Below are 144,179 nucleotides of genomic sequence, written 5' to 3'. Positions count from 1 at the left end.
CATAGGGTATCAGAATGGATAAAAAAACAAGACCCATCTATTTGCTGTCTACAAGAGACTCATTTTAGATCTGAGGACACCTTTAGATTGAGAGTGAGGGGATGGAGAACTATTTATCATGCTCCTGGAAGCCAAAAGAAAGCTGGAGTAGCCATACTTATATCAGACAAACTAGACTTTAAATTAAAGGCTGTAACAAGAGATGAAGAAGGGCATTATATAATAATCACAGGGTCTATCCACCAGGAAGAGCTAACTATTATAAATGTCTATGCGCCAAATACCCGAGCCCCCAGATACATAAAACAATTACTCATAAACATAAGCAACCTTATTGATAAGAATGTGGTCATTGCAGGGGACTTTAACACCCCACTTACAGAAATGGATAGATCATCTAGACACACGGTCAATAAAGAAACAAGGGCCCTGAATGATACATTGGATCAGATGGACTTGACAGATATATTTAGAACTCTGCATCCCAAAGCAACAGAATATACTTTCTTCTCGAGTGCACATGGAACATTCTCCAAGATAGATCATATACTGGGTCACAAAACAGCCCTTCATAAGTTTACAAGAATTGAAATCATACCATGCATACTTTCAGACCACAATGCTATGAAGCTTGAAATCAACCACAGGAAAAAGTCTGGAAAACCTCCAAAAGCATGGAGGTTAAAGAACACCCTACTAACGAATGAGTGGGTCAACCAGGCAATTAGAGAAGAAATTAAAATATATATGGAAACAAACGAAAATGAATATACAACAATCCAAACACTTTGGGATGCAGCGAAGGCAGTCCTGAGAGGAAAATACATTGCAATCCAGGCCTATCTCAAGAAACAAGAAAAATCCCAAATACAAAATCTAACAGCACACCTAAAGGAAATAGAAGCAGAACAGCAAAGGCAGCCTAAACCCAGCAGAAGAAGAGAAATAATAAAGATCAGAGCAGAAATAAACAATATAGAATCTAAAAATCTGTAGAGCAGATCAACGAAACCAAGAGTTGGTTTTTTGAAAAAATAAACAAAATTGACAAACCTCTAGCCAGGCTTCTCAAAAAGAAAAGGGAGATGACCCAAATAGGTAAAATCATGAATGAAAATGGAATGATTACAACCAATCCCTCAGAGATACAAACAATTATCAGGGAATACTATGAAAAATTATATGCCAGCAAATTGGACAACCTGGAAGAAATGGACAAATTTCTAAACACCCACACTCTTCCAAAACTCAATCAGGAGGAAATAGAAAGCTTGAACAGACCCATAACCAGCGAAGAAATTGAATCGGTTATCAAAAATCTCCCAACAAATAAGAGTCCAGGACCAGATGGCTTCCCAGGGGAGTTCTACCAGACATTTAAAGCAGAGATAATACCTATCCTTCTCAAGCTATTCCAAGAAATAGAAAGGGAAGGAAAACTTCCAGACTCATTCTACGAAGCCAGTATTACTTTGATTCCTAAACCAGACAGAGACCCAGTAAAAAAAGAGAACTACAGGCCAATATCCCTGATGAATATGGATGCAAAAATTCTTAATAAGATACTAGCAAATCGAATTCAACAGCATACAAAAAGAATTATTCACCATGATCAAGTGGGATTCATTCCTGGGATGCAGGGCTGGTTCAACATTCGCAAATCGATCAACGTGATACATCACATTAACAAAAAAAAAGAGAAGAACCATATGATCCTGTCAATCGATGCAGAAAAGGCCTTTGACAAAATCCAGCACCCTTTCTTAATAAAAACCCTTGAGAAAGTCGTGATAGAAGGAACATACTTAAAGATCATAAAGGCCATTTATGAAAAGCCCACAGCTAACATCATCCTCAACGGGGAAAAACTGAGAGCTTTTTCCCTGAGATCAGGAACACGACAGGGATGCCCACTGTCACCGCTGTTGTTTAATATAGTGCTGGAAGTTCTAGCATCAGCAATCAGACAACAAAAGGAAATCAAAGGCATCAAAATTGGCAAAGATGAAGTCAAGCTTTCGCTTTTTGCAGATGACATGATATTATACATGGAAAATCCGATAGACTCCACCAAAAGTCTGCTAGAACTGATACCTGAATTCAGCAAAGTTGCAGGATACAAAATCAATGTGCAGAAATCAGTTGCATTCTTATACACTAACAATGAAGCAACAGAAAGACAAATGAAGAAACTGATCCCATTAACAATTGCACCAAGAAGCATAAAATACCTAGGAATAAATCTAACCAAAGATGTAAAAGATCTGTATGCTGAAAACTATAGAAAGCTTATGCAGGTAATTGAAGAAGATATAAAGAAATGGAAAGACATTCCCTGCTCATGGATTGGAAGAATAAATATTGTCAAAATGTCAATACTACCCAAAGCTATCGACACATTCAATGCAATCCCAATCAAAATTGCACCAGCATTCTTCTCGAAGCTAGAAAAAGGAATCCTAAAATTCATATGGAACCACAAAAGGCCCCGAATAGCCAAAGTAATTTTGAAGAAGAATACCAAAGCAGGAGGCATCACAATCCCAGACTGTAGCCTCTACTACAAAGCTGTAATCATCAAGACAGCATGGTTTTGGCACAAAAACAGACACATAGACCAATGGAATAGAATAGAAACCCCAGAACTAGACCCACAAACGTATGGCCAACTAATCTTTGACAAAGCAGGAAAGAACATCCAATGGAAAAAAGACAGTCTCTTTAACAAATGGTGCTGGGAGAACTGGACAGCAACAAGCATAAGGTTGAAACTAGACCACTTTCTCACACCATTCACAAAAATAAACTCAAAATGGATAAAGGACCTGAACGTGAGACAGGAAACCATCAAAACCTTAGAGGAGAAAGCAGGAAAAGACCTCTCTGACCTCAGCCGTAGCAATCTCTTACTCAGCACATCCCCAAAGGCAAGGGAATTAAAAGCAAAAGTGAATTACTGGGACCTTATGAAGATAAAAAGCTTCTGCACAGCAAAGGAAACAACCAACAAAACTAAAAGGCAACCAACGGAATGGGAAAAGATATTTGCAAATGACACATCGGACAAAGGGCTAGTATCCAAAATCTGTAAAGAGCTCATCAAACTCCACACCCGAAAAACAAATAACCCAGTGAAGAAATGGGCAGAAAACATGAATAGACACTTCTCTAAAGAAGACATCCGGATGGCCAACAGGCACATGAAAAGATGTACAACGTCGCTCCTCATCAGGGAAATACAAATCAAAACCACACTCAGATACCACCTCACGCCAGTCAGAGTGGCCAAAATGAACAAATCAGGAGACTATAGATGCTGGAGAGGATGTGGAGAAACAGGAACCCTCTTGCACTGTTGGTGGGAATGCAAATTGGTGCAGCCGCTCTGGAAAGCAGTGTGGAGGTTCCTCAGAAAATTAAAAATAGACCTAACCTATGACCCAGCAATAGCACTGCTAGGAATTTATCCAAGGGATACAGGAGTACTGATGCATAGGGGCACCTGTACCCCAATGTTTATAGCGGCACTCTCAACAATAGCCAAATTATGGAAAGAGCCTAAATGTCCATCAACTGATGAATGGATAAAGAAATTGTGGTTTATATACACAATGGAATACTACGTGGCAATGAGAAAAAATGAAATATGGCCTTTTGTAGCAACATGGATGGAACTGGAGAGTGTGATGCTAAGTGAAATAAGCCATACAGAGAAAGACAGATACCATATGGTTTCACTCTTATGTGGATCCTGAGAAACATAACAGAAACCCATGGGGGAGGGGAAGGAAAAAAAAAAAAAAAGAGGTTAGAGTGGGAGAGAGCCAAAGCTTAAGAGACTGTTAAAAACTGAGAACAAACTGAGGGTTGATGGGGGGGTGGGAGGGAGGGCAGGGTGGGTGATGGGTATTGAGGAGGGCACCTTTTGGGATGAGCACTGGGTGTTGTATGGAAACCAATTTGACAGTAAATTTCATATATTAAAAAAAAAATAAACATATAGAGAGTTAGAAAGAGTAAACCTATAAAGGAACATTCAGGCTAGTTTCTGAATATTAATATATTTTCCTTACAATTAACTATCAATATTTCTTTTTTAAGCTGGCTGCTTGTCACACTGATCTTCCTAAAGAATCACTAAGAGGAAATGCCTCTATTTATGTATTAAGACTGAATCTTTTAACATAATATCAATATACTTAGTATATTGCTTGTTCAATGGGTAACCAATAAAGAGTGTCTATTTTGCAAAATATTAGGGTATTTTATCTTCGGTGGACATTTGGCTTGTAATATACAATGTTAATGGAATCTACCACGTCAAATTCCTATCTAAATACAGAGCTTGTTCTTGATTCCAATGAGAATGAAACAATGTAAATTTGGACATGTTGAATATAAAATAGCAGAATTAGGAAAATATTTCAATAGCTAAACATGAACTAAAAGAGATAGGGAATTTAAAACACTAGTAATCTTGATGTCTAAGTCTGGGTCATATATAAAAAGCATCAACGTGTTACAAAATGAAAATAACATTTTGTCAAATTGCTACAACCTTCAATATCATTGTCTGATTCCTTCAAAATTAATCTCCAACCTATAAGCTACATATTGGCTGAAGGGAATCATCAGTTAGTTTTTATTATATATATTTTAATTTTTTAAGGTTTATTTTTGAGAAAGAGCATGAGCAGGGCAGAGGCAGAGGGAAAGGGAGACACAGAATCAGAAGCAGACTCCAGGCTCTGAGCTCTCAACACAGAGCCCAATGTGGGGCTTGAACTCACAGACCGCGAGATCATGACCTGAGCCAAAGTTGGACACTTAAACATCTGAGCCACCCAAGTGCCCCTATTATATTTTAAAATAGACACATAAATGTTGATACTACTGAGTATGAGAGAATAGGAGCCTATGTTTACAAAGACAGAGGTATTCAGATCTAGAAATCTCTGTAAACTCTGTACACTGCTAAAATATTGTACGGTTTGTTTACTAACTCTACCTGCCCCAAATAGTATACTAAATTAGTATCCAGAATATATTCACAAATAATACTATGCCCATTTGTTTTCAGGATTATGAGAAGTTTGTTTAACAAATGATCATTTGAATTTTGATCTATGGTTACTACTTTTTTTTTTCTTTTATATTTATCTTTTATTGGAGTTTATTACTCTCTGACATACTGGTGGTTTCCTTTTTTTTTTCATTATATGAAATTTATTGTCAAATTGGTTTCCCTACAACACCCAGTGTTCATCCCAAAAGGTGCCCTACTCAATACCCATCACCCACTGTCCCCTCACACCCACACCCCATCAACCCTCAGTTTGTTCTCAGTTTTTAAGAGTCTCTTATGCTTTGGCTCTCTCCCACTCTAACCTCTTTTTTTTTTTTCCCTTCCCCTCCCCTCTGGGTTTCTGTTAAGTTTCTCAGGATCCACATAAGAGTGAAAACATATGGTATCTGTCTTTCTCTGTATGGCTTATTTCACTTAGCATCACACTCTCCAGTTCCATCCACGTTGCTACAAAGGGCCATATTTCATTCATTCTTTCTCATTCCCACGTAGTACTCCATTGTGTATATAAACCACAATTTTTTTATCCATTCATCAATTGATGGACATTTAGGCTCTTTCCATAATTTGGCTATGTTGAGAGTGCTGCTATAAACATTTGGGTACAAGTGCCCCTATGCATCAGTACTCCTGTATCCCTTGGGTAAATTCCTAGCAGTGGTATTGCTGGGTCATAGGGTAGAACTATTTTTAATTTTCTGAGGAACCTCCACACTGTTTTCCAGAGTGGCTGCACCAGTTTGCATTCCCACCAACAGTGCAAGAGGGTTCCTGTTTCTCCACATCCTCTCCAGCATCTGTAGTCTCCTGATTTGTTCATTTTGGCCACTCTGACTGGCGTGAGGTGATATCTGAGTGTGGTTTTGATTTGTTTTTCCCTGATGAGGAGCAACGTTGAGCATCTTTTCATGTGCCTGTTGGTCATCCGGATGTCTTCTTTAGAGAAGTGTCTATTCATGTTTTCTGCCCATTTCTTCACAGCGTTATTTGTTTTTCGGGTGTGGAGTTTGGTGAGCTCTTTATATGTTTTGGATACTAGCCCTTTGTCTGATATGTCATTTGCAAATATCTTTTCCCATTCTGTTGGTTGCCTTTTAGTTTTGTTGGTTGTTTCCTTTGCTGTGCAGAAGATTTTATCTTCATAAGGTCCCAGTAGTTCATTTTTGCTTTTAATCCTCTTGCCTTTGGGGGTGTGTCAAGTAAGAAATTGCTGCGGCTGAGGTCAGAGAAGTCTTTTCCTGCTTTCTCCTCTAGGGTTTTGATGGTTTCCTGTCTCACGTTCAGATCCTTTATCCATTTTGAGTTTATTTTTGTGAATGGTGTGAGAAAGTGGTCTAGTTTCAACCTTCTGCATGTTGCTGTCCAGTTCTCCCAGCACCATTTGTTAAAGAGACTGTCTTTTTTCCATTGGATGTTCTTTCCTGCTTTGTCAAAGATAAGTTGGCCATACGTTTGTGGGTCTAGTTCTGGGGTTTCTATTCTATTCCATTGGTCTATGTGTCTGTTTTTATGCCAATACCATGCTGTCTTGATGATGACAGCTTTGTAGTAGAGGCTAAAGTCTGGGATTGTGATGCCTCCTGCTTTGGTCTTCTTCTTCAAAATTACTTTGGCTATTCGGGGCCTTTTGTGGTTCCATATGAATTTTAGGATTGCTTGTTCTAGTTTTGAGAAGAATGCTGGTGCAATTTTGATTGGGATTGCATTGAATGTGTCGATAGCTTTGGGTAGTATTGACATTTTAACAATATTTATTCTTCCAATCCATGAGCAGGGAATGTCTTTCCATTTCTTTATATCTTCTTCAATTACCTGCATAAGCTTTCTATAGTTTTCAGCATACAGATCTTTTACATCTTTGGTTAGATTTATTCCTAGGTATTTTATGCTTCTTGGTGCAATTGTGAATGCGATCAGTTTCTTCATTTGTCTTTCTGTTGCTTCATTATTAGTGTATAAGAATGCAACTGATTTTTGGACATTGATTTTGTATCCTGCAACTTTGCTGAATTCATGTATCAGTTCTGGCAGACTTTTGGTGGAGTCTTTAAGATTTTCCATGTATAATATCATGTCATCTGCAAAAAGTGAAAGCTTACCTTCATCTTTGCCAATTTTGATGCCTTTGATTTCCTTTTGTTTTCCGATTGTTGATGCTAGCACTTCCAACACTATGTTAAACAACAGTGGTGAGAGTGGACATCCCTGTCGTGTTCCTGATCTCAGGGAAAAAGCTCTCAGTTTTTCCCCGTTGAGGATGATGTTAGCTGTGGGCTTGTCATAAATGGCTTTTATGATCTTTAAGTATGTTCCAGACTTCATTCTATGAAGCCAGTATTACTTTGATTCCTAAACCAGACAGAGACCCAGTAAAAAAAGAGAACTACAGACCAATATCCCTGATGGATATGGATGCAAAAATTCTCAATAAGATACTAGCAAATCGAATTTAACAGCATATAAAAAGAATTATCCACCATTATCAAGTGGGATTCATTCCTGGGATGCAGGGCTGGTTCAACATTCACAAATCAATCAACGTGAAACATCACATTAATAAGAGAAAAGATAAGAACCATATGATCCTGTCAATCGATGCAGAAAAGGCCTTTGACAAAATTCAGTAACTTTCTTAATAAAAACCTTCAAGAAAGTCGGGATAGAAGGAAAATACCTAAATAATTGTGGTCTGAAAGTATGCATGGTATAATTTCAATTCTTGTATACTTATGAAGGGCTGTTTTGTGACCCACTGTGTGATCTATCTTGGAGAATGTTCCGTGTGCACGTTAGAGGAAAGTATATCTGTTGCTTTGGGATGTAGAGTTCTAAATATATCTGTCAAGTCCATCTGATCCAATGTATCATTTAGGGCCCTTGTTTCTTTATTGATCCTGTGTCTAGATGATCTATCCATTTCTGTAAGTGGAATGTTAAAGTCCCCTGCAATTACCACATTCTAATCAATAAGGTTGCTTATGTTTGTGAGTAATTGTTTTACATATTTGGGGGCTCCTGTATTCGGCGCATAGATATTTATAATTGTTAGCTCATCCTGATGGGTAGACCCTGTAATTATTATATAATGCCCTTCTTCATCTCTTGTTACAGACTTTAATTTACAGTCTAGTTTGTCTGATATAAGTGTGGCTACTCCAGCTTTCTTTTGACATCCAGTAGCATCGTAGATAGTTCTCCATCCTCTCACTTTCAATCTGAAGGTGTCCTCAGGTCTAAAATGAGTCTCTTGTAGACAGCAAATAGATGGGTCTTGTTTTTTTTATCCATTCTGATACCCTATGTCTTTTGGTTGGTGCATTTAGTCCATTTACATTCAGTGTTATAGAAAGACATGGATTTAGAGTCATTGTGATGTCCGTAGGTTTCATGCTTGTAGCGATGTCTCTGGTACTTTGTCTCACAGGATCCCCCTTAGGATCTCTTGTAGGGCTGGTTTAGTGGTGACAAATTCCTTCAGTTTTTGTTTGTTTGGTAAGACCTTTATGTCTCCTTCTATTCTAAATGACAGACTTGCTGGATAAAGGATTCTCGGCTGCATATTTTTTTCTGTTCATCACATTGAATATTTCCTGCCATTCCTTTCTGGCCTGCCAAGTTTCAGTAGACAGATCCGTCACGAGTCTTATACGTCTCCCTTTATATTTTAGAACACGTTTATCCCTAGATGCTTTCAGAATGTTCTCTTTATCCTTGTATTATGCCAGTTTCACTATGATATGTCGTGCAGAAGATCGATTCAAGTTACGTCTGAAGGGAGTTCTTTGTGCATCTTGGATTTCAATGCCTTTTTCCTTCCCCAGATCCGGGAAGTTCTCAGCTATTATTTCTTCAAGTACACCTTCAGCACCTTTCCCTCTCTCTTCCTCCTCTGGAATACCAAATATGCGTAGATTATTTCTCTTTAGTGCATCACTTAGTTCTCTAATTTTGCCCTCATAATCCTGGATTTTTTTTATCTCTTTTTTCTCAGCTTTTTCTTTTTCCATAATTTTATCTTCTAGTTCACCTATTCTCTCCTCTGCCTCTTCAATCTGAGCCGTGGTCCTCTCCATTTTATTTTGCAGCTCATTAATAGCAATTTTTAGCTCCTCCTGCCTGTTCCTGAGTCCCTTGATCTCTGTAGCAATAGACTCTCTGCTGTCTTTTATACTGTTTTCAAGCCCAGTGTTTAATTTTATGACTATTATTCTAAATTCACTTTCTGTTATATTGTTTAAATCATTTTTGATCAGTTCGTTAGCTGTTGTTATTTTCTGGAGGTTTTTTTTAGGGGAATTCTTCCGTTCCCTCATTTTGGATAGTCCTTGGAGTGGTGCGGAACTGAGGGGCAGTTTCCTTGTGCTGTCTTGAATAACTTGCGTTGGTGGGTGGGGCCGCAGTCAGACCTGATGTCTGCCCCTAGCCCACCACTGGGGCCACAGTCAGACTGGTGTGTGCCTTCCCTTTCCCTCTTCTAGGGGCAGGATTCACTGTGGGGTGGCATGGCCCGTCTGGGCTACTTGCACACTGCCAGACTTGTGGTGCTGGGGATCTGGCGTATTAGCTGGGGTGGATCGGCAAGGTGCACAGGGGCAGGAGGACCAGGCTCAGCTCACTTTTCCTTCGGAGATCCGCTTCAGGAGGGGCCCTGCGGCACAGGGAGGGAGTCAGACCCGCCGGAGGGATGGATCCACAGAAGCACAGCGTTGGGTGTTTGCGTGGTGCAAGCACGTTCCCTGGCAGGAACTGGTTCCCTTTGGGATTTTGGCTGGGGGATGGGTGAGGGAGATGGCGCTGGAGAGCGCTTTGGTTCCCCGCCAAGCTGAGCTCTGTTGTCCAGGGCTCAACAACTCTCCCTCCCATTGTCTTCCAGCCCTCCTGCTCTCTGAGCACAGCTGTTAGCTTATAACCTTCCAGATGTTAAGTCCAACTTGCTGTCCCAACACACTCCATCCAGCCCCTCCGCTTTTGCAAGCCAGACTCGGGGGCTCTGCTTTGCTTGCGGGCTGAGCCTCCACCCTGGCTCCCTCGCCTCTCTGCCCTTCCTACCTTCTTTCGTGGGCTTCTCTTCTGTGCTTGGCTCCGGAGACCCCGTTCTGCTAGCCTTCTGGTGGTTTTCGGGGTTATTTAGGCTGGTGTAGGTGGAATCTAAGTGATCAGAAGGACGCGGGGTGAGCCCAGCGTCCTCCTACACTGCCATCTTTCCCAGGTCTCATGGTTACTACTTTTAATCTTGTATTTTTTCAGAGATGAGACTCGATTAGTTTCTACCTCAGAAAGAAAAAAATGAAGAAATAATGTGAGAAATTATGTATATATTTCAACTAAAACACAAAAGAAACTACATTGAAGGAACAATTCATCTTGTGAAATAATTCTGTGATGTGCACTATGATATGCTGATTTTAGGTAAGTGATTATGAACAATGCTTTCTGAACTCGTTGCTGCAGTGGTTGTAGATCAGAGTTCTGTTTTTATATATGGTCTTATCCATATTCAGTCTCTACATATTCCAGATACCTCCCTTATTGGTTTATTATACCTACTTTCTGATTTCTAATTCAAAATTTATTCCTTTTGTTTGAGATTTGTTTTTCAAGTAAATGCAAAAATACAGACTAAATGGATGATTAGATTTCTGTAAGTTATACTTAATTAAAGTAAGACTATATCATGAGTACTCTAAGAGTACATTAAGGGAGTGGGAAGATGATGTTTTACCAAGGAGTCAATGTTCCAGTGTTTAAATCCTAAATATACCATTACCATTTCCAATTTTACCAATAAAGTGTACCTATCAGAAAAATTTATTTTTTAAAAAAAATTTCTTTAGTAACATTTTGATTTTTACTTTGGTGATTTCTAACGTTGTTTCACCAATTTTCAAATATCATCTAACAACTGACTCAAATTTTGCTTTCATTCACTTCTCTTATGAAAGAATTCTCATAAATAATTAATTAATGTTTTTGGATTCATTTAATACAAAAGACAAATATTAAACTCCATGAGTTTATTATTAGCTGAAATCTTTAGGTAATTCACTGTGTGTGTTTTTTTTTTAAGAAAGAGAGAGAAAAAGCATGAGCGGGGGAGAGGGGAGGGGGAGAGGGACAGAGGGAGAGAAAGAGGGAGAGAGGGACAGAGAGAGAGAGAGAGAAAGAGAGAGAAAAAGAGAGAGAGAGAGAGAGAGAGAGAGAGAGAGAGAGAGAGAGAGAATCTTAAGCAGGCTCCACACCCAGCTCGAAGCCTGACACAGGGCTAAATCCCATGACCCAGGATCGTGACCTGAGCCGAAATCAAAAGTTGGGCACTCAACCCACTGAGCCACCCAGGCTCCCCTAGGTAATCCACTTTTTAAATTGAAAGAACATAGAATTAAAATAAATATAGTCACTTTCTATTCAATTGTTTTAGATGGATTTGAAGATCCATAAATCTTTTTTAGGACTTTCTATTCAATTGTTTTAGATGGATTTGGAGTTCCATAAATCTTTTTTTATGTTAACCTGTTTACTTTTACATCTCAAAAATGAAGAGGCCTAGGAAGTTAGGCCAAAAAGCCTAAGGAATAAATTCAGTCAGCACTTAGAGCAGCATTTAAAAATCCAGCAATGAAATTATAAACTTAAACAAAGACACAAAAAAATGGTGATGAGAAAATTGGGACAGCAGCAACCAAAAGAATGAACCTGGACCACTTTCTTACACCATACACAGAAATAAATTCAAAATGGATGAAAGACCTAAATATAAGACAGGAAATCATTAAAATCCTAGAGGAGAACACAGGCAGTAACCTCTTTGACATTGGCTGTAGCAACTTATTAGATATGTCTCCTGAGGCAAGGGGAAAAAAACAAAAGTAAACTATTTGGGCTTCATCAAGATAAAAAGCTTCTGCAAAGCAAAGGAAACAACAAAACTAAAAGGCAACTGACAGAATGGGAGAAGATATTTGCAAATGACAAATCTTACAAAGGGTTAATATCAAAAATATATAAAGAACTTATATAACTCAACTCAATACCAAAAAGCAAATAATGCAGTTAAAAAACAGGCAGAAGACATGAATAGACATTTTTCCAAAGAAGACATATACATGGCTAACGTAGACACGTGAAAAGATGCTCTACATCACTCATCATCAGGGAAATACAAATCAAAACTTCAATGAGATGTCACCTCACACCTGTCATAATGGCTAACAATAGCAACACAGGAAACAACAGGTGTTGGTGAGGATGCAGAAAAAGGGAACCCTTTATTGTGGTAGTTATATGATTTTTATGCTTTGTTTTGTTGATGTGGTGTATCTCGTTGATTGATATGTGAATATTGAACCATTCTTGCATTCCCAGGCTAAATCTCACTTGATCATGGTGAGTGATCATTTTAATGTATTCTTGGATGCAGTTGGCTAATATTTTGTTGGGGAGTTTTGCATCTATGTTCATCAGGGTTACTGGCCTGTAACGAGTGTGTGTGTGTGTGTGTGTGTGTGTGTGTGTGTGTGTGGTGTCTTTGTTTGGTTTTTGGTTTTGGTATGAAAGAAATGTTGGCCTTGTAGTACTTGAAAGCTTTCCTTCCTCTTCTATTTTTTGGAATAGTTTGAGGACAATAGGTTTCAACTTCTTCAAATGTTTTATAGAATTCATTTGTGAATCCATCTGGTCCTGAACTTCTATTATTTGGTCATTTCTTGATTACTGATTTAATTTTGTCATTAAGTAGTAGGTGTGTTCAGATTTTCTATTTCTTCCTTATTCAGTTTTGGAAGATCGTATGCTTCTAGGAATTTATCCATTTCTTCTACTTTGTGCAAGTTGTTGGTATATAATTTTGCATCATAGTATTCTCTTATGATCCTTTGTATTTTTGCGGTGGGGGTTGTTACTTCTCTTTAGTTTCTGATTTTGCTTATCAGAGCCTTTAACCTTTTTCTTGATGAGTTTGGCTAAGGGTTTATCAATTTTGTTTATCTTTTCAAAGAACATGCTCTTAGTTTCACTGATTTGTTTCTATTTTGCCTTTATGCCATCTATTTCTGTTTAGATCTTTATTATTTTCTTCCTTCTGCTCACCTTGGGCTTTATTTCTTCTCTTCTAGTTTTTGGTTTTTTTTTTTTAGGTATAAGGCTAAATTATTTGATCTTTTTCTTGTTCCTTGAGATAGGTCTGTATTGCAATATATTTGCCTTATAGAAATGGTTTTGTTGCATCCTAAAGATTTTGGACCATTGTGTTTCCATTTTCATTTTTTCTATGCATTTAAAATTTTTTTCTTTTATTGTTTTGTTGACTTATTAGTTGTTTAATATTATGTTGTTTACCCTCCATGTGTTTGTGTTTTTTTCCAATTTTATTTTTCTTGTGGTAGATTTCCAGATTCATACCACTGTGGTCAGAAAAGGTGCATGGTATGATTTTAATCTTAGTTTACTGAGGCTTGTTTTGTTGCCTAGCATGTGATCTATTCTGGATAATGTGTTCCATGTGCACTTGAAAAGAATTTGTATATTGTCCTTTTTGATGGAATGTTCTGAATATATCTACTATATCCATCTGATTGAGTGTGCCATTCAATGACATCGTTTCTTTATTAATTTTCTGCCTGGGTGATCTATTGATTGATGTAAGTGGGATGTTAAAGTTCCCTACTATTGTATTGCCATCAATTTCTCTCTTTATGTTCTTTAATATTTGTTTTATGTAATTAAGTGCTCCAGTGTTGGGTGTGTAGATATTTACAATTGGTATATCTTCTTGTCGGATTGATCCTTTTACCATTATGTACTGTCTTTTTTTGTATTTTGTTGCAGTATTTGTTTTACAGTCTATTTTGTCTGATATAAGTATTGCTACTCCAGTTTTTTTTTATTTTTTGCTTCTGTTTGCATGGTAAATGTTTTTTTATCCCTTCACATTCAGTCTGTATGTGTCTTTAGGTATGAAGTGTTTTGTAGGCAGCACATAAACGGATCTCAGGGGTTTTTGTTTGTTTGTTTGCCTGTTTTTTAATCCATTCTGCCATCCTATGTCTTTTGATTAGAGTATTTAGGCCTTTTACATTCAAAGCAATTAATGATAGATATGCACTTATTACTATTTTGTTATCTGTTTTCTGGTTGTTTTTGTAGTTCTTGTAGTTTATAATTTTATAGTTATTTTGTGATTTTATTCCTTTCTTCTTCTCTTGCTCTCCTTTTTTGTGAATGATGATTTTCTGTAACATTATGTTTGGCTTCCTTTCTCTTTATTTTCTGGGTATCTATTATAAGTTTTGAGTTTGTGGTTATCATGAGGTTCTTAACACCCTAAGTATATAGCAGTTTATATTAAATTGATGGTCATTTAAGTTCAAGAACATTCTAAAATAAGAATTTTTTATTGTTTTTTCTCCCTCCTCCATGTTTTATGTATATGCTGTCATATTTCACATCTTTATATTCATAATTTTATTATGTATAATCATGTCCATTTCTTTTTTACTGAAAGAAGTTTCTTTACTGTTTCTTGTAATGCTGGTTTAGTGGTGATAAACTCCTTTAATTTGTTTGGGAAACTCTCCTTCAAATCTGAATGATAACCTGCTGGGTAGAATATTCTTCTTTGTAGATTTTTTTTTGTTTTAGTACTTTGACTATATCATGGCACTCCCTTCTGGCTTGCAAGATTTCCACTGAAAAATCAGGTGATAGCCTTATAAGTTTTCCCTTGTAGGTAACTTTTTGCTTCTCTCTTGCTGTTTAAAAAAATGTATGTTTATTTTTGAGACAGAGTGACAGACAGAGCATGAGTGGGGAAGGTGCAAAGAGAGAGGGAAACACAGAATAGAAAGCAGGCTCCAGGCTCTGAGCTGTCAGCACAGAGCCCAATGTGGGACTCAAACTCACGAACTGTGAGATCATGACCTGAGCCAAAGTCAGAGGCTTAACTGACTGAGCCACCTAGGCACCCCTCCTGTTGTTTTTAAAATTCTTTCTTTATCTTTAATCTTTGACATTTATTTATTTATTTATTTATTAAAATTTTTAAATATTTATTTATTTTTTGTGTGAGAGAGAGAGAGACAGAACAAGAGTGGGGGAGGGGTAGGGAGATAGGGAGACACAGAATCGGAAACAAGTTCCAGGCTCTGAGTGGTTAGCACAGAGCCTGATGCGGGGCTTGAACTCATGAACCACAATATCATGAACTGAGCCAAAGTCGGTTGCTCAACCAACTGAGCCACCCAGATGCCCCTATTTATTTATTTTTTAAGTAGGCCTCATGGCTAGCACAGGACTTGCACTCATGATCATGAAATCAAGACTTGATCTGAGATCAAGAGTTGGGCACTTAACCAACTTAGCCACCCAGGTGCCTCTAATCTTTTACATTTTAAGTTTTATGTGTCATGGTGTGGCCCTTCCAGGATTCATCTTTTTGATAACTGCCCTTCTTGGACCTGGATGTCTATTTCCTTCCCAAGACTATGGTAGTTTTTATTTATTATTTCTTTAAATTAATTTCCTGCCCCTTTCTCTCTCTTTCGTCTTTTTCTGGGACCCCTCTAATGCAAATGTTTGTTCACTTGATCTTGTTCAAGAGATCCTTTAACCCATTTTCATTTTTTTTCTCTTTATGCTGTTCAGCTTGGGTGATTTCCATTACCCTGTCTTCTAGATCACTGATATGCTCTTCTGCATCTTCTAGTCTACTCTGTATTCCCTCTAGTGTGTTTTGTATTTCGGTTCTTGTACTCTTCAACTCTCTTTGGTTCTTTATTATATTTCCTGTCTCTTTATTGAAGGTTTCACTGAGTTTTTCCATTCTTCTCTTTAGCCCAGTGAGCATTTTCACAATCGTTTCATTAAATTCTTTTTTTAATGTTTATTTATTTATTTTGAGAGAGAGAGCAGGGAAGGGGCAAAGAGAGAGTGAGAGAATCTCAAGCATACTCTGTGCTGTCAGCAGAGAGCCTGATGTGGGGCTTGATCTCATGAACTGTGAGATCATGACCTGAGCTGAAATCAAGAGTCAGACATTAACCAACCGAGCCACCCTGGCACCCCTCATTACATTAAATTCTTAATCAGGCATATTGCTTATCTCCATTTCATTTAGCTGTTTTCTCAGGTTTAGTCTTGTTATTTCTTTTGAGCATATCCCTCTGTCTCCCCATCTTGCTTGACTTTCTGTGTTTGTTTCTGTGAATTAGGCAGAACAACTACTTCATACAAACTTGAAGAAAAGGTCTAATGTATGATCATCTATGTAGATTGTGTGTAGTTGATGACTTTTGCTAACTAACTAGAGCTGTGGCTGGTGTGGGCTGGGGTCCTGGGGCTTTCCACACAGTTGGCACACTGCCAGAATAGTTAAGCTGAGGTGGATGCAGACCACTGTGTTCTTGGGGTTCTATGTGTTGAGGGCACCATGGCAGGACAGCTGAAGCTGAAATGGGTGCTAGCTGGGGTTCCCTGGGGCACTCTGCGTGGGGAGTGCCTTGGTGGTACAACTTGAGCCTGAGGTATTATGCTAGCTGGAAGGTCTCTTGAGTTCTCTGTGTTGAGGGTGTCTTAGCAGGATAGCTGAAATTAAACAGGATGCAAACCAGGGAGACCCCAGGCTCTACACACAGAGGGCACCTTGGCAGGATAGCTGAATCTGAAGGTATCCCAGGACTCTCTGCACATATGGTACCCAGAAGAAGTGGCTGCAGGGGAGGCATGGTACAGGCCAGGAGTTCCTATGGTGTTCCATGCAGATGGTACCCTGGCAGACTACTAAAGCTATAATGGGAGTGGAGCAGGGTGGTCCCTGGTCTCTTCATGCTAAATGTACCCTATCAGGGCAGCTGAAGCTGAACTGGATGCAAGCTTGTATGTCCCAAGGTGCTCAGTTCAGTGGGTGCTCTGGCTGGGCAACTGAAGCCAAGATTGGTGTGGGAAGGTATGTTCTGGGGTGCTGTACACAGTGGGTGCTCTATTGGGGAAGCTGAAATTGATGCAGCTTTGGGCCAGGGGTTCCCAGAATGCTCCACATATGGGGCATCCTGGCAAGGAAGCTGGATTTGAAGCAGACATTAACCAAGTTTCCAGAGCACTCTGCACTCAGGTTTCCCTAGAAAGCCATCTGAAGACAAAGTGGTGTAGGCCTGGAGTGTTCCACAGTGCTTTGTGCCTGTGTCACCTTGGCACAAAAGCTGGAGCTGTAGTGAGCACTAATCAGTGGTGATCTAGTGTGCACCGCCCTGTGGCCACTTTGGTGGGGACAGCTGGGGCTGGTGTGGGCTATGGGCCTGGGGCTCACTGATGTGGCAGGTCAGTTAGGGTGTGCGGACTGTACACTGGTCTGTGCTTTCAAGGTTGGGGGAAGTGCACATCATGTCCATCAGTCCATCCCACCTACAGAGCATTCCAGCTGCTCACCCAGCCATTTGGTGAAGGTCTAATGCTGGCTGTTTTATATGCTAGCTGCTATTTTAAGCTGCAGCTTTTTAAAGAAAAAAAATGGGGGAAAAAAAGAAAATAGAAAAAAGAATAGAAAAAAATTTAAAAAGAAGAAAACATGCAATTTTTTTTTTGTGTGTGTGTCCTGGAGTGACCAAGGCTGGTGTGGGTTTGCAGACCCAGTGATGGAATCCAGGACCTTGCTCTGGTCTATGCTTTTAAGGTGGTGAGGGAACACAAACCTGCAGCTTTTCAGACCCTATGATGCAGAGAGCATTCCCACGACTCCTCTGCCTTTTGGCAGAATCCCAGTGTTGTTTCTTTTATATGCTAGTTGCTCTTTTAAACCAAGGCTCCTTTTCTATTCTCAGTCCCTCAGTACTATCCTTCCCAACTGTAGTTCACAGAATCTAGGGTGGGGGATTCATTTGTTACCATGTTTCCTTCTCTCTTCCTGTTCTCTTTTGCTGTTCTGTCTTTTGTCATGCAGAAGTTGTTTAGTCTGCCTTCAGGTCTTCAGGAGGAGCTGTTCTATAAATAAGTGTAATTTGGTGTGTTTCATGGAGGAAGTGAGTTCAGGGTCTTCCTATGTCACCATCTTGGACCAGAATTCTCTACCACAGCTTTTTTATCCATTAATCTATCAATGGACACAGGTTGCTTCCTGTGTATGTAATGCTCAGTAAGCAAGAAGGTTCTTATATCTTTTTTAGTGTTTTCATTTTCTTTAGGTAAATACCCAGTAGTGGAATTATTGGATCATGTGATATTTGTATTTTTAATTTTTTGAGGAAACTCCACACTGTTTTCTACAGTGCTGCACCAGTTTGTATTCCCACCACCAGTGCATGAAAGTTTCTTTTTCTCCATATCTTCCTATCATTTGCTATTTTTGTTTTGATTTTAGCCATTCTGACAGGTGTAAGGTGATCGCTCATTGTGGAATTGATTTGCATTTCTCTGATGATTAGTAATGTTGAGCATCTTTTCATGTCTATCCAAGTCCTTTGCCTATTTTTTTATCTATTTCTTTTTATGGTATTGAATTATACAAGTTATTTATATATTTTGGATATTAACCCCTTATTGGATATATCATTTACAGATATCTTCTCCAATTTACTAGGTTGTATTTTTATTTTGTTGATGGTTTCCTTTGCTGTGCAAGTGCTTTGTATTTTGGTGTAGTCCCAATAGTTTATTTTTGCTTTTGTTTCCCTTGCCTCAGGGGAGAAATATCTAGAAAAATGTTGCTAAGGCTCATATCAAAGAGAGTACTGCTTATGTTTTGTATTAGGAATTTTATAACTTTAAGTCTCACATGCATGTCTTTAGTCTATTTTGAGTTTATTTTTGTGTATGATATAAGAAAGTGGTCCAATTTTATTCATTTGCATGTAGCTGTCCAGTTTTCCCAGCACCATTTACTGAAGAAACTGTCTTATCCCCATTGTATAGTCTTGCCTATTTTGTCATGGATTAATTGACCACATAAATCTAGATATGTTTCTGGGTTTTCTATTCTGTTCTATTGATTTATGTGTCTATTTTTGTGCCAGTACCATATTATTTTTATTATTATAGATTTGTAATGAAAACTGAAATTGTAGTACCTCCAGCTTTGTTTTTCTTTCTCAAGATTTCTTTGGCTATTCAGGGACTTTTGTGGCTGCATACAAATTTTAGTATTAATTTTTCTAGTTCTGTGAAAAATGCTGTTGGTATTTTGATAAGGACTGTGTAAAATCTGTAGTTTGGTTTTGGCAGTATTGACATTTTAACAATATTAATTTTTCTAATCAATGAGCATGGAATATCTTTCAATTTGTTTCTTTTGTCTTCAATTTTTTCATCAATGTTTTATAGTTTTCAGAGTACATGTTTTTCACCTCCTTGGTTAAGTTGATTCTTAGATATTTATTATTTTTGGTGCAATTGGTTTCTTAATTTCTCTTCCTGCCACCTCATTATTAAACAACTCTGTGGAAACATATGGTGAAAAACTGCGGTTTCCTACTAACAACTATGAAAGTGAGTGAGCCATCTTGGAAGTGGATCCTCTGACCTCAAACCTTCTGATAACTGCAGTTCCAACCGACATCTTGAGAAGAAACTCATGAGAGACCTGGAGGCAGAATAACATAGATAAGCCATTTTTGAATTCCTGAGCCACAGAAACTGTGAACTAGTGTTTGTTTTTTGTACTCCTAAATTTGGTGTAAATTGTTATGTAGCCATACACAGCTAATATAGACACCAAGGCATAGAGATATTGACAAAACCAAAGAAAAGGTGTGGTTCCAAGAGCTTAAAGGATACTAGTTGTTTCAATTTAAAATTTCAGAGGTAAAGTGGTTCTCCTAGTGATAACAAATTCAAGAAATGAATAGGCTTAAGTAAAATAAGATTAAAAGCCATTGGAGATGAGGACCTCATGTGTCCAAAAGAATATCGAAGTTACCTGGGATGATCAAATAGCATTAGATAAAAGCCTGTATAGAATCTTAACATGTTGGTGCTGGAAGTGACATAGCATTTAAGACTTTTTTTTTTAAAGACCAATAATATCTTATTTTCCTTCAAGCTGCTTTTCATTACACAGAGCAGCTTTTTGTGCCAAAGCAATCAGTAACAATTGGAAAATCTACAATAATAAATAAAAAAAAATAAACAGTATTTAAATTATTTCTCATAAAAAAGAAAATTGAAGCTTTTTACATATGATCTGGCTCCTGCCTGACTTCTACTTTCTGCCTCACTCATGATCCTCTAGTAAATTTGTTCCCACCTCATTATTTTCGCATTTATTGTTCCTTTCACCTGAATACTCACATATTCACATAAGTGAACCCTCTTGTTACTCAAGTCTCAGCTTAAGGGTCTGCTCCTTGAAGAAGTATTCTTTTCCTCCCAACATAGAGTAACTACCACCCCAACCCTTTCATCCTCTATGATATTTATCACTACTTGAAATGATCTTGTTTCTTTTTTTGTTTTCTTGGTAAAAATTTACACTTAAGCTCCAACAGACCAAGGGTTGTGTCCTCATGTCTGTTTTGTTCATTGTTTCCTATCCAGCAAATAGAACAAAACAGGCTATGGAGCCCCATGGGCAGGAATGGGAGTAGTCAGACCTGACTGCAGGCAATAAGGAAATAGATTATCTATAGAGACTTTAAAGCCAGTAGTAATACAAAGCAAAATCATTCTTCTTTTCATTATTACCATGTTCTAGAATTTCTAAGCAATGTCACTAATAAAATACTCCTGCCTTAGAAAATCTTTTTTTTTTTTTTTTTTTGGTCTAAATTCTAAACAAATCTCTTGGTCACTGTTAAGTTTTAATAACATATATGTAAACTTCAAATTAGCAAATTTTGACAACTTATCCTTTAACCAACATTGTATTTAATTTGGAGAATTCCCAGTTATACAGTGTCCAAAAACATGCTGACTGAGCTACACAAATTCTTTTAGAGAACAGATTCACAAAGTTTCCAAACTGTTGGATCTCACTGTGCGTGTTGTATCTCTATCCCCTGTGGTACTATATATCCCTGCATTTTAATAGATTAGAAAGGAACAATGATAGCACAGAGATTGAAAAAACAGAAACAGAACCTGGATTTCTTCAATTCTGCCATTTTAGGTGACCACCTGGTGTTTGTATTTGTGTTTAAAATTTAAAACAAGAAACAGAGTGCAAACTTTGTAATATTTGTTTGGAAAAGTGTAACTTTTAATTTATCATGAACTATTTTACTGAATTTGAATTTTTCTGATGTGAAACTTTAGATGAGGTTATTAATCAGACAGAAAAAATATGTACAAAGAGACAGAATTAGCCTTGAGCACTAAAAAACACCAAGTCTTAAACTGTTCTTTGAAAATTGGGTCACAGAAATTGAGAAGAAAGTAATTTTCTATGCAACAATAGAATGTAAGGAAATGGACATTACATAGAAAATGATAGGAGAAATGACAGAAGATGCTTATCTGACATTACCAGAAGAAACCAGAGTGCAGTATCTGAATGCCTTGATAGTTTGCAGAAAGCACTGGATACTTGTTCTAAAGCAGTGGGGATCCAATGATGTCAAAGTTCCTTCTCATTAGTACATTTTTCACTGATTTCTACAGAAGAAGAACTTCTGAAGTTTTTACCTACTAGTTAGAAATGTATAATTAATTTCCTGATGAAGATAATTTAGTTGAAACTTTCAACTGTAGAAAATTTGTATGCCTCTGGATTTGATCCTTAAGAAACAAAGACATGGGTGGCATTGTAATTCATGGAACTTTGTGAAATAGGATTATTATAATTCTCTTTCAAACTTAAAATGTTAAGACTTTTCTTTTTTTAACGTTTATTTATTTATTTTTGAGAGAGAGAGAGCGAGAAAGCGAGAGAGCGAGCTAGGATGCGTGAGCACGCCAGCTGGGGAGCATGCAAGTGGGGGAGGACGCAAAGTGGGGGGCACGCAAACGGAGGAGGGGCAGAGAGGGAGGGGCAGAGAGGGAGGGGGACACAGAATCCAAATCAGGCTCCAGGCTCTGAGCTGTCAGCACAAAGCCCACACAGGGCTCAGGGCTGGAACTCACAAACTGTGAGATCATGACTTGAGCTGAAGTCGGAGGCTTAACCGACTGAGCCACCCAGACACCCCAAATTTAAGACTTTTCTTATTTGTGTATATGTTGCTTAATATTAAATAAACCTTACTAATAAAAATTAGTAGAAAAGTGTTCATCTTTCAACTATTAACAAAAATAGATCAAAAGTCTACTTATACCATCTACTGAATATTTAAATTTTTTCAATGTTTATTTATTTTTGAGAGAGAGAGACGGAGTGTGAGTGGGGGAGGAGCAGAGAGAGAGGGAGACACAGAATCCCAAGCAGACTCCAGGCTCCGAGCTATCAGCACAGAGCCTGAAGCAGGGCTCGAACTCAGGGACTGCAAGATTATGACATGAGCTGAAGTCAGGAGCTTACCGACTGAGACACCCAGGCGCCCCAAGAATATTTAGAAATATTAGATTTTGATGAAGTTATTGACAAATAGGCAGATGTTAAAGCTCAAAAGTAAAAGTTGTAATATTTTTTTATTTATTATGCAGCAGACCAATATCTAGGTTTAAGTTCTTTCTCCTTTAAAAAACACATTAAAAAATTAAAAAAAATACATTAATGCAATTAGAAAACATTGATCCATTACTTTTTTCAGTGTCTTTTCTGGCCTTTATTACAAGTTTCATTTCATCATCATTTCTTTTTTTAATATTTATTTATTATTGAGTACAGTTGTACACCTTTAGGTGTACATTGTTATGTACACCTAACATTGTTAGGTTATATACATTGTTACACTCACCACAAGTATAGTACCATCTGTCACCATAAATGGTGACTATTAAATGGCTATTACAATACAATGACTATATTCCCTATGCTGTACCTTTTATTATCCTTATTTATTCTATAACTGGAAGTCTGTATCTTTCACTCCCCTTCACTCATTTTGCCCATCCCCTACTCCCTCCCTTCTGGCAACCATCAATTTGTTCTCTGTATTAATAGGTCTGGTTCTGCTTTTGTTTATTTGTTTCTTTTGTTATTTAAATTCCACATATAAGTGAAATAATATGGTATTTGTCTTTCTGTATCTGACTTATTTTAGTTAGCATAATACCCTCTAAATCCATTCATGTTGTTGCAAATGGCAATATCTCATCCTTTTTTGTGGCTGAATAGCCAAGATATGAAAGGAACTTAAGTGTCCATTGATAGATGATAAAGAAGATGTGGTATATATTATACAATAAAATATTATTTGGTCATCACTTTTTCTTAAAATAATTTTTTTATGTAGAAGAGGAAGCCATTAAAAAATGATCTGCTTAAGGTATCAGGGTGCCTGGGTGGCTAAGTTGGTTGAGCATCCAATTTTGGCTCAGGTCATGATCTCACGGTTCAGTTCATGGGTTCAGGCCCTGTGGCATGCTGTGTGCTGATGGCTGAGAGCCTGGAGCCTGCTTTTAATTCTGTGTCTCTCTCTGTCCCTCCCCCACTTGTGCTCTGTCTCTGTCAAAAATAAATAAACGTTAAAAAAATTTTGAAACTATGATCTGCTTACAGTGTCAAATATGTTAGGTATGTTACTGATGCCAGGCATATAGTTTGCACTTAAATATTTGTTGAATGAATAAATGAATTAATATTAGGTATGTTGATGGTCAGATTATGAGCATCTTCTTTCCTTAGAATCACTCACTGAAGGCCTAGGGAAGATCTTGCTCCTGTTGAATATGTTGCACCTATCCACAGCATATTCTCCTTATAGCACCAAAATGATCCTTTCAAAATCTAACTTAGATCATGGCACATCTTTGCTCAAAACCCTCCATTGACTTCCCCTCCTAATCAGAATCAAATCCAAAGTCTGTGTGGTGGCACAAAAAGCCCCTACTTAGTGTGTTATTTCACTCCTTTTCAACTTATCACACCAGCCACACTGGCCTTTCTTCATTGTTGTTCTTTCTACATGAAACGCTCTTCCCTAAATTCCTTCAGGACTTTTCTCAAATGTCACCTTGTCGGAAAGCCTTTCCCTCACCTATTTAAACAAGTGAATTCTCTCCTTATCCCCATATTATTTTATTTTCCTTCATAGCAGTTGGCACTTTGTAACATTTATTTGTCTTTTCCTCTTGGAAACATAAGCTGTTTTGTTCTGTATTTTGAACAAGTGCCTGGCATATAGTAGGCTCATAGTGACATAGTCTTAGAATGAAGTAACTTGATCATGTATTGCAGAGGTAGCATGTTCTTTTTGTGACTGATAAAGGAAATTTTCAACTTTTCATGTGTTTGTGGGTCCTGCTGCTGGGCTCCCAGGAAAGTATTCTGTAACGTTTACGAAGGTCAAAATGACTCTGCAAACTTCAAAGCATGGACTCTATTTCTGCCCCAAGCACATATTGTACATATGCTTCGCTAAAAAAAAAAACAAAAACAAAAACAAAAACAAAAACAAAAAAAAAACAAAAAAACCAAAAAGGAGCATTCCAAACATAAAGATAAGAAAAAGAAAGAAAATCTCCCTGGTTCCCAAAAGATTAGTCATGCAGACTTGCACATATCAACAACATAAGATAAAGTCTTTAACCTTCTGAAATGTCTTTCCTCAGGATGATTTGTAACTATGGAAAAAAAAAATATATACCTGCATCAAAAGTTCCTTCCCCGGAGCATTCTCTTCTTTGTGAAGAGTGTGTATAAAGGCAGCTGTTTTAATTTGGGCTTGAATACAACTCTTTTCCTTTCTCTTTACATTTTAAGAAAGGTTTGTTCGATTTGCCTGGACCTGACTTATAGATATAAAGGCACCTGGACTTGGGTTTTAGATCCTTATTTAGACAAATCACATACGCCTGAAATAACGAAAATAGTACAAACTTCTGCACCCAGCCAAATAGCTTTCAACTGGATTATGGAGGATATTCTGAAAGGCTTTATCAAGGATAGAAACAGTCAATCACAACGATGAAAGGTTTTACTGGAAGACAGCTGACCAATGGTAGCAGCTTCCTAGAGCCGCATTGGAGGGTAGAAAAAGGGCGGAACCAGTAGAAGAGACGTAACCAGGCGGGGCTCGTGAGGGGAGCAGAGTTGAATTGTTTTGTCCCTCTCCGCCCACCATATGAAAACTTAGACGGAGAAGGTCACAGATATGGCGGCTATCAGGGTAAGTTAAAAAACAAACACTTTTGTAGTTTCTGGGTGCAGATATAGCTTGCTAGTAACTATAGAAGGGATCCTCCTAACTTCAGAAGGGAGCACCACAGCAAGAGGTGGGGTGGAGGTGGGGTTGTGAGAAATTTGGCAAGGTCAGGGAGTCTTAAACGTTAGAAACCTCAAAACAGCTACCTCTCCCCCTTGGATTTCCTCAGTCTGTGATAGTACTTTTTTCTCAAACTCCCGCGGTTAGCTGTTTATACGACGACACAGTGAAAGCTGGGAAACGGCTGGGTGAAAAAGGCTGGTCTGGCCACAAGTTGCAGCAAACTGACTTGAACAGAAAGAGAAAAGAAATTCAAGGCATTCGACTGGGCGCACAGGGCGGGGTCTCATGACCCTTTGAAAGACTTTGTTTAAACATTTGGGGGTGAAAAAGACCAGAATGGAGACGTCTCAAAGTCTTTCTGCAGTGCGCGGTGTTTGTATTCACTGTTGTTCCTCTCCAGGTTTGAATAATAAACCTGTTTCTTTTGAGTTGTGTAATGGGAAAAAGGTGCTTTTACTTAGGAATCTTTGTACCGGAAGTGACTCAGCTGGCTGCTAGCTGCAGTTCCCTAATTAGGTTTCAATAACAGTAGTCGACAAATGTCTACAGGTAGGTATCTGTAGCGGGTTTTAAGTGTAAAATGCACTGTTTGCAGAAGATACAAATATGAATAACTCAGTTCAGCCAAAGTTTAAAGTGAGTCAGTATCCGTCTTGATTCATCTTCCATTTCAACATTTCTGGTTCTCATAATTTATCTAAATTATCACAACATCTTTCCAACTGGACTTGCTGTCTCTAGCCAAGCTGTCATGGAATCCATTTTCCCTGAACTGCCAGACTTATGCTAAAATGTAAATCTGATTATACTCCTTTACTACTTAAAAGCCTTTATTGGCATTCAGTCATCTGTCCTCTGGAGTCAGGTTAAGACTCCTATGTCTGGAACACCCAACCCTGCCTTGGCTTTCCAGCTTCATCCTTTGTCTCTCAGGAAATCTTGTTAACATCTGTACTCCAAGCCTTTTCTCCTGCTCTTTCTCTGGACCTGATGAGAACCATCTTCATCTAGTTAGTTCCTATTCATAGTCCATTCATTCATGTAACAGATATTTGTGTACTAGCTCCTCATATACTAATATGTTTTCCAAGATCCTGTTCCCGATTTTCTCAGTCTAATTTAAATAACTCGTCTTTGTGCTTCCAGAGGATCTTAAGCATACTGTTACCTTATGACTTAACTGCACTTCAAATAATATACTATTTACTTGCCTGTTCTGCCCTCCTATAAGATGCTTGAGGACAGTATTTATGATACTAATTTTTGTATCCCTAGTACTGGTAGGACTTACATTAGGTACTCAGTAAAATCTACAGGAATAAATAAATGCCAGGCAATGAAGTAGTGTACTCTGTGATTCAGAGCAAGGGAAATACCTTGCCTCAGGAGAAGTACAAAGTGATCTGAGGGTTCAAAAGACAGAGCCCCAAACCTGGTTGAAAGTAATAAAGACTTCATGGAGGAGATGCAGAGACAGAGGAATGGTCAATGGTAAAAAGCAAACCAGCATAGTGTGTTATCACTGAAGCCTAGAGGAGGGAGTTGAACAGTCTTTTTGTTTGGCCATTAATAAGTCACTGGAAGCCACCATTTATTAAGTGGTTACTATAAGACCAGGCACCATGCTAAAATACTTTACGTATGTTATTTCACTTAACTCTCAGGTCAACTTTATGTTGTAGTTATGATCACCATTTTACAAATGAAAAACTAAGGTTGAGAGAACTCAAGTAAACTGCCCCAAATCATAATGCATTATCTTTATGAAAGGGTGTTGATTTTGGCTCAGGTCATGATCTCATGGTCCTGAGATTGAGCCCCATGTTGGGCTCCGCGCTGGGTATCGCGCTGGGCATGGAGCCTGCTTAAGATTCTCTCCCTCTTCCTCTGCCCCTCCCCCACTCGTGCCCACTCTCTCAAAAAAAAAAAAAAAAGAATCTTTATATTCCCAGCACTTAGTGTAATGCCATATATTTTCTGACCTTTAGATGCCCATTTAAGTCACACCTCCTTCAGGCCAGTGGACTGATAACCTGTTTCCCTTGACAGTGTCAGTAGTCTCTAGCAAGTAGAATAGAAATTTGTTATGTTAGCAATAGCACTGCTAGGAATTTACCCAAGGGATACAGGAGTGCTGATGCATGGGGGCACTTGTACCCCAATGTTTATAGCATCACTTTCAACAATAGCCAAATTATGGAAAGAGTCTAAATGTCCATCAACTGATGAATGGATAAAGAAGTTGTGCTTTATATATACAATGGAATACTACTTGGCAATGAGAAAGAATGAAATATGGCCTTTTGTAGCAACGTGGATGGAACTGGAGAGTGTTCTGCTAAGTGAAATAAGTCATACAGAGAAAGACAGATACCATATGTTTTCACTCTTATGTGGATCCTGATAAACTTAACAGGAGACCATGGGGGAGGGGAAGGGAAAAAAAGTTAGGGAGGGAGGCAAACCATAAGAGACTCTTAAAAACTGAGAACAAACTGAGGGTTGATGGGGGGTGGGAGGGAGGGGAAAGTGGGTGATGGGCATTGAGGAGGGCACCTGTTGGGATGAGCACTGGGTGTTGTAGGGAAACCAATTTGACAATAAATTTCATATTAAAAAAAAGAAATTTGTTGTGTTAACATTATCATTTTTTTAAATTGAAATGAATACTTTTATGCAGCCTTGTTTCTTTCGTCTTACACTTTTGATTGTTTTAAGACCCTTGTTGCTTATTCATGATACATTTAATAAGACAGTCTTTAAAAAGTATAAAATGTTGTGGTCATAAAAAATGCTTGGAATGATCTCAATCTTTTTGTATTTGTTGAGGCCTGATATGTGACCTAGTATGTGCTCTGTTGTGGAGAATGTCCCATGTGAATGTGAAGAGAATGTGTATTCTGCTATTTTGGTTGGAGTGTTTTGAATATAGCTGTTAAGTCCATCTGGTCCAGTGTGTCATTCTAAGCCATTGTTTCCTGTTGTTTTTCTGTTTAGATTTTCTGTCCATTGATGTAAGTGGGGTGTTATTGTCTCCTACTATTATTGTATTATTTTCAATAAGTTCATTTATGTTTGTTATTGTTTTATATATTTGTGTTATTAATTGTTTTATGTATTTGGGTGCTCCCATATTTGATGCATAAATAATTACATTTGTTAGATCTTCTTGTTGGATTGGCCCCTTTATTATGATGTAGTGCCCTTTTTCATCTCTTATTGCAGTCTTTGGTTTAAAATCTAGTTTTTCCATATAAGTATTGCTACTCCAGCTTTCATTTGACATCCATTTGTATGATGTTTATCCATCCCCTCACTTTCAATGTGTAGGTGTCTCTAGGTCTAAAATAAATCTTTAAAATTTTTTTTAATGTTTATTTTTGAGAGAGAGAGAGGCCAAGAGTGAGAGTGGAGGAGGGACAGAGAGAGAGGGAGACACAGAATTTGAAGCAGGCTCCAGGCTCTGAGATGTCAGCACAGAGTCCGATGAGGGGCTCAAACTCATTAGCCATGAGATCATGACCTGAGACAAAGTCAGATGCTCAACCAACTGAGCCACCCAGGTGCCCCTAAAATAAATCTCTTGTAGGTAGTGTATAGATAAGTCTTGTTTTTTAATACATTTATGCAAAAGACACCCTATGTCTTTTGATTTAGTCCAGTTACATTAAGAGTAATTATTGATAGGTATGTATTTAGTGCCATTTTATTACTTGTTGCGTCACTGTTTCTGGAGATTTTTCCACTCAAGGAGTCCCCTTTAATATTTGTAATATTAGTGGTCACAAACTCCTTTGGTTTTTGTTTGGGGAATTCTTTATGTCTCCTTCTATTGTGAATGATGGCCTTGCTGGATAGAGTACTCTCGGCTGCAGATTTTTTCCAGTCAGCACATTAAATGTATCAAGCCACTCTCTTCTGGCTTGCCAAGTGTCTGTTAAGAAATCTGTAGCTCCCCTTATGAGGCTAACCTTGTAAGTTAGGGGCTTCTTTTGTATTGCTGCTTTTATGATTTTTTCTTGCTTCTGAAATTAATGGCTTTATGAAGATGTTATGTATTGTCCAGGGCATCCTACTTCAGGGAGTGTGCCTGGTGTGTGCAGTGTGTGCTGTGCTCTTCTGTTATGTTTAGGCTGCTCTGTCCTTCAGGCTAGTCACCTGCAGACGCTCTCCTTGTCTTCAGTGGGCAGTGTTTGGTTCTAGACCAGAATGTAGAAAGTTTTAACTAGGTGTTCTCCAGTCTGCTGTTTAAGTAAGACCTGATAGTACTTCCACTAGAACTCAAGCCCTGCAGAGCTCTCTGGGCAGGAGATGTGTGTGGGCAGGGGGTTTCTGCTGGTCTTCTGGGGAAGGAGTCTGCTACGCTCGGACTGAGGCATGTTTGACTAAGAAGGTCAGTACCTCTAGTGTGCAGGGGTGTGGGACTTGGTATAAGCAGGTTATGCAGACACTGTAGGTAATGTGCTGTTTACTGCAGGTGGCTCTGTGTTTTTGCTGAGGGGTGGGGCAGGGAAATGGTACCAGCCAGCTCCTTTGTCTCTGGAGAGGGGTCTCAGTGCTTGCTACTCTCAGGGAAGCACTCAGAAGAGCAAATAATAACCCTCTTGTATGTCCCAGACTTTTTTCAAATCTCTGTTTCTACACTGTTTGCTTTTGGGTTGTTTGCTTTCTCTGTCTCCAGGAGCAGGGCAGTGCCCTCTGAGATCTATCCCAGCCAAAAGTCTGCTGCCTTTTAAACTCCAGGCCTTAGCATGTGGTGTGGGCAGGGGCCTACACTGGTCTGGGGGAGGGTTTCAACATGCTGGGACTGAGGAAGGCTGACTGAGAACGACAGTTGCACCAGAGCTCAGAGATGTGGGACTTGGTGTAAGCAGAATAGGCAGCTAGGGTTGGGGCTCAGCTGCTTTCTGCAGGTGGCGTTTTGGTTTATGCTGAAGGGCAGGGGAGGGAAATGGCATCAACCAGCTCTTTTGTCCTGGGAGGGGCATAGCTGAATGCTACCTCTCAGGGATATGTTCCAAGTACAGTGAATAATCTCCCCACTGTATGCCCCAGACATTCTTCAAATCCCTATTTCCATGTCTGCCCCAAGGTTGTTTGCCTGCCTCCTCTAGGAGCAGGGCAGTGCCCTCAGGGCTCTATCTCAGTCGAATCTGCCTACCTTTAGAACGCCAGGCTTTAAATCCTGCTGGTTGCAAGAACTCCTGAAAATCAGCCCCTCTTGTTTTTCCCATGCAGTGGCCTTGGAGAAATGTTCTGTGTGTTCCCTTGTGTGCTCTACTCTCTCTCACCCTTCTCTGTGACCACAGCTCCCTCTCTTCTGCAGCACCCACAGTCTCTTTCTCCCCTGTATAATGTGTCCACACTTCCTACCTTCCTCAAAGTGCCTTCTTCTCTCCCTTTAGTTGTGGAGTTAATTCTGTCAGTCTTCAGGTAGGTTTCTGAGGTACTTCGAATGATTTGATAGTTATCTAGTTGTATTTTGGGACAAGACAAGCCTAGTGTCCTCCTACTACACCACCATCTTATCTTTCAATTAGCATGCCAGTCCTTTGAAATAGAGTATTTGAGATGTAATCATAGAAGGACCAAATTGTATAGGTACGTTTTTGTAGTTTGTTCATTTGTTCTTCAGTGCCGCTATATTTTTCAAGGATTTTGTGAGAAAATATAGACAGAGTTTTAAGGTTTTCTATTTCAGCAAAGTATCTTCTTTTCATATAGCAGTATAATGAATAATGACATAGCTGGTAGACTCTACTGTTTTCTGTAGATTTATTGATAATGCAGATTTAATGTAGATTTAATGTAGTTTATTCTCTTAGATATTACTCACCCACTCATTTTCTAAAGAAAATAAGCTCTATGATATAAACAAATCTTTTGTTAGTGACTCAGTAGTGATTACTCTAAAACAGTGCATCTTTGTGTAAGACTTTTATGTTGGTGTCGAGAAATAGCTCTTAGGCTGTGGCTACAAAATGAAGCATTAACATCTTTTCTTGCTTTACTTTTAGAAAAAAATACAGTAGTATCTGTGTTAAAGCAGAGGATGAGTTCAGTAGCACTTGGTCATTGTCAGAAACTTTCTTACTCTTGGAAAAGAGTGTGGGAGACACGAGTGCATTTAAGAAATCACTAAAAGGGAATTAAAATGTTTTCATGGGCAAATATGGCTGGACCTGTCCTGAATGACCCAAAGGAGTGGAACCAGGACCAGTGGAAATTATATGGACATGTGTTTCAGTTTATCTATGGAAGAACTTTCTCATAGAGCTATAAAAAGATGAAATGATTTATCAGTGGAATTTCCCCTTACCAAAAGGGGCCATACATAAACTGGAGGGTCACTTGGTAGTGTGTTATAGGAGAGATTCAAAATGAGAGAAATGGTTGGACCAGAAGACCTTTAAGATCCCTTTGCATTCCTAGACTGAAGCTTTAGTACAAAGAAGGTGATATGCCTGAAACACAGTCCCGTATTTTGAAACCAGTCTCTCTTTTGCCAGTTTATGTTGGATTCAATAATCATTAGTTTATTCAGGCGCAGTGCTTGATTTTTCAGGCCAATTTGTGATGCTACCTGATACTTCAGAAGAGACTAAACTTCCTCAGTTGTAGAGTTAAGTTTCTGTTTATCTCAAGAGTATTTGTACATTAGGTCTGTGGATAACCAAAATCACCCAGAAAGAATAGTACTAGTGTAGTCAGTCACAGTCCCTCCTCCCCTGCTGACGAGGCAAGCTATTAGCACTTCAGGTCTACTAAAGGAAAGAAAGGGAGAAAGAAGAAAAAAATAGGAGGGTAAAATAAAACTTTAAAATCAGTTGGAGCAAATAGTTGCCGAAAAAAATAAAGGGGTAGAGTAAAGAGGTGAAGAGCAGAAAGATCAAAAAGTAGGAGTGATTAGAGATGGGTAATCTACTTTTTTCTTTCCCAAGGATAGCAGACTGTAACTTCCCTCTCTTCCCCACTCATGTCTTGTGATCTACAGTTATAAACAGCCATGTGGTGTTGAGATTTTTCTTCTGAACAGCTCCTAAAAACTGGTCCCACACTGAAAGGGGATCTCCTTTTCTTATGTTCCCAGCTCTTTATATTTCTAGAACTTTTGACCTCCACAAAATGAAGCTTTTTAAAAAATATATTTAAGCAATATAGTATATAGGAATATTTTTCTGTAAGGGGTTCCTTAATCAAGGTGTTATTGACCATTCTAGGTAAAAATATATCAATTTAAATAGAAATTATTCTTTTTTAATTTTATTTTTTATTTTTTTAAATTTACATCCAAATTAGTTAGCATATAGTGCAACAATGATTTCAGGAGTAGATTCCTTAATGCCCCTTACCCATTTATCCCATCCTCCCTCCCACAACCCCTCCCGTAACCCTCAGTTTGTTCTCCATATTTATGACTCTCTTCTGTTTTGTCCCCCTCCCTGTTTTTATATTATTTTTGTTTCCCTTCCCTTATGTTCATCTGTTTTGTCTCTTAAAGTCCTCATATGTGTGAAGTCATATGATTTTTGTCTTTCTCTGACTAATTTCACTTAGCATAATACCCTCCAGTTCCATCCACGTAGTTGCAAATGACAAGATTTCATTCTTTTTAATTGCAGAGTAATACTCCAGAATATATATATGTATACATATATATATATATGTATATATATATATATGTATATATGTGTATATATATATATGTATATATATGTGTATATATATGTATATATATGTATATATATATATGTATATATACATATATATATATGTGTATATATGTACATATATATATATATATTTGCCACACCTTCTTTATCCATTCATCCATCAATGGACATTTGGGCCCTTTCCATACTTTGGCTATTTTAGATAGTGCTGCTATAAACATGGGGGTGCATGTGTCCCTTCGAAACAGCACACCTGTATCCCTTGGATACATGCCTAGTAGTGCAATTGCTGGGTTGTAAGGTAGTTCTATTTTCAGTTTTTTGAGGAACCTCCATACTGCTTTCCAGAGTGTCTGTACCAGCTTGCATTCCCACCAACAATGCAAAAGAGATCCTCTTTCTCTGCATCCTCACCAACATCTGTTGTTGCCTGAGTTGTTAATGTTAGCCATTCTGACAGGTGTAAGGTGGTATCTTACTGTGGTTTTGATTTGTATTTCCCTGATGATGAGTGATGTTGAGCATTTTTTCATGTGTCAGTTGGCCATCTGGATGTCTTCTTTGGAGAAGTGTCTATTCATGTCTTTTGCCCATTTCTTCACTGGATTATTTGTTTTTTGGGTGTTGACTTTGATAAGTTCTTTGTAGATTTTGGATCCTAACCCTTTATCTGATATGTCATTTGCAAATATCTTCTCCCAATCTGTCAGTTGCCTTTTAGTTTTGCTGATTGTTTCCTTCGCTGTACAGAAGAAGCTTTTTTATTTTGATTTGGTCCCAGGAGTTCATTTTTGCTTTTGTTTCCCTTGCCTCCAGAGACGTGTTCAGTAAGAAGTTGCTGTGGCCAAGATCAAAGAGGTTTTTGCCTGCTTTCTCCTCAAGGATTTTGATGGCTTCCTGTCTTTCATCCATTTTGAGTTTATTTTTGTGTATGGTGTAAGAAAGTGGTCCAGGTTCATTCTTTTGCATGTCGCTGTCCATTTTTCCAGCACCACTTGCTGAAGAGACTGTCTTTATTCCATTGAATATTCTTCCTGCTGTGTCAGAGATTAGTTGACCATACATTTGTGGGTCCATTTCTGGGTTCTGTATTCTCTTCCATTGATCTGAGTGTCTGTTCTTGTGCCAGTACCATACTGTCTTGATGATTACAGCTTTGTAGTGTAGCTTGAAGTCTGGGATTGTGATGCCTCCTGCTTTGGTTTTCTTTTTCAAGATTGCTTTGGCTATTCGGGGTCTTTTCTGGTTCTCTACAAATTTTAGGATTATTTGTTCTAGCTCTGTGAAGAATGCTGGTGTTATTTTGATAGGGATTGAATTGAATATGTAGATTGCTTTGGGTAGTATCAACATTTTAACAATATTTGTTCCTCCTATCCAGGAGCACAGAATCTTTTTCCATATTTTTGTGTCTTCAATTTCTTTCATAAGCTTTCTATAGTTTTCAGCGTATAGATTTTTCACCTCTTTGGTTAGATTTATTCCTAGGTATTTTATGTTTTTTTGTGCAACTGTAAATGGGATCGATTCCTTGATTTCTCTTTCTGTTGCTTCATTGTTGGTGTATAGGAATGCAACCGATTTCTGTGCATTGATTTTATATCCTGTAAGTTTGCTGAATTCATGAATCAATTCTAGCAGTTTTTTGGTGGAATCTTTTGGGTTTTCCATATAGAGTATCATGTCATCTGCGAAGAGTGAAAGTTTGACCTCTTCCTGGCCGATTTGGATGCCTTTATTTCTTTGTATTGTCTGATTGCAGAGGCTAAGACTTCCAATACTATGTTGAATAACAGTGGTGAGAGGGGACATCCCTGTGTTTTTCCTGACCTTAGGGGAAAGCTCTCAGTTTTTCCCCATTGAGGATGATATTAGCATTAGGTCATTCATATATGGCTTTTACGATCTCGAGGTATGCTCCTTCTATCCCTACTTTCTTGAGTGTTTGTATCAAGAAAGGATGCTGTATTTTGTCAAATGCTTTCTCTGCATCTATTGAGAGGATCATATGGTTCTTGTCCTTTCTTTTATTGATGTGATGAATCACGTTAATTGTTTTGCAGATATTGAACCAGCAACCCTGCATCCCAGGTATAAATCCCACTTGGTTGTAGTGAATAATTTTTTTAGTGTATTGTTGGAGCCGGTTGGTTAATATCTTGTTGAGGATTTTTGCATCCATGTTCAACAGGGAAATTGGTCTATATTTCTCCTTGAGTAGAAGTTATTCTATTTTAAAACACTTGCTGTATTTATTCAGGGACAATCTTCAGAAGGTAAAAATTTAGTCAGAAGAATACTACCTTCCATTTATTTAGCAGTAAACAGTTTATAAAATTTCATCTATTATAGTATTTGATCTTAGAACATTCCTACAAGATTTTGAAGAAGAAGAGAAATATTCTGTAAGGTATCTGTATATTACATAAAAGTACTTGTGATAAATGTTATTTGCGGTGGGGCTAGATTAATTAGGTCTTCAAATGGGTCTGAGAGTGTGAAGAGACCTATAAGCATATTTAAAAATTTGAGAATAACTACATTTGGGGGGGGGGCATAGTTCACAATTCTCATTAGATTCTCAAAAAGTTAATACTACTCAGTCTTACAATTTCAGATTAGCTTTAGGACCTTTGGTTATCATTTACCTCCATAATTGTTTGGCACATAGGCATTCAATAAAACATGAAAGAATTTGCTAAATTACCTATGTGTACTGCCTTATTTAAACCTGTGAATTATTACTTAGTTTTGAGGTCCAAAGCCCTTTGGGCACAAAGCGGCATAAGAGTATATATAAGGAGCCTACCTTTTAGCAGAAAAATAGGCCACATACATTTTAAAAGGTAAATTATAACATTTGTTTAACACTAAATTAGTGCTTCACGCAGGTAAGAGCTATATGAATTTATAGGGATGGCTACGAATGAGCTAATGGAACTTGAGCTAGGCCTTCAATGAAGGGTTTAAGTAAACATACTCATTCAACAAAACATACTCATTCAACAAATGTTTTTTGAGCACCTGCTATGTGCCAGGCACTGTTAGGCGCACGAGATGGGAAGACATTTTAGCAGGGAAAAGAAGTGAGTGAAAGTACTGAGGGAGTAATGTGCTTGACATGTTTGGGCCTAAGAAGATTAATTTGGCTAAGGTCAGAGGGTATATAGAGAGGGATAGAGTAAAATCATCTCTTGTTGGAGTGTTACTGTCTTTTCAAGTAAATACAGTGCTCTCAGTATTCCTTTCTCACATCCCCACAAGGTAGATATAGCCTAATTTTTTTTCTTATATATAGCATATACACAGGTATATATGTGTGTGTAAAAGGGAGCTGTTAGGTGTTTTCTTTTAAATTCAATTGCTGATTTTGACAATTGTTATATTTATCAAATCTTGATTAGCATAAACTGACTAGAGTTGAATTTTGCTAGTCTTGTATCATTTCTGAAGGATTTTTTAAACTGTAAATTTGTGTAACTCCTATATTGCCTATATATGTTTTTATTTTAAATTTTCTACTTCTTAAATTTTTATTTATCTAAGATAAACTTTTGACATATTCAGGTGTTATTCAGTAATAATTATACCATAATTATTGAGTATTTAGAAATTCCAAAATAGTTTTGTTCTTTCATACAATATCATAATTAAAACACTGTGCTTTATTCATGTTTTAACACTAATATTCTATAATTTAATAATACATTAAAAACCATATTTATCCAAGCCACACTGAGCTCGGCAGTTATTCTGGCTAACTTAAGATGGGCCTTGTAAGTGCTAGAGCTTTAATTTTGATGAAGACTATAATTCACAGGTACTGGGTAATTCCCATCCATCTTAAACCTGAGAGTTTAACCCATTTTCATCATTAACTGTCTTTATTTAACTTTGCCAGTTGTAATATGTTGTATGCTATAACTGTTAATTCTTAATGAAAATGCGAATATAGTGAACCTGAATGAGTACTGAACACAGAAATAACCTTAGAATTATGTTATCTTAAAAAGGTTTCTGGTGTCATTTGCTTTTGTCTCATAAACATGAAAGTGTGTGTGTGTGTGTGTGTGTGTGTGTGTGTGGTATGTATAATTTATAATTATGTATGTATATTATATATATAAATATATATATGTGTATATATATATAATTTCTTAGCTTTGTGGCAATGTAACATGCTCAGTAAATCAAAAGCAAAAGCAATGTTTTTCTAAATATTTTTCTGTCCTCCAAAGTTCACTGCTGGTATTTGTGTCCTTTAGTTGTCCTTTTACATTGAAAATATTAATATGCGTTCTCTACCATTAACATAAAATACTTTCTGATGCATAGTTGGCATTCAAAAATATTATTTGCTCCTTTCCTCTTACTAACATATTAGAGCACTAGTATTATTTTATAAGCACATTCATCTTCAGATTACTTCATTTTGTAGATGTGCCACTACTTTCTCTTAGTGTTCCTTAATATTTGATTTCCAAGAAAAGACCAGATCTTATGTACCATTTAAAATGACATTTTTTAATTTTCTGAGGAACCTCCACCTATAACCCAGCAATAGCACTGCTAGGAATTTACCCAAGGGATACAGGAGTACTGATGCATAGGGGCACTTGTACCCCAATGTTTATAGCAGCACTCTCAACAATAGCCAAATTATGGAAAGAGCCTAAATGTCCATCAACTGATGAATGGATACAGAAATTGTGGTTTATATACACAATGGAGTACTACATGGCAATGAGAAAGAACGAAATATGGCCCTTTGTAGCAACGTGGATGGAACTGGAGAGTGTGATGCTAAGTGAAATAAGCCATACAGAGAAAGACAGATACCATATGGTTTCACTCTTATGTGGATCCTGAGAAACTTAACAGAAGACCATGGGAGAGGGGAAGGGAAAAAAAAAAAGAGGTTAGAGTGGGAGAGAGCCAAACCATAAGAGACTGTTAAAAACTGAGAACAAACTGAGGGTTGATGGGGGGTGGGAGGGAGGGGAGGGTGGATGATGGGTATTGAGGAGGGCACCTGTTGGGATGAGCACTGGGTGTTGTATGGAAACCAATTTGACAATAAATTTCATATATTGAAAAAAATAAAATAAAATGACATTTGAATTATTTATGTATGTATGTATGTATTTATTTATTTATTTATTTATTAAATATGAAATTTACTGAATTTAATCTTTCTCTGGATGACTTATTTCACTTAGCAGAACTCTCTCCAGTTTCATCCACGTTGCTACAAAAGGCCCTATTTCATTCTTTCCTATTGCCCCGTAGTATTCCATTGTGTATATAAACCACAATTTCTTCATCCATTCATCAGTTGATGGACATTTAGGCTCTTTCCATAATTTTGGCTATTGTTGAGAGTGCTGCTATAAACATTGGGGTACAAGTGCCCCCATGCATCAGCATTCCTGTATCCCTTAGGTAAATTCCTAGCAGTGCTATTGTTGGGTCATAGGGTAGATCTATTTTTAATTTTTTGAGGAACCCCACACTGTTTTCCAGAGTGGCTGCACCAGTTTGCATTCCCAGCAACAGTGCAAGAGGGTTCCCATTTCTCCCGATTCTCGCCAGCATCTGTGGTCTCCTGATTTGTTCATTTTAGCCACTCTGACTGGCGTGAGGTGGTATCTGAGTGTGGTTTTGATTTGTGTTTCCCTGATGAGGAGCGATGTTGAGCATATTTTCATGTGCCTGTTGGCCATCTGGATGTCTTCTTTAGAGAAGTGTCTATTCATGTTTTCTGCCCATTTCTTCACTGGATTATTTGTTTTTCAGGTGTGGAGTTTGGTGAGCTCTTTATAGGTTTTGGATACTAGCCCTTTTTCCGATATGTCATTTGCAAATATCTTTTCCCATTCCATTGGTTGCCTTTTAGTTTTGTTGATTGTTTCCTTTGCAGTGCAGAAGCTTTATATCTTCATGAGGTCCCAATAGTTCATTTTTGCTTTTAATTCCCTTGCCTTTGGGGATATGTCAAGTAAGAAATTGCTGCGCCTGAGGTCAGAGAGGTTTTTTCCTGCTTTCTCCTCTAGGGTTTTGATGGTTTCCTGTCTCACATTCCTGTCCTTATCCATAAAATGACATTTTTTTTTAAAGAAAAGAGAGAAACCAAAAAACAGACTCTTAACTATAGAGAACAAACAGAGGGTTACTAGAGAGGAGGTAGGTAGGTGGATGGGTGAAATAGTGAAGGAGATTAAGAGTACACTTGATGAGAACTGAGAAATGGAATTGTTGAATCACTATTCTGTATACTTGAGACTAATACAACACTGTTAACTACACTGGAGTTAAAATAACATTTTTTAAATTTTTATTTTCTAAGTAAGCTCTACACCAAGGTGGGACTTGAACTCACCACGCCAAGATCAAGAGTCGTTGGGCACCTGGGTGGCTCAATCAGTTAAATATCTGATTTCAGCTCAGGTCATGATCTCACGGTTCTTGGGTTTGAGCCCCACGTTGGGCTCTGTGCTGACAGCTCGGAGCCTGGAGCCTGCTTCAGATTTTGTGTCTTCCTCTCTCTATGCCCCACCCCTGCTCGTGCTCTGTCTCTTAAAAATAAATAATCGTTAAAAATTTAAAAAAAGATCAAGAGTTGCATGCTGTACCAACTGAGCTAGCCAGGCACCCTCTAAAATAACTTATTTAAATACAAAAATAAAATGGCATTTTTATCATTTTCAAATATCTTCTCCCATTCAGTAGGTTGCCTTTTTGTTTTGTTGATAGTTTCCTTCACTCTGCAAAAACTATTTTGTTGTAGTCCCAATAGTGTAAATTTGTTTTTGTTTCCCTTGCCTAAGGAGGCATCTAGAAAAATGTTTCTATGGCCAGTGTCAAAGAAATTACCACCTATGTTTTCTTCTAGGACTTTTATGGTTTCCAGTCTCACATTTAGATCTTTTATCCATTTTAGTTTGTGTATTGTGTAAGAAACTGGTCCAGTTTCGTTGGTTCGCATGTTGCTGTCCAGTTTTCCCAGCACCTTTTGTTGAAGACACAGTCTTTTCCCCCTTGTATATTCTTGCTTCCTTTGTCATAAATTAACTGACCATTAAAGTGTAGGTTTATTTCTGGACTCTGTTCCATTGTTCTGTTCTATTGATCTATGTGTCTTTTTTTGTGTGCCAGTACCCTAGTGACTTCTTCTAAACCTAATTACCTGTCAAAGGCCCCACCTTGTAATACCATCACATTAGGGGGTTGAGGCTTGGGGGATACGATCCATAATACCTTGTCTATTTTTAAATTTAAAAATCTTAACATTGGTCAAGTTTGACATCATTGGTAACATATATATTTTCTTGCAGAATGTCCCCAACCCACTTATTTCACTTTGGGATTATGCTTGATCATCATGTGTCCCCATAGTGTTGTTAGACTAGAGCTAATAAAACTGCTGTACAAGTATTTTGTATATCATTTTAGATAAATGCTGGATGATAGTGGGTAACTATCATAGAAAGCAGCCTTATATTTATAGTACAAGTAGAAGGCTTCATTATTTTCCCCAGGTGGTACTTTTTTGTTTTTAACAAAAATGTCAGTTCAGGGCTGGAGGAAAAATAAGCACATTCATGATTTGACAGTTTTCATGTCAAATAGCCAACATATAGTGTCTAATAGATTTTGGATTTATCTGTAGACTTTTGATGACCATTAATACATTAAACCATGTTAGTATTTCATCAGCCTTCTGTTTCATAGTGTAACAAATTTTAGATTAAAGACCTGTTTGATATGTAAAGCTGGCTTATTCTAACTTTAAAGCTATGGAATAATACATAATAATGTGTAAACAGAGAGGTTATCTTTAGCATGCTAATTGTTATCCACTGTTCTAAGTTTTACCATTTCAGAAATGCGATGATGATTTGTAGGCCAAATGAAAATCTAAATGGATACAGATGATATGATTACTTCGTATTCTAGTCCTTGGATCTTACATTTTTCTAGATATAGGTTATTTTGACCTAATGTTCTACTATCATTGAATTATACTAAAAAGTGTAGTTTGTACAAGGCTGGGGAAAAGTAGCTACAACACTGCTAAGATTTAATCATTGTCTTCAACTAAGATGCAGTCTGTGGAGTTCAAAATAGAGTGACAAAACAGATATAATTAAAGGGTAGGAAAGACTGCATGAAGAGTGTCATAACAAGTAGTTTTTCAGAACAGCCAGGATTTTAGTAGAGAGGGTATTACTGGGGGTAACGACATGGAGACTGGCACCAGTTGAGTTTAGCTGCATCAAAGAATTCTTGAAGTAGAGTAGTGAACAAACGCAAGGTATTCCTAGTACCTAGCATTGTTTTGAGTAATCTTAGTTTAAAGAATGGGAAAAATGTAAATAAAATATATATAAAAGGTTTGTTTTTATCATTTTGTGAGACTATTCTCTGATTTATAGATGTAGATCATCTTTCAGAACCCTTCCTATATAAGGATAAAATCACTCATTTTCAAATTTTCCTCTTACTTTCTTCAAAGTGTAATGCCATTATATTTCTCTGCAGTAGCATGAACAACATCCAGTTCTTTATTCTTCTATCTTTAGGTCAGCATAAATTGATGGATATAGAGTAAAGAATGGTATGTTGAAAAGCAGAAACCATGTAAATTAATTTATTGTCAAATAAATTTGACACTTAACATTGTGTAAGTTTAAGGTGTACAGCGTGTAACTTTGATATGTTTATATATTGTAATATGATTGTCATTGTGATATTTATCATATTACATGATTATAGTACAATATTATCTGTGTTCATTGTACTGTGCATTCAATGTGTCACTACTTATTACAAGCTTGTAATACCCATCAATCTTATCTACCCCCATCCCCTGGTTACTGCCATTTTATTCTGTTTTTTACAGGTTTGACTTTTTAGATTCCATATATAAGTGATTTCATACAGTATTTGTCTTTCTCTGACTTACTTCATTTAGCATAATGTACTCAAGGTCCATCAGTGTTGTTAACGGATAGTCAGATATTGTTCTTTTTCAGGGCTGAGTAATATTCTGTTGTGTATATGTACCACATCCTTTTTCATATATTCATTTGTTGATGAAAATTTCAGTTGTTTCCATATCTTGGCAATTGTAAATAATGCTGCAGTGAACATGGGAGTGCATATATCTCATTGAAATCATAGTCTCTTCTTTTTGATAGAATCATAAGACAAACCGAATGTTGGAGCTCTAAGACAGTGCTGTCTAATAAACTTTCCTTGATGATGGAAATGTTCTATTTCTGGGCAGTCCAGTATGGTAGTCACTAGAGTCCTGTGTATCTTTTGAGGCCTTGAAATGTGGCTAGGGGGATGGAGGAACTGACTTCTCAACTTTATTTAATTTTAATTAATGGAAATATAAATTTAAATAGCATATGTGGATAGTGGCTACCATATTGGACAGTACCGTTTTAAGGGTCCTAAGAATTTTTGCTTAAGGTCTATCATTTTACACATAAGGAGACTTTGAGAGTTAGCATGACTAGCCAGAGATTATGTAGTTAAGAACAGAGCTGGGATTAAACACAGGTATCCTGATGCCAAAGTTGGTGGTATTACTAGATATGGAAAACTTTTTTTGAACATTGAAAGTTTTCAGTTGCTAATCAAATGGTATTACTTTTACTCCCTTTATTGTGTTTAGTTACAATTACCCATTTCTCTTTTCTGCTTCCTCTCCTTCACATATACCTACACTAGCTCCATCAAAAAAAAAAAAATCTTGGGATGAAGTTTTCAAATTAATTTATTTAACTAGGAAATAAGTTTTCGTTGTATGTGATTTTAAATGACTTCTGCTTCTAAATTTTTGAAATTCCCTTTGTGGTCTCCATACTCAAGATGTTCAGTGTGGGTAAAGTGATTGTGGTCATATAATCTAGAGTATCATTTTAATATAAGGTAATTATTTGTTCATAACTTTCCTTGTGTTTTTAAGAGAAACAAAGTGGCAATATCTTATCTGTAGTAAATTATACACTTGGATATTATCACTGAACTTAAGAGTTTTGCATTGTCAAAATTAGGAGGAACTTTGGATGTTTTATAGTGCAGCCTCCTGTCACACATGGGCAATCTGACACACAGTGAAGGGCAATTTACTTGTAAAAGATGTCATGGTGAATTATTAGTAGAGCCCAGACTAGAAGCTAGCTTTTCCAATTCAAAGCCTGGTGTTCTTTCCACTAAATCACTGTTGCCTCTCCGATCTTCATAAGTGAACAAATTAAACAGCACTGCAGTGTACAAAGTTCTATTAAGCTGCTAATGGCTGTCCTAAATTTTGATGACGAATCTCAACTTTTCCCAGCTCATGAAATGCTGGAAGTAGACACACCAAGTTCTTGAGCCAAATATTTAAAAGCATTTTATGTTTGCAATATTACAAGCACAATTGACTTTCTTTACAAGTGTTGATTTGAACGTCTGTCCGTCTGGCGGTTTGCATGGGTTACTACTTGTTGCATAGTTATATTCTAATATGCCATTGTTTACTGAGGCTTGTACCCACCCCCACAGTTGTCAAAAATATGGTTATTTTTTCTTTTGAGTGAAGTGGAAAAGCATAGTCATTTTTTGAACTATATTGGTCAAAGGCCAAATGTTGCAGGTTGGAATGTTGTGAGGCTGAGATATAATGCAGGCCAGACTGGTGACTGGAGGAATGAAAGGTAGTATTTTATTTCAGTTTCCTGCAGTAGTGCAACTCTTCTAGCTTGCCACAGCATTTGTTGACATGATTAGACTGACATTTAAAATGTACTGGTGATGCTTCAAAGGTGACAGATGGACAGCCATAAACTTATGAATTTCCCAGACCCATGTGTTTGATGTTTAAATTTGCATGTGTAACAGAGGGATCACCAATGTCAGGAAACTAATCTCAGCAAAAAGTATATATTGTTCCTCTGTTCCCAAGGAGTGAAACAGTCTACTTGGGGAGAATATACTAACACCAGTGACTGTAATAAGCTAAGGAAAATTTTTGGGAATAATGGGAAATAAGACTACCTATATAGATTACAGATAGATTATGGAGAGCCTGGAAAATACAGAATGGTTTTAAACAGTGTGCTAGGCAAAAGGGGGACAGCTTATTTTCTTGAGCAGAGTAGTAGTCTGACTGACAAAAGAATGATTTTAGTTAGACAATGGTAATTACAGTTGGTTGAAATTAGATGAGAATAGAGTGGTGACCATTGGCCAGGAGATTGGTGATGATGATGATGATGATGGTAATAATTAATATATATGAGCACTTTTCCTTTGCTTGTCCCTGTGTGATATATAGTACTACAATGTGTTAAAGTTGACACCCAGTCAAATCACTTCCCCAGTGCCACACCACTAGTAAGTAGTAGAGCTCGAATTTGAATCTATGTCTAATTCTGAAGTCTGTCCTCTCTCCACTATTTTACCAACTAGGCAATAAAGGCCTGGTCTAGGTTGGTGGACCCTATAGCAGTTTCTACCTACCTGTATTATAACACTCATCACTATGGGGTTTTTTTGTATTGTATACTTGTTTTCTCTACTAGACTGTGATTCTTTGAGGACATGGATCATATCTTTATCATTTAGTAACTCAGCACCTAAATTGTACAGTAGGCACTTGCAAATATTTGTTGAATGAAAGAATAAAGAGTAAAGAGTAAGAAAGAGATATAAACAAATTATTTTTGTAATTGAGTAACAGTAGAATATTAGTTGGTAATACTAGAATGCTTCCTTCTGTTCTTGCCTTTTACCAGTATTAGTAAACTCCCCTCATTTCAACTAAAAAACACTGTTGGCAAATTATAATGAGATGTATCCTAAGTTTCATAGGAGTCTTTAAAATTTTTTTTATTATGGAAAATTTCAAACATTTACAAAAGTATAGAGAATAATGTGAAATATAATAATATGATATAGCATAATATAACATAATACTTAATAATACATATTTAATATATAACTGTCACCCAGCTTCAATAATTATCAAGTCCTGGCAAATGTGGTTTCATGTATACCCCACCCCTGGATTATTTTGAAGCAGATCCCAGGCATATTTCATCTGTTAAAATATTAGTATATATCTTAAAAAACTGGAAATCTTTAAAAAATTATTACACATAAAAATGCCCTAATACCAAATATCTGGTCAATGTCAAAATGTCCCTGAATATGAGGTCAGCTGTGAAGATGATGTAGTAGGAGGACCCTAAGCTTGCCTTGATCAACAGATACCACTAGATGACATATCAGCATAAGTAACCTAGAAAATGGTGTGACAATTGGCAGGACAAACTTCAGAGATACAGTTTAGAAGCAGCAGTTTGAAAAACATCAGGGACATATGGGAGGTAGAGTTATTTCCTCACCTTAAAGCATGTCCCAGACAAGGATCACAGGGAGACCCCTCCAGGAACAAAGAAGATGTTAGGCACCATTTCCCTCCCATTGCCCCCAGCCATAAACAACAACCACCAGCAGGAATCAGAGCACCACTGACACTCCCTTCTTTAACATCTTACACCAAACCCTGCCACCCCCCACCTCCATGCTTCTGTGAATCCTCACTTCCCAGTCATATTTCCCTTAGTCACAGTGCTGCAAACCCCTCCCCCAGAAGATAGGGGCAAACCCTGCCAGTACCACATCTCCCGACCTGTGTGTTTTGTAGGACCTGAGTTCTAGGGGTGCAGGGGGCAGGTCTCATTTCAAAGCAGACCACTGCACACCATGTTAAAAAATGCCCAAACCTGCTGGGAACCTAACACTGCTCACAGTAGGCAGAGAGAACCTCTGCAGACAGCTAGACTGAAAGAAAAAGAGGCCAAGACTCAACAGCAGGGCACACACAACATGCCTAAGACACAGTTTCTGAAATGCTATGCCCTTGGGAACCGGGAACACTGCACTACAGGATATCTTTTTCATAAGGCCATTACCTTCAAAAGCAAGAGACATAGCTGACTTTCCTAACATACAGAAACAGACAAAATGAGGAGACAGAGAAATAGGTCCCAAATAAAAGAACAGGAAAAAACCATAGCAAGAGACCAGAGTGAAACGGATGTAAGTAATACGCCTGAGAGAATTTAAAGTAATGATTGTAAAGATATGCACTGGACTTGAGAAAAGAGTAGACAACATCAGTGAGGACTATAACAAAGAGATAAAAAAAAAGAACCAATCAGAGATAAAGAACACAATAAATGAAATTAAAAATACACCTGATGGAATAAATAGTAGGATAGAGGAAGCAGAGGAATGAGTTGATCTGGAAGACAAAGTAAAGGAAATTAATCAAGGTGACCAAAATAGAAGAAAAAAGAATTATTCAAAATGAGAATAAATTTGGGGAACTTTGTGACTCCATCAAACGTAATAACATCTGCATTATAGGGATCTCAGAAGAAGAGTGAGAAAAGGGGGCAGAAAATTGTTTTGAAGAAATAAAAGCTATAAACTTCCCTAATGTGGAGAAGGAACAGATACTTAGATCCAGGAGGCACAGAGATCCCCCAACATAATCAGATGAGGGAGGACCACAACAAGACACATAGTAATTAAAATGCCAAAAAGTAGTGATAAAGAGAAGACAAGAAAACAGCAGCAGAATAGGAAGGCTCTAGGCTCATCTTAACCCATGAACACAACTAGATAACTGTCAAATATCCTAAATACCCCAGAAACCAACCTGAGGACTGGCAGAAGAAACTTCACAACTAAAGGGAGAGAAGAGGCCACATCCAAGATGGTAGGAAGTGCAGAGACATGGTTTAGGGGAGAAACAGATCCTGGCTGCTGCAGAGGGGAGGGAGCTGAGGTGGAGAAGGGTGAAAGAGAGAGGAGCATATAGGGGGATGCACAAGGAGAGTGTTTCCCCATAGCCACTGGCTTGAAAAATGAGAGGTGCTAATTTAATGAGTTTATGCAACCAGCAGAGCTTAAAGTCTGGATTTTTTTTTTAAAGCCTGGATTTTTTAAAGGTCAGTGAGCTTGGTTGGGATAGAGCCTAGAGGACACTGTGCTGCTCCTGGAGAGAAGATAGGCAAACAACCCCAGGGACAGACAGCTTGGAAACAGTTATCTGCTGAAGAGTGCCTGGGGTACATATTGGGGGTATTATTAACTCTTCACAGAGATGCCTCTCCTGGAACAAAGGAGCTAGCTGGCACCATTTCCCTCCCCTGCCCCTCAGCATAAATAAAGACCAACCTGCAAACAGCACAGCACATACCCAGGCTGCCTAACTTGAATACACCAAGCCCTCCCCCCCCCCACAGTGCTCCGGTGGGTTTGCCCTTTTCAGTCACATTTGCTTCAATCCTAACGCAACAGGCCTCTCCCCGCTAAGACCAGCACCAGCCCCTGCCCACACTGTGTATCCAACCAGAGATTTCTTCAGGATCTCAGTTCTGGTGGAGGTGTTGACAAGTCTTATTTCACAAGCAGGCCAGAACACATCTAATTAAAACTCACCGCATTTAGGCCAGGGACCAAACACTGCCAAAAGCAGGCAAGGAGAGCCTCTGCAGATGAAGGGCCTGAAGGATAGAGCAGCCAGAATAGAACAGCAAAGTGCATGCAGCCCACACTGGACACTTCCTGAAGTGCCAGGCCCTGGATACTGCATGATCTCTTTATAAAGGCATTAATCTAAGGAGCAGGATATAACTGGTTTTCTAACACAGAGAAGAAGGCAGAAACTTAGACAAAATGTAGACTTTATACCAAATGAAAGAATGGGATAAGGTCACAGACAGAGATCTAAGTGAAACAGATATAAGTAACATGCCTAATGGAGAACTTAAAGCAATAATCATAAGTATATATACTGGACTTGAGAAAAGAATGTAAGCATCATGGAGACCATTACCACAGAGATGAAAGTTAAAAAAGAATCAGATGAAGAATGCAATAAACCAGATTAGAAATATACTTGATGCAATGAACAGTAGGCTGGAAGAAACAGAGGAATGAATTAATGACCTAGAAGGCAACAAAATGGAAAGCAATGAGCCTGAACAAAAGAAAGGAATTATGCAAAACAAGAATAGATGAAGGGAACTCAGTGACTTTACCAAACATAATAATATTTGTATTATAGGAGTCTCAGGAGAAGAAAAAGAAAAGGGAGCAAATTTTTTGAAGAGATAATACCTGAAAACTTTCCTAATTTTGGGATGTAAACACACATCCAGACTTAAGAGGCACAGATAATTCCCAACAAAATCAACAAAAACAGGCTCACACAAAGACGTATTGTAATGAAATTTGCAAAATATAGTGATAAGGAAAATATCTGAAGGGGTGCTTGGGTGGCTCAGTCAGTTAAGTGTCTGACTCTTGGTTTCAGCTCAGGTCATGATCTCATGGTTCGTGAGACTAAGCCCCTTGTTGGGCTGCCCACTAACAGCATGGAGCTGGCTTGGGTTTCCCTCTCTTTCTGCCCCTCCCCACCCTCTCTTGAAATAAACATTTTTATTTTTTATTTTATTTTTTAAACATTTTTTAACATTTATTACTGTGACACAGAGAGACACAACATGAGCATGGGAGGGGTGGAGAGATGGGGAGACACGTAATCTGAAGTAGGCTCCAGGCTTTGAGCTGTCAGCACACAGCCTCACGCTGGGCTCTAACTCACAAACCATGAGATCATGACCTGAGCTGAAGTCTGACGCTTAACCATCTGAGCCACCCAGGTGCCCCAAATAAATAAACATTTTTAAAAAAGAAAAAAAATTGTAAAAGCAGCAAGACAAAAGAAATCCTAATTTTACATGGGAAAATCTATAACGCTAGCTGAAGATTTCTTAACAGAAACATGGCAAACCAGAAGGGAGTGGCATGAGGTATTCAAAGTGCTGAATGGGAAACATCTGCAGCAGAGAATACTTTATCCAGGAAGGCTGTCATTCAGAATAAAGGAGCAAAAAATAGTTTTCCAGACAAAACTAAGAGTTTGTGATCACTGAACCAGCGTTGTAACAGATATTAAAGGGGACTCTGAGTGGAAAGGAGAGACCAAAAGTGACAGTATTAGGGCAGGAAACACAAAAGCAGTAAAAATGAATATTTTTGTAAAAATCAAGTCAAGGAATTCAGAAAAAAGACATAAAATGTAATAACATATCTAAAACATGATGAGGAGAGGAAGAAAGAATGGATTGATACTTGATTTGCAGAAGAGGTTATATACAAACTTAATGGTAACCATATATTAAAAACCATTAATAAACATGCAAAGTATAAAGAGAAATCCTATTATATTACTGAAGAAAATCAGCAAAACATGAGAGAAATGCAAGAAAGGATCAGAGAAAATCTCCAGAAGCAAACACAAAACATGGAATAAAATTGCAATAAATATAAATCTATCAATAAGTACTTTGAATGTACATGGACTGAATACTCCAATCAAAAGACATAGTGTGTCAGAATGTATAAAAAAACAAGGTCCATCGTTATTCTGCCTACAAGAGACTCATTATAGACCTAAAGCTACTTTCAGATTGAAAGTCGGGGGATGAAGAAATATTTATCATGCAAATGGACGTCAAAAGAAAGCCACAATTGTAATATTTATATAGGACAAACTCGACTTTAAGCAAAGATTATAACAAGACACAATAATGGCTCTCTATAATAATAATGGCGACAGTCCAACAGGAATATAGAACAATTGTAAATACGTATGCATCCAAGATGGGAGCGCTTAAATACATACAGTGATTAATAACAAAAGGTAAGGAACTAATTGATAGTAATATAATAACAGATAATGTGGGACTTTAACACCCCACTTACAACAATGGACAGGTCCTACAAATAGAAAATCAACAAGGAAACTATGGCTTTGAGTATCGTACTGGACCAGATGGACTAGACAGACATATTCAGAACTTCCATCTTAAGATAGTGGAATGCACATTCTTTTCTAGTGCATATGGAACATTTTCCAGAATATACCACATATTATGTCACAAAAATGGACTCAACAAATACAGGAAGATTGAAATCATGCCATGTACCTTTTTTGACCACAATGTTATGAAACTAGAAGTCAACAACAAGAAATAACTTGGAAAGAACACAAATATTTGGAGGTTAAATAACATACTACTAAAGAATGAATGAGTCAACCAGGAAATAAAAGAAGAAAAAAAAATATGGGAACAAATGAAAATGAAAACACAACTACCAAAATGTTTAGGATGCAGCAACAAGTGGTGCTAAGGGAAGTATCAGTAATATAGGCCAATGTAAAGAAACAGGAACAATCTCAGGTAAACAACCTTACCTACACCTAAAGGAACTTGTAGAAGAACAACAAATAAAGCCTAAGGCCAGTAGAAGGAGGGAAATAATAAAGATTAGAGCAGAAATAAATGATACAGAAACTGAGAAAACAATAGAACAAGTCAATGAAACCAGGAACCCGTTCTTTGAAAAAATTAATTAAATTGATAACCCCCTAGCCAGGTTTATCAAAAAGTAAAGGTAAAGGATCCAGATAAATAAAACCATGAATGAAAGTGGAGAAATAACAACCAACAACACAGAAATACAAATAATAAGAGAATACTATGAAAAACTATATGGCAAAAAAATTGGACAACCTAGAAGAAATGGATAAATTTCTAGAAGCATATCAACTACCAAAATTGAAACAGAACAAATAGAAAATTTGAGCAGACACAGCACCAGCAAGAAATTGAATTAGTAATGAAGAATCTCCCAACAAACAGTAGTCCAGGAGCAGATGGCTTCACAGGTAAATTCTACCAAACATGTAAAGAAGAGTTAATACTTATTTTCAATATATTCCAAAAAATAGAAAAAAGGAAAAATTACAAATTCATTCTATGAGGACAGCATTTCCCTGATAAGAAAATCAGATAAATACACCACTGAAAAAGACAACTGCAGGTCAGTATCTCTGACAAACATGGATTAAAAATCCTCAACAAAGTACTAGCAATTGATTCCTATCTGCATTAAAAAAATCATTCAGCACAATAAAGTGGGATTTATTCTTGGATTGCAAGGGTGATTTAATGTTTGCAAATCAATCAGTGTGATACACCATATTAATAAAGGATAAGAACCACGTGATCATTTCAATAGATGCAGAAAAATCATTTGACGAAGTACATCCATTCATAATAAAAACCGTAAACAAAGTAGGTTTACAGGAATATACCTCAACATAATAAAGGCCATGTACTAAAAACCCACAGCTAATATCATTCTCAATGGGGAGAATACTGAGAGCATTTCCCCAAAGATCAAGAACAAAACAGCAATGTATACTCTCACCGCTGTTATTGAATATAGTACTGGGAGTGCTAGTCATAGCAATCAGACAGCAAAAAGAAATAAAAGGCATTCAGATCAGCAAGGAAGAAGTAAAAGCTTTACTATTTGCAGATGACATAGTGTTATTATACAAATAACCTGATAGACTCCACCAAAAATCTGCTAAATCTGATGAATCCATTAAGTTTGCAAGATATAAAATCAAAGTATAGAAATCTGTTCCATTTCTATACATCAATAATGAAGTAGCAGAAAGAGATATCAAGGAATGAATCCCATTTACAATTGAATCAAAAACAATAAGATACTTTAGAATAAATTTAATTAAAGAGGTGAAAGACCTATTCTCTGAAACTATGAAACACTGAAGAAAGAAATTGAAGGACACGGAGAAATGGGAAGACATTCCATGCTCATGGACTGAAAGAACAAATATTGTTAAAATGTCTATACTAGCCAAAGCAATCTGTACATTTAATGCAATCCCTATCAAACTACCACCAGCATTTTTCACAAACCTAGAACAAATAATCCTAAAATTTGTTTGAACTCAGAAAAGACACTGAATAGCCAAAGCAGTCTTGAAAAAGAGAAGCAAAGTTGGAAGCATCACACTTGTAGTCTTCAGGATATATTACAGTGTTTTAATGGTCAAAATAGTATGGTAGTGGCATAAAAATAGACACAGACAATGGAATAGAAAGGAAATCCAGAAATGAACCCACAAATACATGGTTAATTAATCTTTGACAAAGCAGGAAGGAATATCCAATTGGAGAAAGACATTCTTTTCAACAAATGTGTTGGGAAAACTGGATGACAACACGCACAAGTGTTGGACCACTTTCTTATATCACACACAAAAACAAATTAAAAATGGATTAACAACCTAAATGTAAGATCTGAAACTATAAAAATCCTAGAAGAGAACACAGGCTTTGACATCGGCTAGAGCAACTTCTTTCTAGGTTTGTCTCTTGAGGCAAGGGAAACAAAAGCAAAAATAAACTTTTGTGACTTCATCAAAATAAAAATCTTTTGCATAGTGAAGGAAACATCAAAACTGAAAGGCAGCTTATGGAATAGAAGATATTTGCAAATGACATATTGGATAAAGAGTATCCAAAATACATAAAGAGCTCAACACCCTAAAAACAAAAAATCCAATTAAAATGGGCAGAAGACATTCATAGACATTTTTCCAAAGAAGACATACAGATGGCCCACAGACACATAAAAGATGTTCATTATCACTGATGTTCAGAGAAACCTGAATGAAAACTACAATGAGTTATCACCTCACACTTGTCAGAGGGGTAAAATCCAAGACATAAGAAAGGTTAGTGAGGGTGTGGAGATAAAGGAACCCTCTTGCACTCTTTGTGGGAATTCAAACTGGTGCAGCCACTGTGCAAAATGGTATGGATGTTTTTCATTTTTCAGCTCATTAAAAATAGAAGTAACCCTATGATCCAGTAATTGCATTACTGGGTATTCACACAAAAAATACAAAAACACTAATTCAAGGGGTTACATGCACTTCTCTGTTTATTTGCAGCATTATTACAATACGCAAACTATGGAAACAGCCCATGTCCATCAGTAGATGAATGGATAAAGAAAATATGTCTATATATAAATGCATACATGTAAATGTTATATATATGTTTATATACACATATATATATATACAATGTAAACATATATTTACACACATACACACACAGTGGAATATTGTTCAGCCATGGAAAAGAATGGAACCTTGCCATTTGCAAGAACATGAACAGAGCTAAAGTGTATAATGCTAAGCGAGATAAGTCAGTCAGAGAAAGAAAGACAAGTACCATTTGATGTTACTCATATGTGGAATTTAAGAAATAAAACAAATGAATGAAGGAAAAATAGACCCAGAAACAGACCATTAACTAAGAACAAACTGGTGGTTACCAGATGGGAGGTGGATGGGCAATGGGTGAACTTGGCAATGGTTATTAAAGAGTACATTTAAGGGGTGTCGAAGTGGCTCAGCCAAGTTAAGCATCTGACTTCAGCTCAAGTCATGATCTTGCAGTTTGTGAGTTCAAGCCCTGCATTGGGCTCTCTGTCAGTGCAGAGCCCACTTCAGATCCTCTGTCTCCCTCTCCCTGTGTCCTTCCCTCACTTGTGCACTCTCTCTCAAAAATAAATAAACATTACAAAAAAGAGTACATTAAAAATCCCTGAATTTGTCATAAGTTTTTGAAGTTCATTTTTTAATTCTCATTCCAAATAGTATCCGCATATTGGAATTTATTATTTTTAAGTTTCTCAAGTCTTTCACTCCATTTTGCTTTGTTTGTTTGTTGAAATCAGGTTATGTCATTTGCCCTATAGAGTTTCTGAATTCTTGAAATTTTTTAAATGAATTCCTATGGTGTCTGTTTCACTGTCTTTATCTTATGTATCAAGGTAGTATAGGGCAGCTAACTGATAATTCATATTTAAATTGAGAGCTGGAAGATTTTGCTTTAACTTCATTAATCTTTATCCCCTACTAAAAATCTCAGTCTTTCAAATACCAGAATACTCTAATTGTGTTATTCTACAAAACACACCTAGCAGTTTCATAATAAAATGACATCACTACTACCAACAATAACGATTAGAAACATATTATGAAACACATTGCTAAGAAGTTTTAAATTTTTTGTTGTTTTTACATTTGTATTTTTTGCTGTTCTCTCTGTCCTTTGGGTATATTGCCCATTAGGAATGGACAATCAGGGGTGCCTGGGTGGCTCAGTTGGTTGAGTAGACAACTTCGGGTCATGATCTCATGGCTCATGAGTTCGAGCCCCATGTAGGGCTCTATGCTGACCTCTTGGAGCCTGCAGCCTGCTTCAGATTCTGTGTCTCCCTGTCTCTCTGCCCCTCCCCTGCTCACATTCTTGTCTCTCTCTGTCCCAAAGGTAAACAAACATTAAAAAAAAGGAATGAACAATTAATTGCATGGTTGCAGGTACACTATGAATTGTTCTTCTCTGTGCTCATTGTCTCTACATGGTTTATTTCATTTTCCTTTTAATTTTTAAGGCTTACCTTTTTAACTTTACATTTTTAAGTTGAAAAAATTTTATACTTTTCACAGGACTCTTTAGTAAAAAAAAAAGTTCTTTGCTACATGGTGATACATTTCTAAAGCAGAACTAATAATTAGGGACTGTTTTTATGTTAGACTATAATTAATGCTGTTTATTACAAAATAGGTAACACAATTTCTTATAGAAGAGAGCTTTAAATTTTAATTCTATTAGTAAAGAAGAGGAAACCCCTATGTTTATGTTCCAAGTGAAGTTGGATAAGGCACTATTTTACCATATTATTTCAGCTGTCATATTGTGACCTGGTTGGTGTCCCTTCTGTGATCCAATTGGTCTTACATTTTTTTCACATTTTTTGGTGATGCTAGTATTTAAAATAGTTCTCATGCATAGTGCACAAGTTTATCTTGTGTTTTTAAGTGCAAGAAATATGATATTCCTTATAGAGAAAATATGTGTGTTCAATATACTTTGTTTAAGAATGAGTTATAGTGCTGTTGGCCATAAGTTTAATGTTAATGAGTTAACAATGTGTATTAAATAAGGTGTTTTTATTTTTTTAAATCCTTTTTTAGAACGAAGGTGTTTTTAAATGGAAACATGTATATCAGGGCACCTGGGTGGCTCAGTCGGTTGAGTGTCCGACTTCAGCTCAGGTCATGATCTCACAGCTCATGAGTTCAAGCCCAGCATCAGGCTCTGTGCTGGCAGCTTGGAGCCTGGAGCCTGCTTTGGATTCTGTGCCTCCCTCTCTCTCTGCCCCAACCCACTCGCATTCTGTCTCTGTCTCTCTCAAAAATAAATAAACATTTAAATGGAAACACATATAAATCAAGGTTACATATTGGTCAGCTGATGAAATCATAACCAGAGGCTTGCAAGAAATTAAGTGTTTATTTTCCCTAGGAGCAGTGTTTCAGTATTCCTTAAATAAATGTTCACAGCTACTTTGTGAAATGCAACTACTGCAAATAATGACAATCAACTATAGTTTGATTACAGAAGTGTTTGGAAGGTTTGTGTCTTATATGGGAGTTATCCTGATGCTCATCTTCAGTCTTGGTTTTTGTAAATCTCTTTTACAATAGAATTTTTTCCTAAAACCTGTTAACTTCTGGAGGAAGCCAGTTTTTATCTCTCATTAATTTTAAACAAGTCATTTATAATTTTGAATTGACAAATCATTATTTTGAAGTTACAAATAATTTTAATGCAAAGTCTTAACCTTGTGAAAAGTACGATTGGCTTTGTTCAATTTTAATGCTCTTTAACAGCTTTATTAGCTTGTATGTTTGCATACTACCCTCAAACTCTAATACTTTTTGAATATCTTGTTTAATTTTCTAAATCAGGAATTGACTTTTTTTTCTATAAAGGATTAGTAAGTTTTTAGACTGTACAGAACATAAGGCCACATATCCTTCTTTGTTTTTTGTTTATTTTTATTTTCATAAACCTTTAAATATTAATAAAAAAATTTAGTTCAGAGACCAGGCCAGATTTAGCCAAGAGCGGTAGTTTGCCAATTCCTATTCTAAATTTTTCACTGTGGTATGCAGTCAGCTGCCTCTCTTTGGGTAGGGATCCCTTCTTCATCAGTATAACCTGTTTTTGAAAAGCCTGAATATGCCAATGTGCTATTTTCTTTGGACCAAAATCTTGGCCTTTTTTGTTTAGAGACAACAAATATGCTATATTTTATTGTTATTATGTTTCTCAACCAGAGCCTGATAAACATCAAATACATGGAAGAAGAAAAATGAAGTGTAAGCACAGCCACTTAACATCTTCGTCCAGGGAGGAAAGATTGAGGAGCAAAAATTAATTGCCCATTTACCAAAGACAAACCAGTTTTACATTATACATATAATGTTTATGATTACCATAAAAAGAAAGGCATTCCCATGTTTTTCAGATATATAACCTGGGACATGAGCATAGTACTGTCCAGTAGGAATTTCTTCGATGATGGAATTACTGTGTATCTGTGCTGTACAGTACACTGTTGAGCATGTGAAATGGGGCTAATATGACTAAGGAAATAAATTTAACATTTTACTTACTTTATTTTAATTTAAATAATCACAAGTAGCTAATAGTTAGCATATTGTGCAGCATAACTCTAAGAGCTTAAGTAACTTGTCCAGATTTAGACAGATCCACAGCTGGAATTCAAAACCAGGCCTGTGTAACTCCTAAGCTCATGTTTTTTCCATTTTACCACACTGCCTCATAAATAAAAGGTGGATTGACCCTACCCTACTGAGTAGAAAATGTAGTAAATGCAAATTTATGTAGGCATTTTTCAAGATATATTAACTTTTTAGGCCACTAGTTTAGTTAATCTAGACTCTGGAGCACTAGATCATAAGTATCAAACAATATGAACATATTTTATAGTTTATATAAAATAGTTCTATGTTACTGTATTATGCAAAGTAAGATAAATACACTCTGAGAAGATTTGGGTATTGAAAAATATTTAGGTATTAACTTACTTCAAAAGTGGTGGGTTTTTTTGTATCTAAGGAATAAGGTCTAACCAGGTGTTTTAAAATAGTTTTTAAGTGTAAGAATTGACATTCTTTAATCACTTCAGATATATTAACAAGATTTCTCAGGTGCATGGGAGAGAGTATCATTGATTACATCAGCTTTAATATTTTTTTTTGCTGAAAAATGACACAGATATGATGTAGAAATCTTATTTCATTAGTGGATACCAAGTGTAAAAAATCAAAAGTAATGTCGTTTGGGAAGGCAGGCCTAAATAAATTATTCTGTGATGCTGGCATGTGTACCAAAGGGAAGCTTGAAGGGAAAATAACAGTGAACAAATCTTTATCAGTTTTGAGTCTTCATTTTACCCTGTGTTTCTGGAGTCTCAATCTAAATCAGAGTTATGCCTGGCTCAAACAAGAAGTTGCCTAACTAGTTTCAGTAGCTTCCCTTATTCTGCTCAGAAAATATTGAAAACTGTGTTAGAAATGAAGTTTAGACACTATCACTGTTATCAGAGAACACGTAAAATTCTTTGGCTAGTATTTGTTCCAGTTCTTGTACAGTTTCACTTGTGTGTAATCAAAAGAGACCTCTTTCCTCTGGATGTCCTTTGTCAATTTCATCAAACCTCCTTTCCTATGTAAAACTTTAACAGTATTTGTTCCCTGGAAAGCTTTTCATTTGGCCTTGAACACATAATCTTTAGGAATTATTTTGGTGCCTGAATGAACACTGGAGCACTTTGTTCTAAGAGCCAGTGATTTTCCTGCATTCTTATTTCAAATCAAGCTATATCTGAAACAGAGGTCACTTTTGGCTTTAGATTAAGCACGAGACAGAGAAAGAGCAATGTGTTGAGAAGTTAAGAAAAAGGATTTGTAATGGTAAGAAATTACTTTTATAAATAATATAAGTTGTATTTCAAGATACAGCTTGAATCACCTAGTACTCCTTATCACCCTAGTCTTTTACTTTCTCCATAGAATTTATCATTTTGTAATATATCATTTATTTATTGTGTTTATTGCCTGTTTGTGCTCCACTAGAATGTCAGCTCCATAAGAGCAAGAATCTTTGTTTTTTTTTTTTTTACTGATAATATCCTAAGCATGGAGGGTGTGGTCTGATAGTATTTCCTGAGCATGGTCTGACACTTATTTGTAGACTGAATGAATACCATGATCTTTTCTACTTCATCACTCAAATTTTGTATTCACTTATTAATAATTATTTTATTGATATATTCTACATGAAGTACACAGTTTAAAAATTAATAAAAATAATATTTTACCATCTAGTATGGTAAGAGAATTTTAGGAATTATATTCTAAAAATGTATGAAGCAATTTGGAGTGCTTGAGTTTTTACTACTTCAAATGAAACCCATTTTGTTCTAGGATACCAAATTTATCAGGAAATGGAAAATGAGGTTTTCAATTAAAAATATGTTTTTGATATATCTTTCTCAGATGGGAAAACTGATAACCATACCTGCAGGTCTGATGTGTGCATCTATAAGTGTACATGCAGCCAAAGAAGAAGAATTGAAAAAGCATCTAGTAAAACCAGAGCAGGTAATTTGCCTACAAAAGTTTGTGAATTTTGTATAACATAAATATGCAAAAGCCATGAGTGTTTTTTTTGAGTTATATCCATTCATCAAAAATATATCTTTAATGAAAATGTTAAGCACGTTTTAGAAGTTGAAAGAGGGGCACCTAGGTGGCTTAGTCAGTTAAGCATCTGACTTTGGCTCAGGTCATGATTTCGCAGTTCATGAGTTCAAGCCCCACATCGGGCTCTGTGCTGACAGCTTGGAGTCTGGAGCCTGCTTTAGATTCTGTGTCTCCCTCTCTCTCTTCCCCTTGCCTGCTGTCTCTCTCTCTCTCTCTCTCTCTCTCTCTCTTTCTCTCTTTCTCTCTCAAAAATAAATATACATTAAAAAATATAAAAAGGAAGTTGAAAGAAATAGTTATAGGGTGTATCAAAATAAATACTGTATTTATTATATTTAAATCAAACATCTAGGAGGAGATTCAGATAGTGGAGGAGTAGGGTGACCCAGGCTTGCCTTGTCCCTTGAAAACAGCTAGATAAATATCAAATCATTCTAATCACCCAAGAAATAGATCGGAGGCCTGAGCGAACAAACTGCACAACTAGAGATAAGAAAAACTGCCACATTATGGAAGGTAGGAATTGCAGAGAGTTGATTTGGAGGATAAAAGAGCTGTGGGCATTGAGGAGGGGAGGGAGCCCTGATCATGACAGAGGAGTGAGAATGAGGGAGAATGTGAAGAGAGAGAGCGACAGAGAGAGAAAGAGTGAAAACACGCACAAATGATTGCATGACAAAAACCTCTTGCCAAAACCCACTGACTTGGAAAAGGAGAGAGGCTAAATACCATAAGTTTTTGTAAGCAATGGAGTGCAGAGTCTGAAGTCTTGGAGGTCTGTCCCATTGCCAGTGTCCTCTGGTGGGCTTAGCAGTGCTCTGGTGGGGAAGGAGGGCAAAAAACCAGGAGCAGGAAGGGTGGCCTGAGGATCCCCAGGGTTGCACAAGGAGAAGCACTTGCCTTTATTGTAGTGCATTTGGGAGAGGTGGCATGGCCTCTCCAGGGACAAAAGCCATGGCAGGCACCATTGAGTGTCCCTGTTCACTAACATAGAAACAGGGATGCCAGGTGAGTGTGGCAAGCCTTTGTGTGGGCTTCTTGCTTCTCTTTACTATAAACTCAGAGCTGCTATGCAGTCATGTGACTGTTTTCTGGGACAAGCTGATGTCCTGCCACAGTGCAGTGAGACCCTCCCCCAGAGGATCTGCACAGGTCTGTGTCACTAGGATCTCTTGGATTTGGAGTTTTGAAAACCAGCTGCATGCCTGAGATAAAACACAGGAGTGCTGTGCCAGCTTGCAGGCAGACAGCTCAGATGCAGGCAGGGTGAAGGCAGTGATCTGAGAGAAGCCTGGGATACAGGAGTGGTGATCATTTCCTCTTCTCTGAGGGCTTCCTCAGAGGTAAGGAAAAAGTGCAGGTAAATCTCTCCTAGGACAAGTCTGCCTGAGAATCTGGGCCCCATCCCCATCCCCAGACAACCAGCACAAACCCCTTGTGTGTACCAACTCTAGTGATCATAAAGTGCTACAAAGCTTAAGCCCTAGGGGAAATAGGATCTAACTTCCTTTGCTTTTATTAATCTTTTTGTATGGGATACAGAATAATTTATTTAATTTATTTAAAAAAAATTTTAATTTAATTTTATTATTTTACCTTTTTTGGATCTAGCTTCTTTTAACAAGCAGACCAAAACACACCTAGGACGTAGCTTCTTTTTTTAAAAAATTTTTAACGTTTTAATTTATTTTTGAGAGATGTAGACAGAGCACGAGTGGGGGAGGGGCAGAGAGAGAGGGAGGCATGGAACCCAAAGCAGTCTCCAGGCTCTGAGCTGTCAGCTCAGAGCCCAATGATGGGGCTCGAATACAAGAACCATGAGACCATGACCTGAGCTGAAGTCGGATGTTTAACCAACTGAGCCACTCAGGTGTCCCTATAATAGGCTTTTTTAACAATCATACAAAAAAGCAGTGATCCAGACAAAAATGACAAGATGGAGGAATTCACCCCAAGAGAAAGAACAGGAAGTCACAGCCAGGTATTTAATCAATATAGATACAAGTAAGATGTCTGAACCAAACTTTAAAACAATAATCATAAGGACACTAGCTGGGATTGAAAAAATAAGAGAAGACACTAGTGAATTCCTTACTGCAGAGATAAAAGAACTAAAAACTACTCAGGCTGAAATAAAAAAATGCTGTAACCAAGATGCAAAGCCAAATATATGCAGACATTGAGGATGGATGAAGCAGAGGAACCAATAAGTGATATAGAAGATAAAATTATGGGAAGAAACTGAAGCCAAAATAAAGAGGGAAAGAAAGGTATTGGCTTACAAATATATATAGAACTCAATACCTCCTTAAAGCATAATAATATTTGTATCATAGGCATCTCAGAAGAAGAAAAAGAGAAAGGGGCAGAAGCTTTATTTGAGCAAATTTTGGCTGAAAACATCCCTAATCTGAGGAAGTAAATAGGCATCAAAATCCAAGATACACAGAGAACTCTGATTAATTCAACAAAGCTGACTATCACCGAGATATATCATAGTCAAATTCACAAAATGCATAGATAAGGAAAGGAAAGAATCCTGAAAGTAGCAAGGGGAAAAAGTCCTTAACCTACAAAGAAAGACATCAGGTTCCCAACATATCTTTGTAGAGAAACTTGGCAGGCCAGAAGGGAGTAGTATGATATATTCAGTGTGCTGAATGGGAAAAATATGCAGCCAAAAATACTTTATCCGGCAGGCTGCCATTCAGAATAGAAGCAGAGATAGAGTTTCCCAGACAAAAACAAAAGGAATTTGTGACCACTAAAAAAGTCCTATAAGAAATATTAAAGGGGCTCTTTTGGTGGGGGGATAAAAAACCAAAAGCAGCAACCACTACAAAAGAACAGAGAACATCGTCAAAAACACCAATTTCAGGTAACACAATGGCACTAAATTCATATCTATCAATAATTACTCTGAGTATAAATGGACTAAATGCTCTTATCAAAACACATAGAGTATCAGAACAGATATAAAAAAAAAAAACGCAGGGGTGCCTGGGTGACTCGGTAGGTTAAGCGTTTGACTCTTGATTTCAGCTCAGGTCATGATGTCATGGTTTTGAGTTCGAGCCCTGTGTTTGGCTTTTTGATGACAGCATGGAGCCTGCTTGGGATTCTCTCTGCCCCTCTCCCTGCCCTTCTCCCACACTTTCTCTCTCAAAAATAAATGAATATTAAAAAAAAGTCTTAAAAACCAAAAACACAACCCATGTATATGCTTCCTACAAGAGACTCATTTTAGACCTAAAAACACCTACAGATTAACAGTGAGGGGATGGAGAAATATTTATCACACAATTGGACATCAAAACAAAGCATGGTACCAATACTTAGACAAACTAGATTTTATTTTATTTTATTTTTTTATTATTTTTTAAAATGTCCATTTATTTTTGAGAGAGTATGAGTGGGGAAGGGGCAGAGAGAGGGATACACAGAATCTGAAGCAGGCTCCAGGCTCTGAGCTGTCAGCACTGAGCATGACACATGGCTCGAACCCACGAACCGTGAGATCATTACCTGAGCAGAAATTGGATGCTTAGCCGACTGAGCCACCCAGGTGCCCCCAGACAAACTAGATTTTAAACTAAAGAGTGTAACAAGAGATGAAGAAGTACACTATATCATCATAAAAAGGAGTATCTGACAAGATCTAACAGTTCTAAATATAATGTCCCCAACATTGGAGCACATAAGTATATAAATAAATTAATAGCAAATATAAAGAAACTCAATAATACAGTAATAGTAGGGGACTTTGGCACCCCTATACATCAATGGACAGAACATCTAAGCAGAAAATCAACAAGGAAGGAATGCCTTTGAATGACATACTGGACTAGATGGATTTAATATATATATTCATAACATTTCATCTTAAAGCAGCAGAACGTACATTCTTTTCAAGTGCACATGGGATGTTCTCCAGAATAGATCACACACTGGGTCACAAATCAGCCCACAAAAAGTACAAAAAGATTGAAATAATACCATGCATATTTTCAGACCACAATGTTGTGAAACGTGAAGTCAACCACAAAAAAAATGTGGAAAGTCAACAGATACATAGAGATTAAATAACATCCTATTAATGAATGGGTTAACTGGGAAATTGAAGATGAAATAAAGATACATGGAAGCAAGTGAAAAAAAACAACAGTCCAAAACATTTGGGATGCAGCAAAGGCAATCCTAAGAAGCAAGTATATTGCAATACAGGACTACCTTAAGAAACAAGAAAAGTCTCATATGAAATCTAACATTACACCTAAAGGAGCCAGAAAAGGTACATCAAATAAAGCCTAAAGCCAACAGAAGAGATACAATAAAGATTAGAGCACAAATAAATGGTATAGAAACAAAAACAGTAGAACAAATCAATGAAACCAAGAGCTGCTTCTTTGAAAGAATAAATAAAATTGATAAACCTCTAGCCAGACTTATGAAAAAGACAAGAGAAAGGACCCAAATAAAATCAGGAAGGAAAGAGGAGAGATCACAATAAACACCACAGAAGTACAAGTAATTATGAGGATATTATGAAAAATTATATGCCAACAAAGTGGGCAGCCCTGAAGAAATGGATAAATTCCTAGAAACATAACAAACTACAAAAACTGAAGTTGGAAGAAATAGAAAATTTGAACAGATCCACAGCCAGGAAAGAAATTGAATCCATAATAAAAAATCTCCCAGCAGACAAAAGCCCAGGGCCAGATGGCTTCCCTGGGTAATTCTACCAGACATTTACGGAAGAGTTAATACCTGTTTTTGTCAAACTATTCCAAAAAATAGAAGGAAAATGTCAAAACTCATTCTATCCAGGTCAGCATTACCCTGATTCCAAAATGAGACAAAGTCCCTGCTGAAAAGGAGATTTACAGGCTAATATCCCTGATGAACATGGATGCAGCATTTCTCAACAAGATACTATCAAATTGAATCCCAACAGTACATTAGAAGAATCATTCACCACGATCATCTGGGATTTATTCCTGGGCTACACAGTGTGATATACTGTATTAATAAAATAAAGGGTAAGAACCATATGATTCAATAGATGCAGAAAAAGCATTTGACAAAATACAGCATCCATTCTTGATAAAAACCCTCAACCAAGTAGATATAGATTGAACCTACCTCATCATCATAAAAGTTATATATGAAAGACCCACAGCTAAAATCATCCCCAATGGGGAAAAACAGCTTTTCCTCTAAGGTCAGGAACAAGACATGGATGTCCACTCATTATTATTTAATATAGTACTGGAACTCTTAGCCTCAGCAATCAGACAACAAAAAGAAATTGCATCCAAATCAGCAAGGAAGAAGTCAAACTTTCACTGTTTGCAAATGATATGATACTCTATGTAGAAAACCTGAAATACTCCAAAAAATTGCCATCACTAACACATGAATTTAGCAAAGTTGCAGGAAAAGAAATCCACATACAGAAATATGGTGCATTTCTATTTACCAATAATGAAGCAGCAGAAAAAGAAATGAAGGAATAACCCCATTTACAGTTACAGTAAAAACAATAATAGACCTAGGAAAAAACATACTCAAAGTGGTAAAAGATCTGTACTCTGAAAACTATAGAATAGTTATGAAGGAAATTGAAGAGGACACACAGAAATGGTATACTTTCCATGCTCATGGATTAGAAGAATAAATATTGTTAAAATGTCTATAATAACCAAAACAACTTAAACATTTACTGCAACCCCTATCAAAATACACCAGAATTATTCTCAGAGCTAGAACAATCTTAAAATTTTCGTGGAACCATAAAAGACTCAATAACCAAAGCAGTCCTGAAAAAAAAGCAAAGCTGGAGACACCACAATTTCAGACATCAAGCTGAATTACAGAGCTGTAGTCATCAAGACAGTATGGTAGTGGCACAAAACTAGATATGTAGATCAATGGAACAGAATGGAAAACCCAGAAATGGACCCACATTTATATGGTCAACTAATCTTCGATAAAGCAGGAATGAATATCTGATGGAAAAGACAGTTTCTTCAACAAATGGTATTGGGAAAACTGGGCATTGACACGCAGAAAATGACCACTTTCTTACACCATATACAAACATAAATTCTAAATGGATGAAAGACCTAAATGTGAGACAGGAAACCATCAAACTGATGAGATAACACAGGCAGCCACCTCTTTGACCTTGGCCAGAGCATCTTACTAAACATGTCAGTGGAGAAAAGGTAAACAAAAGTAGACATGAACTATTGGGATCTCGTCAAGATAAAAAGCTTCTTCACAGTGAAGTAAACAATCAACAAAACTAAAAGGCAGCCCATGGAATGGGGGAAGATGTTTGCAAATGACCTATCAGGTAAAGGGTTAGTATGCAAAATCTATAAAGTACTTATCAAACTCAACACCCAAAAAAAAACAATCCGGTGAAGAAATGTGCAAAAGACATGAATAGACACTTCTCCAAAGAAGACTTCCAGGTGGCTAACAGTCATATGAAAAGATCGTCATCATTCATCATCAGGGAAATACCAGTCAAAACCACAATAAGATACCACCTCACACCTTTCACAATGGCTAAAATTAACAACACGGGAAACGAGATGTTGGCAAGATTGTGGCAAATGGGGAACGCTCTTATACTGTGGTAGGAATTCATATTGGTTCAGCCACAGTATGGAATTTCCTCAAAAAGTTAAAACCTACCCTATGACCCAGAAATTGCACTACTAGGTATTTATCCAAAAGATACAAAAATACTAATTCATGGCAACATGCACCCTGATTTTAATAACATTATCAACAATAGCCAAACTATTGAAAGCCTAAGTGTCCATCGACTGATGACTGGATAAAGAAATTGTATATATATGATGGAATACTACTTAGCCATCAAAAGGAATGAAATTTTGCTATTTGCAAGTATATGGATGGAGCTAGAATGTATTATGCTGAGCAGTAATAAGTCCATCAGAGAAAGACAAATAGCATGTGATGTCACTCATATGTGGAATTTAGGAAACAAAATAGATCAATATGTAGCATGGGGGAAAAGGGAGGGAAACAAACCATTTGACTTAATGATAGAGAACCAACTGAGGGTTGATGGAGATAGGTGGGTGGGGTATGGGCTAAATGGGTGATGGGTATTAAGGAGGGCACTTTTTATGAAGAGCACTATGTGTTATATGTATGTTACAAATCACTAAATTCTACTGCAACCAGTATTACACTGTATGTAAGTAACTAAGATTTAAATAAAAGTTGGAATAAAAATAAAGCATCTAAAATCCTAACTTCAATGGAAAAGAAAAAAGTTACTAATTTTTCTTAATGAATAACAATATACAGGGGTTTAGTAATTATAAGCAGTTTGATTTTTTTCTCAACAAATTTATGTGAGCATACCTGATATTTGCAAACCTTTGTTTAAGAAATTCATTAAGATCTCAGTTTTGAAAGTGACCTTGGATATTTTCTAGTTTAGTCTTCTGTATGGTTCTGTAATCCTCTCTATGATAGGCACACAGAGTGGCCATTTATTTTTTACAATAATGAAACTCTGGATAAAAGAACCTAAGGCAGTCCATCCATTTTCTGGCAGCTCTCATTTTACCTAAGGTCTTTCCTTATGTCAAACACAAACCTGTCTCATAATAATTTCTATCCATTTGCTTTCCTGCTCTTCCGTTGGTGCTATACAGAAAAACTCTCATCCCTCTTGCATAAAACAACACTGCATATTTCAGTTATACTTTAACTAATTTTGCATACTGGATAAGTATATTATTAACTTTAATCCTCATATACCATAAATTGGAGTTCTTGTGTATAATGATCATTCTTTGCCAAAAATATGTAGCATAGTTAGTGTTTTCTAACAGATGTATTTTGACAACTATAGAATAGAGTCAGATTCTGACTTCTCTTGTTCTAGGTAATATATTTCTATTTATACTATCTAAGAACACATTCATTTTTATATTTATATTTAAGTGTCCCTACAGTCAACCTTGCTTATAATTTACCTTTAACCATGACATAGTGAAGTTGGAGTTCTCTAAAATTAATTCAACCTCTTTACATGGGCTACTGGTAAGCTATGTCTTTTTCCAATCTGTACTTATGCATGTAGACTAGGGACAGTTATGCCTGTTTAACTTAAATCTTACTGATCCAGTCTATCATATCTAATTGTGGTTATTGATTTCTCCTTGCCATTGTACTTTTTTTAAGGGGATCTTTCTCTTTTATTAGATTAAAAAACACAAATAAAACTGTCGTAGACTATGGGTCTAGAGTTCTCTCTTGTCTAGCAAAAGAGCAGGACGCAGGATTGAAAGTGAGAGATGGATAATGTCTGGGAAAAGACAAGAGCCCCGAATAAGGGTCCTTGTCCCGTTTTTATTAGAATCAGAAGGCTTACAAACATGGCGATGGACATGCACAAAGGGACAATGAATCTGTGAACATTAACTTGTGGACTTGAGGGAAAGGGGTTCTTGAAGATATTCATGGTTAGGGGTTTGGGTTAATACAAAACAAAATCCGGGCACCGGGCAGTTGGGAGGAAGGTTCTTTACAGCGGATATGAGGCAGCATCTCTGTTTATTTTAGCTAGCCTAGTGGATGAGACAGATAGGGGAAATAACATCAGGGTTAATAAGGCACCTTTTGTTAACCATCTCTGCTCTGGGCTGCTTTGCCAGCAGTGCAGGGGTCCATAGTCTAATTACCAGTTTACCTAACCTGGCCCTATCCTCTTCTGAAAGCAGCTTTTCTGCTACAGTACTAAATTGGGGGTGCTTCCACCCTGAATATCTAATCTTGTTTACTTTATATACCTATATATTGGGCACCTTTGTGCCCGTTCCTATTTTAGGCCTTTGCCTCTCCCTCTCTATTCTGGGGGCTCTGCACCCCGTCTCTATTTTGGGGTGCCTTTGCACCGCCCTGTTCCTGGTGCCTTTGTGCCTCCCTATTCTCAGGTTGCCTTTGCACCCTCCTATTCTTGGGGTGCCAATCTAGTGTACCCAAACTTGTGTGTGAACATGTTATGACTTTGTATTTCTTTATGCCTTGTTAACCCATTGGTGTAAGTCCGGGGGATTCCTAAGCTCATCCCCCCCAAAAAACCAGGAGAACTTTGGGAAAAGTTCAGAGATGACAAAGGGGAGAAGCAGGGAGAGGAGGGGGAACATTAAGAGCCCCAAGTCAGGGCAGGAAAGAAGTTTCTAAGGACTAAACATCTCTTTATTTGACTATAATTTTCTGGTGGTAGGCTTGTGTCCCAGAGCCAGCCAGGGGCTTGGGATCTGGTGGGCCAGGGCCCAGTACTGAGGCAGTGGGTGACAGCCTCTGGGCAGTGCTCTACTACTTGATAATCTTGAAGGCTCAAGCAGTGGCACAGCTGATGTCTGTGACACGGTCCATGTGCAGGGTTGGGTCATGGGTCACAGGGCAGACCTCCGGAACAGGGACCTTTGGGAGCTACCCTAGAGGACATCATTCCTTGAATGTATAATCACTAAAAGTGGTGAAGGTATGGGAGCAGCAAGCAGGAGGCATGATGGGTTCAGGGCTGTCATGGGTAGTCAGTGCAGAAGCGATGGGAGCAGTATCCAGTCCTTCCACATTCACATTCTCTTCTTTAGGACCTGGCTCCCCAACAAGTGGCACTGTCACCGAATGATAGGTGTTTATGGGCCTAGGGCACTTCCACTTCTTCTGTACTTGCTTTTTGCCAGCCTCGAGCTGTTCATATGTCTCCAGTGTACATAAGTTGAACTCCTCTGATCTTGTTCTCCCCTGTACCCAAAGGAATGTCTGTAATGTATGCTCACCTGTAGACTGATGCATGGAATTCTGTCAGAGCCATCTTCCTCTAGTTCTAGTGGCAGTAGTGCCTTGTCTTCTCAGGCCTTCTGAGAGCTACCAGCTGGAGTGCTGACCTTTCGAGTCCTCAGGCTCTTGAGAGGCTCCTTATTGCTTTGGTAACTATTCAGAGCTTCCTTCTTGGCTCTTCTGCTTCTCTATCCCTGAATGGTTCATCCCCTTCATTGATGTCAGAGTCCTAGTCCACCTAATCCTCTGTGTTTGACTGGTGCCCTTGATACTCATTATCTCCTTATTCCTCTGTGAAACCCCCATAAGTCGTCTGATAGAACCCCTCTTCCTCTCTTGTCTCTAGGATCGCAGAAAGCTGGTTCCCTGCCGTCTTCCTGGGGACCTGGCCCTTAGCCAAACTCATACTGCCTACTGAGACTGTGCTAATAGCAACCCCTCACCCAGTGCCCTGTTCACTATTGTACTTTTTATCTTTTCTAGTCTTAAGTCACCTCAGATTTATCTACATTCTTAGAGAAATATATGTAAGTTTGAATCTGAATTCTGACTCCACCACTGACTAGTTGGATGACATTGGAGAGAATTCTTAATGGTGGCATAAATAATTGGATATATGAATGTACCATTATCAAACTACAGTTTACATAATTTTTTGGAAACTTAGCATATTTCCAGTTATTTTGCTATTATAATCGGTACTTTGATAAAATACCCTGTACACAAATCTTTATGTTCATCTATCAATATTTACTTAAATTTCTAGAAATGGAATTGTAGGCCAGAAAGCATAAAAAATATCAATATAGTGAGGTGCTTGGGTGGCTCAGTAGGTTAAGTGTCCGATTCTGGCTCAGATCATGATCTCATGGCTTGTGAATTTGAGCCCCTCATCAGGCTCTGTGCTGTCAGCTCAGAGCCTGGAGCCTGTTTCAGATTCTGTGTCTCCCTCTCTCTCTACCCCTCCCCAACTCGTGCTCTGTCTCTTTCTCTCAAAAATGAATAAATGTTAAAAGAAATTTAAAAAATATATATCAATACAGTGCCAAATCGAAATGCATAAAGGTAGTACTCATTTAACCAAAAATATTTCCTGAATTCCTCTTGTATGTGTGTGAGGCACTGTTATAAGAGGCACTGTTATAAGCACCTGGTAATGTTTTATTAATTTTCATTAGCAGTCTGGGATAGACCCACTTCTCTACATACTTGTTAACTATTAGTGTTCTTTCTCTTTTTTATTAATCTTAGAGAGATGATTTTTTTAGCTTACTTTGACACTCATCTTTGAAAGCTGAAAATCTAGGTAGGAGGGTAAGTAGCATTTGTCCCAAATAGTTGAATTTACATACTACTTACTTTTCAAGTAACTTTGTGCTCTTTATTATAGAATACACAGAATTCAATTCCTTGGTATTTATTGTATTTCACAATACATTTAAAATAGAATTTAATTGAATTACTTATCTAAGTTGGTTGCCAGCTAGGTACTAGAAAATATTCCCAAAGATGGGATCCAGTATTTGAAGAACTTAGAATTATGAAGGAATGAAAATGTGATTTGCATGCAATATTTCCAGGTAAAGTGAGTTTTGCCTCTTTATTTACAATAAAGCCTCTACTAAACCAAAACATTATGATTGAGGTGTTCTGGTTAATTGAATCTTCTGGTAAATTTGTGGTTAACTCGAAAATCCTTTTATAGTTCAATTCTTGTTGGTTAAACATCTTTTTAAAAGGTTTCAGTGTACTCCTATCTTATTAAGTACCATCTGGTGAATATAATTAAATTTGTCTATTAGGAAACTGCAGAGCCAGGGGGTAATCATTTCTTTAAACCATGAAATTTGCATTATTCAGATCTGTAAAATGATACAACTGTGCTGTGTGTATACAATCAGCCATAGATATCATTGCATGTTACTTTATTAAATATTTCTGTGATATGAGTTTGACTTACTGTCATTGGCTTGTTTTTACCAAAAAAATAACAGAGAAGAAATATTGATTTGAGGGTTCTAGTTACTTTGGTTCAATTTAATTTAAATGTGTTTTTTTTTTTTGTGTGGCTTTATAGCTTACTTAATCTAATTAGACTTTCTGAGTACAAACAAGTTGTATTTATACAGTAAGTCCCATTGAAGCCCTATAGTAATCTATAGTAAGGCTTCTAATCTATAGTAAGAATGTTCTTCCTTCAGTGGAAACAGAATTCTCACAGTAGAGTTGAATTTTTTTTTTCTCAACTTTATATCTGACAAATAGGAATTATATGTATGTATGTATACATATATATATGTATATACACATATATATATGTATATGCACATTTTCTTTTGTGTATGTTTGGAAAGGAAAACACTTAAGATCTACCCTCTTAACAAATTTCAAGTATACAATACGAATTTCAAGTATACAATACAATATAGTTAACTATAGTCACCATACACTAACTATATTTCTAGAACTTATTCTTTAATAACTGAAACTTTACTCTTTGGCAACCTCCACATTTCCTCCTCCACCCACCTCTGGTGACCACTATTCTGCTCTATGCTTCTGAGACTTTGTTTGCTTGTTTGCATTTCAGTTCTAAGTGAGATTGATCTTGCTTTAGTTGGATTATTGGCATTTGTAATTTTTTTAATTCAAGTATAATTAACATACAGTATTATAGTTTTAGGTTTACAATATAGTGATTGAACAATTCTATACATTTCTCTGTACTTATCAAGATAAGTGTATGCTTAATTCCCTTTATCTATTTCACCCATTACCCACCCTCGTTAATTTCCCTGGCAACTACCAGTTTCTTCTCTGTATTTAAGAGTCTGGGTTACTTTTTTTGTTTTGTTTTTAATTTAAATTTTAGTTAATGTACAGTACAATATTGGTGTATTGGTTTCAGGAGTAGAATTCAGTGATTGATCACTTACATACAAAACCCAGGGCTCATCACAAGTGCTCTCCTTAATACTCATCACCCATCTAGTCCATCTCCTACTCACCTCCTGCCATCAACCCTCAGTTTATTCTCTATCATTAATAGGCTTTTTTGGTTTGTTTCCCTCTCTTATCTTTCTCCCCCTTTTCCCCAAATGTTCATCTGTTTTGTTTCTTAAATTCCACATATCAGTGAAATCATATGGTATTTGTCTTTCTCTGATTGACTTATTCACTTAGCATAATACATTCTAGATCCATCCATGACATTGCAAATGGCAAGAGTTCATTCTTTTTGATGGCTGAGCAATATTCCATTCCTTATATATATACCACATCTGATTTATGCATTCACCAGTGAATGGATATTTGCACTTTCTCCATAGTTTGGCTATTGTTGATAATGCTGCCAATAAACACTGGGGTGCATGTACCTCTTCATATCTGTATTTTGTATCCTTTGGGTAAATACCTAATAATGCCATTGCTGGATCGTAGGGAAGTTCTGTTGTTAGGTTTTTGAGGAAACTCCATACTGTTATTTTGTTCTAGTACCATACTGTTTTGATCACCACAGCTTTGGAATATAGTTTCACATCCAGAATCGTGATGCCTCCAGTTTTTCTTTTTCAAGATTGCTTTGACTATTTATTTGCAGTCTTTTGTGGTTCCATATCAGTTTTTGGATTGTTTCTTCTAGTTCTGTGAAAGTGCTGGTGGTATTGTTATAGGGTTTGCATTAAACATGTAGATTGCTTTGGCTAGTATAGACATTTTAACAACGTTTTTTCTTTAAAATAGGAGCATGGAATTTTTTCCAATTTCTTTCTGTCTTCTTCAGTTTCTTTCATAAGTTTTCTGAATACAGATGTTTTACCTCTTTGGATAGGTTTATTCCTAGGTCTGTTAATTGATTTTGGTACAATTGTAAATGGAAACATTCCTTTTTCTTCTGCTTTATTATTGGTGTACAGAATTGCCACAGATTTCTGTATGTTGATATTATATCCCATGTCTTTGCTGAATTCATGCATTCTAGCAAATTTTTGGCAGAGTTTTTCAGGTTTTCTACATACAGTATAATGTCATCTGCAAGTAGTGGAAGTTTGACATGTTTCTTACTGATTTGGATGCTTTTTCTTTCTTTTTGTTTTTGATTCCTGAGGCTAAGCCTTCCTGTACTATGTTAAATAGTAATGGTGAGAGTAGACATCCCTTTCTTGTTCCTGAATGCTATGTTTTTCCCAATGACAATAATAGTAGTTGTGGGTCTGTAGTATATGACTTTTATGATGCCGAGTTATGTTCCATCTACACCTACTTGGTTGAGGGTTTTTTATCAAGAATGGATGCTGTATTTTGTCAAATGCTTTTTCTGCACCTATTGAGAGGATCATATGGTTCTTACCCTTCCTTTTATTAATGTAGTGTATTATGTTGTTTGATTTGCAAAAACTGAAACTGCCCTGCAGCCCAGATATAAATCCCATTTGATTGTGGTGAATATAATTTTTTTTAATGTACTATCGGATTCAATTTACTGGAATCTTGTTGAGAATTTTTGCATTCATGTTCATCAGGGATATTGGCTTTTAATTCTCGTTTTTAGTGAGGTCTTTGTCTCATTTTGGAATCAAGGTAATGCTGACTTGATAGAATGAATTTGGACTTTTCCTTCCATTTCTATTTTTGGAACACTTTGAGAAGAACAAGTTTTAACTCTTCTTTTAACATGTGGTAGAATTCCCCTCAAAGCCATCTGGCCCTGGGCTTTTGTTTGTTGTGTGATTTTTGATTACTGACTCAGTTTCTTTGCTGCTTATGTTTTTGTTCAGGTTTTCTATTTCTTGTTTCAGTTTTGGTAGTTTGTATGTTTCTAGGAATTTGTCCATTTCTTAAAGATTGCCTGGATTCCCTTACAATTTTTCATAATACTCTCTTTTAATTGTTTGCATTTCTGTTGTGTTGGCTGTGATCACTCCTATTTCATTTGTAATTTTATTTATTGGGTCCTTTCTCTTTTCTTTTTGATAAGTTTGTCTAGGGGTTTATCAATTTTATTAATTCTTTCAGAGAACCACCTCTTAGTTTTGATGGTTTGTTGTAGGTTTTTTTATTTGTTTCTATACTGTTTACTTGTGCTCTCTAATCTTTATTATTTACCTTCTTGTGATGGCTTTAGGCTTTATTTGCTTATCTTTTTCTAGCTCGTTTAGGTATAAGTTTAGGTTGTGAATTTGAATGTTATTTTCTTGATGTAGGCCTATATTGTTATATACTTCCCTCTTATGACCACATTTGCTGCATCCCAAAGGTTCCAGCCTGTTATGTTTTCATTCTCATTTGTCTCTAAGTTTTTTTTTTATATCGTCTTTGATTTCCTGGTTAACCCATTCATTCTTTACAAGGATTTCTTTAATCTCCATGTATGTATGGTCTTTTCTACATTTTTTCTTGTGGTTGACTTCAAGTGTCATAGCATTGTGGTCTGAAAATATACATGGTATTATTTCAATCTTTTTCTACTTGTTGAAGGCTGATTTGTGACCCAGTATATGATCTATTCTGGAGACTGTCACATGTGCATTTGAAGAGAATGTGTGTTCTAATGCTTTAGGGTGAAATGTTCTGATTGTATATGTTAAATCCATCTAGTCCAGTGTGTCATTTGAAGCCATGGTTTCCTTGTTGGTTTTCTGCCTAGATGAGCTGTCCATTGATCTAAGTGGGGTGTTGAAATCCACTACTATGATTGTGTTATTATCAATGAGTTTCTTTATGTTTGTTATTTTTTTAATGTTTATTTACTGTGAGAGAGAGAGAGCGAGGGAAGGGTGGAGAGAGAGGGAGAGAGATGATTCCAAGTAGGCTCCTCGCTGTCAGTGCAGAGCCCAATGTGGGGCTTGATCTCATGAACTGTGAGATCATGCCCTGAGCCGAAATCAAGAGTTGGACGCTTAACTGACTGAGCCACCCAGGTGTCCCAGTTTATGTTTGTTATTTATATATATAGATATATGGGAGCTTTCAAGTTTGGGGCAGAAATATTTATGATTGTTTGATCTTCCTGTTGTATAATTCCCTTTATTATGACATAGTTCCATTATTTATCTCTTGTTATAGTCTTTGGTTTAAAATGTAGTTTTAAGTGTGGCTAGTTTGGCTATATTTTGATGTTTGTTAGCATGAGAGATGGTTTTTCATCCCATCACTTTTAATCTGTAAGTTTGTTTAGGTCTAAAATGAGTCTCTTACAGACAGCATATACATGTTTTTTTTTTTTTAATCCATTTTGATATCCTATATCTTTTGATTGGAGCATTTAGTTCATTTAGATTCAGAGTGATTATGGATAGATATGAATATAATGCTATTGTATTATTTGAGAAGTGGTTGGTTCTGGAAATTTTCTCTGTTCCTTTCTAGTCTTTGTTATTTTTGGTCTTTCTTTACCACTCAAAAGATTTCTTTCAGTATTTCCTGTAGGGCTGGTATAGTGGTCATGAATTCTTTTAGTTTTTGTTTGTCTGGGTACCTCTTTATGTCTCCTATTCTCAATGACGACCTTTCTGGTTATATTATTCTTGGCTGCAAATTTTTCCCCTTCAGCACAATATATATATATATATATATATATATATATATATATATATATATATATATATATATATATATATATTATGCCACTGCCTTCTGGCCTGCCAGGTTTCTGTGGGGAGATCTGCTGCTAACCTGATGTGTCTTTCCTTGTAAGTTAGGGATTTCTTTTCCCTTGCTGCTTTCATGATTCTTTCCTTATCTCTGTATTTTACAAATTTTACCTACAGTGTGTCTTGGTGTTGGCCAGCTTTTGTTTATTTTGATGGGAGTTCTTGTGCCTCCTGGATTCAGAGTTATGTTTCTTTCCCCTGATTAGGAAAGTTTTCAGGTATAATTTGGTCAAATAAACTTTCTGCCCTTTTTTCTCTCTCTTCTTCTTGTGGGACTCTTATAATGTGAACGCTATTATGCTTTATGGAGTCACTGATTTTCTTAAGTCTATTCATGATCCAATATTTTTCTTTCCCTCTTTTCAGCTTCATTTTTCCATAATTTCATTCTCTGTGTCACTTATTCCTCCGTCTACTTCTTCCATCCTTGTTGTCATTACTCTCAGTTGGTTTTGCATCTCAGTGACAGCATTTTTTATTTTGGCCTGGCTAGTTTTTAGGTCTGTCATCTTTTAGGTAATAGTCTCTATTGCTATGCTTTTTTCAGGACCAGCCAGTATTCTTATGTTGTTTTAAATTCTAGTTTAGGCATATTACTTATATCTATTTTGATTACCACCAGGACCTCAACCTCTTCTTGTTCTTTCTTTTGGGATGAATTCCTCTGTCTTGGAATTTTGTCTAAGACTCTGTCTTTTGTGTGTTAGGAAAGTTTTTCTGGTCCTATTTCCACTACAGCTGAACTTTGCAGCACTCTGTGGTCAGTGTACCTGTTGTGTGGGGGTTTTGTGCTGGTCTTCTGGAAGAGATACCTGCTACTGCTCTGGCTCTCAATCACACTTTCCCCAGTAAAAAGGCACCTGCACAGCACAGTGGTGTGGAGCTTGTTTTAAGAGGCTCAAACCTCCTCTGTGTGCTCTGTGCCGCTTGATAAAGTCTGTCCATGCTCATGTGAAGTTTGAAAAATGGCGTCAGCCTGCCCTCTTACCTGGATAAAGGAGTTCACGTCTGCCACTGTGCAGGAATCGCTCACAGAAGAGTGAACAATCTCTCATCTTGTGTCCCAGGTTTCTGTCAGATTACTACCTTTATCCTGTCAATGTCGAAGTTGTCTTGATTCCTAGCAGCCCAGTTCTCTTGTTTTATCTCAGGTGTGCAACTGTGTTTCAGAACTGCAAATTTTAGGGACCTGGCATGGCACAGATCCATGCTGATCCTCTGGGGGAGGCTCTTGCTGTGCTTTGGCTAGTACTGGTTTGTCCTAGGAAAGTAGTTGCATGACCACGCGTGGGCTTGGATTGTATGGTAAAGCAAACATTTGGCATCCAGGTAGCTGTTCTCAGCAGGTGTGTCTCTGTATGCTCATTAATCGGGCAGCTCATTGGCACCCACTGGCTCTTTTGTTTCCTGAGAGGCAGTGTCACCTCTTCCAAATGCACTGGGTGCAGAAAGTCTCTCCCAGTGTGATCCAGGGGATCCTCAGAACGGGTGATCATGAAGACTTCTAAAATTTTAGACTTTGAGCTCAGCTGCTTGTAAAATCTTGCAATAATCAGCCCTTCTCATTTCTCCAGTCAATGTTTTGGGGGAGGTGTTTTTCTTGTGCAGTCTCCTCAGTGCTACTTTATCTCTCTCTCTTCTCTCTCTCTCCCCCCCCCCCCGTCTCTCTCTTCTCTCTGTGATCAGGGCTCCCTCCCTTCTGCACTATCCATGATTGTTTTCTCCCTCACATCATGTCTCCACACCTCCTGCCTTCCACAGTGTTTTCTCTTTTCTCCCTCTAGATGTGCAGTTTGTTCCCTCAGTCCTCAGATAGTTTTCCTGGGTGTTCAGAATGACTTGATAATTATTTAGCCGTGTTTGAGGGACAAAGCACTGATAAGATCCTCCTACAATTCTGCCTTCTTTACTCTTTCCCTGAATTTTTTTAAGCAAAATCTTCAGTAGAGAATCCAAAACATGCAAAATTAACATTATGATACATGACAAAATCTGTATGGCTCCAAAGGTTCTATTTTCCCACGATTTCAGTTTTTTCTATGTAGCTGTCCAATTTTCCCAGCACCATTTACTGAAGAGACTTTCCTTTCCATATTGTATGTTCTTGCATCCTTTGACAGAAATTGACCATAAATGGATAGTTTTATTTCTTGACTCTATGCTGTTCTGTTGATCTGTGTGTCTGTTTTTTTTTAATGTTTATTTATTTTTGAGAGAGAGAGAGACAGAGTGTGAGCAGGGGAGGAGCAGAGAGAGAGAAAGACGGAGACACAGAATCTGAAGTAGGCTCCAGGCTCTGAGCTGTCAGCACAGAGACTGACATGGGGCTTGAACCCACGAACCACGAGATCATGACCTGAGCCAAAGTCGGATGCTTAACTGACTAAGCCACTCAGGCTCCCCTGTATGTCTGTTTTTATGCCAATATCATACTCTTTTCATTACTATAGCTTTGTAGTATAGTTTGAAATCAGGTATAGTGTGATACCTCAGGCTTTTTTCTTTGTCAAGATTGTTTTAGCTTCAGGGTCTTTGTCATTCCATATATATTTCAGGATTATTTCTTCTGTTTCTGTGGAAAATGCCACAGAATTAATGCCATGGAATTTTTATAGGGATTGCATTGAATCTGTTAATTGCCTTGGGTTTTATAGTCATTTTTAACATTAACTCTTCCAGTCCAAGAGCATGAAATATATTTACATTTTTTGTGTCTTCACTTTCTTTAATTAATGTCTTATAGTTTTCATTCTACTGATCTTTCACCTCCCTGGAAGAATTCATTCCTTGTCATTTTCCTTTTTTCATGCAATTGTGAATAGGACTGTTTCCTTGATTTCTCTTTCTGATAGTTATTGGTGTGTAGAAATGCAATAGATTCCTGTATGTTAATTTTGTATTCTTCAACTTTATCTAATTCATGCATTAGTTCTAACAAATTATTTTTTGTGGGTTCTTCAGGGTTTTCCATGCATAATATGCCGTGTGTATATGGCAGTTGTACTTCTTCCTTTCCAATTTGGATGCCTTCTATTTCTTTATCCTACCTAATTGATGTGACTAAGCATACAATACTATGTTGAATAAAAGCGGAGAGAGTGGGCATCCTTGTCTTATTCATTGTCTTAGGGGAAAAACTTTTCAGTTCTTCATCATTGAATAGCTCTGGGTTTGTCATATATGACTTTTGATATGTTGAAGTATGTTCCTCTTTACCCACATTGTTTACAGTTTTTGTCATAAATGGGTTTTTAATTTTGTCAAATGTTTCTCTACCTATTGAGATGATCATGTGGTTTTTATCTTTCATTTTGTTAAGATGGTGTATCATGTTTGATTTGCAGATGTTGAATATCCTTGTGTCCCTGAGATAAATCACTTGATCATAATGTCTGATCTTTTTAGTTTACTGTTAAACTCAGTTTGCTAATATTTTGTTGAGGATTTTTGCATCTGTGTTCATCAGGGATATTGGCCTGTATTTATTTTCCAGCGTCCTTGTCTAGTTTGATAGCAGAGTAATACTGGCCTCATACAATGAGTTTGGAAGAATTTCCTCATCTTCAATTCTTTGGAAGATTCTGAGGATGCATATTAAATCCTTTTTGAAGGTTTTGTAGTATTCATCAATGAGGCCATCTGGTGCTGGACTTTTGTGTTTTGGGAGTTTTTTGATTACTGACTCAATTATGTGTATTCATATTTCCTATTTCTTCATGATTCAGTCTTGGAAAATGGCATGTTTCTATAATCTATTTATAGTTTCCAGTTTGTTGGCATATAACTGTTCCCTGTAGTCTTATTTGATGCTTTATGTTTCTGTAGTACCGGTTGCAACTACTCCTTTATTTCTGATTTAATTTTGAAGCCCCTCCTCTTTTGTGTGTGTGTGTGTGTGTGTGTGTGTGCGCGCGCACGTGTGTGTATGTGAGTCTAACTAAATGTTTATTGATTTTGTTTATCTTCTCAAGAAACTGGTTCCTAGTTTGATCTTTACCATTGTCTTTCTTGTCTCTTCATTTATTTCCACTTTGATCTTTATTATTTCCTTCCTTCTACTAACTTCAGGCTTTGTTCTTCTTTTTTTATAGTTGCTTTGTGAAAAGTTATATTGTTTATTTGAGATTTTTCTTGTTTCTTGAGATAGGCCATAAACTTATGGCATGCAGCTTTTGCTGCATCCCATAGCTTTTGGTATGTCATGTTTCTATTTTCATTTGTTTCTATGTATTATTTTATTTATCTCATGATTTCTTCTATTACCCAGAAAATGTGTCCCAGTAGTTTTTCAGTAACATGCTGTTTCATCTCTATGTGTTTATAGTTTTTGTAGTTTTCTTATAGTTGATTTCTAGTTTCATACCATTGAGGTTTGAAAACAAGCTTGACAGGATTTCATTCTTGCATTTTTGAGACTTGTTTTGTGGCCTAACATGTGATCTATCCTTGAGAATATTCCATGTACACTTGAAAAGAGTGTGTATTCTGCAGCTATGGAATGAGATGTTCTGTATATATCTATTAAGTCTGCCTCATCTAATGTGTCATTTAAGGTCAATGTTTCCTTGTCAATTTTCTATGTAAATGATATATTCATTGATATAAGTGTGGTATTAAAATCCCCTACTATTATTGTGTTGCTGTCCATTTCTCCTTTTAGGGCTTTTATTGTTTCCTTTCTATATTTTGGTGTTTTATGGCTCATGCATATATATTTATAAATGTTACATCTTTCTGCTGGATTGACCCCTTTATTTTATGTAGCACCCTTCTTTGGTTTTTTTTTACAGTCTTTGTTTTAAAGTAATATTTTGTCTAATATGAGTGTAGCTACACCATCTTTTTTGTTGTTTTTTTTTTTTTTTCTATTTGCATGGAATACTTTTCCATCTCTTCACTATTAGTCTGTTTGTCTTTACTTCTGAAGTGTGTCTTTTGTAGGTTGTATATAAATGTGTCCTGTATATTTATCCTTTTAGCCACTTTATGTCTTTTGATTGGAGAACTTAGTCCATTTATATTTAGAGTAAATATTGATAGTTATATACTTATTGACATTACATTAATTGTTTTCTGGCCATTTTTGTAGTTCTTCTCTGTTCTTTTCCTCTGTCTTCACTTGTGGTTTGATGACTTTCTTTAGTGATATGTTTGGTTTCCTTTCTCATCTTCTTTTATATGTTTACTATAACTTTTTTTGTGTGTGGTTACTGTGAGTTTCACATATATATATAACTGTATTTTGAGTTGATAGCAACTTAAATTTGAACACACTATAAAACTACATTTTTATTCCTCTTCCACATTTTACCTTTTTGATGTCATTTTATGTCTCTGAACTAATTATTATAGTTTTAGTTAATTTTACTGCTTTTGTCTTTTAATCTTTATTGCATTTTTATAAGTGACTGGTCCACTTCCTTTAATAGACATTTACCTTTCCTAATGGTATTTTGTTTTATGTTTTATTTCTAGTAGTGTCATTTCTTTTCAGGTTAAAATAGTCTTTTTAAATATTTTTTTGTAAGTCTGGATTAATAGTGATGAACTCCTTTAGATTTTGCTTATTTGGAACTCTCTTTACTTCCGTTGTAAAGGATAATCTTGCCTCTATTCTTGGTTAGAAGTTTTTTCCTTTCAGGACTTTGAATATGTCATATCATTCCTTTTTGGCTTGCAGTGCCTGCTGAGAAATCTTCTGGTAGCCTTAGGGATCTCCCTTGTGTGTAGCAATTTGTTTTTCTCTTATTGCTTGGAAGATTCTGTCTTTAACTTTTGACATTTTAGTTATAATGTGTTTTGATGTGTCTTTCTTTGGTTTCATCTTGTTTGGAACTTAATGCACTTCCAGGACCTACATGTCTATTTCTTTCCCCAGGTTAGGGAAGTTTTTAGCCATTATTTCATTAAATAATTTTGCTGTCCTTTTCTCTCTTTTTTTGTTACCCTATAGTGCCAACATTATTTTGCTTGGTGATGTCCCAGAGGTCCCTTAAATTATCTCTTTTTTTTTTTCCAATTCTTTTTTCTTTTTCCAGCTCTGTCTGGGTGAATTCCATTGCTGTGTATTCCAGACCACTGATCCATTTTGCTTCATCCAGTCTGCTGTTGAACCCCTGTTGTGTATTTTTCAGTTCGCTCACTATTTTTCAACTATGTGACTTCAGTTTGGTACTTTCTTATATTTTATGCATCTTTGTTGACATTCTCACTGTGTCTGTTCTGTTTGGTTCCTGAGTTTGGTGAACATCTTTAGGACCATTACTTTGAATTCTTTATCAGGTAGATTACTTATCTTTGTATCATTAAGTTTCCCCACCCCCCACCCCGGCTAAGGTTTTATCTTGTTTCATTTGGAACATATTACTGTTTTTTTTTTTTTCCATTTTGTTTGACTCTGTTTCTGTTCATATGTATTAGGCAAAACAGTTGCCTCTCCTATCTTGAAGTGGTGGTCTTATGTAGTTGATGATACATACTTCTTATTCAACTTTGCCCTAGTGCTTGGTTGTCTCTCAAATGTTTGTGGTTGTTTAGTCTACCTGATGTATTCATAATGTGTTCCTACTGTGAGGGTGTACCAAGACTGTCATCATTACAAGTGGAGTAATCTTACTTAGCACCTAATTTCAGACTGATATCAGGAAGCAACTTTGAAAGTATGTATTTACATTTTTGTAGTGCCACATTTATAATTTCTGCTGTCCTCCAGTTCATGAGATCTCGGTATGCCCTGGGTGATACTAGCAAAACTTAGGGTTCCAGATGAATATATAAGCTCCTTTCTGGTACATCTCAAAGTCAAAGGGGTGTACAAGGATGACATCTCCCTGTTTATGTTCCTGGGAATACCTCCTTAGCCTCTAGATATATGGGAAACCTGAAGCCTGTCCTAGACTAAAGCTCCAGGCTAAGCATATAGGACTTTTTCATAGGAAGACTGGGGTTGTGTTTCATTCTCTTGTCTGCAGTGCCCTGGGTTGGAGACCTGCTAAGGACTATCTTTCCAATTTTTACATTTCCATGGAACTCAGGGAAGCCAGCCCCCTTGGCCTCCAGGCCTAAGTCTTCAAGGAGTATCTTCTTTGGGAACTGTGTATGCCCACTGGCTTTAGCTGGAGAGTGTAGGGGGTTGGGCATACTCACTGGTTTTAGAAAGGCAGCAGGGGAAATATTTTGTCTACCCATACCTTTGGGCTTCAAGAATTCAATGAGAGAATGCCTTGTCTGTAGGAGAATGCCATGACTACTTGCACTTGCTAGCCCTAGCCAGGGAAGGGCAGAGTGTCACAAATGTCTGTGCTTAGTGACTTTAGCCAGGGAGTGGGAGAGTGCTGTGATTGTTTGTGCTAGCTTGCCCCAGCTAGAAGCAAGGTAGTGCTGCAACCGCTCATACTCTCTGCCTTCAGCAAGGCAGCAGGATAGTGCCTCAACCTTTCTTTCACTCTACCTGTATTACCAAGTCAGTGAGAGATTGCCATGTCTGAGTGTGCCCACCTGTGCTATCAGAGTAGGTGGAGAATATAAAATTAGTGTCAGCACCTCTGTCTTTGAGGAGATTTTCAACTGTCCCCTCCCTCTCCATCAGATGCTTTTAGGTAGGCAAATAATTCTCCTTTACATACAGTGTAGGTGCTTTCAAACTGCTGTTTTTTCACTGGATCTCAGTATGAGTGAAAGAAGCCCTTTAAATGGGTAGTCTCAGTTTCCTGTAGTGAATTGGGTCCCTTGGATGTTAATACCTTTGGTTTTCTAAGGTAGACTTTTCTGTGTGTGGCGCCATCTCTGAAGTGCAGATCCCAGGCATTGGGATGGTTGATGTGGGCCATCAATCCCTTGCTCCTCCAGAAGCAGTACTGGATTGTTAGATTCCTCCCTATTGTGTGTTGCCTTGCCGGGGAGCTGTGTTTTTGGTGAGACTGTATCTTTGTCTCGCTTACTTGTCTCAGTGTGGTCTTTTTATGCTTTTTGTGGAGAAGTAGTTCATCTAGTTTTCAGATCTTTTTCAGAATGCCACGATGTTGCAGAAATCTTATTTATTTATTTTTTAAATCTTCTTTTGATCAACCAATAGCTGAGAGAGTAAGTTAAACCTATGATAGTGAATATGTCTGTTCTTGTTTCAGGTATTTTGAGGATATGTTAAAAGATGCATACAAGTTTAAGATTGTAATATTTCTAGTTATTTAAGCTTTTTGTCTTGATAGAGTCACTTTATATCTAATAATGGATTTTGTCTTAAAGTCTATCTTGTCAAATATTTTTAAAAATTTTGTCTAATATTAATATAGCTTATAGTACTTTTCTTTTGATTGCAACTTGTCCAGTATGCCCTGTTCCCCACATTTTAGATATATGGTGTCATATTTTACATCCTTTTATTCTGTGAATCCCTTGACTGCTTTTTTCAAATGTATTTGTTTTTACTGCTTTTGTATTTTTTACTTTTCATACTCTTACCTATGATATTTCCTTTCCACTCAAAGAGTCCTCTTCAGGGGCACCTGGGCAGCTCACCTGGTTAATCCTCCTCCAACTCTTGATTTTGGCTCAGGTCATAATCTCATGGTTTGTCAGATTGAGCCCCATGCCAGGCTCTGCACTGACAATGTGTAGCCTACTTGGGATTCTCTCTCCCTCTCTCAAAATAAATAAATAAACATTAAAGAGTCCTGTTTAATATTTCTTGTGGGACTAGTTTAGTGGTCATGAAATACTTTAGTTTTTGTTTGAGAAATTCTTTCTCTCTCCCTTATTCTGAATGATAGCTTTAGTTTTTGTTTGAGAAATTCTTTCTCTCTCCCTTACTCTGAATGATAACCTTGCTGAATGGAGTATTCTTGGCTGTGTATTTTTCCCTTTCTGCTCATTTCTTATATCATGCCACTCCCTTCTGGCCTGTAAAGTTTCTGCTGAATTATCTGCTGATAGCCTTATGGTGTTTCTCTTGTATACAAGTATCTTTTTTCTCTTGCAACCTTTAAAATTCTTTTTTTATCACAATTGTTTTTTTTGTCATTTTAATTACTGTGTGCCTTGGTGTGGACTTCCTTGGGTTGAATTTGTTAGGGGATGTCTGGATTGGGATATCTTGTTTCCTTCCACAAATTAGGGAAGTTTTCAGGTATTTTTTCAAAAAAAACTTTTCTTCCCCCTTTTCTCTCTCTTATTCTGGAATCCAATTAATGTGAATGTTATTACTCTTGATGGAGTGACTGAGTTTCCTGTCTATTCTCATTTTGCACATTTTTTTCCTCACCTGCCCAGTTTGATTACTTTTCATTACTCTGTCTTCCAGGTCATTAATTCATTTTCCTGCCTTCTCTAGCCTGCTATTAATTCCATCAAGTTTATTTTTAATTTCATTCATCGTGTTCTACAACTATTATTGGTTCATTTTTATCTCTTTGTTAAGGGTCTCACTGATGTCCTCTACTTTTTCTCAAATCCAGTGCATATCTTTATGATCATTATTTCAAATTCTATATCTAGCATATTACTTATATCCATTTCAGTTAGTTCTCTTGCTGTGGTTTGAGCCTGTTCTTTCCTTTGGGACATATTTCTCTGTTTCTTCATTTTGTCTAACTCTCTGTGTCTATTTCTGTGCATTAGGAAACTCAGCTAGGTCTTATGCTCTTGAAAGTAGTGGGTGGGGTGCACACTTTTAACAAGGTGGCACTGGTCCTCTTCCACAGGGGGCATGTAGTTTGTTTGGATACTGGGGATGTCCAGGGCTGGTTCAAAAAGCACACGTGGGTAGGGGGTGTGAGGTTTTTTTCCTTTAATGTTTATTTATTTATTTTGAGAAAGAGAGCATGGGAGGGGGCCAGAGAGAGTGAGGGAGAGGAGAATCCCAAGTAAACTCTGCGCTATCAGCATAGAGCCTGATGTGGGGCTCAAATCTCACAATCATGAGATCATGACCTGAGCTGAAAACAAGAGTTGGATGCTTGGCCGACTGAGCCAGGTGACCTACCCCCTCCCCAGTTTTTGTATGTGAGGGGCTTAGTTTTAACAAGGTGTGCACATAGTCTCTGGTAGGTGATCAGTCATTGCCCCCTGGGACTGAGGCCTTGGAAAATGTGTGGATCAGGAGATGCATTGTTGGTGAGGTTAATGCTGGTGTTCTGGATAGGGAACCCAAAGCGTATGACTGGAATGGATGGATCTGCCAAATCACAGGGTGTGGGGCTTGGTATAAGAAAGTTACTTAGTGTCAGTGCTGCACTGGTTCCTTCAGGTGGCCTTGTGTTTATGCTGAGGGACAGGGGAGGGCAATGACACTTGCCAGCTCCTTTATTCCTCCTGGAAGGGCCTCCCTGGGATCCCAGACTATCTGGGACTGCTCTGAGATGAGTAAATAATTCAGCTTGTTTGCCCCAGGTGTGTTTCAAACTGCTGCTTCCACTCTAGATCTCATCAGACTGCTTATAGTGTTATCTCTTTAAGGGTGGGACTCAGCTTCCTAATGCCCTCTGGGGTCTTCCAGAGCTAGGGCTGCTGATTTTTAAAATTCCAAGTTTTAAGTCCCTCTGGTTTTAAGAACTGACAAAATTTGACCCTTCTTGCTTTCAAAGCCAAATATTTTGGGGATTCTTCCCCCTGCCATCCATATGTGGGCTCCCCACTGTGATTGTTTCTTGCCAGAATTCTCTGCCCCTAGGTTCCCTCCTGACTCTGGATGCCCAGGGCTCTTTTAGCTCCCCACCAGGTCTCTGCCCTTCCTGTACTTTTTGTTGTGTTCTCTTCTCCACCTTTTGTCATGGAATTTGTTTTGCCAGTCTTTGCATTGTTTTCTGGGTTATTTACACTGATGTAAGTGTTACTTAGTTGTATCCACAGGGCCAGGTGAGCTTAGGGTCCCCTTACTCTGCCATCTCCCTCGCCTACCAGTTGAGTTCTTTATTTTTTTAATTTCCAGTTCCAGAAGTTCTCTGTTTACGTTAGTTTTGGTAATTTTTGTACTGTCTTCCTCTGAACCCATATTTCCTTCTTTTATTTCTTTAAAAACAACAATAAATGTGCTTGATATTACATGTTCCATTTATACATTCTTTGTGGATCTGAGTCTGTTCTTTGTTGTTTCTGCTAGCTCTTGTCCAGATACTTCCTTGTGTTTTCTAACTTTATTTACCTTCTTTGTTGTTTCTTCTTCTTCTTCTTCTTCTTCTTCTTCTTCTTCTTCTTCTTCTTCTTCTTCAACATTATGGGCTCATATTTCTTGGAACTTTATCTGTTGTAATTCTTTCAAGTCTTGGTAGCTTCCTCCAGAGGGGAGAGATTTGTTTCTGCCAAGCATATGTGAGGGCTACCAGCTTAGAAGTACTTTAAATGTATTCTTGGTTTGAGATTTCTCCGATTACCCAGTTAGTTTAAAATGCTGCATGTTATATGAGCTCTCATTTGTGTTTGCCAATTCTTAGGAAATATTTTTTTTTCCTCTGTACTTGGTGCCCAGACTTTGATACAGTCAATTTTCCTAACAGTTATTTGCAGTGAACTGTTATTCTTAATTCACTTTTAAGTTGATGATATTATAACTTTGAGATGCCAGCTTTATAGGGTCCCTACTAAGATTGCCCACCTCAAGCTTTTTCTGGGTTTTGTTTCTTGACTCCATACTCCATGAGCCATCTGTTTTACAGCAAATGACAACAAGGTAAAAGCTGACTCTGTTGTTTATCTCTGCATTTCAGTTTTTTTTTTTTTTTAATTCTGGGTTTCTGAACAGTCTTTATAAACAGCTTACAGGATCATTCCTCCCATTTAAGATGGTTTCTAAGAATATTTTATCAGCATTTTTAGTTGCTTTTAGGAGGAAGGTTCATGAGGATTTCTCTTCTGCCTTACTCCTGGAAAAGGATGTCCATCTATTTTATATTTTTAACATGAACTTTTTTTTTTGTCTCTAGCTCCCCATATATACCACACCACCTCTGCAGTCTAAATATGTTGAAGAGCAGCCTGGTCATTTACAAATGGGCTTTGCATCCATCCGCAAAACAACTGGTCATTATATTGGCTGGTGTAAGGTAAGTTAAGTTATAATAGTGGTTTAATGTTGGAGGTTTCTGATTTGTTCAGACACGTGATTCTTATGTTGCATTTGGTATTGTCAGAAATTCTTCAGTGTTATTCATCAGGTGAATGGGCTAATGTAGAGGATCTAAGACTGCTTCATTCACATCTGTAGCGCTTTGTCACAGATGGCTAGAAGGCTGGACTCAGCTAGGAATGTTGACTGAAGCACCCATGTTTGCAGTCATCTGGTCAATAGGTATTATAACTTTGAAGATGTAGTGTTCTCAAGAGACAGTCCTTTTTTTTTTAAGCTTATTTACTTATTTTGAGAGAGAGAAAGAACACAAGTTGGGGAGGGGCAGAGAGAGAGGGAGAGAGAATCCCAAGCAGGTACCACGCTCAGTGTGGAGCCTGAAATGGGTCTCAATCTCACAACTATGAGATCAGTACGTGAGCTAAAATCAAGAGTTGGACGTTTAACAGACTGAGCCACCCAGGCGCCCCAAGAGACAGTCTTTAAAGAGAAGTAATTCAGTGGCATTTATGATCTGTGTTGGTTTGTACAGCTTGAAACCATGATGAACAGGATGAACCTCTACATGAAAATCTCTAAGACAAAGTTACTAATACCCAGATAACACAATAACAATGACTTATTTCTTTCTTGTCTAATGTAATTATTTCTGTGTTCTTTGCTTTGAAAATATTTTTTGTTGTTTTTATTCCATGGTTTCATAGCAGCTAGTTTAGAGATGGAGACCATATATTTCAGTTGCGTTTCTGGTTTCTTCAATAGAGTAAAGCATGACTGTGGATAATTACTATAGGTAAATCATTCTGTGCTTTCATTTTCCTTCTGATGTAACTGAGGTAGTACCTATTGCTCAGTAAATGAATGTAACTATATTTATGCATTAAAATAGTTAGAAACAGGTAAAAGGAAAAAATGAAGACTTTAATCCCTTCAGTGGATTTATATAATCTTGATTTGTAGAGAATTTATATTCCTCTATAAAAACAAACACTAGTGTATGTAGGATGATTTCTATCTTGAGATAAATGTCTAGGTTTTTTTCCCATTCTAATGCACACTAAAAAAAGGAGAAGACGAAGCACTTTATTTAGGCTTGTTGTTATTACTTTCTTCACAAACATTATGTTGTTGCTGCCATATCTTTATTAGTCAGATATTGCTAAGTTGAAATATACCTCTATCCCTGCTTTATTTAAATTTCATTCATTTTTTCTAAGCCTTTATAAAATAAGATGATAAACCTTTGTGTTTCTGCAATAAATTATCTGTGAGATGCTCTGACTGTAGGCATTACTTCACCTGTTTATATGAGGAAAATAGTAAATAAGTATTATTCGTGTTAAATAGAATGAAAAGCAAGAAATGAAAAGAAGCTAAGTAAAACAAGTATTCTCATAGTGAATAAATGGGAAAGTTAGACTTAGATTTGGGTGTAGTGGTAACTCAACACTTAAATATATGGTCTCATGAGATGTGGACTGTTTAATTGTCAACATCTTAAAAAATTCAGCTCTCCTTTTTTTTTTCTTTTTGCCTAGGGTGTTTATGTCTTTGTGAAAAATGGGATAATGGATACAGTACAATTCGGAAAAGGTAGGTGAGTGAACCATCCATAATTAGAAATGTTCTGTTGTCTTTTTAAGTTGATAGATTTAAATGTGAGAAAAATAAACATGTTATGTTATTCATTATCATGTTTTACGAACTGAGAAAATACTCTGTATAGCACTTTATGATAACAGTAACAAAGTAATAGTACCGATCACTTATTAAGCAATTATTATATGCAAAGACACTATGATAAACATTGTACATAATTTATCTAATTTAATTTTTATAATAATTCTATGAGTGTTGGTATTATAATTATTCCCTTTTTACAGATAAGGAAACTGAGGTTTAGAAAGGTTAAGTTGGTTACCAAGGTCACATAGCTAGTAAATGTCAGCACCTAGACTCAAACTGAGGTCTGTTTTAGCTGCAAAGCCCATATTATATACTCAAAGCACAAATTAGCAGTATGTCTCCATTGTTATCAGTTAGTTTAAATAAGTGCTATTTGCTGTTAAAATATGTAGAATTTTGCTATCTATTCCTAGGAAACACTATACCCACTAGTCACTCTAGAATGTTTGAGCTAATGTTGGATAGCACTTGTATTTGACTCTTTAGTTTGATAATGGTATTTGGCAGTAGACATATCTTCCTAATATTCTTGGCCTCAGCCAGTTGTCAACATAAATGTGTATGGGAGACAGAAAGATCATTTTTAAATGTTTCCATTTAATGTGTTATCATTACTTAACTAATGTGTTATCATTACTTAAGTATGTGTTATCATTACTTAAGGTATGTTGGAATTCCAAACTATATTCCTCATTTGTCTTGAAGAATACGATTAAATAAGTGATTGGCATTAAATAATTGTGATAGAAGAATGTATTTTCTTGAGTTATATGGAAACAAATAATTTATGTATATAAAAAGCCAGGAAATCTAGACTTGTGTCCACTCTTCATCTACTTTTGGTCTAGGGTCGCTTCTAATCCTGATCATTGGTTTTAACCAAGAGCAGTGGCCCCTCTGGGTATTGGGGAGTAGTGGCATGCAGGGTCTAGAAGTTACATGTATCCCTAGTTAGTTATTCAAAGTTCTCTAATAAAGTATTTCCATTCTTACTGGATCCTGCCACAGTTTGAACACATAATGCCAGAAGCATTTTGAATAAATGATAGGGATATAGTACATACACAATCAGGCATTTAGTTTACAGTAATTCACATTAAAGTGTATACTCGTGCGTCATATTTAATTAAAGAGTAATAATTGCCTGTATTAAGAAAACAATTATCAAATCAGCTGTGGAAGGAAGATTTTATTTTGTAACAAGGACTATTTTAAATACCTTTTTAAATTGCTATTCAAATCATTCTTTTGTGTAGCTTTTCTGAAGTGTTTAAACCATCTGCTACTATGATAACAAATTTCTTTAGCTTTTCTGCATCATATATACAGTGCCTAGTTATAATAAGTCATTTATATTAATTTTTAACTTATTTCTTAAAAGATGCTTATGTCTTTCTTTAAAGATGCTTATGTCTATCTGAAGAATCCACCTAGAGATTTTCTTCCAAAAATTGGAGTGATTACAGTTTCAGGATTAGCAGGCTTGTTTTCAGCAAGAAAAGGTAGGGTTTAAAAAGATACATTTTCTCTTTTAATACCAATATATTGTGAATCTCACTGTCATGGGAAAACCTCTTATGTTTTATTGCATATTGTTAGGATAGGATACTGTGAAAAAATTTTAAGTGTATTTTACAGCATGTTTACTTTTATAAAGACTGTGTTTTTAAAAATATAGCTATTCCAGTGCTTGCTTTAGCAACACATATGCTAAAATTGGAACGATACAGAAAAGACAGAGAAGACGAGCATGGCCCCTGCTCAAGGATGACATGCAAATTGGTGAAGCATTCCATATTGAAAAAAAAAAAAAACCTGGAAAACAGTTTGAAAGTTTCTCTTGTAAAGTTAAACATGTACTTACCATGAGACCAAGTAATCCTACTGCTGGGTATTTACCCTGGAAAAATGAAAAATCTGTACATAAATGTTTATAGTAACTCTATAACCAAACTCCAGTAACCAAAAACTGGAAACAACCTTAATATCTTTCAGGAGTAAACTGTATTTTAGCATATCTAAACAAAGAAATTATATTCACCAGTAAAAGGAGTAAACCATTGACACATGCAACAGTCTTGATGAATCTGACAATAAGAAGCCAGTCTAAAAAAGTTAACATTGTATAATTCCATTTATATGACTTTCTCAAAAAGACAAAACTATAGTAACAAAAAAAAAAAAAGGGGTCAGTGGCTCCTAGGAGTTAGGAGTGGAAAGGTGTGACTATAATGTGATAGCATGGGATTTTCTTAAGAGTGAAAATAACTGTTCCATATCCTGATTATACTGGTGGTTATGTGACTATACATGTATTAAAATTGATAGAACTGTAGACGAAAAGTGTTGACTTTTCTGTATGATCATATCAAATACAATTTAAAAAATATAGCTATTCCTATTAAAATTGTAATTATAATTACAAATACAATTAATTATGATTATACTTTGTTTCTCATCTTTTTAAATATTTTTTAAATTTGAATAAGTTACCATACAGTGTAATAATTAGTTTCAGGTGTACAATATAGTGATTCAACTCTTCCATACAACACCCAGTGTTCATCACAAGTATACTCCTTAAACCCTATTCTGTTTAACCCATCCCTCTACTCACCTTCCCTCTGGTAACCATCCGTTTGTTCTCTATAATAGTTAAGAGTCTGTTTCTTGGTTTGCCTCTCTCTCTCTCTTTTTTTCCCTTGGCTCATTTGTTTTGATCCTTAAGTTCCACATATGAGTGAAATCATATGGTATTTGTCTTTCTGTGATTACTTCAGTTAGCATAATACTCTCTAGTTCCATCCATGTCCTTTCAAATGGCAAGATTTCATGCTTTTTTATGGCTGAGTAATACTCCATTGTAAATATATACCATATCTTCTTTATCCATTCATCAGTTGATGGACACTTGGGCTGTTTCCATATTTTGGCTATTGTAGATAATACTGTTATAACATTGGGATGCATGTAAACCTATGAATTAGTATTTTTGTATTCCTTGGGTAAATTCCTAAAAGTGGAAATGCTGGACTTTGCATAGTTCTATTTTTAACTATTTGGGAAATTCCAAACTATTTTCCAAAAAGCTGCACCAATTTCCATTACTACCAACATTGCAGGATGGTTCCTCTTTCTGCACATCCTCACCAACACATCTTGTTTCTTATCTGTTAATTTTAGCAATTCTGACAGGTATTATAGTTTTGATTTGTATTTCCCTGATGATGAGTGATGTTGAGAATCTATTCAAGTGTCTCCTGGCCATCTGTATGTCTTCATTGGAAAAATGTCTATTCATGTCTTTTGCTCACTTTTTAATCAGATTGTTTTTTGAATGTTGAGTTTTAGAAGTTCTTTATATAGTTTGGATACCAACCTTTTATCAGATAGGTCATTTGCAGATATTTTCTCCCATTCCATAGGTTGCTTTTTAGTTTTGTTGATTGTTTCTTTTGATGTGCAGAAGCTTTTTATTTTGATGAAGTCCCAATAGTTTATTTTTGCCTTTGTTTCCCTTGCCTCAGGAGACATATTGAAAAAGAAGTAGCTATGGTCAGTGTCAAAGAAGTTACAGCCTGTGTTGTCTGTCTTCTATGATTTTCGTGGTTTCCTATCTCACATTTAGGTCTTTCATCCACTTAGAGGTTATTTTTGTATATGGTGTAAGAAAGTGGTCTAATTTCTTTTGCATTTGGCTGTCCAGTTTTCCCAACACCATTTGTTGAAGAGACAGTCTTTTTTCTTGTAGGTATTCTTTCCTTTTATGTCAAATATTAATTGATTATATAGTTGTAGGTTCATTTCTAGGTTTTCTGTTCTGTTCCATTGATCTATGTCCCTGTTTTTGTGCCAGTGCCACACTGTGTTGATCACTACAGCTTTGTAATATAACTTGATGTTTGGAATTGTGAGTCTTCAGGTTCGCTTTTTTTTTTTTTTTTCCAAGATTGCTTTGGCTATTCAAAGTCTCTTGTAGTTCCATGCAAATTTTTGGGTTTTTTGTTTTAGCTCTGTGAAAAATGCTGTTGGTATTTTGTCTTGTTTATTTTTTTTGAGAGAGAGAGACAGCATGAGCAGAAGAAAGGCAGAGAGAGAGAGAGGGAGAGAGACAATCCCAAACAGGCTCCAGACAATCAGTGCAGAGCCCAACGTGGGGCTCAAACTCATGAACCATGAGATCATGACCTGAGTTGACACCGAGAGTCAGACGCTTAACCGACTGATAACCACCGAAAGATTGCTTTGGATAGTATAGACAATTTAACTAGGATAGTTAGGATTGCTTTGGATAGTATAGACAATTTAATAATATTTGTTCTTTGAGTCCATGAGCATGGGATATCTTTCCCTTTCCTCTGTCATCTTTAATTTCTTTCATCAGTGTTTTATAGTTTTCAGAGTATAGTTCTTTCACCTCTTGGTTAGATTTATTCCTAGGTATCTTGTTTTTGGTGCAATTGTAAATAGGACTGATTCCTTAATTTCTCTTTCTGCTGCATCATCATTGGTGTATAGAAATGCATTTCTATACATTGATTTTGTGTCTGCCATTTTACTGAAGTTATTACTCCAGTTTTTTGGTGGAGTCTTTCATGTTTTCTATATATAGTATCATGTTATCTGTAAATAGTGAAAGTTTCACTTCTTCATTGCCGATTCAGATGGCTTTTTTTATTTTTGTCATCTCGTTGTGGCTAGGACTTCCAGTAAAATGTTCAATAACAGTGGTGAGAGTGGACATCCGCATCTCTTTCCTGACTGTCAAGGATAAGTTGTCAGTTTTTCTCATTTAGCATGTATTAGTCATGGGTTTTTAGTATATGGCCTTTATTATGTTGAGGTATGTTTCCTCTAACCCTACTTTGTTTAAGGTTTTTATTATGAATGGTTGTTGTACTTTGTCAAATGTTTTTCTCTGCATCTATTGAAAGGATCATATGGTTCTTATCCTTTCTTTTATTAATTTGGTATATCACATTGATTTGTGAATATTGATTCACCCTGTAGCCAAGGAATAAATATCACTTGATCATAGTGAATGATTTATTTAATATATTTTTGGATTTGGTTTGCTGGTTTTTTATTGAGAATTTTTGCATCCATGTTTATCAGGAATTTTGGCCTATAGTTCTCTTTTTTAGGAGGTCTTTATCTGGTATTGGTATTGGGGTGAAACTGTCCTGATAAAATGAATTTGGAAGTTTTCTTTCCTTTGCTATTTTTTGGAATAGTTTGTGAAGTATATTTATTAACTGTTCTTTAAATGTTTGGCAGAATTGCCTGTGAAGCCATATGACCCTGGACTTGTGTTTTTTTCAGAGATCTTTGATTATTGATTCAATTTCTTTAGTGGTTTTTGGTCTGTTCAAGTTTTCTCCACCTTTCTTTTTCAATTTTGTTAGTTCTAGGAATTCATCCATTTCTTCCCAGTTGCCAAATTTGTTGGCATAGAGTTTTTCATAATTTTCTCAAGATTTTTTGTATTTCTGTGGTGTTGGTTGTGATATCTCCTCTCATTTGTAATGTAATTTATTTGGATCTTTTTAGATAAGTTTAGCTCGAGTTTTATAAATTTTGTTAGTTATTTCAAAGAACCAGCTCCTGGTTTCATTGATCTGTTTTATTGTTTGTTTTTTTTATTTAGTTTCTATATCATTTATTTCTGCTCTAGTCTTTATAATTTCCTTCCTTATCCTAGCTTTAGGCTTTGCTTCTTGTTCTTTTTCTAGCTCCTTTAGGTGTAAGGTTAGGTTGCATATTTGAGATTTTTCTTACTTCTTGAGGTAGGCCTGTGTTGCTATATATTTTCTGTTAGGACTGCTTTTGCTGTGTCCCGAAGGTTTGGGACCGTTATGTTTTCATTTATTTTTTAATTTCTTCTCTGATTTCTTGGTTGACTCATTCATTGTTTAGCAGCATGTTCAGCTTCCAGGTATTTGTGGTTGTTCCAAATTTTTTCTTGTGGTTGATTTCTAATTTCTTAGTGTTGTGGTCAGAAGAGGTGCATGGAATGGTATCAGTCTTTTTGATATTCTTGAGGCCTGTTTAGTAACCTAACATGTGATCTATTCTGGACAGTGTCCCATGTGCACTTGAAAACAGTGTATTCTGTTGCTTTAGGATGGAATATTCTGAATATATCTGTCAAGTCCATCTCTGTCATTCACAGTCATTGTTTCCTTATTGTTTTTCTGTTTAGATGATCTGTCCATTGATGTAATTGGGGTATCAAAGCCCCTACCTAATATTATCATGTTATAGTCAATTCTTTTATGTTACTACTTTGTGTATTTGGTTGCTTCCATGTTGAATGCATAATTTGCAATTATTATATCTCCTTGTTGGATTGTGCATTTATTATCATATAGTATCTTTCCTTGTCTCTTTTTACAGTCTTTGTTTTAAAGTCTTGTCCAATATAAATGTTGCTACTCTGGCTTTCTTTTGGCATCCTTTTGCATGGCAAAGTTTTCTCCATCTACTCATTTTCAATCTGCACGTGTCTTTGGGTCTAAGGTGAGACTGTTGTAGGCAGCATATAGATGGGTCTTTTTTTCTAATCCATTCTAATACCCTGTCTTTTGATTGGAGTGTTTATTCCATTTACATTCAAAGTAATTATTGATAGATATGTATTTATTGCCATTTTATTACTTGTTTTGCCCTTGTTTCTGGAGATTTTCTCTTATCCTTTCTTGCCTTTGTCACTTTTGGCCTCCTTTACTATTTCAAAGAGTCCCCTTTACTATTTCTTGCAGGGCTGGTTTAGTGGTCATTAACTCCTTTAGTTTTTGTTTGTGTGGGAGACTTTTTATCTCTCCTTCTATTCTGAGTGATAACCTTGCTGGATAGCATATGTTTGGATACAGATTTTTCCCATTCAGTACTTTGAATATGTTATGTTATTCCCTTTTGGCTTGCAAGGTTTCTTTGAGAAATCTCCAGCTAGCCTTGTGAGTTTTTCCTGATAAGTTAAGGACTTCTTTTGCCTTGCTGCTTTTAAGATTCTTTTCTTTATCACCATATTTCACAAATTTAATTACAATAAGTCTTGGTATTGGCCTGCTTTTGTCAATTTTGGTGGGAGTTCTCTGTTCCTGGATCTGGATGTATGCTTCCTTTCCCAGATTGCTTAAGTTTTAAGCTATTATTTCTTCAAAGAAATTTTCTGTCCCCTTTTCTCTCTTGTCATTTTTTGGTATTCATATAATACAAATGTTATTACATCTGATGGAGTCACTAAGTTCCTTAAGTGTATTTTCATGTTCCATAATTATTCTTTCTCTCTTTTCTTTAACTTCATTAATTTCCATTATTTCGTCTTCCAGGTCAGTAATTCGTTCCTCTACTTCTTCCAGCCTCTTGTTCATTGCATCAAGCCTGTTTCTTATCTCTTTTATTGCACTGTTTGTCTCCAGTTGGTTCCTTTTTAACTCTCTTATCTCTGTGATAAGGCTCTTACCTATGTGTTCTATTCTTATCTCAAGCCCATGAGTCTCCTTATGATCATTGCTTTAAATTCTCCATCAGACATGTTGCTTATATCTGTTTCTCTTAGATCTCTGGCCCTTGCCCTATCTCGTTCTTGCATTTGGGATCAATTACTCCATCTTTGCATTTTGTCTAAGTCTCTACCTTTATCTCTGTGTTAGAAAAGCCAGTCATATCTCCTGCTCCTGAGAAGTGGCCTTATGAAGAAGAGGTGCTGTAGTACCCAGGACCTGGCCCTTCAGGGGGTGTCTCTGGTATGTGCTACATGCACTCTGCTGTTGTGTTTTGGCTGCTGTATCCTTCAGGCCAGTCATCTACAAAGGCTCTCTTTGTCTGCTATGGGCAGTTTCCGTCCCTGGCCTGAATATGGTGAGTTTAAATTAAATGTGCTCTGGTCTGCTTGTGAAATGAGACCTAGCACCACCTACGCCAGAACTGAAGCCCTGTAGAACTCTCTTGTTGGTAGATATAGTGTTGGTAGGGTTTTATGCTGGTCTTCTGGGTGAGGGTCCCACCATGGTGGGAATGAGGCAAGTGTGACTGAGAAGGACAGCCTTACCAGAACGCAGAGGTTAGGGCTTGGTGTATATAAATTAGGCAGGCAGTGTTGGCACTTCACTACTTCCTGTCAGTAGTTCTGTGTTTGTGCTGAGGGGCAGGAGAGGGAAATGGTGCCAGACAGCTTTTTTGTTCCCAGAGTGGTATCTTTGTGAATGTTGCCTCTCAAGGATGCACTCCATTAAGAGCAAACAAGCTCCCCACTGTGTGCCCCAGGTGCACTTCCTATCACTGTTTCCACACTCTGCCCCTAGGTTATTTGCGCCCCTTCTCTCCAGGAGCAGGGCAGTGCCTGCCTTGCTGTATCACAGCCAAGTCCACTGACTTCTAAAACTACATGTTTTAAGTCCTACAGGTTGCAGAAACTCAAAAAATTAGCACTTCTCAATCTCTAAGCCAATGGCTTTGGGGAAGTCTCTTTTTCCATTTCCCTGTGTGTTTCCCTCTGTCTCGCCCTTCTCTGTACCATGGCTCCCTCTTTTCTGCAGCAGCTAGGATCCGTTGCTCCCCTAAACCACATCTCTGCACTTCCTACCTTCTTTGATTTGGCCTCTTCTCTCCTTTTAATTGTAGAGGTTGTTCTGCCAGTCTTCATATCTATTTCTGGTTTATCTAGGATGATTTGATAGTTCTCTAGTTGTGTTTCTGGGATGAGGTGAGCCTAGAGTCCTCTTACTCTGCCACCATCATCCTCTACTCCCTTTTTACAAAAAATTTTAGAGTCTCTGGCTATTAAACAAAAAAAGACCTTGGGAATTTTATGTTAATGTAAAAATGTATACAAACCACTCAAACTTGTTTTCTCTGCTTTGTCATAACTATCCATATTCTGGGGACTATATTAAGTTTTGGAGACAGAGATACTGGTACCAGAAAAATATTTTTTTCTCTTATCTTCTCATCCTGACCAAGGTTGCTAGAACTGACATCAGCCACCTCAGAATGGAGTTTGTGAAACTAGACAACTCATCACTCTCATTCAGCACATGAGGCTTGATATGCTTAATATCTTTTGTCCCTCTTTTTACCATGTATCTCTGTCAACCTTGCCATTCCTTCTCACTCTACCACTTTTATCGAGGGTCCCCAAGACCACCCATGGGTTTGATGAATAAGTAGGAAGACTTAGAGGACTCAGTCTGTAATAATAGGCTTTATTACAGTGAGAAGTTATAAAGTAAAGTAAGCAGAGGGAAAAGACACATGGGGCAAAGCTTGTAAGAAACCAAGAACAGCCTTCCAGGAATCTTCTCCCTGTGGAGTCATATAAGATGTACTTAATTCTTCAACTAATGAATTGTGACAATATGTGTTAGATGTTGTCAGCCAAGGAAGCTCAATAGAGAATGAGCAGTCAAGGTTATTACTAGTGGGTGATCACATAAGCACTATCTCTCTAGCATGTCCAGAATTCCAGACTCCCAGAAGGAAAGTAGTTTTTCAGCATAAACCATATTATTTCAACAAGCAGTTTAGGCACAGTGCATCATTCTTATCATTCAGAGAATATTTTCAAGTCCCCAGAGGCCAGCCAAGGGCCAGCTTTGCAAGCAGACCTTTCTAACAATGGCAGTCTCAAGATACTATGTTAACTCTTTTCTGCACATTATTAAATAACTACCTTTCATAAGCATATGGTGAATTTCATATTTTCCCATCTTCAACCTTTGGGTATGGAAATTCCTCTAAGTAGGCATTACTGCTTTTCCTCCTCACGCAAGCCCCGACTAAGCTTTTATGGTTCTCTGGTCAATAGCCATTTTGTTCACCTTCCATTTACATACCTCCACAACTCATTTGCCAGTGATTGTCCCCATACTAAATTACATGTGGTTTGAAGTCACAGCTCTGAACCAGTCTGAAATCTAATATCAGACACCTTATGGTTGGTTTGCCCAACTTTGGTCCCTAAAGTAGTCTCAACTCATGGTGCCTGGGTGGCTCAGTCAGTTAAGTGTCTGACTTTTCATTTTGGCTCAGGTTATGATCTCAAGGTTGTGAGATTGAGCCCCGTTTTGGGCTCTGCAATGGACATGGAGCCTGCTTGAGATGCTCTCTCTCTTTCCTTCTACCATTTGTGCTGTCTCTCTCTCAAAAAAAAAAAGGTAGTCTCAAGTATACCTAATCAGATACAAAACGTTTGTGAATTGAAAGAACATTCCAGCATTCTAACTTTAGCCCATATATCATATCCCAGTAGACCTAACACTCTCCCTTATAGCTAATATTAATGGTTCCTGTTATCTCATTTTTAATTCTAACACTGTTGAGCAGCTTTTGCTTGGATACATATTATAAATTATTTATTAGGAAAAAAAAATTGAAAACTCAGATCACTCTATATAGCAGTAAAACTCAAAGAAAAACATACTACTCGATTCTCAGTATGAAACTCATAATCCACTTGCAAAAGAATATGTTCCTTAGGTCATTCACATTGTTGCTAAATGTCAGAACTAGAATAATCTAACCCAATGTTTTTCAAATTGCAGATCTCAACCTATTATTAGTGAAATAAACATAGTGAATCTCAAGAGACATTTTATTAAAAAATTAGGGGAGAACAGCAAATATCAGTGTTCTGTACTTAGTATGGTAAATAATGTGAAATTTTTGTTTCCATGGAGTGTGTGTGTGTGTGTGTGTGTGTGTGTGTGTGTGTAAGATAGGTCATAGGTCAGGGAGTCTGGGTGGCTCAGTCAGTTAAGTGTCCCGACTCTTGTTCTCAACTCAGGTCTTGACCTCAGGGTTATGAGTTCAAGCCCCATGTTGGGCTCGATGCTGGGCCTGGAGCCTACTTTAAGAAAAAAAAAAAAAGATAGGTCATAGCTCATAATGTAAAATTTATTCTTTAATTTGAGACGTGGTCAAAAAATGTATGAAAGCTGTTGATTAGTCTAATCACATTAGCTACAGATAGAAGTCTAGAGAAGGAAAATCACTCAGTGATTTCATAGTACATAACTTGTTTAGTGGCTGTGTCTAGAGCCTTTCCTACTTATGGGAGTAAGGCTATTTAATTCAAATGAAATTTATTTTCTGGTAGACTGGCCTTTCTTATCAAGTAAAGAGAAGTTTTTTTAATGTTTAAAATGATACATCAAGGAAAAAACGTCACTTTCCAAGGTTAGGAGCAGCATAATTAGGGGGATTTGGCTAAGTCAAGGAAACCTGCATTAAGAGATGTTAGGTCAGTAAAATCAAAAACCAAACTATAGATACAAGAATAATAGTGAGCAGGACAAGAGTAAAGGAGCAAGTTAAGACAGATTTTCTTCCAACTTAAGATATGTTTTAACAGATCTAGACCCTCTTTCACATTACCAGACAAAACAGTTTAAAACCAAAAGAAAGCTAAATTAGAGGTTGAAGTAGCCTACTTACCCACCTTTCCCAAGCTCAGTCTTATTTTTTTAAGCTTATTTATTTATTTTGAGAGAGAGAGTGAGCAGGGGAGGGGCAGAGTCAGAGAGGGAGAGAGAGAATCCCAAGAAGGCTCCGTGCTGTCAGCACAGAGCCCGATGTAGGGCTCAGTCTCACAAACTGTGAGATCGTGACCTGAGCTAAAATCAAGAGTTGGACCCTTAACTGACTGAGCCACCCAGCAGCCCTTCCTTAGCTCAGTCTTATAGACATGACTGTAGAAAGCTTTCTTACTATTAGGTAAGCCAGATGCAAAAATAGCTCGTTTTTATTTGCAAACCCTGCCAGTTATTTTTTTCTTTAGTCTTTACTGATATGCCAAATAGGCTGTTTCATTTTTAAAGTAAGGGTTGTAAGAGCTGTTTCAGAGAATAAAAGTACTTACCCAATTAGAAATCCCACCATCTAATTGCCCAAATCATATTTAAAGAGTCCAAGGTACCCATTCAAGCATTTAAGATACATATTGTTTTGAACCAATGGTCTGTTGGAACTAAGCTATGGTTTAGAGTGGTGGGTTTCAAACTATTCTACAGAACTTAGGGTTCCTTGAAAGTGTTTACAGGTGTTAGGGAGATAAGGGAAGAGCATGCAGGTAGGGCTTAATACTAAGCTTCCTCCCCCAGGCTAACCAGAGTAGCTTCAACTTTGTAAGTTTTATATATGAAGTTCGTAGTGAGATTGTATTTTGAAGATATTTTAAAGGATTTTGCTGTTAAAAAAAAGTTTGAAAATGTCTCCTGGATGCTTAGATTAGGAACTTTTTTGAAATGAGTTCAAAGTCCTTAGCTGATTAGTTAGTTGCATCTTTTGTCTTCTTAAGGACTTAATCAAAACAGGATATGTAAAGAGAGCCCATTTCACTTTAACATGGTGTCACAAGCATGGTAGTTGATCAGTTCTCCATATTATCATGCCTTATGAGATACTTGAAACAAATGTGTTTACAACTTTTGGGTTTCTTGGGATATGAAAAAAATACCTAGTTTTTAAAAAAAAGAAAATCATTAACCCCCTATGTGTAGTTAATTAACAATTTTAAATTGAGAACAATTTTCTAAAATTGGACATGACAACTAAGAGGTTTTATTTGATTTGTGATCCTTAAGGATATTTTAGCTACCATTTAATTGATATAATTATCTAAAGAGTAAATTAACATAGGATAATGACTTAAAGGGGAACAAAGAGAATATTAAAGTTATAAAAGTATCAAGTCTCTGCTAGCATCTGTTTGGAGTGTAACAGTTTATTTGAAATTCATAGGTTCCAGGTTTAAGAAAATTGCTTATCCCCTGGGACTGGCTACTTTAGGAGCAACTGTTTGCTACCCAGTTCAGTCAATAATAATTGCAAAGGTAAGTTCTTTTTCTTTTTTTCCTTTTTTTTTTTTTGGCTTGTTGTTTTATTTTTTTATTTTTTTATTGTTTAATTTATATCCAAGGTAGTTAGCATATAGTGCAGCATTGATTTCAGGAGTAGATTCCTTAACGCTCCTTACCCATTTAGACAATCCCCGCTCCCACAACCCCTCCAGCAACCCTCTGTTTGTTCTCTATATTTAAGAGTCTTTTATGTTTTGTCCCCCTCCCTGTTTTTATATTATTTTTGCTTCCCTTCCCCTTATGATCATCTGTTTTATATCTTAAAAATCCTCATATGAGTAAAGTCATATGATATTTCTTCTTAAGTGATACCTACATTTCAGTATTTGTTTAAACTCTTAATGTGACAGTATTTAAATGTCATAAGTATCTGCAACATTCAATTTTCAGAGAAATATGGTTGGTATCAACTCTTATCTTGGCAAAATCACATTCACATTTGAGCATGGTAAATGCTATTCCTAATTATTTAGTCTCACAAATAAATAGGATGAATTTGTTTAAATATAATTCAACAATATAAATGCCACTTTGGGATTAAGTCCAGATACAGTGAATTCTGAATTATAATTTATGGGGAGAAATACTGCTCTGTTGTTGGGTTCTGTGAAATTCAATTTTTAATTAGAAAATTATACCTGCTGGCTGCTGTCAGTTCATCAGATTAACATGATGCAAGGAACAGTGAATTGATAGATAACAGAGGCTTCTGAGGTAAAAAAAAAAAAAAAAAAAAAGACAAATTTATATACACAAACTCAATTTTGATACCACCTGGAACTAAGTAACACTTGCCCTGAGTCCATATTATAGATGTTTTGTCATTTTCTTTTCAGTTTACCTACAAATCCAAACATTCTCTCAATGATTTGAACAGTTTGTGTCAGTATTTTACTTTTAATACATATTTAGATTCAGAAGGAGAGCTTTGGGTTGTGCAGTTTTTTCTTCTTTTGTTTCTTTCAATTAGCAACATTTAACATTTCCCCCTTACACTTGAAGTAGTATGTAGTGTTGCCAGAAGGACTTTCTGTACTTGTATTCTTGTTACTACATTTCTTTAATTATTGATGTAGGTGAAACTGTCTACTCAGTATTTTAGGAATGACAAAGATATAGTGCCCTTTGTAGTTTGTTATGTGATCAAGCTATACTCTGGAAAACAGTGCGGAGGTTCCTCGAAAAATTAAAAATAGATCTATGCTATGACCCAGCAATAGCACTGCTAGGAATTTACCTAAGGGATACAGGAGTGCTGATGCATAGAGGCACTTGTACCCCAATGTTTATAGCAGTACTTTCAACAATAGCCAAATTATGGAAAGAGCCTAAATGTCCATCAACTGATGAATGGATAAAGAAATTGTGGTTTATATACACAATGGAATACTACATGGCAATAAGAAAGAATGAAATAGGGCCTTTTGTAGCAACGTGGATGGAACTGGAGAGTGTTCTGCTAAGTGAAATAAGTCATACAGAGGAAGACAGATACCATATGTTTTCACTCTTAGGTGGATCCTGAGAAACTTAACAGAAACCCATGGGGGAGGGGAAGAAAAAAAAAAGTTAGAGAGGGAGGGAGCCAAACCATAAGAGACTTTTAAAAACTGAGAACAATCTGAGGGTTGATGGGGGTGGGCAGGAGGGGAGGGTGGGTGATGGACATTGAGGAGGGCACCTGTTGGGATGAGCACTGGGTGTTGTATGGAAACCAATTTAACAATACATTTCATATTAAAAAAAATAAATAAAACATAATTGAGATTGTAGTGTATATCTGTTCTCTCATCTCTTCACTACAGTGATTCATCATGGAAACCCATGTCAGTGCATATAAATCTCCCTCATCTTTTTTGGTAGATCTATCTATACGTCTCAACATTCCATTTGTCTTAAAATTGTGTGTGTACCTAATGCACATATAAGAGGAAAAACTCAGGAAGAATATGCACACAACTGTGAACAAATGTTACATTGGGGGGAGGAAGAGGATTTTCTTTATATTAGTTGACTGATTTACTTTTCTTAAGTGTAGGTAATACTTAGCAAAAAAAATCTAAGCAAGAAAGTCACAGTTCTAAAAAGTTTTATAAGTTTATGTTTATATAAAGTGTAATCCTGGAAATCTCCCAAAACCTCTTTAAATCTTTAAAAATCAATAGCTATTGAAATTACTTTAACCATAAGGAACAAAAGGATGGGGAAACAATAGAAGGAATCAGAAGATTTTTAAAGGGAAAAAGATATGAAGGAAAGTAACAGCAGCCTCTTCTTCAGTGTGTTTGTAGTTCATTTTTAACTTTATGTTTCTATCAGAAGAGTATTATTCTCTGGAGAAATACATTAGTGCTTTTTATTTATGACAGGAGAAAGCACCATAAACATTTGAACAAAAACATTAATTTCATAGCATCTTAAAATCTTATTTTCTCAGTCAACTGTTTATTATCTCAAAACTATCTTTCCTGCTTCTGTTAAGACATAGTTTTAAATTCACATGTTACAGTGTGAATGCAAACTATACATTTTTAAGTATTTTTCTAAGAGCAGTTTTAGGTTCATAACAAAATTAAGGGGGAGGTAAGAGATTTCCTATACACACCCTGTTCCCACACGTGCTTAGTATCTTCCATTATCGGCATACCCCACTAGAGTGGTACATTTTTTGCAGTTGATAAGCCTACATTGACACATATCACCCAAAGTCCACAGTTTACATTAGGATTCACTCTTGGTGATGTAGTAACTATACATTTTTTAGATTTTTACATGAAGCGAATAATTTTTCATGTAAGATTTAGAAAATGAGGCTTTGTGTTATATGATCTAGAGATTTAAATCTGTGACATTGATTCTGTCCTGAGTCTTCACATAAAATACCTGACATAATTTTTTTTTAATTCTTGTTATTTTACCTTTTAAAAATATAACTTATTTGACTCACTTCTTGTTTTAATTAGGTAACTGGGAAAAAGGCATATACTACAAGCCAGCAAATTTATGAAGCAGTTAAATCATTGTGGACAAAAAACAACAAAAAAGAGTCACTCCCTAAACCTAAAGAAAGAACTAAGGTAGAGTTTAAATGAATCAAAAAGGTAGACATTGAGTTTTCTTGGTTGGGGTGGGAGATTGGCTTATAATGGGAGTCCTGGACAAAGTTCAAGGGTAGAATGAAAGATGAAGAAACATAATATCATTGCATGCTGTACATTTTTAGTATGTTTTATTGTTTTAGCAATATGATTTACTTATGAAGGAAAAATCTTTTTGTTAAACAGATAGAAAACTCTGGTGAAATAGAAATATCTGCAAAAACAACTCACAACCTGAAATTTTCAGTGCCTTTGTCAACAGAACTCATCTTTGAAACAAAGACAGAATCGGAATCTACCTCAGGTTTGTTGGAAATAATTCAATTTTGTTTTCCTTCTTTTCTTAAATAATTTTATAGTATTGTTAGTAGTAGTTTGAACTTATTTTTGTGCTTTCTTCATAAATGTTTTTTCCCTATAACAGGAAAAACATAGTAGTCCTATATATAGGACTACATATATATATATATATATATGTATATGTATATATATGTATATGTATATATGTGTGTATATATATATGTATATGTATATACATGTATATATGTGTGTATGTATATATATGTATATATATATATATATATATATATATATATATATATATATGTAGTCCTATATATATATGTGTTTCCTATAACATAGTAGTCTATATATCTTTTTAGATAATGAGATACTTGGGTACTTGGGACTCTAATTGCCACATAGTTCATAATACCAATCTTTGCATATGGAAATATAGAGTAGCACTGGTGGGTTGGATGAGTGAAGCATTTAAATCACTCTATAAATGTGAGCTTTGTGATGAGGTGGAGGAAAATGTGCCTCCTAATTACATATGCACCTAATGTAGAAGATTCCAATTTATAGACTATGAGTCAAATCTACATAAAAGAAATATTAGCTTTCCATTTCTTACGCTGTATACCCTTATCATTCTTAGTTTCCACCATCACTTTTATTTACTTTAGATACCAGGAGAACATTCAGCATGAAATAGTGAAATAACACCAATTATAATACTAAGAACTTTTTAATATTAGATGCTGGCAATTAATACTTTGTAGGGCCACATAGTGACAATTATACTTTCTAGGCAAATACTACCATGGTTTTATTGCAATCATTAAAAAGGCAACAGAGTGTTTAATACCATTTGAGGAGTGTATTCACATAAACTCACTAGTTCCTGGGTTGCACAGGATTGTCTCTCTGTACAATGTGAACGCTCATTGTTTTATTGCAAAGGAAGCAGGACCAACTCAGAGATAAGGCAGTAGGAAGTAATGATAATATGTGCCCTATACTGATCACCTACTGTGGTGTAAAGAGCTATAAATATAATATGTTATTCTCACCCAAAAGCAAAACAAAACAAAAAACTCTTGTGTACATGTAATTATGACCATTTCATGATGAACAGATTCAGACTTAGGAAGCTTAAGTAACTTCTCCAAAATCCTATAGCTTATGAGTAGTAGAGTTGTATTTATAGCCTGGATCTTCCTAACACCAAAGTCCAAACTCTTTCTATTGTGTATAGATTATCTCATTTAAAACCAGAGTTTAGTCTCTGATTTCAACTGTCTCCTCTATGTTAATCTTTATAAAAGCTGTCACTGAGTAACAAGCCTGATAAGAGTTTTACTGTTTTATTATGCCACCTCTCAATTCCAATCTGATGATTTACAGTATTTATTTTTGTTATTATTTAATTTCAATTTCAGTATAGTTAACAAACACTGTATTAGTGTCAGGTGTACAATATATTGATTCAACACTTCTATACAATACCTTATGCTCATCACAAGTGTGCTCCTTAATCCCCATAAACTATTCATGCATCCCCCCCACCTAGCTCCCCTTTGGTAACCATCAGTTTGTTCTCAGCAGTTAAAAGTCTGTTAGTTGGCGTGTCCCTCTTTCTCTCTCTTCTTTTTTCTCTTGGTTATTTGTTTTGTTTTTAATTTCTATATATTGAAATCATATGATACTTGTTTCTTAACTTCTACATATGAGTGAAATCATATGGTATTTGTCTTTCTCTGATTGACTTATTTTGCTTAGCATTATACTTTTTATCTGTGTTGTTGCAAATTGCAAGATTTCATTCTTTCTCATGGCTAAATAATACTCCCATTGTATGCACACATACACCACATCTTTCTCCATTCATCCATCAATGGACACATGGGCTGCTTCCATATCTTGGCTATTGTAAATAATGCTGCTAGAAACATAGGGGTGCATGTATCGCTTTGAATTAGTGTTTTTGTATCCTTTGGATAGATACCCACTAGTACAATTGCTGAATCATAGGGTAATTCTATTTTTAACTTTTTGAAGAACCTCTATACTGTTTTCCAGAGTTGCTGACCCAGTTTGCATTCCCACCAAGAGTGTAAGAGGGTTCCCTTTTCTCCACATCCTTGCCAACACTTATTGTTTCTTGTGTTGTTGAATTTAGCCATTCTGACAGGTGTGAGGTAATATCTTATTGTAGTCTTGATTTACATTTCCCTAATAATCAGTGAAGTTTACCATCTTTTCATGTGTCTGTTGGCCATCTCTATGTCTTCTTTGGAAAAATGTCTATTCATGTCTTCTGCCTAGTTTTTATTGGATTATTAGATTTTGGGGCATTGCATTTTGTAAACTCTTTAAATATTTTGTATACTAACCTGTTTTCAGATATGTCATTTGCAAATATCGTCTCCCATTCCATACATGGCCTTTTGGTTTTGTTGATTGTTTCCTTTGCTGTACAGAAGCTTTTATTTTGATATAGTCCCTATAGTTTATTTTTTTTACTCTCTTTCATTTTGGATATTTTCTCTTGTGCATTTAAGTTCATCATTTTTTGTTTTGTAATGCCTAATCTGCTGTAATTCCATAAAATGTATTTTTCATCTCAGACATCGTGGTTTAAATCTCTAGAAGTTTGATCTGGCCCTTTTTAATATTTTCATACATCTACTTAACTTGCTCAGTTTCTTTTCTACCTTCTTGAATATATGGAATGTAATTACAATAACTCTTTCTGATGTTCTTATTTATTCTATCACTTGTTGCCTCGGGAGACATATCTAGAAAGAAGTTGCTACAGGCAATGTTGAAGTTATTGCCTGTGTTCTCCCCCAGAATTTTGATGGTTTCAGGTCTAACATTTAGGTCTTTTAATACATTTTGAATTTATTTTTTGTGTATGATGTAAGAAAGTGGTCCCGTTTCATTGTTTTGTATGTGGCTGTCCAATTTTCCCAACACCATTTGTTGAAGAGACATTCTTTTCCCATTGGATATTCTTTGCTGCTTTGTCAAAGTTTAATTGACCACACAGTTGTCAGTTCACTTCTGTGTTTTCTATTCTGTTCATTTTTATCAATGTGTCTATTTTTGTGCCAGTACCATACTGTTTTGATCACTACAGTGTAGTAATGTAACTTAAAGTCAGGAATTGTAATGCCTACAACTTTGCTTTTCATTTTCCAGGTTGCTTTGGCACTTTGGGGTCTTTTGTGGTTCCATAGAAATTTTAGAACTGTTTGGTCTAGCTTTGTGAAAAGTGCTGGTGGTATTTTGATAGGGATTGCATTAAATGTGTAGATTGCTTTACGTAGATATTTTAAGAATATTTGTTCTTCTGATCCATGGCATGGAGTGTCTTTCCATTTCTTGGAGTCCTCTTCAATTTCTTTCATCAGTGTTAATAGTTTTCTGAGTAAAGGTCTTTCACCTCTGGTTAGGTTTATTCCTAAGTATCTTATTGTTTATGGTTCAGTTGTAAATGGTATTGATTCCATAATGTCTTTCTCCTGCTTCAGTCTTTTTTAAAAGTTTTTTTTTTTAATGTTTATTTTTGAGAGAGAGAGACAGAGCATGAGCAGGGGAAAGGTAGAAAGAGGGGGAGACACAGAATCCAAAGCAGGCTACAGTCTCCGTACTGTCAGCACAAAACCCGACTTGGGACTTGAACTCGGGAATGGAGAGATCATGACCTGAGCTGAAGTTGGACGCTTAACTGACTGAGCCACCCAGGCACCTCTCTTCTGCTTTATTCTTGGTGTATAGAAATGCAACAGATTTCTGCATGTTGATTTTGTATCCTGCGACTTTAATGAATTCATTAATCAGTTCTAGCATTTTTTTGGTCGAGTCTTCAGGGTTTTTTTTTTTTTTTAATTTTATGTTTTATTTATTTTTGAGAGCAAGAGAGACAGAGCACGAACAGGGAGGGGCAGAGAGAGAGAGGGAGACACAGAATCTGTAGCAGGCTCCAGGCTCCGAGCTGTCAGCACAGAGCCCGACATGGGGCTCAAACTCACAGACTACAAGATCATGACCTGAGCCGAAGTCAGATGCTTAACTGACTGAGCCACCCAGGCTCCCCTCTAGGGTTTTCTATATATAGTATCATGTCATCTGCAGAGATTGCAAGTTTTACTTATTCCATGCCAATTTGGATGCCTTTTATTTCTTTTTGTTGTCTGATTGCTATAGCTAAGACTTCCAGTACTATGTTAAATAAAACCGAGGGTTGACATCCTTGTGTTATTTCTGCCCATAGGGGAACAGCTCTGTTTTTTCCCCATGGAATATGGTATTATTAGCTATGGGTTTTTCATATATGGCCTTTATTATGTTGACGTATGTTCCCTCTAAATCTACTTTGTTAAGGGTTTTCATCATGAATGGAAGTACTTTGTCAAATGCTTTTTCTGCATCTATTCAGTTCAAAATTTCTATTTCTTCCTGTTTCATCTTTGGTAGTTTATATATTTCTAGGAATTTATCCATTTCCTCTAGGTTGTCCAATTTGTTGGCATATAATTTTTCATAATATTCTCTTATAATTGTATTTCTGTAGTGTTAGTTTTATTTCTCCTCTCTCATTTATGATTTGATTTATTGGACTCCTTTCCCTTTTTTTCTTGATAAGTCTGGCTGTACATTCATCAAGTTTATCAGGTTTTTCAAAGTACCAGCTCCTGGTTTCATTGACCTGTTGTATTTTTAATTTCCATATCATTTTTTCTGCTTTAATCTTTATTATTTCCTCCTTTTTGTTGTTTTTAGGTTTTGTTTTTTCATTCTTTTTCTAGTTCCTTTAGGTGTAAGGTTAGGCTGGTCATTTGATATTTTTCTTGCTTCTAGAGATAGCCTGTATTGCTGTATACTTCCGTCTTAGAACCACTTTTGCTGGTCCCAAAGGTTTTGAATTGTGTTTTTATTTTAATGTTTCCATGTATTTTTTTTCTATCTTCTTTTATTTCCTGGTGAACCATTTATTGTTTAGTAGCATTTTCTTTAACTAAACTCCATGTGTTTGTGGTCTTTCCAGATTTTTTCTTGTGGTTGACTTCTAGTTTTCATAGCATTGTGGTCAGAGGAGATGTATGGTATGCTTTAATCTTGTTCAGTTTATTGAAGCTTGTTTTGTGACTTCATATGTGATCTCTTCTGGGGAATGGTGCATGTGCACTTGAAAAGAATGTGTTTTCTGCTACTTTAGGATGAAATTTTTTGAATATATCTGTTAAATTCATCTGGTCCAGTGTGTCATTCAAAGCAATTGTTTCCTTGTTGATTTTCTGTTTTAGATGCTCTATTGATGTAAGTGGGGTGTGTTAACATCCCCTATTATAATTGTATTATTATCTTTTAGTTTCCTTTATGTTTGTTATTAACTGTTTTATCTATTTGGGTGCTTTCATGTTGGGTGCATAAATATTTAAAATTGTTCTGTCTTCTTGTTGCAATGTCCCCTTTATGGTTATATAGTACCCTTCTTTGACTTTTGTTACAGTCTTTGTTTTAAAGTCTGTTTTGTCCAATATAAATTTGTTTGACATCCATTTGCATGATAGATGTTTCTCCATCCCCTCACTTTCAATCTGCAGGTGTCTTCAGGTCAAAAATGAGTCTCTTCTAGGCAGTACATAGATGGATCTTGTTACTTTTTTTGTTTTGTTTTTTAATCCTTTGACACCCCATGTCTCTTGATTGGAACTTTTATAGCATTTACATCCAAAGTAATTATTGATAAATATGTATTTATCGCCAATATATTACCTGTTTTGTGGTTGTTTTGGGAGATTTCTTCTGATCTTTTCTTTTCCTTCTCTCTTCCATGGTTTGCTGGTTTTCCTTAGTGATATATTTGGATTTCTCTTTTTTCATTGTGTATCTATTACTGGTTTTTGATATATCATTACATTAAATTTGTATATAACATCTTTGGCTTAAGATGTCTATAGTAACTAATGGTCATTTAAGTTTGTACCCATTCTTTTTTTTTTAGAGAGAGAATGAATGAGCAGGGGAGAGGGTAGAGAGAATCTCAAGCAGGCTCCACACTCAGCGTGGAACCCAATGAGGGGCTTGATCCCACAAACCTGGGATCATGACTTGAGCCAAAATCAAGAGTCGGACACTCAACCAACTGAGCTACCCAGGCGCCCCTGAACCCATTCTAAATTCCTCTCCTCTCCATGTTTTAGGTATATGGTTTCATATTTTATATCCTTACATTTTGTGAGTTCCTTGACCGATTTTTACAGAAAAAATCATTGTTCCTGCTTTTGTGTTTCCTACTTGTATACTGTCAATTTTGGTCTTTCCTTTCCACTCTAAGAGCTCCCTTTAGTATTTCTTTCAGGGCTGGTTTAGTGGACACAAACTCATTTAGTTTTTGTTTATCTGGTAAACTCTTTATCTCTTTTTGTATTCTTAAAGCCTTGCTGAGTAGAGTATTATTGGCTGCAGATTTTTCCCATTAAGCACTTTGAATATATCATGCCACTCCCTTCTGGCTTGCAAAGTTCATGCTGAAAAATCTCTAGGTAGCCTTATGGGTTTTCCCTTGTATGTAACTGTCTACTTTTGTCTTTCCACTTTAAATTTTTTTTTTTCTTTACCACTATATTTTGTCATTTATAGTATGTCTTAGTGTGGATCTGCTTTTATTTATTTTGTTGCAGATTCTCTGTGCCTATTAGATCTCTTTCCTCCCCAGATTAAGGAACTTTTTAGCTATTATCTCTTCAAATACATCTTCTGTTCCCCTTTTTCTCTCTTCTTCCTCTGGTATTCCTATAATGTGAATATTCTTCCTCTGGTATTCCTGTAATGTGAATAATATTACTGTTGATGGAGTCACTGAGTGCTCTAAGTCTGTTCTCATTTTGTATAATTCTTTTTTCTTTCTTTTTTTCAAGTTGATTACTTTCCATTATTCTGTCTTCTAGGTCATTAATTCATTCCTCTTTTTACAGCATAGTGTTAATTCCATCAAGTGTGTTTCTCATTTTGTTTATTGAACCATATATCTGTACTCTATTATTCCTGTTTTAAGGAATCTCTGTTTTAAGAGTCTCATTGATGCCTTCCACTCTCCTCAATTCCAATGAGTGTCTTTATGAACATTTATTTCAATTCTCTATTAGACATGTTACTTATATCTGTTTCACTTAGCTCTCTGATTGTCATCTTGTATTGTTCTTTCATTGAGGACAAAACCCCCTGTCTTCTCATTTTGTCTAAGGTTCTGTGCCTGCTTCTGTGTGTTAGAAAAGTCAGCTACATCTTCTGTTCTTGGGGGTAATGGTCTTATGAAGATGTCTTGTAGTGCCCTCTAGTATTGTGTTCCCTGTTCTCCGGGGCCTGGTGTTTCCAGGAGTGTCCTGCCTGTGCTCTATTACTATGTCCTGGCCACTTTGTCCTTTATTTAGGACAGTTGTCTGCAGAGGCTCTATTTGCCTGTTGTGGGCAGTGTTTGGTCCCTGGTCTGAATGTGGCGAGTTTTAACTTGGTGTGCTCTGGTGTACTTGTGAAATGAGACCTATCACCACCACTGCCAGAACTGAGGTCCTGCAAATCTCCCGGGTTGGGAGACATAGTTGGGTAGGGGTTGGGGCTGGTCTTCTGGGGGAGAGGGCCCTCTGCTCTGGGACTGAGGCAAGTATGCCTAGGAGGGGTACTTCCATCAGGTGTGGGGGCATAGCTTGTTATAAGTAAGTTAGGTAGTGAGTGTGGGGGACGTGCTGGTTTCTGCATTTGGCTCTGTGCATGTTGAGGGGCCAGGGTTTGGGGAGTTGGTGTCTGTCAGTTCCTTTGTTTCTGGAGGGGTCTTTCTGTGAATGCTGCCTCTCTTGGGCGGGCTCTGAGATGAGCAAATAACCACTGCACTGTGTGCCCCAGGTATTCTTCAGATTGTTGTTTCCACACTGTATGTCCACAAGCTGTTTGCTTTGCCTTCTTTCCAAGAGCAGCTCCAATGCTTCCAGGCTCTCCTTGAGCCAAGCCCACTGACCTTTAGGACTCAGGCTTTAAACCACACTGATTGGAAGCACTCCTAAAATTTGGGCCCTCTCACTTTCCAAGACAATTTGCTATGGGGATTCAGTTTCCCTGTGCACTCCTCTGTATGTTTGTCTGTCACTCTTCTCTGAGACTACAACAACCTGCCCACTGTAGTGGTCACCATCTATTTTTCTTCTAAACCTCATCTCCACACTATTTACTTTCTTTAATGTGGTCTTCTTTCTACCTTTAGTTGTGGAGTTTGTTCTTCCAGTCTTCTTGTCGATTTCTGTGGTATTTAGGATTACTTGACAGTTATCTAGTTGTATTCATGGGTTAAGGTAGGCCTAGAATCCTTCTACTCTGCCACCATCTTCTCTGTTTCAGGATGGTTTGCAGTTTTAGACTTTCTTTTTTTTCTTTTTAATTTTTTTTAACGTTTATTTATTTTTGAGACAGAGCGAGACAGAGCATGAACAGGGGAGGGGCAGAGAGAGAGAGGGAGACACAGAATCTGAAACAGGCTCCAGGCTCTGAACTGTCAGCACAGAGCCCGACGTGGGGCTCGAACTCACAGACCGTGAGATAATGACCTGAGCCGAAGTCAGACGCTTAACTGACCAAGCCACCCAGGCGCCCCTAGACTCTTTCTGATAATCCACAGATGATCATATTCCCACAAGTATATAATATATCCCGTCAGCTTTCTAAACACCTGTCAATTTCAGAGTATCTTTGTAGAGATGATATACATTACACCTTAACAGTGGCACCGAACCGTCCCTAGTCAATGTTTTTTCTTCACACATCTGGATTCTGGAACATTTTACCCACTTGTAATGGATAATGTATATGAAAATCATTCAAAGTTCACATGTAGAAGAGCAAGATTTGCCAGTACTATTCATCCTTATTCCTTATCATATATCATTCAGAGTTGATTATACAGAATACTTTTTGGGTTCATCATTTTGACATTTCACATGCAATCTTAAAGGTCCAAGACATGGAATACAGTAGTAATTAGGAGCACAGATTTAAGAATAAGACCTGGATCTGAATCCTAGATCCAACATTTGCTAGTTCTGTTACCTGTGGCAAATTATCAAATATCTCAAGCCTGTCCCTTCATCCATAAATGGGAGATAATAGTGTTTTTCTCACATAGTTGTGAGGATTAAATGAGATGTTGCATGTAAAGCACAAAGCACAATGTCAACCACATGCTAAGGTCTCATTGTGTTAGAAAATATCATCATTTGCCTAGAGTAATTAGCCATTTTGCTGATAAACAAGATTATTTCCATTGAGCAAAGTTTGGGAGCACATTATTTAGCTAGAGAGCCTAGTCATAGCTACTACTTACCACCGTACAGACTATGTTGGGTATACTATCCAATTATATGTTGTGGCTCTGAATATGAGTTCATTTGTTCTCTGTCATCCATATACATTTATAATAAAAATTATGTTATTTTAGGAATAACAAATTAGGAAATTTGGTTACATGGACCTCTGAAATCTGATGAAAGCAGAATGAAATCTCTCTCATTCTCACAAGATTAATGTCCCTCTAAACCAGAGGTTGGCTGACTATGGCCTTTGTGCTAAATCTGGCTCACCATCTATTTTTGTACCTTCCACAAGCCAAGAATAGTTTCTACATGGTTTAAATGGTTGAAAAAAATAAAAACATTGTAAATAAATAAAAAATACATTTTTTGAAAAGAGAACATATGAAATGTAAGTCTTAATGTCTGTAAATAAAGTTTTATTGGAATACAGGTACACTCATTCATTTATATATTGACTGTGGCTGCTTTCATACTACAGTTGCAGAATTGAGCAAAGGAGACCTTACGGTTTACAAAATCAAAATATTTACTCCAGCCCATTGCAGAAAAAGATTGCTGATACTACTTGTAAAAGGATGAGGTGTGCCATAAATACACGACTCATCTCCCCCTCATAATATTTGCCAGATTTTCTATGGGACAAGAGACTAAATAGCTAAGCTCCAAACATCTGAAGGGCAAAACCATATTTCCTAGTCTTTCATAGCAAGGGAGACAGAAACTCATCAGGCTCTCAATCAGCACCTTTGGAGTGCTATACCTGAAGAAAAGAGAGGAACCAGAGGTTGAGTGACTCTTATTAACTGTAACTCAGCTCAGTGTCTGGATTAAGATGATAAGTACCTTACCCTTCCTTAAGAGGAAAAGGGTCACTTCTCTGGTAGAAGATACCATGCTTTCTATGTCCACCATATAAACAAACAAAGTAGGAAGATGTGACTGACAAAAATGACAGCAAACCCACAGGTGATCTAAATATTGAAGTTAGCAGACAAGGACTTTAACTGTGATTAATATGTTAAATAGAAAACAAGAACAAAATAGATGAAAAAATGGAGATTTTCATAGGAATTGGAATCTAAAAAATCAAGCAGATATTCTAGAAGTGAAAAATATAGTACCTGAAGCTAAGGACTCATTGGATGGATTTAAGAGCCAACTGTGTAAAAGAGGACAGAAGTAATGAACTCAGATACAATTCAATAGAATATAGCTAAAGTGAAGCAAAGAGAGAAAAAAGAATGAAAGGAATAGAACAAAGGGTGAGAAAGTAACTTGCAGTGACTAGTATATTTAAGTATTTCAATTACTGATGAGCTGAACGCTGAATATGATCTCAAATTTATACAAAAGAAACAAAAATTGAATTTTTAACAATCTTAATTTCACTCAGGAATTTATTAGTGATCTGTCCCACTTTTTGGTACCTAACTGCTTGAAATATAAATGAGATAATATGTGAACTAAATTATCAGTGAATAGATAACACCTAAGGGCTTTTTAAGGCACTAATTTATTTTTATTTTATAACTTTAAATATCTTTACTTTTTCCTATTTGTTGTAATGCCAGCTCTTTTTTTAAAATGTTATCTTATTATTTGAGAAAGAGAGAGTATGAGCAGGAGAGGGGCAGAGAGGGGGGGTGAGTAGAGAATCCTGAGCAGGCTCTGCAGGGTGAGCCCACAGAGCCTGATGTGAGACTTGAACCCACAAAACTGTGAGATCATGACCTGAAATCAAGAGTCAGACACTCAACCAACTGAGCCACCCAGGTACCCCACACCAGCTCTTTTTTTTTTTAAAGTTTTATTTAAATTCCAGTTAGTTAACATGCAATGTAATAGTAGTTTCAGGTGTAGCGTATAGTAATTTGATACTTCCATATAACACCTGTGCTCATCACAACATGCTACCACCAGCTTTTTAAAAAGTCTTCTAAAAAACTTTATGTATAAAAACAACTTTTTATGAAGGATTAAAAATATGGTAGATTGCAAAGAAAAGGGTTAGGGGATTGAGATTCAAGAAGAGTTTTATGACTGCTAATCCTTTGGGAAGACAGGGAGCCCTTGATCAGCTCAAGGGGTGAAGAAATTTCTAAAGCAAAAGATGTAATCCTTAATTATTCAGAAAAGCAGATGAATCTTTTTTAAAAGGCAGAAAACAAGTGACCTATATTAAGTGGTTCTAAACCAGAGGGATCCATGTTACAATTACTGAAGTTGTTTTTTTTGTTTGTTTTTCCTAAAATTCACTCTAAGACTTATAAATCAGAATCTCCAGAGGTTAGGCAGGTGGATTGTAGGAAAAGCTCCAAAGGCATTTCTCTATGCATATGTCTTGCCTGACATAAGGTATGGATAAATTAAAATTTTGAAACTTTTCAACAGATTTTGAGAGAGAGAGATCCAAATGCAAAGGGGCCTTTCAAACTTGGGTGAGCTGAAGCTTTGGCTAGACTGTAGACAAGAATATATTAAGGAAGTAAGTAGAAGTGTTAGAGAACTTAGTCAACTGATGGGCATTGTTAAGCAAATTAGGCACATTCAGACTTATATAAAATAATTATTTGTCATACGCTTACTATATTATGTCTGATAAGAAGAAAACTCTCTTAGTACACTTTTCACTCATACTGAGCAAAGGTGGCGGTTAAAGATACAATGAGAAGGGAGGAGGCAGAACCAGTTTTTTAACCTTTTTTGTGTGTTATGGACCCCTTCTCAGAATAATGCTTTCAAATGGATAAAACAAAATATATGGTAATATATGAGCTCCCTTAAAGTTATTTAACAACAGTATCTAACATATATAATAAAAGCCATAGTTTTAAAGTTGTGCTAAGTACAAATATTTCAAGATATTTGCAACTGCAGCATGATATGAAAATATTTATGATTTCTATTAGTGACAGAATCTAAGGTCATGCTAATACTGTTGTGGTTTGTTGCCTTCATTCATTATTGAAGAAAATGTTCATTTTCAGTCGGAGGTTAATGAAAATAAAGACAAATTTACTACATTTAAATTCATAGGTTACATGAACTTTATCCACAGACCTCCAAAGGGACCCCATGTTAAGAATTTCTATCCAAAAAAAAAAAAAAATTACTATCCTATGGAGAACTGTATTAGTGTATGGATAGTGATTACTTATGATTTTTTTAATATATGTGGTGAAGTTATATATAGATATATCACACTTTATGAAATAGAAAAAGTTTCTTAAGAGATAGGCATAAATGATTGTATGTAAATCTATTTCTCCCCTTTGTTTTTATCATAAAACTATAAATTAAATTCCTCTATGGGAAAAAGATATGTTTCCCAAATGTAACAAAATTATTTTAAAATAAATCATTTTGAAAAACATTTTAAATAAAAACAAGTTTCTGAAAAAAATTAAAATCTTATAAAGTAAATATAAAAATAGTTGTTTCTTGTCTACTTGCCATGCCCAGGTTGTTATATGCAGAACTTTGTATGTATTATTATACTGAATATTAAAAATAATTGTGTGACATTGTTACTACTCTAGCCCCCTTTTTACAGGAGCCACGGTTGTTGTGTTGGAGAGTCAAACTAACCTGGATTCAGTCTTGGCTCCACTTATCAACTAAGTGAGATTAGTCAATTTTCTTGATCTCTCTGAATTAAAATTTCCTTATCTGTAAAACAAGGATAATATAAAAATATCATCTGTCTCATGGTGGTAATATGAGATAATGAAGGAAAATAATGTAGTATCTTGTCTGGCACAATATCCGCTTATCAAGATCATTATTGATCCACATATTGCCAACTCCGGTACATTTTCAATCGCCATCTTATGCAGTCCCTCAGTAATTTTTAACACAAAAGATTACTCCCTCCTCGTTGAAAGAATCTCTTCACTTGGCTTGTCGGATACCACTTGCTCTTGAGTCTCTCACTTCACTTGACTGGTTGTTCCTTCTCAGCCTTCTCTCATACATTCTCCTAATTTTATTTAACTCAAAAAATTGGAGTATCCACAGGGCGCATTCATCAAAGGACCTCTTCTCTGATGCTCTAGATGATCTCATAGTCCTGTAATTTGAATGTCATATATAAATTAGTACTATAAAATTTATAAAGCAGCCAAGGCCTCTCCTGAGCTGTAGAGACTCAGATTTCCAACAGATTACTCAACATTTGTACTCAGATATCTAGTTAGCAATACAAATTTAACACATCCAAAACTTGGCACTTCACTTGCCTTTCCCATGCTTCTCCCACATTTTTCCCTATCTCTGTAAATGTCAACTCCATCCTTCTAGTTTCTCAAGTTAGAGTCTCTCTCACATAGCATGTCCAAACCACTTGGGGAATTCTGTCCATTCCACCTTTAGAAGTTACCCAGAATCCAATCCCTTTTCACCACCTCCACAGCTACTGGTCTGCCCACTTCCACCCTTATTTACCTATAGTCTCTTCTCCCCACAGACAAGAGTGATCTTTTAAAAAATACAACATCATGTCACTGCTCTGCTCAAAATTGTCCATCTAGCATTAAAATAAAAGAGAAACACTACAGCCCTGTGTGGCTTAGCTTTCTGTTGTTTTCTGATCATATCTTCTATCATTCTCACTGTACCCACAATCACCACATCTTACCTAGTCTGTTCCAGCCATATTGACCATGTTGTGTTTCCTCAGACATGCATCAGGTCCATTATACTTGCAAGGTATTTTCCTCCAATATCTACAGGGCTCACACCCTCACTCACCTCCTTCAGTTCTTTGCTCAGTTATTACCTAACTAGAAGGCCACCGTGTTTAAAATTGCAAATCACTCAAGCACTCTATATGCCCCTCCCTGTTTCATTTTTTGCATAGCACTATCATCTGATATATCTTTTACTTAATTTATTATCTCTCTTGCCCAACTTAAATGTTAGGTCGATGTCGACAGAGATTTTTATTTTATTCATTGCTGCATTCCCAGTACCAACAATAAATCTGTGAAATGAATGACTAATTTTTTTTTTCATTTTACTACTTTATCAGGTGCTACACAGTTTATGCCTGACCCCAAGCTCATGGATCACGGGCAGTCCCATCCAGAAGATATAGATATGTACAGCACTAGAAGCTGAAATAGTCTGCATAGAGAGCTACAAGATGTGTGAAGTTGAAAATAATGATGAAAAAATCATGTAAAGGGTAACTGTGATACATAGAATATAACCTAAACCAAGTTTTTCCCATACATCTTCTAATGTAATGTACAGTTTGACTAATCACATAAGTGATTAAAACACAAACTGAATTCAATTCAAACAATATTAAATGATTGACGAAGAGGCAGAAGTAGAAGTATTGGGATGCATTTAATGATTTTTAGCGGTTTTTAATAGACTAAAAAACACTGATGAGACTAAAGTCTGAGCAAATATGCTTGTGGGCACATAAATATTTATACAGATACACATATATATTTGTTTTACCTTTTTGAAACTAATGTCAGCTAAATTAGAATATTGTGTGGAAGGATGTGTTCCCCACTTTTTCATTTACCAGAGCTGGAATAAAATATTCGTATTTTATGACACTTGGACTTGGCTTCGTCTCTTTGTTTTATTAATGTTAACTCCTCTTAAATGTACAAAAACACCTCTATTTAAGAAGACCATATTCTACAAAAGACCCCAGTGCTGCTTACCAATCTTACTGGCTCCTTAGGTGGTTTCCTATTCTGTTCTTCAGGAGAGGTACTACAAACCTTTTATTCTCAAGTCTCCTGTACCCACCAAAGATGACTGTCTCCTATTACATACAGGGAAAAAAATTAGCTATTAGACATGACCATTTTCAACTTCTTCTCCACTACCTTCAAGACTTACCTTTTTTTCAGCCATATACCCCCCTCATTAAGGCTAATATTTATTTGTGTTCCTGATCTCATTCTTTCCCATGTTTTCCAGTACCATATTCCATCCTGTTTAATCTTCAGTCTTTGTTTTCTCTTTTCATTTGTTTCTTTTCCTCAGTCTCTAAATAGCTTCAGATAGTCTTTGTCCAAAAACAACAGTAAAATTAAAAGTTTATTTATTTATTTTGGGAAAGAGAGAGCATGCAGGGTGGGGCAGAGAGGGAGAAAGGGAAAGAGAATCCCAAGCAGGTTCCACACTTTTAGCGTGGAACTCAGTGAGGCACTCAAACTTAGAAACCATGAGATCATGACGTGAGCTGAAATCAAGAATCAGACATCCAACCAACTGAGCCACCCAAGCGCTCCAACAAAAACCTTTCTTTGACCCTGCCTCTACTTCACAAGCTATCTTTCCTTTCTCTTTTCTATGATTTTCATACTTCATAAAAAAATAGTGTCACTTTCTTACTTCTTCACTTTTGATTCCATACTAACTTGTGATCCCTGGCCTCTATACCTATTTGAATTTTCTGGAATTATTGACTCTTGAACACTCCCTCCTTGAAACTGACTCCTCCCTTTTCTGTTATTCCTGCTTATCTTGTCATTCTTTATCCTTCTCTTGCTCTGAATCCCGTAAATGCTGTGGTTCTTCAGGTTGCATTCCTAGTCATCGTTTCTCATTTTATGTGATCTCTCATTTTCATTCAACATACTTCACTGGCTTCAGCCACCATTTATATTTCCTTACCATTTATATTTCCAGCTCCCATATTTCTCTAGAGCCGTAGACCTATTTTCTAGTTATTTATTATTGCATCTACCTTACATTCCATATATATCCCCAATATGAATATGCTTAAAACTGAATTGTCTCTACATCTCTCTTATTTATATGTTTTTCAAATCCACTCTGCATTCTCTACTCTTCTCTAATCCTTGCTCCCGTTCAAGTTTTCATCATCACCTTCCTGGATTGTTACAATAGCCCTCCATCTGCCCTTCATCAGTCTTGCTTTCTGTCACTTCAGAATGTGTTCTGTTTGCAGGTAGCAGTAAACCAGTTAACAGTAGCTTAAATAAGAGTCTATTTCAAGTATGGAATTAGTACAGGGTTAGTTCAGTAGCTTATTAGTGACATCAAGGACCTAAACATTTTCTCTTTCCACTCTGCTCTTTAGTATGTCAATTTGTCACCTTATATTCATAAAATGGCTGTTGTTTCTCTGGGGAGCACCTACACATTCAAAATAGGAAGAAAAATTAGGATAAATGTACTAGATGATTCTGACCCTCTATTATCAGAAAAGTAAATGCTTTCTTTGAACTCCTCTCAGAATTCTTGTCTATATCTTGACCAAAACTCGTCATGTGGCCACACTTAGCTCAAGGAAAATTGGCAAATCATACTTTTTTTCTGTGGTGAGGAAGGCAAGGAGTAAGGGATATGGAATGGGTGTTGAGTTTCAGTTAACATATAGTGTCTGTTACCCTATTCTTCTAACTCATCAGTCATAATATTATGACATAGTTGTCTTCCTAACAACCATAAGGGTTAGTTGTCTCTAAAATCTTCAGGAACTCATCATTGCCTATACACTCAAATCAAGACCCCTAAGCATGACATACAAGGCCCTTCATTTATGATCCCAGTTCAACTTTAATCCTATCTTCCCTTTCCTCTCTCACCTTACTGCTAATCTATATTTTATCTATAATGCTATATCTATATCACTTGCTTCTTGAACATGCTTTGTTATTTTAAGTTTTTTCTGCCTATGCTGGTGTTTCCTCTTAGAATTTTTTTTGTCTCATCTTGTTCCATATTCCAACTTCGTATTCATCCTTCAGACCTTGTTCCAGTGTCACCTTTCTCAATCCTCCAAGGTAGGACTTAAATGCTCTCTATTCTACATACCTTTATAGAAATGGTGTTTATAGCTGTGCCAACCCATCCAATTTATTATAAAACTAAAACTAGTTCAGTATTTTTTCACAGACAAGATACCTTATAGGTAGGACTGACTTATCATGTAACTTTTATGCCCATGAAATAGCTATTACATAGTAAGAAGTCACATGTTTTATGCTGATTGCAACACAGGATGTGAAAGTAATTATAATTCTATCAAAATGCTTATATTCTACTAGAAAGGAAAGAAACGTATGTATATACATATATACAGTGTTATATGTAGTTTTTTCCCTAATATAAATACAACCAAAGAGCTATAAATGCTCAGAGATAAAATGTTGTTCTGAGATGATGTTAAGGAGGCAGTGGTACTTGAACTGCTCAAGGTGGGGAAATAGTTCACTTACAAGTTTTCATAAGTAACCTCCTCAAAATTTAGCTTCAGTATTTTAAATGAATTTTTTGTACCTTAGATCGGTTTATAATCAAATCAATCCATATTTCATCAAATCTAAGACACAGTATTTACCTTTTTTCTTAAAATGATGCAAGTTGATCATTATACTTATCCCAATTTCAGCTGTGTTAAAGATGTGAAAATACAAGCATCTTAAATTTAGTGAGATATGGTAGGTAAAAAATATCCTAATGCTAAGTATAAAGTGATTTTTTAAAAGTGATTCTTGATTTATCTGCTCTTTTGGATCATCAGCTCTGCTACTGGTCATTAGTATATTAGTTTGGATAAAGAAAGGAAAGTTGACTGTATCAGCCAAATCTGTTTCAAAGTAAAAGATCTGCTCAAACCAGAGTTTGATCACTTGCTGTATTGTACAACACTCAAAGCCAAACTGCTGTTGGACTCAGGTGACATTCAACTGTTGGAGCACATGTTGGGACTAGTTGAAATGAGTCATCTTTCACTCTTCTTTTGCCATATCCATGAGTTCTTGTCTGTTAAACCTGAACAGATGCCACCCCTCCTCAGAGGAAAGATCTAAAGCCCCTCGATGAGTGTAGTAGTCAATAGAAGCCTGGTTCCAAATGACAACAAGAAAGTGCATGCAGTTACATTGGCTTCTGATGGCTATCTGTTTAAAAACAAATAGAGGTTTAAAAACAAATAGAGATTATTTTTACTTGAAAGCATAATCTTCATTAACACATTTATTTAAGATCAATTTGCAAGTTACTGTGTCTGTATAATACCCAAATAATAATACAATAGTTACCCTTGAAATTCTCTAAAGCTATAAAAATAAAAAAGCCTTGTTGAGTTTTAAAAAGTCCAGAAGTAATTTGCGAAGTCTACTCATTGTTTTTTCTATAAATCCTATTCAGTTTTTTTCTTTATTCTACAGAAAAAGTTTCTAAAAGTTTCATATGCATTTCCAACGGACAAAAGGACCTTGTTTTTATACTATGCTTTTTTTATTAAAGTATAATTAACATACAATATTATATTAGTTTCAGGTGTACCATATAATGAGTCAAGAATTCTATGTTTCTCAGTGCTCATCAAGTGTACTGTTAAATCCTCTTTTATTTCACACATCCTTCCCACCCACCTCCCCTCTGAGAACCACCAGTTTGTTCTCTGTATTTAAGAGTGTTGTTTTCTTTGGCTTTTTTCTTTGTTCATTAGTTTTGTTTCTTAAATTACACATATGAGTGAAGTTATAAAGTATTTCTCTTTCTCTGACTTATTTCACTCAGTTATGTCCTCTAGGTACATTCATGTTGTTGCAAATCATCCTTTGTGGCTCAGTAATATTTCATTGTGTGTTTATGTATATGTATGTGTATATACATACCACACTTTCTTATCCATTCATATGTTGATGGACATATAGGTTGCTTCCATAGGTTGGCTACTGTAAATAATGCTACAGTAGACATAGGGGTGCATATATGTTTTTGAATCAATATTCTCATTTTCCTTGGATACTCAGTAGAGGAATTATGGTATATGGTAATTTCTTTTTTAAATTTTTTGTGTAGCGTTCATTTTATTTTTTATTTTATTTTTCTAATATGAGATTTATTTTTTTGACTTTAATAATCATATTTTATTTTTTATTTTATTATTTTTTTAAATATGAAATTTATTGTCAAATTGGTTTCCATACAACACACAGTGCTCATCCCAACAGGTGCCCTCCTCGATACCCATCACTCACCCTACCCTCCTTCCCATCCCCCATCAACCCTCAGGTTGTTCTCAGTTTTTAAGAGTCTCTTATGTTTTGGCTCCCTCCCTCTCTAACCTCTTTTTTTTTCCCCTTCCCCTCTCACATGGTCTTCTGGTAAATTTCTCAGGATCCACATAGGAGTGAAAACATATGGTATCTGTCTTTCTCTGTATGACTTATTTCACTTAGCAGAACACTCTCCAGTTCCATCCATGTTGCTACAAAAGGCCCTATTTCATTTTTTCTCATTGCCACATAGTATTCCATTGTCTATATAAACCACAGTTTCTTTATCCATTCATCAGTTGATGGACATTTAGGCTCTTTCCATAATTTGGCTATTGTTGAAAGTGCTGCTATAAACATTGGGGTACAAGTGCTCCTATGCATCAGCACTCCTGTATCCCTTGGGCAAATTCCTAGCAGTGCTATTGCTGGGTCATAGGGTAGATCTATTTTTAATTTTTTGAGGGACCTCCACACTGTTTTCCAGAGTGGCTGCACCAGTTTGCATTCCCACCAGCAGTGCAAGAAGGTTGCCCTTTCTCCACATCCTCTCCAGCAGGGATAGTCTCCTGATTTGTTCATTTTGGCCACTCTGACTGGCATGAGGTGGTATCTGAGTGTGGCTTTGATTTGTATTTCCCTGATGAGGGGAGATGTTCAGCATCTTTTCATGCGCCTGTTGGCCACCTGGATGTCTCCTTTAGAGAAGTGTCTATTCGTGTCTTCTCCCCTTTTCTTCACTGGGTTATTTGTTTTTCGGGTGTGGAGTTTGGTGAGTTCTTTATAGATTTTGGATACTAGCCCTTTGTCTGATATGTCATTTGCAAATCTCTTCCCATCCAGTTGGTTGCCTTTTAGTTTTGTTGATTGTTTCCTTTGCAGTGCAGAAGCATTTTATCTTCATGAAGTCCCAATAGTTCATTTTTGCTTTTAATTCTCTTGCCTTTGGAGATGTGACAAGTAAGAAATTGCTGCGGCTGGGGTCAGAGAGGTTTTTTCCTGCTTTCTCCTCTAGGGTTTTGATGGTTTCCTGTCTCGCATTCAGGTGTGTCATCCATTTTGAGTTTATTTTTGTGAATGGTGTAAACAAGTGATGTAGTTTCATTCTTCTGCATGTTGCTGTCTAGTTCTCCCAGCACCATTTGTTAAAGAGACTGTCTTTTTTCCATTGGATATTCTTTCCTGCTTTGTCAAAGATTAGTTGGCCATACTTTTGTGGGTCCAATTCTGGAGTCTCTATTCCATTCCATTGGTCTATGTGTCTGGTTTTTGTGCCAATACCATGCTGTCTTGATGATTATAGCCTTGTAGTAGAGGCTAAAGTCTGGGATTGTGATGCCTCCCGCTTTGGTCTTCTTTTTCAATATTTGTGTATTTGGGGTCTTTTGTGGTTCCATACAAATTTTAAGATCGCTTGTTCTAGCTTTGAGAAGAATGCTGGTGCAATTGTGATTGGGATTGTATTGAATGTGTAGATAGCTTTGGGTAGTATTATCATTTTAACAATATTTATTCCTCCAATCCATGAGCATGGAATGTTTTTCCATTTCTTTGTATCTTCTTCAATTTCCTTCATAAGCTTTCTATAGTTTTCAGCATACAGATCTTTTACATCTTTGGTTAGGTTTATTCGTAGGTATTTTATGATTCTTGGTGCAGTTTTGAATGGGATAAGTTTCTTTATTTGTCTGTTGCTTCATTATTAGTGTATAAGAATACAACTGATATGTGTACATTAATTTTGTATCCTGGAACTGTGTTGAATTCATGTATCAGTTCTAGCAGACTTTTGGTGGAGTCTTCTGGGTTTTCCATGTATAATATCATGTCATCTGCAAAAAGTGAAAGCTTGACTTCATCTTTGCCAATTTTGATGCCTTTGATTTCCTTTTGTTTTCTGATTGCGGATGCCAGAACTTCCAACTCTGTGTTAACAGCGGTGAGAGTGGACATCCCTGTCGTGTTCCTGATCTCAGGGGGAAAGCTCTCAGTTTTTCCCCATTGAGGATGGTATTAGCTGTGAGCTTTTCATAAATGGCTTTTATGATGTTTAAGTATGTTCCTTCTATACCGACTTTCTTGAGGATTTTCATCAAGAAAGGAGTTGAATTTTGTCAAAGGCGTTTTCTGCATCAATTGAGAGGATCATATGATTCTTATCTTTATTAATGTGATGTATCACATTGATTGATTTGCGAATGGTGAACAAGCCCTGCGGCCCAGGAATGAATCCCACTTGTTCAAGGTGAATAATTCTTTTTATATGCTGTTGAATTCAATTTGCTAGTATCTTATTGAGAATTTTTGCATCCATATTCATCAGGGATATTGGACTGCAGTTCTCTTTTTTTGCTGGGTCTCTGTCTGGTTTAGGAATCAAAGTAATGCTGGCTTCATAGAATGAATCTGGAAGTTTTCCTTCCCTTTCTATTTTTTGGAACAGCTTGAGAAAGATAGGTATTATCTCTGCTTTAAATGTCTGGTAGAATTCCCCATGGAAGCCATCTGGCCAAGGACTCTTATTTGTTGGTATATTTTTGGTAACTGATTCAATTTCTTTACTCATTATGGGTGTATTCAAATTTTCTATTTCTTCCCATTTGAGTTTTGGTAGGTGTGGGTGTCTAGGAAATTGTTCATTTGTTCCAGATTGTCCTGTTTGTTGGCATATTTTTTCATAGTATTCTTTGATAATAGCTTGTGTTTCTGAGGGATTGGTTGTGATAAATCCATTTTCATTCATTATTTTATCTACTTGGGTCCTCTCTCCTTCCTTTTTGAGAAGTCTGGCTAGGGTTTTATCAATTTTGTTTATTTAAAAAAAAACAACAACTTTTGCTTTCATTGATCTGTTCTACTGGGTTTTTTTTTTTTTTTTTTGATTCTATATTGTTTATTTCTGCTCTGATTTTTATTATTTCTCTTCTGCTGGGTTTGGGGTGTTTTTGCTGTTCTGCTTCTAGTTCCTTTAGGTGTGCTGTTAGACTTTATATTGGGGATTTTTCTTGTTTCTTGAGATATGCCTGGATTGCAATGTATTTTCCTCTTAGGACTGCCTTTGCTGCATCCCAAATGGTTTGGATTGTTGTGTTTTCATTTTCATTTGTTTCCATATATTTTTTTAATTTCTTCTTTAATTGCCTAGTTGACCCATTCATTCTTAGAATGTATATTCTGCTGCTTTAGGATGAAAAGTTCTAAATATATCTGTCAAACTTATCTGGTCCAGTGTATCATTTAGGGCCCTTGTTTCTTTATGGATTTTCTGCCTAGATGGTCTGTCCATTGTTGTAAGTGGAGTATTCAAGTCCCCTGCAATTACCACATTCTTTCCAATAAGGTTGCTTATGTTTGTGATTAATTGTTTTTATATTTGGTTGCTTCCATATTTGGTACATAAACATTTATAATTGTTAGCTCTTCTTGATAGAAAGACCCCATAATTATTATATAATGCCCTTCTTCATCTCTTTTTACAGCCTATAGTTAAAATCTAGTTTGTCTGATATAAGTATGGCTAATCCAGCTTTCTTTTGAATTCCAGTAGCATGACAGGTTGGTCTCCACCCCCTCACTTTCAATCTGAAGGTGTTTTCAGATCCAAAATGGGTCTCTTGTAGACAGCAATTAAATGGGTCTTGTTTTTTTTTTTTTTTATCCCTTCTGATACCCTATGTTTTGATTGGATATTTTAGTACACTTAAATTCAGTGTTACTATTGAAAGTTACGGGTGTAAGTGTCATTATGTTATCTGTAGGCTTCACACTTGTAGTGATGTCTCTGGTACTTTGCGCTCCTTGCAACACTCACAGAGTCCTCCTTAGGATCTTTTGTAGGACTGGTTTAGTGGTGATTAACTCTTTCAGTTTTTGTTTGGGAAGACCTTTATCTCTCCTTCTTTTCTGAATGACAGGCTTGCTGGATAAAGGATTCTTGGCTGCATATTTTTCCTATTCATCACATTGAAAATTTCCTACCACTCCTTTCTGTCCTGCCAAGTTTCAGTAGATAGGTCTGCTACTACCATTATGTGTCTACCCTTATAGGATAAGGCCTGTTGGTCCTTAGCTGCTTTCAGAATTCTCCCTTTATCTTTGTTTTTTCTAGTTTCACTATGATATGTCATGCAGAAGATCGATTCAAGTTATGTCTTGAAGTGAGTTCTCTGTGCCTCCTGGATTTCAATGTCTGTTTCCTTCCTCAGATTGGGGGAAGTTCTCAGCTATTATTTCTTCAAGTACATCTTCAGCCCCCTTCTCTCTCTTCTTCTGGAATTCCTATGATACGGATATTGTTCCATTTGATTTCATCACTTCGTTCTCTAATTCTCCCCTCATGATCCTGGATTTTTTAATCTTTTTCTCAGGTTCCTCTTTTTCCATAATTTAATCTTCTAATCCACCTATCTCCCCTCTGTCTCTTCAATCCGTGCTGTGGCTGCCTCCATTTTACTTTGCATCTCATTTAGAGCATTTTTTTAAATTCATCATGACTATTTTTTAGTTCCTTGATCTCTGCAGTAATAGATTTTCTGCTGTCTTCTATGCCTTTTTCAAGCCCAGCAAATAATCCTATGACTATTATTCTAAATTTTTGTTCAGTTATATTCCTTATATTTGTTTTGATCAATTCTTTAGGTGTCACTTTTTCCTGGAATTTCTTTTGAGAAGAATTCTTCCGTTTCATCATTTTGGCTAGTTTTCTGTCCCTTGTGAGTTTTAAAAGCTTTTTATGTGCTCTGCACATGAGAGCACTGCTGTATTAAAAGGCAGGGGCATCACACACTGTCCAGGGCCTGGCCCTCAGGAGGTGTTTTTTTGAGAGTTACTTGCTCTCTGTTGTTGTGACTGGTTATTTTATTTCTCTATTTGTAGTGATGTTTTGGACCCTCTATGAGGTGTGCTTTGATTTGTTTCTTGAAGTATCTCTGAAAAGGAAAACAAACAGACAAATAGGAAACAGAGACACGTAAACACAGACAAATAAAACAAATGGACACACACACACACCAGTCCAAAAGCAACACAAAACAAAACAAAAACAAGAGACAAAAAACAAAAAAACCACAAACACCAGCTATAAGTAAAGAACAGGGTGGAGGCAGTGCTGATGGAAGAGCACATATAAAGAGAGAAATTATAGGGGCAGGGATTTGTCTTCAGTCCTCCACAAAAATAGCCCATGATGGCTTTAAATTTTGTTTATGTCATATGCTCCCCATCCTATATCACTTTAGCCTGCATTAGTATAGCATATTCTCATTTGGTCTCCCTAGCTTCAAGCTTTACCCCTCTAGTCTACCCTTTCCCATGTATCCATATTATTCATTATTTTATTTTATTTTTTAATTTAATTTTGTTTTTTAAATGTTTATTTTTGAGAGAGAGAGAGGGTGGGGGAGAGAGAAGAAAGAGAAAATCCCATGCAGGCTTTGCACTGTGTGGAGCTCAGCATGGGGCTTGAATGCAGGAACCATGAGATCATGACCTCAGTGAAATCAAGAGTCAGACACTCAACCGACCGAGCACCCAGGAACCCCACATTATTTTATTTTTTATTCACACATACAGCATTAGGTACTTGGAATTGTTCTGAACATTATGAACATATTAATTTACTTAATACTCCCAATAATCCTATTATGTCTGTAATATTGTTATCCTCATTTTACAGGTGAAGATCCTGAGAGCACAGAAGAGGTTAAGTAACTTGCCCAACCAAGGTCACACATTTAGTAAGTGGTACACTGAGAGTTAAATTTAGGTAGCCTAGTGCCAAAGTCTATGTTTTTAACCACTATTCTATACTGCTACTCTCAGTATGATGGTGAGACACTCTCCTGCTACTCCAGCCTTACTGATCTTTTCTGTGAATTCCTTCAACACTTGTAAACTACGCTTCTTTATACTTTATACTTGCTTTTTATGTGATTGCTTTATGCTTACTAATTAAACTACTTAACCAGGGTTTAAAATTCTCTCAAGGAGCTGCAGCTACATTGTATCTGAGTTCTGTAGCCCTCAGAACACCTAGAACAGGGCGAGGTACCTAATAAGTGGCCCAAGACTTAATCAAACCTCAACAGGCTGATATATCCAATGGTAAACTCCCTTTAATGATAAGTTTTACCCTGCTGTTTTGATCAAACCAGTATATACTATTATAGGTAACTTATTCACCATAGTTAAAATGACTCATGAATCAAGTTTCAAAGTTATTTTGAAACATTGGAAAATTGACTCAATGAGTATTTTAATTTATCAATTCAACTTCCCCAAAGTCTGCCATTTTAAAATTCTTTAGTATTTTACAAAATGGAGAGGATAACCTTTTTTTAAAAAAGCTAATTTAATCTTTGTAAGTAACTTACTGATTCAGATTCCTATATAGTTTAGTATGATTTAGTGTGTGATTTAGAGCCAAAAGACTTGAATCCTAATCCCAGCTCTAAGTCGTTACTAGTTATATAATTTTGAGAGGTTGTTTAATCTCTCTCTGAGTCATGCCCCCCCCCGCCCGACCTTACCCCATCCCTGCTTTCTGATCTATAAATTTGGGATATTATTTGCCTTACCTCAAAGATGATTTTGAGGATCAAAGAAGACAATGCACCTGAAAGTATTTTTTTAATGTTTATTTTTTGAGAGAGAGATAGAGTATGGGAGGGTCAGAGAGAGACAGAGACACAGAATCTTAGACTCCAGGTTCTGAGCTGTCAGCCCAGAGTCTGACATGGGGCTCAAACCCACAGACCATGAGATCATGACCTCAGCCAAAGTCAGACGCTTAACCAACTGAGCCACCCAGGCGCCCCTGAAAATATTTTTTAACCTCTAATTCAGTATATAAATGTAGATTTTGTTATTATTCATAGTATAACGTCTGAGAATGGAGAAATATTAGTTTAGAATTTAGATTAGCCCCTAATCTAAGCTGTGTGACTGGGTGAAGGCATTAACCTCTCTGAACCTCATCTTCTCCATTTATAAAATGAACAATGATTTTAATTTCCTCCATATCCTGTTGGAAAATAACAAAAAATCTCATACTAAAAAAATATGAACTGTTACTGAATTTTTTCAACCCAAATGATTACCATGGCATGAAGTAAGTTATTTCATATAATTGCCTTGTATAGGCACTTAGTAGTTATATAATTCTTTTGCCTGAATAAAGTATTTTAATTCCTCCTGCTTTCTATAATTATGAATTATGATAGAGCAAACGCTATATGTATATTATATAGAAAAGAGTATATTACTCTTTTTGCATTATTAAAATAATAAACTGAAAGAAAAACATATTTTAGGGAGCTCTTGAAGTAAATGAAGCAATTTTGCACGAAGAGCAGAATATTTCTTCTGTGCTCAGAATTAAAGCTCCAAAAGTATATGACTCCAATTAATGAGTATTCTAATCCAGTAATAATAACATAAAAATTCTACAAATATATATGTTTATCTGTACACACATACATACATACTTTTAAGTTTCCTACTGTTGGGAGACTTCAAAACAGAAGTCTTGAATAAACACTAAAAGAAAGAAAGAAAGAGAGAAAGAGAAGAAAGAAAGAAAGAAAGAAAGAAAGAAAGAAAGAAAGAAAGAGAAAGAAAAAGTAAAGAGGGAAGGAAGGAAGGAAGGAAGGAAGGAAGGAAAGGAAAGAAGGTAGGAAGGAAGAAAAAGACGGAAGGAAAAATGTTTGGCTCATGAAAAATGGAAGATAATGTAGAAGTTTGGAGATTAGATTGAAGAAAGGAGAAAAACATTCATTCAGTTAGGCATTCATTCATAAAATATTTTTTCCATCACCTACTATGTGCCAAGCAGATATGTCAGTCTCTGAGAAGATAATAGATGACTAAGATAAATCTTTGCTTTCAAAGGTTTCAGTATTATTGGAAAGACAGACCTATAGATAAATGATGTAGGTAGATAGAAGAAGAAGAAGAAGGAGGAGGGGGAGGAGAAGGAGGAAGAGGAGGAGAGGAGGAGGAGATAGATGATAGATAGATAGATGTATATAGATAGATAATATAAATAAAATCAATGTAAGTACTGTGCAGAGAAACCCAAAGGAGCAGCCAAAAGAACATGTCTCAAATTGAGGAATCAAGTAAAGTTTTTTGGAGGAGGTGACAGCCTGAGCTGAGTTATAAGTGAGAAATAAGAGTTATTTATAATAAAGGAGGGTGGGGTATATTTCAGGTAGTGCAAAAAGCTTTTATGAAAGTCTAGAAATAACAAAAAGCAAGTAAGATTCCATAGAATTGCAACTTGTTCAATGTGAGTGTGAGGGAATGAGTAGTAATAGATGAAGATGAAGTGGTAGGCAGGAGCCAGATCTTTATAAAAACCTTGGTATTACTTTGCTAAGGACTTTGACTTTATCCTGAAGGGATTGAGAGCCATCAAAGGATCTTAAGCAGATCAGTGTTATGAGTTTTATGTTTCAGAGATAAAGCTAATGAAAGGGGCAAGGAACCAAAACCAGTGGAGAGACTGTTACTTTAATCTACACTTGAAAAAAAATGAAGTTCTGAAATAAAGCTGTGGATATACAGAAGAAAAGGGACACATTCAATAAGTATTTAGGGGTAGAAGTGAGAGGACTTTATTACTGACTACATGTGAGGATGGGGGAGATAGTAGGATATAGGAAGATACCGAGGTTTGGAGCTTTAGTGAGTAGATGGATGAGAATGCAGTTTAATGAAACATAGCATACAGAGAGAGGAAGGAGCAGGCAAAGAGGCAAAATTATGACTTCAGTTTTGTCAAATTTGAGGTATCTTTGAAATTTCCAAGCAGAGATGTTCAGTTACCAGTTGGACATGTGGACTGGAAATAGATTTAGGCCTACTTTTAGAGAGTTGGTAATTGGGGACAGTGAGGTTAATCAACAGAGTACAAACAGTGAGAAGATCAGAGCCCCATTGATAGAGTACTAAGAAGTACCAATGTATATGGACTAAATAGAAGAGCAGCACCCGAAGACTGAAAATAATTGTCTAGAGATATGAAAGAAGAGAGATAATGATGTCACAGAAGCCAAGGGAGCAGAGAGTTTCCAGTGTCAAATGCTGAACAGGAGGTAAAGACTGAAAAGTACCCACTGGGTTTAGCAACAAGTAGGTTATATATAATTGTATTGAGTACAGTTTCAATTTCAGTGAAATGAAATCAAATTGTATTAGGCTGAGGAGTGGAAAAGAAAAGTGAAGGAGTAAAAGCAATGAATGAATATTACTCTTCCAACTAACTGTGCTATGAAGAAGAGACAAATGGTGATAACTGAAGTCACAATGAGCTTGATGGAGGTCTCGCTCTCCCTTTCTCTTTCTCTCCCTCCTTCCTTCCCACTCCCACTCCCACTCCCTCCCCTCACCCTCCTTCCCTCCCTCCCTCTCTCAAAATACTTAACTATGTTTACATGCTGAGAAGAAGGAGCCAACATAAAAGAAGAGGCTTAAGATTCAGGAGAACGGAGGGGCACCTGGATGGCTCAGTCGGTTAGGCGTCCCACTTTGGCTCAGGTCATGATTTCACAGTTTGTGAGTTCGAGCCCCACATCGGGCTCTGTGCTAACAGCTCAGAGCCTGGAGCCTGCTTCAGATTCTGTGTCTCCCTCTCTCTCTGCTCTTCCCCCACTCATGCTCTGTCTCTCTCTCTCTCCTTCAAAAATAAATAAAAACATTAAAAAAAAGATTCAGGAGAAAGGGGATAATCAAAGAAGAGGGACTGTAAGGAAGCTGAAGTGGAGGGGAGAATGGGATTTGTTAAGAATGGTAAATACCTCTTCTACTGAGATGGGAATGAAGGAGTTAATGATGGAAGCTAATGTTGAGAAGTTTATATGTGAAGGTTAAATGACAAGAATCAGGAAACTAAAGAGTTATCACATCATAACCTCAATTTTACCCTGTGAACATTGTATTTAGGGTGATGAAAGCCTGGAATAGTAGCTGAAGGTAATGTTTAAAGGAGATGATTAGGGTTAAGAAGAATTCCTGGTTTGTCTGATGTTAAAGGCCATGAACTTGTCATGCTCTTCACTTCTACTTATTCTTATATCCCATTTCCAATCCATCAGGAAATTCTGTCAGCTTCATATTCAATATATATCCTAAATCCAACCAATTTTCTCTATCTCCACTGCCACCACCCTAATGTGAGCCATCAGCATCTCTGTCTTTGATTATTGTAATAGCGTTCTCTCCTCCTCCCCAACCCTGGCTTCTTTCAAAAATTCTCTTTGTCTTTGATTTTCTGCAGTTTCAATCTGATATACCTAGGTGTTGAGTTTTGGTATTCATCTTGCTTAGTGTTCTCTGCGATTCCCAATCTGTGCCTTGGTGTCCGTCATTAATTTTGGAAAATTCTTAGCCGTTATTACTTCAAATATTTCTTGTGCTCCTTTATCTATTTCTTCTCCTTCTGGTATTTCCATTACAAGTATGTTATACCTTTTGTAGTTGTTCCATAGTTCTTGGGTATAATATTGATTGGGTTTTTTTTTTTTTTTTCATTCTTTTTTCTCTTTGCATTTCAGTTTGGGAAGTTTCTACTTACATTTTCCAGCTTAGATTTTTTTCCTCAACCAGTCTGCTAGTAAGCCCATTAAAGGTATTCTTCATTTCTGTTATAGTTTTTTGATATGTAACATTTCACTTTGACACTGTCTTGGGGTGTCCATCTTTCTGCTTGCATTACCCATCTATTCTGGCATGTTGTCTACTTTTTCCATTTGAAGCTTTAGCATATTCATCATGATTATTTTAAATTCTCAATCTGATAAGTCCAAAATTTCTTCCCTGATTCTGGCTTTGATGCTTGGTTTGTCTTTTCAGACTTCCCTCCCATCCCTGCATTTTAGCATGCCTTATACAGTACTTGTTTTCTTTTTTTATTTATTCTTTACAGTACTTGTTTTAAACCAAACATGATGTGTCAGGTAGAAGGAACCAAGATAGATAGACATTTAGTGTGAGTTATTATCTTTATCTAGAGCTGAGCTGTATTTACTGTTTACTGGAGTTGTGTCAGTGGCTAAAATGTTCTCTAGTCTCCTTGTCCACCCCAGCCCCATTGTGCTTGGATTTTCCTAGAGATCCTTAAATAGAGTCTTTGTCTAAGAGCTCTCTTTATTATAATCCACTGTTGCTATATCACTGTCTTGTTGATGTGGCAGTAAGGTACTGGGGATGGAAGCATTCTATAATCTTGTAAGTAATCTCATTGATAGTGGGCCTGAGTCCTTGGGCTTTAAACTTCAGAAGCATTTGTTAGCCTTTTTTTTTTCACTTTATATCTGGAAAAGGAAGACTGGAAGAGGATGGAGTTGTCTAACTGACCCTCCTGTAAGTTAGGTAAGGCTTTGATAAAGTAGTTTCCCTTGAGGGCGGGTCTTTGTTATTGAGAACGGAAACTCTGGGCATGTCAAAGTGGTTGTTTTCTTCCGATAATATTTCAGTATGGTTACTTTTCTCTCTTCCTACCCAAAACATGTGGGATTTTCTTCTGATCCTCACCAGGAGAACCTGATTGGGGCTCCTAAAGATAAAATTAATGAAAGTATGCCACACCCTCAAGACTGGGCCCCAGAAGTTTTAAACTCTCAAGCTGTTTCATGTTAAGCCTCCAGCAATTCTTCAATTGCCATTTAAGTGTCCCTACCAGTTACTGGCTCCAGTAACTTCTGTTTCAGGTAAACTAATCTGGACCATTATTCTCTATGTTCACCTGTCTCCATTTTTGGGGGTGGTGACTTGCTCTGTAACCTCAGTTCTCTGATGTGTCTAAAGAAATATCACTGATCTTCAGTTTGTGTGGCTTTTCCTTGCTGCAAGGATGAGAGTGATGACTTTCAAGCTCTTGACATGTTGGTGTTGAAATCAGAAGACTGTAATAATGTTCTACTATCCTTCTGCTTCTACTTTTCCCCTTGAAGCATTTTCTCCACACAGTAGCCAGTGTGATCCTTTTAAAACATAAGTCAGTATAATGTTACCTGTTCCCCTTGCCCAGAATGCCCTTCAGCTAGAAATCCATGAAACTCCCTCCCTCAATTCCCTCAAGTCTTTGCCCTGCCCAAATATCACTTGCTTTCATGAAGCTTACCTTCCAATTGAGGGAGACAAAAATAACCAACAAAAAAAAGTGTAAAGAATGTCAGATGGTTTTAAATGTTATGCAGAAAAATAAAGCAGGGCAGGATATTTGGGATTGTGAAGGTGATGCAAATTTAAAGTAGGGTGGCCAGGGAAGATCTCACTTAAAAGTTGACATTTTCTCAGAAACTAGAAAGAGGGAAAGAGTAAGACATTTGAATATCTGGAATTGGAGCATTCCTGTCTGAGGAAGGAACAAGTACATAGTCCCAGAGAATGAGAGTGCCTAACATTCTGGGATAACACTAAGGAGGTTAGTGTCATGGTTTAAAGTTCAATAAGCAGGGAGACAATTAGGGGATATGGTTAGATTATGTAGTGTCTTTAGGCTATAATAAGACTGGAAGGAACTGATTAAAGGGGAAATATCAGAAGGTGGTTTGGGAAATAAGTCTGAGACATCTATTATATACAACCAAGTTGAAATGTCAGGTAAGTTATTGGATATATGAGTCTGGAGTTTAAAGTAATTTGGAGTGGAGATAGACATGTCAAAATATTAGTCTGGAACGAGATGAGATCAACAAAATGTAACAGAGAAGATAAGAGGTTTAGATTTAAGCCATGGCACTCCATGGCTTAGAAATTAAACAGGGAAGCAGAGATGTCTGTGAAAGAGTGGCCAGTAAGAGGAAAAGAGAGAACTATCCCAGAACCCAAGTGAAGAGAGTGTTTCAAGAAATAGAGAGTGAGCAACTCTGTCAAAAAGGTAATTTCAGGTGATCAGGTAATTTGTATTCCAAAATGGAACACTTCTGAGAGTGAAAGAGAATGCTATTAATAATCATGTACAGAGAACAGGAAAAAGCTAAGACTATCCTGGGCAACCTGGGACACATGGTCGTCAAGATAGGTCATGTATGATGAGGACTGAGAATTAGCCATTGGATTTAGCATCATAGTGATCATTGTTGAGCATGACAAGAGCAGTTTTAGTGGAATGCTGAAAAGAAAGTTTGAAATTGATTCAAGACTGAATGTGGAATAATTGGAGATAATAAGCCTAGACATCTCCTTTGAGAAGTTTTACTATTAATGAGAGTAAAAGAAAATAGGTGGAGGAAGATGTGGGGTCAAGGAATTTTTCATTCATTTTGGAGATGCATAACATGAAAGCGTGTTTGTTAATGGGAATGATCCAATGGAGAACCAAAAATTCTAATGCAAAAGAGAGAAGGAAGAAATATTGAGCAAAATCCTTAAGTAGGCAAGAAGAGGTAAGAACCAATGTACAAGTTATTATCATTGAAAGTGTTATTGTTACTCATTTTTATTTTTCAATACACAATGCTCTTTGGGTTGCATGATTCACATGAATCTGTTTCTACTCTTGCATGCAGAAGTTTTTAACCCTTTGCTAACCACCATTATAACCAGTCTTGCCCTTTGATAAATCATAATTTGGAAATCAGAACTGAGACTTAATTGTACCAAAGAATAAGAGTCCTCAGTGCATGGGATGATTTTTTTTAAAGAGGAACCTAGCATTTGTGATAATATCTAATACTTTAATAGCATCCGCTATGTGCCAAGCACTGTTCCAAATACTTTCCATATATCAACTCATTTCATTATCACAATAACCCAATGAGGTAGATGCCACTGTTACTCCCATTTTACAAATGAGGAAACTGAGATACACAGTGAATAAATGGGGGGAGCCAAGTCATGCACCCAACTGTTGGGCTCTGGAGTCTGTGCACTTAACCCCCCCCCCCACCACCACCACAATATTTTCCCTGTCTTCTGAATAAGAATTCATTCAAGGCCTTGGTGATTACCTCAAAGTTTATTGAGATTGGTTTAGTCTCCAAAGAAAAGTAAGCAAGCTAAGTTCCTTATTACAGTGTCTTGGCCCATCCTCATAAATCTCAGAAATTCTTATCAGATTAATCTCACTTTCTTATGGCTCATTTTTTATAGATTTGCCTTTGTCGATAAACATGTAAAGAAAAGTCAAATATGCCTTTCTGAAAGTTAAAGGATCTGACTTTAAGTTACATTAAACTTATTATATTATTTCTATGAGAAACACCAACTCCCCTTTATAAAATAATTTTTATTGAAGTATTGTATTTCATAAAAATACATAAATCATAAGTGCATAGGTAGGTAAACTTCTGCAAAGTGAGCACACCCATGTAACTAGTACCTACATCAAGAACCAGAACATTATCTGCACCCCAAGATTCCCCTATTGCCAACTCTTAGTCATTACTCTTCCAAAGGTACCTACTATTAAGTTTATATGTCTTTTAAATGTTTTATTTATTTTTAAGAGAAAGAGAGACAGAGCACAAGTGGGGTGGGGGTGCAGAGAGGGAGACAGAATCTGAAGCAGGCTCCAGGCTCTGAGCTGTTAGCACAGAGCCTAACATGGGGCTCAAACTCTCGCACTGTGAGATCATGACCTGAGCTGAAGTCAGTCACTTAACCGACTGAGCCACCCAGGTGCCCCAGGTTTATATGTTTTTGAACATAATGCAACCCAGTTTAAAAATACAAGCATACTCCCATTAACAATCTATTTCTTGCCTGATTTTGATGTTCTTTCCACTCATTCAAAGATGTAAGCTAAAATTACATCCTATTCACCTAAATGGCCATGACTTTGTTCTTATAATTTGTTATTTGAATTGCATTTGTCATAAATTTATAATTACAATAATAGCTGTCACTTATCAAGTACTTCTTACATGCCAAATAAGTGCTGTGTTACTTTTTTGATCCTCATAACCTTGAACTATTATTATCATCCCTTCTTTCCAAAAGAGGAAACTAAGGCTCAAAAGGTTAGTTAACTTTCCCAAGATCATACAGTTAGCAAGTGGTAGAACTGAGGTAAATTTTTTTGTTCTTTTGAAATAGTATATTTGACCATATCTAGCTCAATTTGATATACCCCAATTATATAGATGAGCTCTTGTTATTGTAAGATTTCCTTTACTGAATTATTTATGCATACTTTACTAAAATCTGATTATACTTTAATTGCACTTCACACTAAATTCCCCTTATACAATTATTTCAAAATTTAGGATCCATTGTTAGCCTTCTTGGATTTAATTGCATCCTGTTTCATGCATCAGATTAACAGGTTTGTAAGCATTACATAATATTTACCTTATGTCCCCAGAATTCTTTAAAAAAGCCACTGTAGTTGATCCATAGTATTGTTTGTTTTCATTAACATGGTGTATCAGAATACTTTTGGCTACAACTAATAGAACATCCAACTAAACGTCATTTAAACAGTAGAGGTTTTTTAAACTCCTATAATAAGAAGTTGGAGGTTAGGCAAACGTAGGCTTGATTCAGTAGTTCAGTGAGGTCATTAAGGACCTAGGATTTTTTCCATGTTTTCACTCTGTAGCCTCCATTGTGTTAGGATAGCTCTACTCATGGTTACAAGATGATTGGAGCCATTCTAAGCATCACATCCTGATACAGCCGTATGCAAAGCAGGGAGAAAGAAGACTACAAAGGAAAGCAACCTTTTTTTTTTCTTTTTACCAGGGAGGAAATTTTTCTGAAAAGCTTCACAGACTTCTCTTTATGTCCCATTGGTTAGAATTGTGCCACATGGCCATACCTAGTTGCAAGGTTGGCTGAGATAGCAATAACTGGCCATTTCAGCCTCTTTTGGGGGGAAGAAAGGCCTTTGGATACATAGAAGAAGGTATTTGTTGGGCTAGGGAGGACCAATTTGTTGTTGGAATTGCAAATACCATTGCATGCCTCACATAATTTATAACTTAATGTCTTCAAAAAGATAGAGATGAAGAAGGGAGGTACATATTAACTACACCCACAGTAAATTGGTTATGTTAGCTGAAATGTTCCCTTCTCACAAGTTGTCTTCCACTATGCTTCTGCAGTCTCACCATATGGCAGGACTTTATAGATGGTCCGCAGTGAATTTGTTCCATATTGGCTAAAAGTGTCAGGAAAATAGATTTTGATTTAATAGAAGAAAGAATATTTCTAATAGAGCTGGCTGCTTCCAGAGCACCTCAGTTAACCTGTTACCAGACTGTTCAAGCAGAGCATTTTAGTGACAATATTAATATATAAATTCCAAACAAACAAACAAAAACAACTGAGATTCATTGCTTTAATTGCCAGAAAGAAGGAGTGGAGAACAAATAATGGAGAAAAACCAAGCAGGAAATAGTACATAAAATGCACTTGCCAATGGGTAGGGAAAATAGTAAATTTTGAGATATACAGCAGATACAAGGTTAACAACTTATCAAAATGACCTAGATGGAAAATATGTAGTATGTAATATTAGCAGAATATGAACTGACATCCTGACAATGTGGGCTTGAAGGGAGAGGAAGAGAAAGAGACAAAGAGAAAATATGAAGATGAAACAATCCTAATGAATGCCTGATGTCTCAGCTGCATTACATCTGTGTCTTTTACTCTGCCTAATACTTCCTTGTCTCTTCTTTATTTTCTCTTCCTGGAAGCTCTCCTTACTTCTGTTTCTCTCTGCCCTCTTCCACTTCCTTTTTTTTTCTTACTCTTTATTTTTTCTCCTTGTCAGTGATACCCAGTGATTATTGCTTAGCAATCTTAGTGGATCTAAGGTCAGAGATCTCTGATTTTGACACAGTTGAAAACTACATTTGTAGCAATATATTAACATAAAGTGGGTTTTTTGGGTAGATAATAAAACATTATGAATCCCAGTACAAAGATGAATAAATAGTTCTTGTAAGTAACAAATAACTAACTAAACTCAAACAGCATACAATTGATAGATAAGTCATTTGTGTTCTATATAGACCGTAGATATGGGAAACCAACAAGTGTACAACCAAAAAATTAACTAGTAACTTACACAGGCTGGAAAAAAAAGTTCAAAATCCATGCTCATTTATCTCCAGTTATAAACTATTCACAATCTCTGTTTACTGATCACCTCTCATAATTACAGTAGTCTCTAAGTGCAAATGTTAGGACTGCTTCTGTTTCTGCCTTACTTTCACAATTGTGGATAACATGTTTATATTGGCTAGAATTATGTTCATCTCCCACTATTTTCTGACGGTACATTGTGCACAATGCAAGAAAATTTTAAATAGCTTTATTTCTATTGGTTGAATATGTGAAGAATTATATTTTAACTAGAGAGGAAATCAAGGCTGCAGTATGTAGCCTAAGAGTCTATACAATATTCCAAGCAGAGGTTCTGTTGTTAAAAATTCACAAACCTGAAAGTATCTGGTCTTTTAAAAAATGTTTATTTTTATTTTTTTATTTTATTATTTATTTATTTATTTATTTAATATATGAAATTTACTGTCAAATTGGTTTCCATACAACACCCAGTGCTCATCCCAAAAGGTGCCCTCCTCCATACCCATCACCCACCCTACCCTCCCTCCCACCCCCCATCAACCCTCAGTTTGTTCTCAGTTTTTAACAGTCTCTTATGCTTTGGCTCTCTCCCACTCTAACCTTTTTTTTTTCCCTTCCCCTCCCCCATGGGTTTGTGTTACGTTTCTCAGGATCCACATAATTAAAAATAGACCTACCCTATGACCCAGCAATAGCACTGCTAGGAATTTATCCAAGGGATACAGGAGTACTGATGCATAGGGGCACTTGTACCCCAATGTTTATAGCAGCACTCTCAACAATAGCCAAATTATGGAAAGAGCCTAAATGTCCAACTGATGAATGGATAAAGAAATTGTGGTTTATATACACAAGGGAATACTACGTGGCAATGAGAAAAAATGAAATATGGCCTTTTGTAACAACGTGGATGGAACTGGAGAGTGTGATGCTAAGTGAAAAATGTTTATTTTTAAAAGCAATAAATAATTGTTTTCACCTGAAGTTAACATGTGTGTCTCTGATCTTTGAAATAAATGTAAAAAATTCTGTGGACTACCAACAAAAGTCTTGTGTCAATATTAGAGATTGTTTTAGGCTACTTATATTTAACACTTTGTCATAATACATAAAGGTTGTACTTTATTTTTCAGGAAAATTTTTACTCTGCAATATGTTCAATACAAATGTACATAATGTGATAAAAAACATGTGAACCCCCATAAAAGGAAATAGATATCCAAATAAATATGTAACCATATCTGTCTATAAAACATAGCCTAAAAAAAAAAAAAATAAAACATAGCCTAAAATCTTTGGCAACCCAAGAAGTACAATTCTTTTTCAGAACATCTGTTGAAAGCAGATATGACTTAAATTTCTCTTTAAGTAGCACCATTTGATCCTCTAATTCTGGTGAAGGATTTTTGCTCTGTTGGATAGTTAGATGGTCAGTGGAGCATTTTGGTCAAGTGAAGTTGTTTCCATAATCAAATATTAGGGTGGAACTGTTTTAAAGCACTGTGTTGTGTTTTCACTAAAAATTCCATTATATTTTCTGATGTCACTCTTTTGTTTTAGAAATACGTTTATGTAGCAAAATCAGTGTTTCATATTTTATGTTAGGAAAAAATATGATCTCCAAAGGGCAGTTTTCCTTTCAATTCTATCAGCCTGATCTTATCAGAGACATTTTCTTTTCTTACCTACCACTTCTAAGATATTCAGAGGTCTGGAACTCAGGAAACTTTAAATTTCACTCTATAGAATCTCTTATGTTTACACTGGCAGATGGTCAAAACAGTTATTCCTTTCTTGGAATTGCATTTTCTATGCATGTTTCTATGGGTCCTGTGACTCCTAATATTTTCCTACTCACTGCTTTTCAAACTGTAGAAAGCTTTTTCTCAGTCCAGATTGCTGGAAGGAATAATGCAATTATACCATTGGCAGAATGATTCTCCAGGGTAGTCTTAGAAATATCAAAAAATCATTGTTAGGGCTGAGGTGACTGCTACCCTCAGTAGCCCACTGGTACTAATCTCTTTCTCAGAGCACTTTGAGAGTGAAAAAAAGAAGTAATAATTATTCAAAGACAACAGACATAAACTGGAACTGTCTTAGCAAACCAGAACATATGTTGACCCTATCTTTGGATATATTGTTTTGTCTTCCCTTAGCTGGGGATGATACTCAAATTTAGTCCAAAATAACTTTATTTTAAATGTTTGATCTTTGGGCCATAATGCTGCATACTGTCAATTTTAAGTCATGTTATGAAAATCATCAGGTACAAAATAATAGAATGAAATCATGTCTGTTGCTTATCTTGATTTTAGAGACTAGTACTTGAAAACATGATATTTGAACATTCAAAGTTATTTTCACTTTCATATTTTAAGATTCCTTAACATACTTTTTCTAACATGTAAAACTTTTCACATATGTATTAACCAAGGTTGAAATATTTTGTTCTATACTGTTGAGGGATTTTGAATGTGGTTATTTACAACCAATTGTACATCTGTTACTGACTTTTATGATTGTCTACGAACTATAACAGATTTCTGTCCAGAGCATATTGTTTATGTATGCAAAGATCGAGAGCCTTTTTGCAAATAAGTAGTTATACATGGTGTAAAA

The 144,179-nt window shown here is 36.5% G+C and overlaps 1 protein-coding gene and 2 pseudogenes across 3 annotated transcripts; 2 read left to right on the top strand and 1 right to left on the bottom strand.

Moving 5' to 3' along the window:
- Positions 1–25,186: 25,186 nt before the first annotated feature.
- On the top strand, positions 25,187–119,790 carry APOOL (apolipoprotein O like). Of its 3 annotated transcripts, none has more exons than XM_007093298.3 (9): positions 25,187–25,272; positions 58,450–58,554; positions 87,071–87,190; positions 88,752–88,806; positions 90,303–90,401; positions 101,641–101,732; positions 104,723–104,836; positions 105,044–105,161; positions 119,540–119,790. In XM_007093298.3, the coding sequence occupies exons 1-9, from the start codon at positions 25,258–25,260 to the stop codon at positions 119,626–119,628; spliced, it is 807 nt and encodes a 268-aa protein (XP_007093360.2). In that variant the 5' UTR covers positions 25,187–25,257; the 3' UTR covers positions 119,629–119,790. The 3 variants fall into 3 exon arrangements, with proteins under 3 accessions (XP_007093360.2, XP_042829655.1, XP_042829656.1); XM_042973721.1 differs by lacking the exon at positions 119,540–119,790 and adding an exon at positions 118,064–119,532; XM_042973722.1 differs by lacking the exon at positions 104,723–104,836.
- LOC122235239 lies at positions 67,615–69,320 on the bottom strand (annotated as a pseudogene).
- Positions 90,586–90,701, top strand: LOC122235565 (annotated as a pseudogene).
- Positions 119,791–144,179: the final 24,389 nt, after the last annotated feature.

The sequence above is a fragment of the Panthera tigris genome, chromosome X (genome assembly GCF_018350195.1).
Source record: "Panthera tigris isolate Pti1 chromosome X, P.tigris_Pti1_mat1.1, whole genome shotgun sequence".
Taxonomy (NCBI): Eukaryota; Metazoa; Chordata; class Mammalia; order Carnivora; family Felidae; genus Panthera; species Panthera tigris.
The sequence above is the reverse complement of the archived record's forward strand: the minus strand, read 5'-3'. Positions and strand labels throughout refer to the sequence as shown.

Excerpts from the sequence above, each read along its gene's own strand:
- APOOL (XM_007093298.3), top strand. Across the intron at positions 58,555-87,070 it reads ATCTAGTAAAACCAGAGCAG|CTCCCCATATATACCACACC; the intron begins GTAATTTGCCTA and ends TTTTGTCTCTAG. Across the intron at positions 90,402-101,640 it reads CTTGTTTTCAGCAAGAAAAG|GTTCCAGGTTTAAGAAAATT; the intron begins GTAGGGTTTAAA and ends TGAAATTCATAG.